Genomic DNA, 107,264 nt, shown 5'->3' with positions numbered 1-107,264 from the left:
GAGTGATTGAAAACGAGGCATTTTGTTTTTGAAAGTGGAGTGAAATATGGGTCAAAGGTCAAGTATAATCTTCTAACGTAGAGAGAGAAAATTGCCATTTTGACGTCATTACTGTTATTATGCTTTTTTTGGATGCAAATATAGCCTTCGTCCATGTATTACAGACAATGTAGGTTTGAATATCATATTTCATAATTATGAAAACTGCTCATTTGTTCCCAAACCAGGTTTAAAATGGGCTGTTAAAATTATAGGTATACAAATAATAATAAAAGAGAGAGCAAAGCTTTTAGGGCAGGCTGGTCTACAAAATATCTGTTTGTTTGTTTGTTTCAGGCAGAATTGAATGTGAATCCTGGTGTCCTGGATAATAACTAGTAATGGTGCATTGATCTCCCTCGATAATATAATCTAAAGTTAATTCCTATACAAACTCTTAGAGAGAAGCAATAAGTATGATCTCAGTCCTGGGTCTATAATGAACATTTTCATTTAACATACAATGTGTCTAACACAATGTAATTGAGTACATTTTTATTAAGCAAAAAATAGCAAATGTTGTTTTGAGAACTGTAATAAAGACCCCTGCAGTAAATGATGGTGCAGTAAGCAAACTGAACCCTGAGGGGCGATGCAATGGTTTAGCCCAATAAGAATGAACTGATATTAAGTTAACGTGTCTCATTTATCAGCGACAGGCTAATACACTGCATTGAGTGCATTTTCCTTTTTAATATGTGGAGAGTTAGCCTTCATTGACCTCCCAGTTAATTAAATGCAGGATCTAATGAGTGTTGGGTAAACAGTTCCTAGGTGCTTTAGGCTAAGCCAGCAACATGATATAACAGTTTCAAAAATCCAATTGCCATAACTTCTTTGGCATTAACTGAAAATCAATGGAATTATGGTTAACAATAAAATATAAACGAGCTTTATCAACTATTTCGTTTTTTTTTATATTTATTTATTTATTTTATTTCAGGGAAAAAATATTAGAAACTGGCAATAAAATGTTTAAGTACTTGTTGGTGCCATTATAAAATTGACTTATTTTATAATTTCTTCAATGTATGTCAAGAACACAATTATATTTGATTTATACTTCCATCTCCAGAAACCCACCATGTATTAGTCACAGCATCCACCCATGACATTATCTATGATTAAAGGGAATCTAGCGGTCATCAAAGAGCTGAAAAAGAGTAAGCTAATATTCCTCAAAGGATACCAATTTAACTTCCTTGCAGTACCTAAATATATGGAATCTGTCATGACATATTCACTTCACCTTCAGCTGTGCCCATACAGCCTTATTAATGTTGGGTATTTGAATGGTGAATCGATTTGCTATGCTGCAGAAACAACCTGCTGTAAAACAGAAGATATTTCGAAATGCACTCGCAAACCGTACTGTGATGGAAATCAAAGAATATTAATGCTGTCCATGGTGCAGAATGTATATATTGTAAACTGACACCAAGGGATCTGCATGGAGTGTATTCAGGTATAGTTCTAGGTAAATTACAGGTGAAACATCTCTTTTGCAAAAGCAGCAGAGCACTCTAGTTTGCAGTTTGATGATATATTGTTTACACAAATCTGCCTCTATTGCAGTACAAAGCATGGTAAGGGTTTGGGGCCGAAGTGTATGTCACTAGGACAGCACAGTGTCACAGCCCAAGCTGTCACCAGCAGGAGTGAGACTCAGAGACAGAGAGCTGCAGTTACAGTGCATGTTTATTTACAGACACAAATAAAAGGAACAAATACACAGGATGCAGGGACCAAAATGAAAGGGTTAAACAAAACATAAATCATACACAAAATGCTCATTACCTTTAGGCTAGGCAGTGGCCTTCACTAAAGGTCATCCCAAACTCCTCCAACTAAACAAAAGGTTTGGCTTCCATTACATACCATGTGGCTGAGATTTGATTGATGATCCATTATTCAATCAAGACCCAGCCACATTCCACATATGGATTTGGCAGGGATGGAATTAACCCAATCCCTAGCAAATTTAAATTCCAAATAATGAAACTTTATTTAAACAACATACAAACATACTAGTTACACACCATCTACATCCTCTTTGTGTCCCTCATCACTGTCAACATGACCATGTGAAGGAGGGACAAGAACCAGGAACCTCCCGCACTGAAGCATAGCGCCGATACTGCTGTACAAAAAAGCTGGCTCACTTGCAGGAGCTGGTATCAGGCTTATGTCTTCATAGTTGACTGCATCACCTACCAATCCTGACCCCTACCCCTGTGCACGCTACAGTATTTACACATTCAGCCCTTTTTTGTATTATACAATTAGGATTACATTTAGATTAGTATCACACAAATGCATCTTAAAAGATATTATTAATATTACATCAACAAGTAGTTCTGTTGCTCCTGCAGCCTTGCTCCTAGAACACATTTTTTTGTTGTACACATGTTGTGAGGAGGGGCAGATGCCCCTGCTTGCCTGGTTGCTCTCTGCCTGGGCTCTTCGGATGCTTGACCAGTAGTGGCCGCTGTGGCGACGTGGTGTGGTTAACTGTCCTGCGTTGATTTTCCTCTCAGCGCAGCTTATATCAATGGGATTCAAACCATTAAGCTTGCACAGCTCACTTGTCTGATCATTCATTTAGAAAAGGCGGCGCTAATCCAAAAATGTATTTTTCAAATCAGCCTCTTGAGAAAGAATAATATAGTAAATCCAAAATATTTCAGCTGTACATTGTATAAATCTAAATAAATATCTACTCCACCCTTCCACATAAAGGACTGAATCGTGGAATTCTGCATTTTGAGAATGGAAATTTCCAGTGTTGTGTTTTTCTCCTCGAAACTCCAAGTTTTCCAAGGCAGAATTAGCAAAGAACTAAAGAACTGGCAGGATTAATTATGCGTTTGCATTAAAATGGGCGCTATTTAAACTACAATCATGTGATACACAGCAGTGAACCTGTGTAGCAAAGAGTCAGTCAACAGTACTCCTTTTTTTATCAAAGTGTTTTATATTTTATCTTGGTTATTGTAAGGCTGAGTACTGTAAATAGGATTCCTCTCACGTGACATTGCTGGACCGTTACTAAACTGTGTCATATTTTTTATTGTTATTGTAATGCCAGCAATAAGATTAACTGGTCTTTTCAAAACACCTTCATCTGTAGACTGAACTACATTGTTTGTGGAAGACTGTAAATATGATTCTCTCACAACAGCGCTGGGATATTGTTTTTTGACTTCTTGTAATATAATTGAGTTTTTCTGCTTATTTTAATGCAGGCAACGAGCCAAATTATGTTTATAAACATGATGACATGTAAGTGTCTTCAGGTTCTTTACTTACAATTACAACAACAAGAGTCTGATTGAAAATAAAAAATAAAATTATGGTGATACTTATTAATTTACTTATTTTAACTATCAACATAATATTTATGTTCAAATGCCATGTTTAATTATCAAGAAATTGATAAAAAGTGAGAAACGGAATTGGTCTTTTTTGAAAAACAGAATTTGCTATTCCCCAGAATGGAAAATCAGTATCTGTACACAGTGCTGTGACGAACAAACAACCTAATAAAAAAAAATATCAAACTGAAAACTGTATGAAAATAAATGCATTCCTTGATTCCAGTCATAAGAAAAATTATTAGCTTTTTAATATTTACAACCTGTGTGTGTGTTTTTAAAACATACTGAATCGTGTTATTATGCAAAATAATACAATACTGCTTAATTCTTTACAGGTGTACACTATGAAACCTTTAAAAGTTATACTCTTCGCGTGGGAGAAGTTAGACAACAAGCAGTGGAAGGGTTGAAGAGCATAGACAGCTGCGCTCTACCAGGCAAACTAAAACTCTGGTGCTTTCAGTTTGGTCTACTGCAGAGGTTGCTGTGGCCACTGACTGTGTACGAGGTTTCTTTGACAACAGTAGAGAAGCTGGAAGCTTTAATCAGTTCATACATCAGGAAATGGTTGGGAGTTCCACGCTGCCTCAGCAGAGTGGGACTTTATGGTAAAGGAATACTGCAGCTACCAGCCTCCGCTCTAACCGAGGAGTTTAAGTGCGCCAAGGTCAGACTGGAAATGACATTAGTAGAGTCACGCGTCAAATGCGTAAGGGAGGCAGCACCTGTGTTGAAAACTGGAAGAAAGTGGGCGGCAAAGAAAGCTGTGGAAGATGCAAAGGTTGCCCTTCGAATTGGTGATATCATGGGGCAAGTTCAGCATGGAAGAGGGGGTCTTGGTCTCAGTTCAGCTCCTCCTACATGGCACAAGGCAGCTGGTAGTCAACGAGGTGCAAAAGCAGGAGGAGAGGATGAGGTGTATAAAGGCCATTTCCCAGGCCAAGCAGGGAGAATGGATGAGATGGGAGAGTGTGGAACAACGCAAGATTGGCAAGATTGGTCAATGGAACATAGCAGGATCAGTTTCCTCATCAGGTCAACATATGATGTTCTCCCATCACCACAGAACCTAAACCTCATGTCCTTTGTGTTCATCACCTGCAACATTAAGGCACATTTTGACAGGATGTAAGGTGGCTCTTAGCCAAGGACAGTTTACTTGGTGCCATGACCAGGTGCTGCGATGTTTGGCCTTAGCATTGGAAGACAAGCGCAACATGACCAATAAGTTGCCACCTGTTCCATCAAAACATTACACACAAAAGACAACATTCCTCCACACAGGAGAGCTACCACCAAAAAAAGGTGTTAAAACCAATCCTTGCCCAGGACAACTGGAAGCTGCTAGAGACTGGAAAATGCTGGCAGATGTTGGTCAACGGCTTATTTTTCCACCTGAGATTGCCACCACTAACCTTCGACCAGATATTGTCTTGTGGTCTGGATCAACACGCCTTGTTCACCTGGTAGAGTTAACAGTGCCATAGGAGGATGCTGTAGATGAGGCGTATGAGAGGAAGAAACTGCAGTATGCTCAACTAGCCACTGAAGCGGAACAGCGAGGATGGAGAGTCCGGGTTTTCCCAGTGGAGGTGGGTTGTCGAGGATTTGTGGCACACTCTACAACCCGGTTTCTCAGAGACGTCGGATTCAGTGGCCAAGAGTTGCGTCGCACAGTGAAGAACTTATCTGAAGCAGCAGAGAGGAGCAGCAACTGGCTGTGGTTGAGATGGAAAGATTCTGGCTGGGGATCTCAAGCACAATAGAAAGAAAGAAACGCTGATGTACAGGTAAGTAAGCTGGGCTGAGTTGAGTGGGGGACGGAGGGGGGTGATGCTGGGACGCCAGAATCACTGTCGAGCCCTCTTGAGGTGTCGTGGGCTAGTCGACGAAACACTGAGGATGGAAGGTGCCCACTTGAAGACCACAGAGATGTACCCTACTTAGCTCAATCCAGACGGTTGTCATGCTGATGTGCTGGGGAGGCCGCACTGTGGTTGATCCCCGGAGCCAGCATCGCAGCCGTTGTGTGTGCTGTTGCGCCAGGGAGGCAAAATAAGCTGATCCCTGGAGCCAGCATTACACTTCAGCCATTAACACCAGACAGAAGGACATCTACATCATCATATGGAAGGAAACGTAAATGGATGGAGACACATATGGATCACATTAGTTTACTGTAAAGCTACGTCTTAGTTGGTGCTTATCTTGGCGAGAGCCGAGTTCAAATCAGCATGAAGTTTTAACATCTACTCTCGTGTAATGGAAATCTAGACTAAAAAAAACAAAAACTTTCATTAAATAATATACTCCACAGAGAAGTACAGCTATGCTTTAGTGAATATAAATTCACGCACTGCTGGGGAAAGATAACAAACTGAAGTCAAGAACTGTGAGTGGATTCAGACACTGGACATAATGATAAGATTTCATTTGGCAATGCTCCAGGCCTTTGCAGATGCACTCAGGAGACGGTAGCATGGCCTGGGTAGAACTCAGGACACGGAGGAGCATATCTTTTGAATCCCAGTCCCTGTGTTATATGCAGGGCTCTTCATTTTCAGGTTTGAATCCCAGTCCCTGTGTTATATGCAGGGCTCTTCATTTTCAGGTTTGAATCCCAGTCCCTGTGTTATATGCAGGGCTCTTCATTTTCAGGTTTGAATCCCAGTCCCTGTGTTATATGCAGGGCTCTTCATTTTCAGGTTTGAATCCCAGTCCCTGTGTTATATGCAGGGCTCTTCATTTTCAGGTTTGAATCCCAGTCCCTGTGTTATATGCAGGGCTCTTCATTTTCAGGTTTGAATCCCAGTCCCTGTGTTATATGGCTCTTCATTTTCAGAACTAACATGAGTGGTCAATATGACAGCTGTATTAAAAACAACATAAATATTATAATGAAAGGACAAACAATCGGATATAAGTCATAGCTTTATCCAGGCCCGTCATATAAAACATCTGCATAACCGAAACTTTGTAAAAAATGAACATTTGAACAGAAATGTGTTTATATACAGACATATTATATAAAGCACAACTGCAAAAAAAATGCATTTTTTAAAAAAAAACAATGGAACATAAATGGGTTATATATACGACATAACAAAGCACAAACACGCAATGAAAACTATGTAAATTAAAAACGAACATTTGAACATAAATGGGTCAATTGCAGCGTACCAAATTTAGTCCACTTGATGTGTCTAACTAGTGGATTGAGCAGGTTTAGTCCACTTGATTGGACTAAAGTTAGTACACCTTCTAATCCGATTGCAGCATACCAGAAGTGAGTCATCACAGGTGGATCATCTGCTAAATCAGACTAAACAAGATCCTGATTGCAGCGTACCAAATCAGATCCGTGATGATCCTGTTCAAGTGGATTAACTAAGCACTGTGAAGGATAAAACTAACTTAGTATGCTTGCTTGTCCTAAGCATTTACTGCTTAAAATTGTTTGCAGAGACAGCTGCATTTTTCCTCTAAAATGACAAGTACATCTGAAAACTTTATTCTGTACATTTCATCTGTCCGTCATATTCAGATCCGTGAGAATAAAGTCTTGTGCAATATATATATAGGCCCTACATTTGAAATAAACTTTTTAATCATGTACTTTTGATAGTTTTCAGTTTAATGCAATGCAATTTTAGTTAATATGCATTAACTATAAACAACTAATGGTCCATTATCACGCAATTAAACATTTCTGTGCTATGCAGCAGTGTCAGCATCTTAAATACGGTATGATCTGACAGTTTGAAATGTGCACAAAAAATACAAGCTATTAATTTTTACTTAAATATGTTTGATGTAATAAAAAAACATCTTTCTTTTTGTACAGGGATCCCTTTATATATTTATCTGACACTGACTTCCACAAATTGGATTAGTAAAGAAGGGTTTATACAGCTATAATTTTAGGATTGAGATAAAAAAATAAACATCATTTAGATATTTCATTCAACATCATGTAGTCGAAGAAACAACAACATGATAGCACAGAAGTCTACAACAGTAGTACAGTGTTACATTTTAGATTTCGAAATGTCACATTTTTCAATTTGTCAGTTTTTTGTTAAGTATATGGAAAACTACAAAGTGGTATGTAATGTCATATGTTAATGTAACAATATTTAACAGGTTTCAATCAACATTATGAAGCAAAATATGTTAATTCTATAGGTGATGCAAAACTTTGTCCATAGCTGTAGGTTAGTCCACTTTTTTATGTCTAACTTGTTCCACTTGTTCCGACCAGTTAAACCAGTTACCGGGATGATCTGTTTGGTACGCTGCAATCAGGATTAAATTACTACAGATATGCAGGATTTTCTAGTCTACATTTTAGTCCACTTGATGTGAACTAAATCACTGGTACGCTGCAAATGACCCAAATCGGTTGTATATGCAATCGCAACAGCACAACATGTTATTGTTTGCCCAATCTGCACGAATGTTGCGCTTCACCACATATGCAGTGCATTTTCCACACACTGCACATTAGGCATTAGGCACAGCTATCAAGAGTCTTGATGCCATTGTATTTGGCAACCTGGCATTGTCGTCATTTGCAGCTGGCACCAGGATCGCTACTTTCAGCTGCGGATACCTGCTTTGCAGTCTTCTGTTTCTGGCGAAGTTCTTCGACTAGCTGCAATATATAACTTCTCCTTGTTGCATTCCTTTCCCATATTAGCAGGCCACCTGCAAGACCCAGCTTATATTTGATAAATAATAAAATATAATACTGAACCGTATAAGCAAAATCTCCAACCTACCATTCTTAGATAACGTTCTAGAGAGAGTTTTTGCAGTTCAATTTGAAAAATTGCTAACTCTTAATAGTATGTTCGAGAAGTTTCAATCTGGTTTTTGTGCTGCACATAGCACCAACACGGCCCTTGTCAGAGCTGTGAACAATCTTCTGATAAGCTCTGACTTGGGCTTTCCATCAGTATTAATTCTTCTTGATCTAAGTGCAGCCTTTGATACTGTAGAGTAGACCATTCCATCCTACTGAATCATCTTGAAAGCACAGTAGGACTGTCTGGCCTTGTTCTATCCTGGTTCAAATCTTATCTCTCTGATAGGTTTCAGTTCGTCTCTATTGGGGAGGTAAAATCATTATCAGAAGTTGTCTGTGGTATTCCACAGGCCTCCATTCTAGGTCCGTTGCTGTTTTCATTATATATGCTACCGTTTTGTGACATTATACGCAGACACTGAGTGAACTTCCATTGCTCTGCTGATGATACCCAGCTATATTTGTCCCTAAGCCAGGAATTTCTTCTGCCTGAGTGTTATTAGCTACTTGCCTTACAGATATCAAGCACTGGATGTCACAGAATTTTCTAATGTTGAATTCAGATAAAATAGAGGTTATTTCGTGAGATCACAGAACCAATTAAAAGGAAATGTGGGATTACATGAGCTCGACCCTTGCAGTCTCTCATCAAAACTTAAACTAGAAATTAAGAGTTTGGGGGTCATCTTTGATCCTGATCTATCATTTGAGGCTCATATTAGGGAAGTTACTAAAGTATCTTTTTTACCATTTGAGAAATATAGCCAAACTTAGACCAATTATTTCCGTATCTGATGCCGAGAGACTATTGCATGCCTTTGTTTAATCTAGAATTGATTATTGTAATGCACTTTTTTCTGGTGTCCCAAACGTGTGGTATCCCGCTTGCAGCTTGTTCAGAATACTGCCGCTAGAATTCTGACTAAAACCAGGGAAAGTGAACATATTACCTGTATTACCTGAGATCAAAAATAAAAACCGGAAAAGAAGAGCCCAGCATTTTTCTACATGTGAAATGCTTTCATTCAGTAATCAGTGATATAGAAACAATAGGCACTTGTGTGTAAAAATGTTAGACTACTTTGTGCTTTAGTTAAGCATCTTAAACAACTTCTAAAAAGCCTCATGCATTTTACCATTTATGGCAATGTGTTTCTTTTCTCTTACTATTTTAAATTAATTGCACGTGTGGCCTATTAAAGTCATCAATTAAATTAGACAACCACTAATTTGCTTATTTTGATAATAATGTTCCAAGATGTTTAGTTACAGTGGTTTGATTTCATATGCACAACAAACTACAGAAGCAATGGGGTGTTCTAATAAATTTGCACAGTACTATACTTTTTTTTTTTAACATGAAAATTCAAACCCATGTCTTCACCACAATGCCTTAAACCTCTAGGTCAAGCTGACTTCTCAAATTTGTTTTATTTTATATATCCAACCTTGTCTTGAGTCACAAATATTTATTCTGTTGCTCTACAGACCCGTGACAAGGAGGTAATTACATGTAAATTCAATCAAAAAACTATAAATGAATAGATCATTAGAAAGTGCTAGAGTTCAAAATTGCAGTCCCTGGTTCATCTGATTCCTAAGTATACCAAGTTTCACGAAGGTCTGTCTTCATTTACTGTATGGTTTGCCTGTTCAACAAGTACTAGAAGAAGAAAGTGGACACATTTTCTTACTCTTTGACTGCCTGTCTCTCCTAATATATCAACAGATATTAAAATATGGTTTTGTGTGTGATGTGTTAAGAGTTGTCTATTTCATGTTATATTTTTGAAATGTAACATTTTTCGATTTTTGTCAGTTTTTCGTTAAGCATATGGAAAATTTCAAAGCGGTTTGTAATTCAATATGTTAACTTAACATTGTTCTGCAGGTTTCATTCGACTTTATATATAGTTGATTCTATATAGAGGGTGATGCAAAACTTTTGGCTATAGCTGTACATACAGTTTAACCGAAGAATCTAGGCTGCTGCTTTTGCATGAGAGGATAAGGTACATAGCCATGACATTTGAATGATATTCCTTCCAGCTGGCCTGAGAGAACAACACTAATAATCTTGTTGCTGTATCCACGTTTTTTGTGCGTACGCTTTTAAAGAGAATAACAACGTATTCAGTTTTATATAAATGTTTATTGCAGAGAAGATATTTTATTTACATGCTATCACAACACAATATAAATCTACCAAATATTTTCAGGTGGATGCTATAGCTCGTCATAGAGGATTATTATAACAAGCACAGAATACAGTGGGTAAGGTACAGTTTCACTCACTATACAATTCATAACAGTCCAATAGCTAAAGTTATTTAGGGCAGTGAAATGTCAGTCCTACCAATTCTTGTTTTCATGCAAAAGAGCAAGGCAAAAATAATCTAAAATAGAACAATTAGCACATTCAATTAGAACAAGTTATTATTACTAAATTAGCTGAGTAAAATTTCTACCAACTGGACTTTTTCAAATCCGGCTGATTTTTTTTTTTTTTAATTATACCCAGATAAACCTGGCATTGAATGGCTCTGACACAGCACGTGGTTAAATAGGACATTTGAAGGAGTAATCATTAAACAAAGCATTCTGTTTATTACACAGATAAAAGACATAACAAGCATAACTGATTTATAAAGGTGACAGATTGTCAACACTGGACACTGAAGTACTGCAAGCAGGTGTAGTATATTCTAGCCAAGTTTCCCACTCAGCCCCACCAACCTCAACCTCCATTTATACACATTTTATTGCAGATAACTGGTAAAAGTATGATACTATATTCAAAGCAAAGTGAAAGCATGGTTAAGCATGGGAAATCCCTGGGAACTACAAAGAAAACATATTTAAGTATGGTGGTGCATAGTACAGTATTATAATGGGAAAAGCCTGATTTAAAACAATGATGTGTGGGCTGAATGGTAGTTCATTCTCCATGCTTACACAAGCTTTCCCTCTGAGCAAATTTGAACAAAATAATTGTTTATTACTGATTGTGATAGTGTTTTTAGTGGTGTGTATACATGTCTATTCAGAACTGGAGAATGCAGTTTCACATAGCACTCCAGCTTGCATTCGAGTCTTGACTGGTTCTGAACTTGTAACCCAGAAGTGAAAGGCTTTTCATGTACTGTACAGCAATAAAAACGACTAAAGACTTAGACATGACATTGAAGTCCAATAGAATGATATTCACAAGGGTTATATCTGATTGAGCTACTTTTTATAACACGCTATCCACACACTGTTGACCATGATTCCACCAAGTTGCATGGCATTCTTTTGTAAAGAAATAAGAAGCTGTAAAGTACTGTTTGATTATATTTCTAGCACTTTGTATAATATGAATGCTCTAACTAAGACACGCCTACATAAATATACTATGCTTCAGCCTTAATAGTTTTAAAGAAATGTAATATTTGCTTTTCTTATAATACAAATGTACAGACATAACTGACTGAATTAGCTTTACTCACCTAAAACACATATAAACAAATCATTACGGTAAGTAATTTACACTTTAAGACAGGGGTCTCCAATCCTGGTCCTGGAGGGCCGCTGTGCCTCCTGGTTTTTGTTCCAACTTACTTTAAATTACTTAATTGGACCGATTAACCTTCTAATAAGGGACACCAGCCCTCCAGACCCAGGATTGGAGACCCCTGCTTTAAGATAAATGGATTCTTGGAAGGACCACTGAATGCAATATAAACCAAGGGTATGCATACCTCTGGTGGGAAAATCAAAGCATATAAATTCACTATATAAAAAACCCTGAATAATATTCATTATTAAACTATAATTTTGAAGGATATATACTGGGATCTGTAAACAATAGACAGAACAGAAGATCCACCATATAAACCACAACAAATAAAACAGCAATGTAAAACAACTTATGGCATCAGTGGCCATGTGTACACGTATTAAATGTGAATGAAGCTGAAAGTACTGTACAGTTAAAACTGGTATTTTATGTAGCAGTAAAAGTGCCGTACAGTTGCATAATTTGAAATATTAGAATATTGTCATACATCAGCAAAAATTCAGAAATACTCGGTATCAATCTGGAATGCTTTATATCAGACGTGACAGTTTGTTAAAAGGAAGAAAAAAACTAATGATATTTGGAGGAAAAAGGCAACCTAGGTAAAACCTCCCTTCTGTTCATTCCTGTTACTTCTCTTTGTCTTTTGGGGTTTATGAGGTTCATCATGTGAAAAAGAAAAACTGCATGAGCAATGAATATGCTGAATTGAAAACATGTGAAGTGTCATGCATTATTGCCAGTTGTTTGGTCATCAAAGTCCCATGGACAAACCTCAGCCAATCTGGTTTGACCAGCTGCTCCCCCTTTGGAATTTGGATTCAATTTTTCTCTACAAGTATTTCTGTCAAGTTCTTTAGTATCAGGAATGCCCTCAATTTCCCAGGGGCAAATATCTGCTTGTTTGCTCTTGGCTGCACTCAGTTCATTCAATGTGCTTTTTCTTTCCTGTGTTGAAGTATCCAGGCTGCTTTCAGTTTCCCAGGGACACACTTCTGCGAGTTTTGATTGGCTGACAGGTTTCTGTGTACCTTTTGTAAACGCAGCCTTCTCTCTGCTCTTGGCTTTGCCCTTTTCATCATCCCTGTCTCGCCCCCTTTCCTTATCTTTTGAAATTGAAAACAGTCCTTTCTTCTTCTGAGTTGTGTCTTTTGTTTTCAAAAAGGCAGTGGGGGCAGCAATCGTGTCAGAATTAGGTGACAACTCAGTGTCATAATCCCACGGGCAGACTTCTGCTTTTTTGGGTGTAGGCATCTGTGAGCTGCTGTTAGATTTTGAGGCATCTGACAGAAGTTCCTCACCTTCAACTGGGAATGCATTCTTTTTCTGCCCCCCTTGCTTGATCTTGTCTGACTCTGGTTGTCTAGCTTCAACTCCTCGGCCTACCATCTCTTCAAACTCCCAAGGGCAAATCTCAGCCTTCTGAGCTTTACTAGAGTGCTCGCCTTTAGAAAGGGGCGGCACAGACTGGTGGTTTGCCAGTGGTTTAGACCCCTCTATCAAATTCTGGGGCTCCTCAAAGTCCCAAGGGCATATTTCTGACTTGTCAAGGTTCTTCTGAGTTGACGGTTTAATTTGTGAAGATGAATTCTCTGTAGCTTTCTGCTTGTTCTGTGATTTACCCTTTGCGTGGGACCCATGGGCTGATGCAGATTCCATCGGAGCAATGGATACGTGCTTCTGGACCTTATTTTCTGGTGGAGTGGGAGGGAGGTCCTGAACCTCCCATGGGCAAACCTCAGCCACATCAAACTGATCTTTGGATCCTGTCTTCCCTGGGTCAGGGCTGAGAGAAGGCTGACTGCTACTCCCCTGGGGCTTCATGATTCCTTGTTTATTGGACTTTTTAGCCTCCTCTGCTTGGCTGGCGACATTTTTCTGCTGGTGGTCGCTTTTCTCAGAGTGAGGCTTGTTGGACTCTCTCCCCTTCTGCTGACTCTTCTGCTGTCTGCTGTTTTCCTCAAGGCTTGGGGCTTTTCCTGTGAGCCCCAGGGTTCTCTCCTTGGCACTGGCAATAACACTGAGGGATTTCTGCAACATGGATGTTCTAGGGTGCAAAGGTTTCTTATCTGCGGTCAAATTGTGTGCACTGGCAGATTTGCAAACTAATGGAAGAGATTCCGTGGATTCAGCCTCAATATTCTCTGTTGACTTTTTCTCCTGTTTCCCCTTGCCCATTAAGGTATCTAAGAGGGAGCTCTCAGTGTTAGAAACTTCCATCTTCTCAGTGGTGGGGCTGCTGGAGTCCTCGCTCTGGTCCCTTACGTGATCATAGCTGCTGTGTGACTTCTTGATGGAGAAGGCTTTGCTTTTCAAAGACTCCTCTTTGGTTTTTGTGCTGGAGTGCGCAGGGTCAAAGGGGTTTCTCCTCAAAGTGCTGATGCTGTTTCTGGCACTAGTATGATCCCCCAATTCCTTGTCTTCCCGGCTGCACTGTCTGCTTACAGTCTCTGGAATCTCAGTAATGCGCCTCATTATGGTGCGGCCAAGCCCCTTCTTAGAACTTCTTTTCTTCTGCAAGTGTGGATTGTTGGCAACCATCTTCTTCCTCTTATAGATTTCAAGCTGAGAATAAAGTTTCTTCAGTTCTTCCTGTGCGGTTAAAAACAAGAAACAATAATTGTTCCATCTTTAAAAACTGTGGATCTAATTTAAAAACGTCACAACTCATAAGGCACATATGGCATGCAGCAGTGTACAGGAACATAAAAAATTAAAACACATGCAGTTACTGACGTCATTAAAATAATTTGCATGCTTCTTTCTTTACATAAATAACAGACAAGACTGTGGCTCTTCATAAAAGTTTAGATAATGAAACACATCATGTTTTATTGTTAATCCTGAAGACTGCCTCATACTTAGGGAATATTTTTAAAAGAATATAATTCAATAAAATGCTATTTTTGTAGTCATTTTAATGACATGGTACATTATGGCAGTTCAAGGGAAATAACTGACTAATAATCTGGCATCTCAAGCCATGAAGATCTTGTCAGTGTTGATAAATAAATTTTGCCTCAGGTGATTGATCTATCCTGGCTATGGTGAGAGACATGTTTCAGCACTAACAAACAACACAACCTCTGCTCACATTGGTACGTTTTTCCAAAAGACTGTCGCATGACCTTACGCCACAGCCATTACTAGAACTGAGCTGGCCCATTTCATCTGGCGTCTGCAATAAAAACCAAACTGGCATTGCCCAGTGTTTTTTTTTTTAAAACTAGAAATCAAATTTAAAATAAATAAAAGTATCTTCACAAGAGTTTTGCTTGTTTACCCGGATGTCATCTGGATCCAGGCTGTGCTCACTCCAGGCTGAAGCAATGCTGCTGTTCAGATAGGACCCCGACCTGCCTAAATCAAGGTCATCCTCATAGGCTTCAGCAGCAGTGTCGTCTCTCGGGTTAGTCCTTGCTAGCAGGAACTGGATACGGGGCACATAACACAAAACGACTCCTTTCACTTTAACTTGTACTGTTCCTTTAGGCTGCTATACACCAAAAATACAAAAAGGCTTTCATGCCTACAAAGACGTGTTACATGACATGGTACATTATGGCAAAAACAGCAGTCTCTTAGAGCTTGATGTTTATGTATACTAGTGATGAGACAAGGACAGAGAGATACTGTATCTGGGACCATAATTCCTTACGAGGTGAAGAGGAACACCTTAAATCTACTATGTACCTGACTGTCAGCTAGTGTTGCCTAGCCAACAATGGAATTCAGTCTGCTAGTCTGCTGCTAGTCAGAACCCTACTGCATTTGATAAGAGCTGTAATCTCTAAAGTTGTATGTACCGTACTGTATGGCTAGTGAACTTCGTTTACGGTTTTTATTTTTGATCACGTGATGTCCCTTTTTTTGAGCCGACTCCGTTTTATTAAACTCTTAGAAGAGTGTTGATTGTGAAACAAGGTCACTAGTTTTTTCTCCCGCAACTTGATTTAGACAGCGATTCTGTTTGATTGATAATGTAAAATAAAAAGGCAGCTCATTATTTTTAATTCAAACCGAACGCAAACAGAGAGTGAAGTTAAATTGATTTAATTAAATCGTAATTAAGAGGAAGCCGTTACTTGCAAAACAGGTTAGAACATTTTTGCAACGAGTCATTAAGATTTTAAATCCGGGAAAAGCAATTTGACTGAAGTTGCTTTTTGTGTTCTGTTTGAATTAAAAATAAGGAGCTGCGTTTTTTTTTTTTTTTTTTTACATTATCGATGAAACTGAATCATCGTCTCATTCAAGTTACGGGAGAAAAAACAAAAGTGATGTTGTTTCACAATCAACGCTTTTCCAAGAGTTTAATTAAGAAATGGTGTCGCCTCAATATAACTTTAAAGGGACGTCACGTGACCAAAAATAAAAAACAAAAACTAAGAGTCCTATGTATGGCTCACTGGTCAAATATGATTTATTTTTTGTATCCCCATAAAATATATTATACTGTACATTTTGTAATTGTTGTTTTTACCATCATGTTGGTGTCGAAGGAAAAGCAGAAAAAAAAAGAGTACCTTAGGTAATAGCAGCAACCCCAAGGAAGCAGTCACTGTCAAGTGTGTGTGAGCAAAGAAGAGCATAAGCATCCAGTCTGGATGAAGTGTAGAGGCTACAGTGAACCTAGAAGAAACAGAAATCACTTCAGCACACTTAGAGTTACTTAACCTGCACACTCCAGAGACACTCTATGTTCTGATTGGACGACAGCAAACACGTGTTGTATACTAGAACATTCTGTTGATTATAATGATATCCTAAAGTGTACTAAATGCTGTGAGAAAGTAATAACCCACAACAGGGGGTTTAAATAGGGTCCAATATCCACACAAGGTGAAGCCAAGTGTTGTTAAACAGCCAAGGTCTGTGGCTATTGGATCGTATTTGAACACCCTGGAGTGTGTTATTGCGCTTAGAAAATAGCACCCCCACTTAACCCCACCCCTTTCAAAGTGAGCCAAAGTTCCAAACTGTGCTGGTATGGTGACATATCTGCACAGGTTGGAACATTTGTTAGCCAATGAGATTTTTCCATCTATTATTTTTTTATAACACACTATAATACATTATATAAGCAGAAGTGAACATATGCAATTTACTCATGACATTTTTAATATTGAAGTGAACGCTTGCTGATAATGGGACAGTGACATCATAACACTACTGTATTGTGATATTCAAATGACCTACAGCTATGGCCAAAAGTTTTGCATCACTCTATAGAATTAACACATTTTGCTTTATAAAGTCAAATGAAACCTGCTGAATAATGTTACATTAAGTTTTCCATATACGTAATGAAAAAGTGACAACAATGGAAAAACATGACATTTCGAAATCTAACATGAAATACTGTACTACTTTTATGGCTTCCAGTAGACTTTTGCGATATAATTTTGTAGTTACTTTGATTACATGATGTTAAATAAAATATCTAAATTATGTTCAGATATTTTTATTTATTTGTTTTTTAATGATGTCTCAATCCTAAAATTCCAGGTAATGCAAAACTTTTGGCCATAGCTGTATATTAGTGATTTACACAAATTGCTGTATTATGCATTTACTAGCATACTAATGCTTTATGGACACAGCCCCACATGTAACGTGAATATGTTCATGGCACATAACATACTCATTCCTTTGTGTCCCAGTTTATTTATTTTTTGTAACATTAACAGCAATGGTACTGTAGTTCACATGAACCTATTTGTTTACATTGTGCGAGAGAACACGTTTTACTTAGTAAATGTGCTTTTCAGTGTGGAAGGCTAACCATGGGATCACAAGACATCTGTGCTAGAAGATGGTTTACAGATTGAGCCAGCCTCTTCAGTGTAAACCGCAATGTGACTGACTGGCCTGGGAAGAGGCAGCATGATTCCATCCTAATTCAATATTATGGTGCTAAATAACAGCTCTGTGACCCTTTTATGAAATCTGAAAGTCATTTAGCCCTTCCTCGTCCATACAGCCAGGGGATGTTTGCAGTTTCATTTCCTCATAAAGGTTGGTTTTAGAAGTCATAATAAATATCCACAGATGAAGTGGAATGGTTGGCAATGTCATATTAAACATCACTACCAAGAAAAGCAACTGGTTCCTGACAGAGAAAGGGGAAGCGGTTCAGGCTCCATTGTTTCTGTGTTTCAGGATTTGGAAATGTGGACATTAACCTTTGAATTGATTGGAACCCATGCAGTTTTTATTCAAATTATTATTTGTTTTATTTGTATTCATGGCATACTGTTTGGTTTTGTTAACTGTTCCCTTATCTTTGGTGATGTTTGCAAACATTCTTTGCAGCTCTTCAGTACTAACTACCTGCCTAAGACATACTGTACAGCATGGAACGAAGGCTAGATCAACCAGGATCTTTATAATAGTACGTAAGTGAAAGATAAAGACTCTTTGGGTGATCTAGCCTATGATACATTTATCTACGACTATAAAATGATGTATCATTCAAACATCATAAAGTCCTACTTACTATAAAATAAATGTGCCTGCACAGTAGCTGGGTTGGAAGTTGACTGCAAGGACTGTTTTGGTATTGTTTTGATTATTATTATTGTGTTTCAAAGTAAAAAAAAATTATGAATTATTAATTTAGTGTCTTGAACAACGTTACATACCCTAGTTTGGCTGAATGAAACGAGTCCTTTATTTCCAGAGCAATTCAGTTCTATACAGAAGTGCCCTCTGGTTAAAGTTCAGACAGCTGAGGGTTGTGGCAGTGAGCACTAAGGGTGCATGCTGATAAAGCACATAGCTGTGAGCTTTAACACCATAATCAACATGCTAAATATACAACAGAAATCTGCAGATTTTTTCAAATGATATCACAGTGAAATTTTAGGCCACTGTGACATTGTACAAAATGTATTATTATTATTATTATTATTATTATTATTATTATTATTATTATTATTATTATTATTATTATTTCAATTATTATTTTTATGTTAAACACCATTAAAAAGCCATGTACACACCAAGAAGTTGTTTGTTTTTCTCATTAATAAAATGTCTGCAGATTGCTTACCTAATGATATGGAATATTGCAGAGATAATGAGTTCATTATGGACAGCAACGGCCATGTAACGTGGCTCATGAAATGCTGATGGCACTGTCCGTACGGCATAGCAGAGATAAACTCCCCACAAGAGGAAAAGAAATTCAGCTGTTTGGGAAAACACAAACAGGAAAGAGGTTGACAGCCAGCCTAATCTGCAATCAATTGCTATCGAAATAATAAATGAATTAAACAAAAGAAATCCATTTTTGGACAACATGAATTCTAAAATGTAACAAACCCACAAATAGAATAAATATATTCAAAATGCTACATTGTGAATGCATTCACAAACACAGTTTCCATGTATTGCCAGGATTTTAGGTCCATGTACTAATATATAATGTGTTAGTATAATACTATTGGAAAAAATAAACAGAATCATTGTTGTTAGTGTGATTTTATTCAGTTTACTCTTCCTTTATTTGTTTTACTGTAAATCCAACTTTTAAGTTGAAGCCATACCCCAAACAGAGGTTTATTAGAAATAGTTCAACTTTGAATCATCACAATCTGTTTTTTTTTTTGTTTTAATGAGCATACTCAGTTTAAAAGTTATATACAATATATCATTCAAGGACACTTTAAAACAGGTCAGGTAGTGAGTGTTAATTGCTGAAGCTGCCTCACTACATTTATTTGTTATTTTACTAGTTGGCAGTTATATTAGAAGCACACTCCATTTCAAAGATATTGTGACAGTCAGTGTATTTTATTATTATTTGTTTATTTAGCAGATGCCTTTATCCAAGGCGACTTACAGAGACTAGGGTGTGTGAACTATGCATCAGCTGCAGAGTCACTTACAATTACGTCTCACCCGAAAGACGGAGCACAAAGAGGTTAAGTGACTTGCTCAGGGTCACACAATGAGTCGGTGGCTGAGGTGGGATTTGAACCGGGGACCTCCTGGTTACAAGCCCCTTTCTTTAACCACTGGACCACACAGCCTCCTATTTATTACTATAATTTTTTGTTTTTTCTCTCAAAATGACTTTTCCATGATAAAAAAGTTATTGAATTGTACTACAGTACTGGCAAATTTCTAAAAATGTAATTTAACAAAACTGTTTATGTAAACTCCATGGGGTCTGAGAAGTTGCCCTGCCAAATGCTGAACATAATTATAAAATATGATACAAGGTAAATGTACCAGCCGAAGGGGAAATACAGGGGATCCAATAAGGTATCACAGACATAAATACCATTCCAGGTGTGAAATGTTTTAGAGGATAGAGGAACACACTAATGTAATTTTGATGTGTGGTGCAGATTATTAGTATTTCCCTTTTCTCTGTTGTTTTTTTATCTAAAGATTGTAACATCTTTTTTTGGGCTATCAAATATTTTTACATAGCACACATTCCAAATGACAGACTACTGTCAACTGTTAATATTCAAACATATGGACAATCTTGTAGTACAATAATATGTCACAAAGTAAACACTTTTCCTAGAACATATACATACAATATTCCAATACGTCAACAATCAAAAATAGTGAGACAAAGAAGTAAGGATATGTGCTGTAGCTCAGTAAAAAGTTTAATGCCAGGGTTGGTCCTAGTTGGTTTAAGACAGAAAGAAGGTCCCCATGCCTCAGCTAATCATTTCATGTTTTATAATTCCAGACTGGATCTTTAATTAGCACATTTATAAATAAGAAATACAGCATAGGGGCTCCCGTGTGGTGCATCCGGTAAAGGCGCTCCGCGTGGAGCTCAGGGTGCACCCTATAGACTGGACGTCGCCGGTTCGAGTCCAGGCTATTCCTTTGCCGACCGAGGACGGGAGCTGCCAGGGTGTCCTCGGTTCACCACGCACCAGTGACCCCTGTAGTCTGGCCGGGCACCTGCGGGCTTGCCTGTAAGCTGCCCAGAGCTGTAGCTCTGAGGTGGCTGCATGGTGAGTCTGCACTGTGAAAAAAAGCGGTCGGCTGACGGCACACGCTTCGGAGGACAGTGAGCGGTGAGCTGAGACTAAAAATAATTGGATATTCTAAATTTGGAGAAAAATACAAAAAATAATTGCTGATTACTAAACAGAAAAATGAAGAAATACAGCATAAATTGAAGAAATATTTGCTTTCTGAAACATCTATAATCATCATTGTTCAGGCTACCGCTGCAGCCGTTGTTTGCGTGTTTTAAAGTGCTCGTTGTACTTTCTTAAGATTTCTAGTATTTCTCCCTAGCTGCTTTGCCTGTCAGAATTGATTGCGGCACTGGTTTTGAAACAAGTAGCTGTGTCTGTTTAGAAGCACACTGCATTCTGGCAGCAGTAGAAATTGAATTTTTAAATGCTTATCTTATCAGTGTGCTGAGGTGTTATTTTGCAGGCTGTCAGTACATTCTCTTTCTAGTTCACTGGCTTTTTCATCTAAGTTGCTGACAGTCCTGGTAACCCAACAAATGGATTTTATTTGATTGATTTTTTTTGTATTCTCATAAAATAACTTCTCTAAACCACAATACAAAATGTATTCAGTTTTTTTCCCCCTATTATTTTGATTTACATTAATTACTCTAAAATCACCTTTTAAATCTATAGCCACGATTAAAGATTTAGATTTTCGGGTTTGCTTGTTGGTAAAACTCACAATTGTTTGGTTGTTGGTAAAACTTTGTCTGGGCTTTGAATATTTTTTTACATGAGTTGAACCTCATATCCCATTGGAAGCACATTGAAAATGTTACAGTACTGTACCTCCAAAACCCCTTCAAGATTAATTAGATGCGGCATGCATTTTCTCAAATGTAACTAATGCTGACAGAAAAACATTTCGTTGGGATCTAGCTTCTATGACAGATGTTATGTTACTTATATTTTAAGAATATAACACAGGCACATATTTGTTTTCTCTACTGCACAATATGCTCAATATTAAGTTAAAATTAAAAACAGATATATGCATTTTGTAAAGGACTACAGACTTATTGAAAGATTCCCTCAGTCTACCAGTATGGAGTAGCTTCAGACAGACTTAAACAACCCCTAATCAGAAGTCTTACTTGGGGCAAGTAAATAAAGTTGCTACCATCACAAGACTATACCAGTAAAAATGAGAAATATACTGTACCTGCTTTACTTCTTTACAGAATTGAGTTATATCATTTCTATGAGGGGTAATCAAATATACTATACACTGATTTGAAGGCTGGTCAAAATCTACTATATAACAGCGAATGATGCATTACCAAACAAAACCAACAAGGAGTTTTCAAAACACAGAAAATGCAGTGAGTTCCTATGCTCAGCACAACAGAGAGCTGTCATCAGACTCAGAGGAACAAGTTTATAAATCAACTAAATTACATATGATAAAAAAAAAAACATGATAAACATAAATCTAAAGCCTATAAACACAGCCTTGTAAAGAACAGGTGATAAGGTATGGTCTTCTGCTACTGACTGCAAAAAATGGGTATTTTGGCTATTGTAATGTATCTTTGCTTAAAATTACAACTTATTGTGAAATTGGTATTATGGAACTGCTTGAAGCTCCTGCCAATGCTTCTACCTCAGTCCACATTAACAAATAGATATGTCTGATTTATCCTATTCTTAGATCTCTGTATGCTGCTGATTAAGTTTGAACCGCACATGTTTTTATTGTGTTGTTTGTACATTGGAATTTTTTAATTTTTTAATTGTAAATTAAGCATCAGTCTCAATGGTTAAATAAATACATAAAAATAAATAAATACATGAGCATGTGTTGTTTTCTTAAGGAACATTAAACTTAAAAAAAAAATATCCTGTTTGTAATTGATTAGAATAACAATAACTGACTGAAAAAGTTCACTGAATGTCCAGGGGAACCTTTTAAACTCTGGTAGCCTACTAGAAAACACAATAAGCTATGTTCAGATTTGGTGCACTTCAAAGTTTTGAGTGAGCACAGAGCTTGTCCGACCTGAGCAGTGCAGAACTTACCAATGGCCATCATGTAGTCCCAACGGTCCAGCAGACACCTTTTAAACTGCAGGTTGTCTGAAGTTCTCCCATCAACAATGAAGGACACATTCCTATCCATGTTCTGACAGACAGCAGAGGTCCAGGAAATCAGAAACCAGCATACAATGAGCAGAATCACTGCCAGCATTCTGAGCACTCGCCAGCTCGTCATGTAGGGAATTCTCTGCGCTGTTCGGGACAGGAACACCTTTAGAACTCTGCAACGTTACAAAAAGAATACATCTGCAACTAGAAACCACCAAGCAAAGCAAAGCCAGGAGGATGCCCTAAACAAAGCAGGCAGCCAGCGTGGCAGAGGGAGGCAACATGATTCTGGGCGATCAACAGTAGTGCCACTCCTCCAGATGAATGGTGGCTGTATTGAGCTGGTCAAGTACATGCAGATTTGGGATTCACACACCTCTCCTTGGTGGTAGTTCTAATCCTGTTTCCCATTATCTGGTGTCAGATTTCACATCCATATTATTGTGAACTTGTATATGTTATGTGAGGTTAAAATGGGAAACTGAATGAGTTTAAATGGTGGGTAGATCAATTATTTTGGGTGAAATAACCCAGAACACAAAACAAAAAATACCAAAGAAGGGCCTGGATTGGAACTGACTACACCACTGGTCTAAAACAACCAACAAGCAAATTCCAACCATTATCTTGCTGTACCACCTTATATTACCTTTAATGCCACCATGTACAGTAAATGCAGTGAAGGGCTCATAACTTCCTTCCTTTAATGAGAATCCATTTTATATTGATTTTTGCATGGTTAACTTGAACTTTTCTTGCACCTTTCATATGAATGTGCCCATATTGCGCTTTTAATTAGGTGCTGCATGAGCACACTCTTGACATTTACACAGTACCTGATATTAGCACTCCAGTACAGTTTTTTTTTACTTCTGCAAGCCTTTAAATAGTGCTGCTAAGCATTAATTATCTTTGTGGTGCAGCACCTATGCAAAAAAAAAAAAAAAAGCACTTTGGCTGAGAAACTGCATCACAGTGTCTGCCATATGTATAAATAGCAGAGGGAAATAATGATGCAGCACTACCCTGATGTAACAGTAGAGGGCACTGCTTAGAGAACCAGTTATCAGTCAGGCTGCTTGTCGCTTGATAGTGGAGTGGAATAGCCCACTGTGATTAAAGCATGACATTTGGCAGAAATGTAGTTCAAAGATTAGTTGATCATTTTCAAATGTCAACCCATCTCAGATTTTGATCTTGAAAGTCATGTCCAAGGTCATAGGTGAAGCAGGGTAAAAACAGTTAAGATGTGATTTATCATGGGTTTGTATCTACAGGACCATATCTTTCAGACACAAGTGCTAGAGGTGGGAGATGTATTCTGTGTATGAATAAGTGACGAACAATAGCGTTTATGTTTGAATGGATTCAGATGAAAAACGGAGCTACTTCCTGTTGTTCTCCCTTGCTCATGGGAGGTAGATTAATACATATGTGTCAGATTTGCCTTAAACATGGTAGAAACATGGAAATCATCACAGAACTGTTGATACATAACATTACAGTCAAACAATGCTGTTTGTAAAAATGCAACAGAAGTTTAACTGACATTTTGCTTCAGTGGGTCAATGGAAAGGTCACAGCTAAAAACATAATTGCTTTTTACTTACATTTTTAAAGAAACAAAATCATATACACCGTAATGTATACGGAACAAATCTAACCAATGTGTTTGTATACAGCAAATGTTTCTATAATTTCAGTACTGTACATGATGTCAACAAACACAGAAAGAGTGATAGTGTGTCTGACTTTCTCTTCATAGGCCAAGGTAGATCAAGTACAGTACATTTAAATGAATAGATTGACCAATCATGAGTTAGTTACTCTCACATCACAGTACTCTACATTGTACACAGAAGTAGAGACATAATTATAAAATGGAATAATCTCAAGGCTGCCAATGAGAGTGCTTTTTGCAAAACAGAAGAGTTTGAATAATTAACAGGAAAACCCTTTCTTTGTCATGCTTCAGTGACTGCAGCATAGTGACGTAAGACTACCAGATTAACCACAACCCATTAAAGAACGCTGTGTGGGCCTGGAGGGAGACAGCTAAGCAATAACACACGTCAATGTGCATTACTCATCATTGGTTACACACTTTGGATTTATTCTATCACCTCATGTCTTAATTACTGAGCCGTCATGGACACTCTGCAATGTTTTTTTGCTTTTACAGTCATTTTTGTCAATTCATAAAATGTATAAAATGCATTGTTACGAATGTATACAATGTTATGAAATGCATTCATAAAGTGTTTATTTATTTTGTAAATGGAAATATTTAGGGCTGTAATGAAAGGAAATATCTGAACATATGAGAGTGTCCTATTATTTTATAGGTAATTTATATAAATACAATGCAAGAATAATATGCTGAATGGAATAGTAATCATGTGTTAATAATTTAAAAATATTATGTCATTTATTTTTGAGAAAGACTAATGCAATAGTAAAAAGTATATTACTTGTTCCATACACATAATTTTTCTGTGTAAAAAAATACATTAAATTGCCTCGCAGCTGCAGCCCAAAATCTCGATTAAGTTATATTTAATTAACACATATAAAAAAAATGATACAAACTGAATGTGTAAAAGGCAAGCCAATGTATATAGAGATAAGGTGTAAGAAGATTTTGCTGCACAATATCAGTGGTCATGTCTTAAAGAATTTAGAAGCTTTTTTGAGTGTGTGACCAGTCCCATCTCCAGAAATATCAACAATTAAGCGAGGTATGCATGTTTGGTTTAACATTACTTTGTAGAGACATTCTTTAATTAATATATTACACATTCAGAGAGAGAGAGAGAGAGAGAGAGAGAGAGACAGAGAGAGAGAGAGAGAGAGAGAGAGAGAGAGAACAATAGACGTGCTGCAGTGACTTGCAAGGTTACAATTCCATCAAAGGCTTCTGAACCTAAAGTAGTTCACTTCAGCCCATTTCTTATTTTCTATAATATATGGATTCCACAACATTTATTAAAATGAATGGGTTTTTCATTTTAAAAGACAGTAAAACACCACAAAAGACTTATACTGTGACCACCTTGTTAAAAATACAATGTGGTCCCTACATTTGCTTGTATTTTCCCAGAGAAGGCAGTTAATTCTCTTTTACTGTAGGTGATACTGTTGAAATGAAATAGCAACCTATACTCCCAGGATACCTCTCACAGTCCCAACTTGTTTTTAAATTATATATATATATATATATATATATATATATATATATACACACACACACACACACACACACACACACACATACAAAATACCAAGTTGGCTAAATGAACATCAATTGAGAGACCTAATGCCAATGTCTCTCGTCTCTCCTACCTGTCGTAAGCATGTTTTCACAAGGTTTATATTGACCGCAGTTTTCTTTGTTCTGTTTTTGCTTTCTTGGTCTACTGTTTAAATGTTTGGATTTTTGAAAATAAAAACAACAGTCAGCTGTTTGAAAGACTTAGAGATTTCCCCCACAAAACGATGTGGGAAAGTCATAAATAGGCAGATTTACGGCTTTCTGGCGTAACAACGCCAGAAAGCCGTATCGGGTGCTATCAACTTAATTAACATAAAATAATGGAGACGCCAGGATTGTAGTGCATCACTGAGATCAGGTTTATTTCCTCACACTAACAGACTAAGGACTCTGTTGGCCAAGCCCACGCCAAGAACAACAAAAAACCTATGTCTAAGTGCTTGCTCTCTCCTATCATGCAGCAACAGCCACTCCGCAACAAGCAGTATAGTGTTTTGCCCTTACACTAGCACACTGTTCATCTATTTGGTTCGTCACAGCACAACACAGCTTCTCTTAGTACGACGTTTCTCCAACTCAACATGGAGGACACTGTGGCAACTATTTATAGATCCCCTCCTCCCAATCGCTGCACCCCTGTTGTTCCCGTGTCGGACTAACCTCCGACCCCAGGAACTACCACAGCCTCTAAAGACAAGGGGGGGTCATAGGGAGCCTCAACTACTACCCCACCCACACTCGTTCCCCCATTTACCCCCAAACACACCGGCAGACATACACACACTCACACACCTGACTGTGATCCCCAAACGATCTCCCCCACCCCGCATACACACCTTTACAACCCCACCCACCACTACGCATACACACCTTTACAACCCCACCCACCACCACGCATACACACCTTTACAACCCTACCCACCACCACACATACACACCTTTACAACTCCACCCTGTTTACAGTCCCTTCAGGGGCAGCAAAACAGGAGTCTGAAAAGTTCCAAGATCGCTACAATATATATATATATATATATATATATATATATATATATATATATATATATATATGTATATAGTAATTCAGCCATTCGTTGCCCCTTTAAAAATGGCCCAGCACCCAGAAATTGATTTTTTAAGCGCGGTTGCGCTATTTTTTTAATAATAACAAAAATAAAATAAACACCTAGCTCTAATGAGCACTAACTAAACACAACACAGAAACCTAACTATAAAACAGGACAGCTAAGCTATTTACCTGTAGCACAAAACAAAACAAAATAAACATAGGTTTAACACAAAGCACTATACAAGGTTTAACACCAGGCTCATCACTCTTCAGCTGCCCAGAACACACTGGCTGCACTCCTTTTAAACCCTGCACCTGGCTCTAATTTGCAATCATAGCCAGGTGCAGGTGATAATTTCCCAATTGCAGGCTTGTCAGTCCCATGGCCTTCTGGGAACTGTAGTCCTGTGCTCCCCAGGACTACACTTTCTCTGCTCCCTGTTTCACTATATATATATATATATATATATATATATATATATATATATATATATATATATATATATATATATATAATATCTTGAATGAACATTTGCATAATGATCAGGAGAAAAGAATGAAGTATCTTCTGCTATACTCTTTTAAGTCTCTTTAAAAAAGCAGTCTTGTGCAGTCTGCTTTGAATGTGAAGGAGAGCAGCTGCTACAGCCTGTAACGTTAATGAAGCACAGCCATCTTTTTGCATAATACAATAATACAATACAGTTTGCTTTTATTTAGAACTGGAGTATCCCGGGGCACTTTACAATAAAAACTCTTCTAAAATAAAAAGGAAAAAAGCCACAGGCCAATCCAATTTAGCTCAAGAAAAAGCTAACGCTAACAAATCGGTTTTTAAATTTGATTAAAAAGACTCGACGGTGCCAGCATTCCTGACATGACTTGGGACAGAGTTTCAAAGGCAGGGAGCATAGCACCTAAAGGCCCTCATCGTCCCTCCTAATCTTAGATAATAATCAATTACGCTTGTTTTATATATTTGTCAGTGCTTGAATAATAATAATAATAATAATAATAATAATAATAATAATAATAATAATAATAATAATAATAAATCGTGACAAATTAAATAAATAATCAGCCGGTATTCGAAATGCAATACCTTTAATGAATCCAATAAATCCCTCACTATTAAAATCAGAAATAGAAGAAAAAATCAAAGGTTGCTAGGTGAGAATGTATAGTATCTCATATGAGAAGATGTATAAATGTGTGCATTGATGTTGAATAGGCTGAAGGTGTTGTATCTGCTAGGGCTGAATAACTGCACAGCTTTGAATTCAAGCCACACATTAAAACAGAGAAATGCTTATTTTCATGTTATCATGAACAAGGATGTACCTGAAGAGCTTGAGAGTCACTGTTCCATAAACAATAGCAAAGCCGAGAAGACGAACCCATCTCAGAAGAATACATCGGAATATGCTCGGCGGAAAGTATAGAATAATAACCTACAGAAAGAGAGAGAAAAGAAATACAAGTTAAGAAGTAGGCCAGCTGTATTTTATATATCACTAATATGTCTTGCTTTGTCTACATGTACCTCAATGTTTATTTAAGACAAGCTGTGTTAGATGCTTCAGTAAGGCTTTTTAGAATGCAAGTATATGAATGTTGATCTGTTTCTAAACATTCACTTTGTCAATGGAACTTCACTTCAGTTAATTACTACTTGGAGTAGAAAGGAAGCATGCAGGTCCTATTTTGTAGGTAAAAATGTTTGTTCTTTAAACCATAATAAAGCCTTTACAATTTAGAGGACATTGTAGCAAAACACATTCATGTGAGGACAATTTGTGGTTATGTTGAGCAGCAGAAGATTGCGTCCCATCTACTTAACATCAACAGCAAGCAGGGTCCTCTCGTTGAGGCTCAGGAATTAATGTCTTGGATGAGATGTCAGCTTTTTTCTCATCTCTTTTAACAAAGGCAATAATAGGCTAATACAAGATATTTCAACTATGTTGTGGGCTAACAATCCGCTCCCTTTTTTATACTGCTTTCTAAATTACTATCTTTAAAAGGACCGTGGTAATTTACCCTTAACATCACGCACATATTGTGAATCAGATGATAATTACAATAATTTGATAAATGGTACCCGTATTGACGACCATGGCAATTACAGTCTGCATTACCATTCGCCATCATTTATCTACTGCTGAACCATAGCCTCTGCTTTTTGTACAGCTGTTGAAGCACCAACTGTTAATGCCAATATTTGTAGGTATTGTGGATAGACTATGAGGGAATGGACTGACGTAGACACTCTACATTATTATTATTGTTTTCTGTAGAACTCAATTCTCTGAATTTTTATCCTATGTAGTTATGGTAGTAAGTGGCCCAGTAAATCACCCGTGGGTGAAAACTCCAGCTGGATTAATACAGCATTAAAAAGCATCTGTTCAGATCATTAAAATATACTCCTTATTCTATATGACATATTTGACCCATTGTTGTTTTCGTATGACAGTGTTTCCTTTGTTATAGTATTCGTTTTCAATCATTAATGAAGCCACTGTCACGAAGGAGGTAAAACTATTAAACCCAGAAGCCTAACTCGAATAGAAAATCGAATTGGTCTTTCGTACACTGTTGTATTGCAACTACAGTATTTATTGACCCAAAAACATTTGCGATTTTAGAAAAAATACCATTGAGCTATTTCCACAAATAAAACCGAAGGGACCCCGCAGTGCTTTTAAAACGCCAGGACTGTTTCCAAAGCAGCTCCTATTAGCTCTGGCAGTCTCTGTGCAGTTTGGCAAACATCCCTCCAGATTGCATACTGTGTATCATGGACCAATTCAGTTTGAAAACAAATGAGTGTAGGCTGGGCTAAGTCAGGTGAAGTAGCACAGTCAATTCTAGATAAAGGTATAAGGAACATCTCTTTCCTTATAGCCATGGCTGACAAGTAAACATAAATCAATAAATAATAATATTTTCAGTTAGGCCGTGGCGTATTGGATTCATATAAGTGTATCGAGCAGTCGATTGCTTTGATCTATTCATTTACGTATTTTTTTTTTTTTGTTCTATTTTCAGTTTAAATTGGGATGTTGCATCCTTCCCCTGTCTGCAACGTCTACTGTCTCGTTAGTGTCTTACTATTGGTTGATGACTGAAGGAACTTTCCTTTGATTGGTTCTTTGTTTACCAGGGTCAGGGGTTGTGGGAATGGTGTCTCTTTGACGCTCAGTTGAGCTGTGGCGGGTGAGGAGGCAACGTCTGCTGTATGAAGTGATGGATTTGCACAAACAGGCCCTGAATTATGTACAAAGACGTCTGCTTATATATGATACAGTCAGTAACTTGTGCCATATAATGTTCATTCCAATTTTTTTTATCAATTTAAATCAAATATGTCAACAACTTTTTTTAACATCTGGGTTACCCTAAGAAAGTGCAGCCTAGTCCCTACCTATTTGATATTTTCAAACAATGCCACCAAAAATAGTTTGCTCCAAAATGTTGTTGGGGATATCCCAGTTATTGCAAATAGAAGAAGCATGAAGTTGTGCCTCAAGCATGTTATTAAAACACCTCTTCCCAATTTCCACTTGACTTATTTGGTGTAATCAGAGAAATATTATTTTCTAATCAAATAACTTCCCACACAAAAACACACAAGCTAGTAAAATGTGATTATTTTTAAATCCATGTTATGTAGAATACAAAAAAATAGCATCTAAAACACTTATTCTATCAAAATGATTAAAGACAAAACAAAACAAACAACAACACAAAGCATCAAAGCTATGAATTATCTAAAGGGTGTGTCATATAAGATTGAACAGTTTGTAAACATGAGGTAAAATGGAAACATGAAAAAATGAAAACTGTCTGTATCATTGAAATGTCCAGGGGTTAAAAACCAATGGTGCTTTATTGAGAGAATCACTGGATACTATTACTAGATATTATTTTCTAGAACCCCTATAAAGAGCACAGAGACCATGTTCTACCAGGTTCAATTAGCCTGTGGATTTTAGACCTTGAAATGCTGTATCAAATGCACATTATGCTCTCCTTTTACTGAAAGTATCATCAGTCCATTTTATCTGATTTTCTCTCAGAAATGAATCTGTGCCATATATAGTGTGGTTACTACTTTTTGCATGCTAAGGGCTGTAGGCATGTTCGTATAACGGCCTTTGGTAATGAAACCGTGAAATCTTTTTGTTTTAATGCGATGTATGTGTGGTGTATGTTGCTGTCTTGCTTTAGTTCCTGCTACACAGCAGTGTTCCAATGTTTTATCAGTTAACATTACTGCTGTTGTCCAGTGAAAATGTACCTTTTCTTGCTATCACATTGTTTTAACTTCTGGCCATATCAACACGCACACGCACTTTTTTATGACTGTATACATCTGTTTTCTTTTGGTAAGTGCTGTTGTCTGAATGATGCTAATCAGCAACATGGATGCTCATTATAAAGCCACTTAGCTTGTTCCCCCCGCCGCTGATATACTGTAGTGGAGGCCGACGTACATGCATACAGTATGTCACACTTCACATGTTCCATTGATCTGGAGAACCACTGTCCAACTGTCATACAACTTGGTACTAACATTATTTAGTTTGCGTTGTGGAGATCTAGGGAGGTGTCTGTCTGTCTGTCCGTACATCCATCCATCTGTATGTCACACTTACATTTATGCATATCTCTGCAGAATCACTTATCCAGTTGTGAAGAACCTTGGTATTCACATTAGTTGGCTTACATTTAATCAGAATATTAGATTAGATCTGTCTGCATGTAAAACATGTTTGCATCTATCCAGAGAATCATTTATCAAATTGTAGTTAAACGTTGCATTGCTAATCTGTACTATTCTGTATGTATTGTTGATATATGTCATGGTCATCAACTACTTCATCATACTGATAGCTCTCATTTTGAATGCACAGCTGTGGCGGATGATGTATGTTACTGTTTACATGACATAATACATGATAACTGTCTGTAAGAAAAGATGTCTTAAAGTTGTAAATCCTGTCACACAGCAAACATCCAGATTGCAAAGGGTTCATTTTGCAGGAGCCTAAAGTTTGCAGTATGTGATAATGACTGCTTACGTGTTATGTTATGCAACTGAGAAAAATCACCCCTATTTTGAACCTTAAACTTAGATGCTAAATGTTAAGGGATTCACACCAATATGAACTCAAGGGTCTTTACTGGATTCCTTTCCTACGTCAGTGTCCACATCACCTTACTGTGTGATAATATATTCTAACCCATATGACACTGCCACAGACAACTGTAAGTTCAAGTGGAGGTCCATAAGAATAGCAGCCATTCCACTGGAATTCTTTTCCATTCCACTGGAATTCTTTTCCATTCCACTGGAATTATTTTCCATTCCACTGGAATTATTTTCCATTCCACTGGAATTCTTTTCCATTCCACTGGAATTCTTTTGAATTGGTGGCTATTGCTTTATTTTGAAACCGATGTGGGTGCATCATGCACAGGTGGTCTCTCGTCAGAAAACTGGAACTATAATATAACCTATTGCAGACTTGCCCAAGAATGCAAACAGACTTGCATTCCTTGACAACCATCTGTTTTAAAACCTGATTTATTAAGGACAATGAGCACAGGGTCAATATGTAGCATCCTTCCATCTGTCAAACATCTGGATTCAAATGCACTGTAGCTTTGGGAGCTGCGAAACGCCAGAGACCAAACAAGTGCCAAACCTACAGTACCTACATCGACTACAGCCTATTTTTTTTTACCAGTAACCCCCCACTTCCTCTCTCTTCTGTCTATTGCTAATCAATGAATTGTTGGAGAATAACTGATTATTGATTGCCATGGTTATTATTTTTTAAAACCTCAATTAACCATTGATCAATGATTAATCACCTGGGTGCCCTATTCCGAGTCTCCCGTAGCTATGCACAAACCGATGCTAACCTTGCACGCTGCTAGACTAAAGATCTTCTGCTTGTATTTGTTATTGTGATGAGAAATTGCAGAATCTAATAAAAAGGATGGCTTACAGCTTTTTAATAATAGTGTTCCCAATGCATGTATTATTTTACCGTGTATAATAATATGCGCATTCATGTTTTCAGTGGAAGTGTAATACGTCTTCTGATTATGAAATGCTGGTGGCTTGGGGACAGACTTTGACCTAAACCACCACAGTTAGCTGTCTGAAGCAGGCGATTGTTGGCACTGCATTTTTTATTAAGGCTAATCCCCTACTCTCTCAAATTCCATCAGCCCTCACGAGGACTTCAAGAACATACAGCACTTCTCAAAATCTACTATTTGTTTATTTAGCAGACACCTTTCTCCAAGGCGAAAATCTCTTCATCTAACAGGGTCTGTTCACTTAATATGAAAATCTCTTCATCTAGCTGGGTCTGTTCATTTAATATAAATGGTGGTGAATCTATATAAATGGTTTACATCCTTGAAAGAAGGGGACATTGTGAAAAGTAACTCACATGCATTGTTTTACAGGCTAATTTAATTAGTAAGTCTCTAGCTACTTATCATCTGTAGACAATAAAAATGTAAATTAACTGATTGTAATCAATAAGTTAAAGTTACAAAAAATTGATTAAAGGATCATTCTTCAAGTCAAGGTCAGTATTTAAACAGTCCTTATTGATCTCCATTGGCAGCTTTATTTCCTGCATCTTCTGGATTTCAATTATACCCGCTATACCATTGGAAAACATCACATCTTCCATAAATTACATCTGGAAGTCATGAAGCCTGCTGCTTATTTACCTGAACAGTCATGGAGCTTCATCACATGATAGTACTAGAGGTACAAAACAATTACATCCCAAAAGTAGACAAATCTAAATCTAAAATAAAATAGCCAAAATGGTTTAATAGATCAATAAAAAAAATATTCAGAGAAAAAAGGCACTTTACAAAGTGTTTAAAGGGGACCAAGAACAAAGTACACAGAAAGAGTACTTGGAACTGCAAACTCAAATCAAAAAGGAAGTTAGAAAGGCCAAGAGAGAGTTAGAAATGAGCATTGCTTAAGGGGGATAAAACCAATTCCAAAAGGTTTTTCCAATATTATAACAGCAAGAGAACATTCAAAGAGGAGGTAAAATGTCTAAGAGATACAAATGGCAAAATCAAAGACGAAGAGAAAAAAAAACAGCAAATATACTAAATGATTACTTTTCACAAGTTTTTACAAAGGAGGATACGGACAACATGCCCTACATGTCAACCTGTTCCTATCCAGTCTTAAATAACTTTAGCATAACAGAGGCAGAAGTGTTAAAGGGACTAGGAGCTCTCAAAATAAACAAATCCCCTGGGCCGGATGAGATCCTCCCAATAGTACTCAAAGAAATGAAAGAAGTTATTTGCAAGCCGCTAACCAAGATCATGCAACAGTCTCTTGACACAGGGGGTTGTACTGACAGACTGAAGAATTACAAACGTGTTACCGATCCACAAAAAGGGAGAACCAGGTAACTACAGACCAATAAACCTGACTTCTATTATATGTAAACTTATGGAAACTATAATAAAATCCAAAATGGAATATTACCTATATGGCCAAGACAACCAGATGCAAAGGCGGAGAGTGGGCATGAACTTGGAACCGTGTACTTCCAAGAATCTTAGTGTCTTAGCAACTGTACCAAGGAGCCAGGCTCACTGGCAAGCAGTTTGAGAAGTATTGGCTTGCATGCATTACCTCTCTTTTCCCACCCCATTACCAACCTTCACTGACGTCTAGCACGGGTTCCCCTCTTGACCACGAAGCATTGTTTTTTAATCATTCCTTACATTTGTTTTTTATAAGATTGAAATATTATAATTTGCCCTGCACCCCATACCTTAATAATGACTTGTTTGAAAACAATCTTCCCCATATTAATTATGCTTTGTACTGTTTAAGATAAATTGGTTTTTATTATATTGTTCCCTGGATTCTGCAGATGAACAATTACAAATCTACACTCATGCAGGCTTATTACTGGTTTGTTAATTCCTGTAATTAGTCTGATCAGTTTAGAGCAGATTCAGCAGGTGCCTGATTGCTCTGATGGCTACCACTTCATCATTTTAGCAACACATCTCAACAAGGTTACAAAGTCCTAAAGACTTTGAGTATGGCATCACTCTTATAAAAGATTCCCATAATAAAAGCATAGCAAAGTTTAACAAGGCATAGTGAAAACATGGTAAAGCATAGATAAGCATTGTAAAGAATAGCGAGACATGGGAACGCATATTAATAAACATGGCAAACCAGGGTAAACTAAAGTAAATGCATAGTACAACCATGTGAGAAAGAATGGTAAAACTACAAAAATACCATGCAAATATACAGTGGTAAACTTTTATAAGAGTAAAAACTGGAAATAGACAATACCCTTTCCTATTTACCCCACTAAGACACACTGCAATCTTTTTGTAAAATATTTGGACTGTTAATGCAATCTTTTTTCATTTATTTAGATATTTACATGTACCGTATTATATGGCAAATATATTTCATTTTACTTATATAAATGGTGGTTACCACTGTATTACACGGAGCCCGCAAAGGGACAAGAGAAAAACAATAGTGGGAATGATTTAATATCTCGTGGGAACAATTTAACATCCCATTGGAACAGTTTAATATCTGATGCGCAGGACACAGGAATCGCGAGGCCATGAAGTAAGGCGTGCGCACAAGATATATATATTTTTTTCTCTCATGTCCCCTAGTATTTCCACACATTTCCAAATAAATAAATCAATAAATAAATAACTTCTGATGGAAAATATGTGTGCATGCAAAGTTTTTTTGGGGAAGATGAGCTATTGAGAGCAGTGTCTGCCTTTTTATGTATCTTTGTTTTTATTGTGCTTAAAAAATAAATTGTTCCTGCATGACCAAAAGGTCACTTCACTGTAAGTTTATCATTATACAAGCAAAAACTACTTTGTACATAAAACCCTATTTCCAGACATGCTTCTCAGCCAGCTGTCACATTTCCACAAGCTAAGTAAAAAGACAGGGAAATTAATTAATTAGTATGCAAAGCTTTCTTTACTACTCGGCTAACATACGGTACTGTACATAGGTAAAACCTTGCTAACTTCTCCCCTTCTAAAAGTATTGAAAGGACTGGTTTCAATTAAAATGAACCCCATAAGGAATTAGCCCCTATCCTACTGGGACAATTGAAACATCTTGCAGCAGACTTGTCATGGGAAATGAATACTGTCCTAGGCACTGTATCAGTGATGGCCCTAACCCCTATTGGCAGTGTTAGGACACGTGTCCAAAATCTGTAGGATGCATCAGAAAGATAGTTCTAGTTCATCACCAGGTAGGACTTCACAGACAGAATTCTAAATGTATTGTGGTTTATATCTCTGTTCCATCCTTCATCTTTAAACTGATAGGGTTAACTTTTAAACAATGACTTCATCTTCCATCTTGCCTTTTTATTTCACTAACTTCTCTTCTAATCTTTACAACACCTGGATGTGAAGTCAGAGCCACAATGCACAAATGAATCTTTTTCTCAGTGAAGATGACACCTTGACGCGGGGGGGGGGGGGGCCTGCAGACTTGATAATGGGCCTGCTGCACTCCAGACTGGGAAGTGTAAATTACTTTCTGTGGAAACGGTACATACGAGGATTCTTCCAGAACAGCGCTCTGCCATTCACAGCACGGTTTTCATTCTCCCAACCGAGGTGGTCAGTATCAGTAAAGGTCCCATGTTTATCAGAAGAGCGACTGGGACCACTCCTCTACATTTCTCCTTTACATTTTTTTCAGCATGTCTGCCAACAGAATTCTGATATTTCTGTGTAAACAGTATATTCATGGGAGACTGCATGGGACATAAATTGGGGTCAATTGAAAGAGAAATATGGGTATGCTGTACGGGTATAGGAAGGGACAATGGAGATAAGCAAACCAAGCAAAAGAGAAAAGCTTGTCCCTTGAATATCATACTGTATATGTAGAGGTATGCCTTAGAAACCAATAGAAACATTCTGAATTTTAGAATTCAGCCCACACTAGATTAATCTACTGGAATCTCAACCACTGACACTTCAAGGATGCTTGGCAAAGCCAAAACAGGCCTTCTTCCTCATGAGATACAAACATATACTGTACATACTTGCATTTATGATACAATTATACAGTATGTGATACAAGTTTGGTGGAGATTGGTGCCAAATGAAAGCAGTTACCATGTTAACCTGTTAGAGCTTGACTGACAGACAGACGGCCATATACGGGCCCTAAACAGCGAATCTGAATACAAAAAATAAAACATTCAAACCACATAAAGAAACCTTTTTTTCACTCTAATACAGTACAGTCTTTTCCCTTACTGTGACAATGATTCCTAGTGTTGTTTAGGTTTGCTTGCTCCACATAAAAGCCTTATTCAAACAGAGGCTGGTGTTATTGCATGTGACATTCTCAACAAAACTGCATTACTCTACGAAGCAAGATGACAGAAGACTGGGACTGTAGATATTTCAGCTCATGATGCATTGGAGTTATTTCAAATGGTATTGCTTAAAGAACCTCACAATATCATTTATTCCATTTATGCTTTTAAACATCTGTCTGATACAAACCTGAGCGAAGTCTTTCAACAAACAGATGAAGAAAAACAAAGACCAGATTACATTGGTAATAATATTATTATTTGTTTATTTAGCAGATTCCTTTATCCAAGGCGACTTACAGAGACTAGGGTGTGTGAACTATAAATCAGCTGCAGAGTCACTTACAATCACATCTCACCCGAAAGACAGATCACAAGGAGGTTAAGTGACTTGCTCAGGGTCACACAATGAATCAGTGGATGAGGTGGGATTTGAACCGGGGACTTCCTGGTTACAAGCCCTTTTCTTTAACCACTGGACCACACAGCCTCCTGTGTTAGCAATATTGGCAATTATAGGAAACATATACAGCACCATACAGTTATCACAAAAAGCCACTGAATTTTCAACCTGTAAACAGAGACAAACCACCACCAAAACCAAATAAAACGTCACAATGTTGGGAACCAGACTTCTGTGCATTGGTAATGAGAAGAGGATACGCAGTTCAGCACACAGTGGAATTCATGTCTGTGATGTTACTTTGGTCGTCCAGCGATGGTCTGTTCTTCTTGCTACATGTCTGGCCCACTGCCATTTCATTTTTTTCACTCTTATAATAACATTGCATACTTTTGTTTGTGCTCTTATCCATTCCTTCCTTTTCCTGCATCTTTTCATACTCCATTGACGCGTTTGTAATTTTTGAGTCATCTTTACATTGAGGGTCCAGGTTTCGCATCCATAAGTTAGCACTGGCAGCACGCATTGGTCGAAGACTTTCCTCTTGAGGCATAAGGGTAGTTTCCCTTTCAGAACCATGACTTGAGTCTTCTTCGGGTTCATTTTCAAACCCGCTTTAATGCTAGCCTTGTGTAGTTCTTGTATTCTTGTTTGTAATTGTTCTGGGCACATTGTAAATTTGAAGATATTCTCAGCAAATCGCAGGTGATTCAAGTAGGCTCCATTGATCTTCAGCCCTGAATTTTCCCAATCCAGTGTTTTGAAAATGTCTTCTAGGGTGGCCTGAAGAGCTTTGGGGAAATTGTATCTCCTTGACAAACTCCTTTTTCAATCTTGATTTTGTTGCTGTTTATATGGAGTCTTACTGTGGATGTTGCATTCTTGAATATGGTGTTGATCAAGTCTCTGTATGTTTTAATACAGCTTAATACAGATCTTGTGTAAACAGAGTCAAAGGCATTTTCATAGTCGATGAATCCCAAGCAAAGTGGTAGTTTGTACTTGTTGCTGGTTTGAATCACTTGCCGTACAACTTGAAGATGATCCATTGTGCTAAATTCACTCCTGAATCCTGCTTGGTCATTTGATTGTGCCAAGTCAAGTTTATCTTGAAGTCTGTTGGTGAGTATCTTGGTAATAATTTTGTAGATTATAGGAAATAAGCTAATAGGTCTGTAGTTTTTGCGGTCTTCTTATCCCCTTTTTTATGTAAAAGCATCACCGATACATTGTTCCAGTTGTTTGGCACATTCTTTTGCTTAATACAATCTGTAAAAATACGCGACAGTATTTTTGTCAGTATTTTTGTCAGTCCTTCACCTCCTTCTTTCACAATGTCAATCGTTATGTCGTCTTCTCCGGGTGCCTTTCATGTCTTCATATGTTTGATAGCATGTTTCACTTCTTCCAGTAGAACGTCTGGAACTTCTTCCTCGGGTTGAGTTTTTTCCATCTCGTTTTCGTCATCTGCTACGTTGCTCTTTTCATCTTGATATCATTTTCTGTAAAAGTCTTCAACTTTCTTCAAAATCAATTTGTGGTTCTTGATGACAGTCCTGTCCTCTTGTTTGATTCCTAAAATCTGTTTTTTTTCCTACAATTAGTCTTTGTTTTGCTTTCTTCAAACACCAGGCTTTGCTTCTGGAGCATTTCTACGTTAATTGTGTTGGATTTCGTCATCACGAGTTTCGCTGTCTCCAGTTCTCTGTTTAGGTATATGTTGCATCTTACAAGTCTGTGGTCACTTCCTGTGTTAAAATTGTTCAGTATTGAGACATCTTGTACAGTGTGCTTCTTGTTGGTGAGTATGTAGTCAATTTCACTCTTCACTCTGTTGGGTCCTCTCCATGTCCATTTCCTTGTGGGTTTCTTCCGGAATAAGGTGTTCATGAAGAATAAATTCTTGTTCTCTGCAAATTCGACTAGTCTGTCGCCTCTCGTTCCTGTTGCCATGTCCAAATTTGCAGACTGAATTCTCATCCTCTTGCTGGGCTCCTATTTTGGCGTTGAAGTCACCAATGATGAACTTTTAGTGGCTCTTCCCATTTCCGTGTAGTTCTTGTACTTCCTCATAAAAATCTTTGACTTCTTCAGCCGAATAGCTTGTTGTTGGTGCATATACTTGGATGACCTGAAGTTCATACTTCCTTGAAACTTTCACTATCAGTCTTGCAGACCTCTCTGACGCGCTGTCAATCTCTACTATGTTATTCTTGATTCTCTTGTGGACAATAAATCCAACGCCTCCTGTTCGTCCATCTGTAGTGCCTCGGTAGAAGAGAAGATGCCCACTCTTGAGTTCTAGTAGTCCTTCGTCTTTTTGCCGTGCTTCACCTGAAAGAGATCTGCAGTTGTACATGGCCAGGGCCAGTGTTCTGTGGCAGCCTAAAATCGTAACCCGGTGATTCTTAGCACCCTCTGCCTTCATGTCTAACCGGGCGCTGCCTTGGTTGGCGGAAATCCAGCCTCTAGGGAATGAGGGCCATGTTTTTGTCTGTGCTTTCATCACGGGGGTTGGCTATAACTCACCACGCTGGCCCGGCGGGTTGGTGAGTACTCCTTCCACTTTGGCCGAGTATGTTACTCAAGCTTTCACAGCATGGTTGAACCTGCCAGAGTCAGGGGACCCCGCTGTACTTCGCCTTGTGAACCTGTTTTCACCCTCCTTTGAGGCAGTGGAAGTTGGAATTTAGGAGGGATATATATATATATATATATATATATATATATATATATATATATATATATATATAATTAGGACTGTCAAGCAAATTAAAAAAATTAATCATGATTAATCTTGAGATCAAAAAAATTAATCTCAGTTAATCTTGGTTTTAATTGCGTAATTGATACAATTACTGCATCCATCTCATTTAAGTTTGTTGTATTACTGATGCTATTATTATTATTATTATTATTATTATTATTATTATTATTATTATTATTATTATTATTATATAAAAAAAGCATAAAAACCTTGTTTCCCTATTTCTGGATTCTCTTTAAAGTGTTATATTTATTTATAATCCAGCATTGTTGTTAAATAGTTTGAACCAACTGCTAAATCACAATGGAGTCAGTTTATTACTCACTCACCTTACTGCATTTACAATGATCAGTTTCCTGTACAGTTTCCTTTACTCATAAATGGATGTTTTTCATTGCCATTTAAATAATAATAATAATAATAATAATAATAATAATAATAATAATAATAATAATAATAATAATAATAATAATTTTAAATGTTCTTATCAATAACCTGAAATTGCCTAAATAAAGCAAAACATTCATTGAGTAATGGTTACATCCTCCATAATTGTAAATAATATCATTTAAAAATAAATGTGGTTGTTAAAATAAAACAAAGCTACAATGTTAATGGGTCTGCAGTCGATAGCTGTCCAACAGCACTGGTTATAGTATCGTACTGAGCTTGATTCATGAGTTTGCAGCGATCCTGAATTTCTAAAAGAGTACTCTGTCGAAACTGACAGGTTTCATTTGTTGTTGTATTGTTGTTGTCTGTAGCAGAAAAAAACTACTAGAGTGTATTTTGAGAAGTGAAAGCATGTTTAGCATGCAGGTGGTACAGCAGACTAGATGCACTTCTGTGATACTGGAACTGACTTTACCAGCAGATACAAGTAACCCTCTTTCTATCTAATGAACCATCAGAAAGTTTTTAAAAAAATTACATCCCATTCACAAGTCCTTCAGTTTGAGTGCTTTGCTACATAATGCTGTTCCGTGACAACTTTTATATTCAGACGATGACGACACTCATTCAAGCCTGGCATGCACTAAAATGGTGCTTCAGGAAATGAATTACGACATGCGAAGAGGGACCAGACAGGAGTGCGATTAACATGCATCCCAAAAAATGAACGTGTAAGTTGCTATTTTATATTTGTGTTTTGCTCTGTAAATACCCTTAACGTTTTTCTGTAGAGGTAACAAAAAATCTCTTGGGCTGTCTGAGATTCTAATCATGAAACTGACAATTTAGACATTTCTTTTAAGTTTTCAGTTGTTGCCAACTCCAGATACCTTAAAGATACCATTATGCTGGGGGGAAGAATAGGTCCCTGCACACAAAAACTATAACAAGACAGAGAAAATAATGGAGGCTGGAGAAAATAAACCAAAAAAAAAGCAGTGAAAACTGGTTGCTTATCTGTTCTGTCTCATTGACTGGTATTAAAAAAAACTGTACTGGGGTTTTATTAGCAAATAGCAGGGGACAATTTGTGGCACAGGTGGCTGTAAATAAAGGATTTTACTGTAATCCCCTAGAATACTAATTAGGAAATCTGTAGAGCTAACAGTGCTGCATAGACATGATAAAAGCAGGTCTTTCAATTGAAGGACAAAATGGCGAGCTGCAGAATTTCAAAAGAAACCACCAGATAAAGACATCAAATAATTAAATGTATCACAATCCCATCATCCCAGCTGACACCCTGATCTGAATCCATCTCTTCCATGTCTGAACCTAGGGGCCATATTCCTTCATGCCTCTGTTTTAACAACTCCCTCAGTGTTCTGTATGACACTACAGGTGACAAAATGTCTGCTTCTAAAATCTCAAATCATGTCATGTTTGTATTTGTTGGTTGGTTCAGACAAGCTGTGTATAAAAAATATAAATTGATTATTTTGAATGTTTAATAAGAGTTTGTGGCAGTGTGCCCCGTCTTGTGTGTATTTGTGTGTTATATGTTGTGCGTGGTGTGTTAATGTTGGTGTATAGGTATTGGTGCACAGGATATAAATGGGTCTGTGTAGCAGGAGTGATTTAAAATATAAAATTGTATTTAGGCACAGGGATTGCACAACCACTTCATGTGCAGATGAAGTATGTAATAGTATGTGAGCACGGGGATTGCACAAATTAGTTCACGTGCTTGGATTCAAGTGAATAATGAATTAGTAATTGAATCCCAGCACAACCGTATATATAGAGGCACGAAGCACTCACTCGGAGTTGTGTGTTCGAGAGTGGAGAACGGGTGTGGAGAGGAGGTAAAAGTATAAGAATTGTTAAGCATGCTGGCTTTTAAACCAGCACGATACTTGTTTGTTGGTCCATTGTTTGTTAGTGTCTGTTTGTTTTGTCTGTCTGTTTTGGCCAACGCACTGTTTTCTTTTACAAAGTGTTTCTTTTGGGTCTGACGTCATCCACAAGCCATCCTGTGACAGAGTTTCATGAAGATCACATTTTCACACAAGTTCAAAATGATTTCAAAGGGTATTTCATCAAGCACGGTTTTAGTTTGTATTCATTTAGGCAGAATGAATCACTTGTGTTACTTACAGGAAAGTAAAGAAGCAAGCCTCCAAACAGAATGGTTTCCAGAAGAACCAAACCCGAAGCTCGGATGCTCTGAAAAAGATACAAGAATTATTCAGCAGGGTCACAACAGTAAACACCTTCAAATGCCATTTTAATGTATATTTTTTCAACTTTCACCTGTTACAGTCTAACCCTTGCAATTATTCTGGGGTAAGGGTTCTGTTTCCCAAACTGACATTTCATGATTCAACTCTCCCTTTTTTAAGCTAAATTCACAGCTGCTGTGGAATGTTAATTCCTTCTTGTCTTTGACATGCAAGGCTTACGTTGACTCCAACTGCTCGACACTTGAAAAGCATCACATGTCTTTCTGGAGCACTGACATTAAAGACAATAGGCAGCTACTTACCGTTACAAATTAGCACTGACTGTATGAGAAACAAAACATGAAAATATATACTGTATCGTTTAAAAATGTCCAACCAATCAGATGCCAGATGCCTTATTCATGAGTGTCTCTACATCTACGTCACTGGGAATATTAAAAAAACATACAATTCCAGGGCCTTTTTATTGGGAAATAGCAGAAATAGGTGGGTGGTATGATTTTTGGGCAAACATTTTCTTTACAATGACCACAGAAAAGAAACAGAAGGCCTAAATGCATTATATAGCGGTCGAGACAGTGGTAACTGTATTCAAGTAGTCACTTTAAGAGTTAACTTCAAAGAGCGAGCATGTTCAGACTTGTGCGTACCACAGGAAATGCCAGGAACAGGAATAGCATCCCAAGATACTGACAGAGCCTGCATAAACACGCACAAATGCTATTTAGCATCAATTGCACCTGACATGTTTTAAATGAACACTGGCAAAATGAACACTGGCAACCCATATGCTTCAAACATTGGACAAAGAATAACCAGCTTAACTTACACAAATGTATAAAGAGTTAACAAGCTAAACCTTTTCTTTTAAAAATCTCTGCTCTTAAATGTCCGAATAGGCCAGACACACAAATAAAGGTAGCTTATATAGTAGAGTTCACTCAGTTATAACTGGCATCTGTTTCAGCAATGTATTACTTTAATCAACCAGGTAAGATCATTTCAGTTTCTTAGTCATGTAGTTATTCTTTCAGGATAAATGCTAGAACCTGCTTTTATGATTTAAAAAAATGAGTGGAGAACAAAGGACAAAGGTTCATAATAATAATAATAATAATAATAATAATAATAATAATTATTATTATTATTATTATTATTATTATTATTATTATTATTATTATTATTATTGCAAGAATGCCCCGGGCTTGTTCCTTATTTTATTAAATGCAGTGATATTCTTGCAGATGCCAAATCATATTTTCCTTCTGACCCACTGTGACCCTATTTGTAGCTTTAATGCTCCCATTTCTATTTCATGAAATGGCTTTTAAGCCTACAAGCTAATTTTATTTGTATGTCAGTCGGCAGTTTGCTTCATGACAAAGTTTTAAGAAAAAAAAAGCAATGTGTCACCTTGAGGCAGACTAGAATAGAAGATAAAAGAACATAAGAAAGAATGCATTATAGCCATATCTTAGGCTCTGGTTTCCATATATATATATATATATATACAAAAATCCATCAACGCACTTATTCAATGAATGGAACAAATCATGCTTTCAGGGAGAAATGCTTTCAAAACATGCAGCAGTATTTCTGCTGTATTTCTTTTATACAGTATAACTTTAACATTTTACCCAAATGCTGAGAGTACTGCAAGTGCTTATGGTCCCACATATGTATAGCCTTAAGCAGAACAAAACTGAATTAAAGCTGTACATTCACAGTAATGCCACCAAGACCAATAAAGCTCCTTCTGTATGTATTCTTCCTGACAGACTTCCAAGCCAGATAACATTTTCTTGGGTTAGAATGGTTTGAAATGTAAGACTGACCTCATAATCTGTTTTAAAAATGCATTCAATACATTGATTTGCAGAGGTTGGACAAAAACAAGAAAGAAAACTTTTGTGAAAATGGACTGATCCTTAAATAAAAAGCTGCATTTTCCTGCTGACGCTAGCATAAGTGTCAGGTGCGTCTGTATTCTGGACTGCAGAAATGTTTCTTGAGGAACAGCGATGACCATATGAGCCATTCTGGAGACTTTGCCATAGATTTTTAATGCAAGAAGTAATCATTGAGGAATGGTCATGTATTGCTCTGGAACCAATGCCAAAACCTTGCTGACTCAAACCAATGTAATCCTAGCTGTAGTTTATAGGATGTACAGTATGTTAAATATTCATTTCAAGTGGAGTGGGATGGAAGGAGCGAATGTCTTCGTGTGTGTAATTTTGTCACCTACCACCCCTGCTGCTGCCTTCCCCCATGCACGCTACAATATATATACAGTGCTGTGCAAAAGTCTTAGACATTTAATACTACCATAGAATCAACCTGCTTTAATACTACCATAGAATCAACCTGCTTTAATACTACCATAGAATCAACCCACACCATCTATAGAACGTCATGTTTTACTTTTTTTTTTTTTTGGACGCTTCTCACGCCCCCCCCTTGGACTACTTCGTGTGCCCCTCCTGTTGAGAACCACATGGTAAATGTGATGGATTGTCTACTACAACACTTCATATTAGCTGCTCATGTATAGTTTATTTTGAGTTGTTGTGATCACAAGTTTTGAAAGATTCTGATCAATGTCTATTAAAGATTGCTAAATGACAAGCTTGGTTTCTTCTCACCCAAACTAAGCTGTAGTAACAGTCAAAGTTGTTATAATAGTGGAAAACACTAGTGGAGACCTTGAGTAAATTGTTGATGCTCATAACATCGATATATATATATATTGTAACTCCTGAATGTGAATATGAAGACTTTTGCACAGCAGTGTATGCTGTGTGGGGTTTTTTCAAAGCACTTTTATATTACATAAATTGGTAGCTTCTGAGAAAAAAAAAAACAAGTCACAAATGCTAGCCAACCAAAGCAGGGTTTCACATCTTTCAATGGGCAATTTCACGCAAGTCAAACATATTCTGCACAAGTAGCTTTTGTAAAACCACTGAGGGGTTAAATCAGTTTTGTGTTCCTCATGGTTAAGTCTTCTGTCACTAATTGATTTTTGTGTTACCCACACAAATCATGTTTAGTGTTTATCCTACTCAAAAATACTTTTTTAAAAACCTTATTCATACTAATAAGTGATAAGAGGAAATACGTTTAATATCAGATAAAATGTTTTTCCTATTAAATCCACAATTTAACATACAGCTGGCTGTGTACTTTGAACCAGCTATTTATTTTCCCCAATTTCGAGCATGAGAACATTTGAAGGAATAACATATTGCATGTACTGTCAACGAAAAATGCACAGACAGTAAGAACTTGTGTTTTTACCTTGTTTCTCCGAAAATGATAGACAACCAGCATGCTGATGAAATCCATCAGCATGCAGACTGCATGGAAGGAAAGGATAGATATCCGTAAGTACCCATCCTCCTGGGCATAGCAGGGGCTCTCGTCTGTGCAGTAAGAACATCCTGCTCTGCAGGGCAGACACTCGTGCACTCCATCAGACAACTCCTCTTCATATGGGCTCCCAGAAACTGGATTTTCTTTTGCTTTCTCTGAAAATACAAAGTCAAAGCTATATATTAATTTGGTTTTGTGAAGAAACGGTAACAATAACCCTTAGATGTTATGATCCAGGGCTTCTCATCTTTAAACATGTACATAATTATGGCTATTAAACACTTTATTTTATTTCCAGTAAAAGCCTGGAATTGTTTTCTGGTTCAGTCATGGCAGGATTAAAGCATGCTTTCTGGGTGACTGGGGCATCTCATATTGACACTGCTTGTGTTATCTCTGTCTGGCCCCTAGTGCTGCCAACTCATGAGCATGGATATTAAGTCACAAAATGTATTTAATTGTAATTTTGCACTTACATGTTTGTTCATGAATCACAATGGCTTTTGATGACTGCCATACTTGTTCTATGTTTGGTATTTCCTTGTGTTAATATAATAGATGAAACCAAGTTCTCGAGATGGTATGGGAGATAAAGTACAATAAAATACTTTATAATATGCTGTGGCCAGCAGGGGACTCTCTTTTATTATACAGCATATTACAACCTGCCAGTCTATCCAAGTGTTGACTCTCAAGGGAAATATAGCATTAATTCTGTGGGAGCAGAGCTTCTTCAGGTTTCAGATGAATTAAATAAACTGTTGACGACAGTTCTAGAAGTATTACTGGATTGTATTTATCTGCTACAAGCTGTGCCCATGCAGTCCAGCTGGGATTCCTTCACACATTTCAAGTCTGCTCATTTTGTTTTCCATGACATACCATTCTAGTCTCGCCATTTGATTTCTATCCAACCTCAACATGTTTAAAGTAATTATAGCTAACAATAATTCAATAAAATCTACCAATTTTACACTTTCATTAGCTACATGGGTCTCAGCTGTGCAGCTTTAAATGAAACGCGTGTCATATATATGAACCAACCAACAAATGGGTTATATCTCTGTACTTGCATTACCTGGGTCATTTTTAACATTTTAAATCTGCTGGAGGTTGGAGTTGCAGTTACTCTATAGCTGACAGTGACTTGAAATATAGGTCTTGAACAGGTCAACCAAGTGGTATGGTGCCCGGCCAATAAGGGTTTTTAAAGGCAACCAAGAGGATGTTGTTGCTGATCCTTTGAGCAATGTGAAATGTGAGGTACCAGTAAAAACAATAAGAAACTACAGACATTGGTGTTTTTGTGAACATTAGCTAAGAATCCCTGGTTGCATGGTGTAATGGAACACCTCTGATGTGGAGGGTGAAACAGTTTAATTGAACTTGACTGAGAGAATGATGTAAGGCAGCTTTGCACTAAATATACACATTCTATCTCAAAGCGTGTGGTCTGATTGATATGCTACTGCCAGGATGGAATTCGCTTGAGTGGCGCCATCCAAAACCTTCTGGGCAAATGAAAGTTTGTTTTTTAGTATATGTAAAAACAATTCATGAAAATAAATGAAAAACAAATTCTACATAATAATAATAATAATAATAATAATAATAATAATAATAATAATAATAATAATAATAATAATAATAAATAAGTAATTAATTAATTAATTAATTAATTAATTAGGATAATGTGGGTAAATTCATTATCGCATGGATACAATGGGGTTTGTCTTGGCAACATCAATAAAGAAGCAAAAACACGGTTGGGCACTTGAACTGGCATTAGTCTACAGTAGTTTTCACGATACAACATGCAATCTTTGCATAACGTACATGGCTGAGCAGCTTAGGGTTACATCTCTAGTATAACGTGCACCTCAAAGCAAGGTATTACACTGTCTAGAACAGCATAACCCGGGTATACTGTGCGGATACTGTGTAAGCAATAACACGCAAGAAGGGGGCGTTGTGAGGTGTGAGGTGTGAGGTGCAGTCGAGAAGTGGGCTGTATCAGTACAACCCACTCCTTCAAGAGTTCACTTTATTTTCTTGTAATGTAACAGTCTCTATGTTCAGTTTTTATATTACACGAAGTCTATACTTTCTCCTATTGGAAGATAAAGCTGGGCTGTGATAAAAAAAAGACCCTATTTCACTATTGTGAAAAGGTGGGCTGCATCCCGTTGCAATAGATGAACACAGGTTTCAGGCCTTAAATATCCATACTGTGGGCCTTTATTAGTACTTTGGTTCTAGGTTGTAGGAAAATTAAGAAAAAGAGTGTCTGGCTTTGGAAACATGGCCATGTATTTTCAAAGCAGAATGAACTTGCATAGGCGAGCAAAGAAATACAACAGGGGTCGGGAACCTATGGCTCACGAGCCATATATGGCTCTTTTCAGGATTTTATATGGCTCTCCAATTTTCAAATGTTGACTGAAAATACAGCCTCGAACATGATGATAAAATTATTTTTAAACTATTAGCATACTTGATTAATGTATAATTATGAATGTGTAAAATTAAATAAAATACGTTCAAAATATTTAGGAAAGAGACTCACAGCTTTGTAATGAACGTATTGCGTCGCTCAAAAAGTGAAATGTTAAGAGACATTTTGAGACGCACTTTGATGCAGCGTTCGCCGCAAAATATCCCGATGAGGACTGCAGGAAAAAAGCTTGCGCTGAGCTTCAGCGGAGAATGCAAACCGGACAGCAGCAGCTGCTAGCATGGACTAACAAAGGCGGGAATCTGAATTCTGCGAGCTTTGCTGGAGCTCTGGAGATTGTGCGGAGCGGGAAACCATTTACAGATGGGGAGTAGATTAAGGGCTGCGTGCTCAGTGTGGCTAAAGAACTGTTTAACGACCTCCCAAACAAGGATAAAATTATCCAAAAAATCGAAGACATGCCTTTGTCAGCAAGAACTGTTCATGATCGTGCACTCGTGATGGCGCGCCAGATAGAGGAGATGCAGATCAACGACATCAGTTCAAGTAGTTACTTTTCTGTTTCCTTGGATGAGTCTACCGATGTGAGCAATGTAGCACAGCTAAGCATAGTCGGGCGGTATGTGACGGGTGATACAGTGCGTGAAGAGAGTCTTGCTGTTTTGCCGATGAAAGATACAACAAGAGGTGAGGATGTGTTAAAATCTCTGATGGACTTTGCTACGGAGAAAAAGCTACCACTGAATAAACTTATATCCATGTGTACTGATGGAGCACCCAGTATGTTAGGGAAACATAAAGGATTCGTTGCCCTTCTGTGTGAGCAAGAAAAGCGGCCCATCTTAAACTTTCATTGCATTGTGCATCAAGAGGCACTGTGTGCTCAGTCGTGTGGAGAGGAACTTCGCCAAGTGATGTCATTGGTCGTTCGCATTGTGAACTTCATTGTGGCCCGAGCTTTGAATGATCGCCAGTTTAAGGCCTTGTTGGATGAAGTGGGGAGTAATTATCCAGGGCTGCTACTGCACAGCAATGTGCGTTGGTTATCCAGGGGAAAAGTACTCACCCGCTTTGCTGCCTGTTTAAACGAAGTGAGGGCATTTCTGGAAATGAAAGGAAATGTTCATCCCGAGCTCACTGACATTGAGTGGCTCCTGAAGTTTCACTACCTGGTGGATATTACATGTCATTTGAACCACCTCAATGTCAAAATGCAAGGCATTGGAAACACAATCTTGTCCCTGCAACAGGCAGTGTTTGCATTTGAAACAAAGCTGGAGCTGTTTATCAGGGACATTGAAAGTGGCTGTCTCCTGCACTTCGAAACATTGCGAGCGTACAGAGAGGATTGCTTAGCGAGGGACCCCACTCATCATTTCGACCTCAGGCAGCTCGAAGCCTTCACGTCTGATTTACTGATGTCATTCAAATCACGTTTTGTGGACTTCCGCAGACATGCCGATTTGTTCAAAGTCATAACTCATCCACATGTGTGCACCGTGGATGCACAAAACCTGAGTGTCATCCCTGGCATCTCCATTGGAGATTTTGAGCTGGAAGCTGCTGAACTGAAGGTGTCCGATATGTGGGTGTCAACATTTTTCACTTTGAATTCCGAACTGGAAAGCCTCGCTCGTCAGCGGGCAGAACTGGCAAAGCAACATAAGTGGGCAGATATGAGAAAACTCCAACGCGAAGACAATCTCATCCTGAAAACCTGGAATGAACTTCCAGCCACTTTCAGCACATTGCATCGTGTCAGTGTTGCTGTGCTGACAATGTTTGGCTCAACATACACATGCGAGCAGTCCTTCTCACATCTGAACAACATCAAAACCAACCTGCGCTCAAGGTTAACGGATGAAAGCCTGAATGCCTGCATGAAGCTGAATCTCACCAGTTACGACCCCAACTACAAAGCACTCAGCAAAACGATGCAGCAACAGAAATCTCATTAATGTAAGTAGGGTGCAATGCACTTCTTGTTAATCACTTGTTTATGATGCCCGTTTCTCAATTTTTGTGGTGTCTTAGGAGTGCTAGAAACCAGCACTATGTCAGTGAACAAAATATAGCGCTTTTTATGTAGTATTGTGTGTAGTAGCCTACAGTTAGCTTGGGTGTCACTGAGTGAAAAAAAAAACAGCGTTATATACAACACCAGTAGGTGGCAATAACTACCAGAACTACTACCAGCACAAGTCTTATATTACTGCTGTTGTTGTTACATAAAAATTCGCAAATATTTCTAATACACGAGTTTAAAATTTGCTGTGGCTTTTTTGAAAAATTTCTCTCAAACTTTTTGTTTGTTTGGCTCTTCTAGGTAAAAAGGTTCCCGACCCCTGAAATACAACATTCTCCAAAAGCTATTGGACACGCACTGCGCACCAGATAACGTTTTGTTTATTTCATACTTTCTCTGTAACTTTACTCTAGTTTGCTCGTATTCCTCCAATCACTGTTTATTTAGCATTATATTGTCACCATAACAGTTTTCTTTTTTTGAAATTTAACTCTCCCGTTCAGCTGTTTGTTCCAAGCATTCTGCAATTTCTCTTTTTTTTGGATACCTTGGCGGTTAGGGAGCTTAAATTATCATCACCTTCATTTGCTTGTCTCAGAAAGAGGATGTTTTCCAGTGGTGGAAAACTATGCATTGCAGGTGATGGTGGGTTTTATCACCATGTCCTGTAATACAGCCGTATGTACAATGATGTTATTTATTTGTTTATTTATTCATTCATCATTAAGGCTATTCTACATCAGTGTTTTCCAGCAATAATAGAACATTTAAATACATGTATAATAAATATATTATAAAAAAGAAGGGCTTCTAAACTGAGGTGAAAGCCACAGTACTGTATTAATAATAAAAGAAAACACATATATTGATGGTTTAATTTTCAGAGACCTGCTAATAAAGCACCTCACAAAAGCATATTGCCACTATCAAGTACATTACATAATAAGAAGATTAGGGGAAAGGGGAAAAACCCTCCAAGAAAATATTCTACAGACGCCTTAAACGTCTTAATCCCAGTAACGGTGATCCCTTTTATAAATATTGCTTGTCATTGGCCCCTGGGGAACTGTTGTAACTTCTGTATAGAGCAATGTGGTTAGTGGGCATCAGGGTCCAACACAACACTTATTATGCATTGGTCTTTCAAAACATCTTTGATAAAATCTTGGCAACAGTCCGGACATTAATGTCCCCATATTTTAGCTGTGTCTTTTCTGGTTGCCAAGTTATTCAGAGTAAAATGCCCCTGACCGAAATTATGGAAACAGCACATGTATGGATACACTGTATATATGAATTCAATTAACAAGCCATTTTTAAAATATGAAACAAGCTATTTCTCAAAGGCAATGTTCTGCAAAACACATGATTTACATAGAAGTCCTTTATCATTATTATTAGACTGCTCTGTAAAAATCAATGACCCAATTATAAATTCTTATCTTTGTTCCTTGCACAAGCTCTGGATCGTGCACTGCTGCACTTCAAAAGATAAAAACAACAGCATGCTAAATTAATTATATTGTGACCTTCATATGTACCATTTCTGTATTTCCTTATTTATTATTTCTAATGCTGACACTAGTTGCTATTTTGCTTTTCCAGTTTATAAAAACAAAAATAATAGAAGCTTTTTGCATGGCTTAGGGCAGTTTTGTGCAGTAAACACCAAAAAAAACACTAAGATTTTATGGCCTTTTTTTTACCATGTCCAACAGGTTCAGTCTGATTCTATAAATCTTAGAAAAGCTTTAACTGAATTTTCAGAAAAACAAATAGACTTACTCAACAATCAGGTAGATCAGAGAAGTTGAGGGGCTAAATATAAAACAGCTACCCACGCAACTAAAGTACAGATAAAACAGCATTTTAAAACAGATCTGCTTTCAATCACAGTGTGCCAATCAGAATCACAGACACAGCTTACCTTATTATCTCTTATAACATGTACCACAGTATTTTTTCACAGCATTTTTGCAGTTTTATGCATTAACTTCTTTGTGCTTTACAATGCTTACCCATGCTTTAACTATGCCTTTGTTATGGTTTCACTATGGTCAACTTTTTAAGGGAATTCAAGCTCTTTTAGTAAGAGACAACTCATGGCCGTTCACTGTGGGTTCTTTAAGAGACAGAAAATGATGAAGTGAAATGTAATTAAATATAAACACTTCAGAATGTAACCTTACATACGTTCACTTCCCTAAGGCTTGCTTTTAAATCTAAGCAGCTATATCTTGGTGTTTAATGTGTCCCAAGCCTCAGCTAAGAAAATCACTAAGGAGAGCCCCCTTGCCTATATGGAACAAGGGGCCAAGTGGAGCTGAAACACTATTGGAGGACAATTGAACATTTGTGGAGGAACTGCAATGAGGAGCAGTACAATTAAATGCAAAAACTGTCCAGTTAAATTGTCACTGTTTGGGATAATCTGAACAACTGTTATTTAAATAGAACAGGGTGGAAGTAACAGACCACCGCCAAATTTTCCCAAACAATGTTCTTCTCCCTACCTTATATAAAAACATATAAAAGGATGGATTCCTAGATTACTCTGAAAATATAAAAACTTTCACAAAGACCTTCTTCTCTAATATACTTGATAAAATGTTGTACTAGCTAGGTGATTTTGTTAAAGTTTTCTAAGAGGAATGACCTAATGGGTTAGGCACTGGGCCTCCCTAACCCCCCCCCCCCCCCCCCCCCCCCCGATTTTCTAGGTTTACTACACTGTTTGGCTCCAGGTTTACTGGGGCAGTCTGGTACAGTTCAGGGTTTTCAACATCTGAATGCTTCTACCGGTCTGTTTTCTTTAACAGATGCCAGATGACAAGCACCAGAATTCATTGCAATTTGAACTGTCAACCTGGAGCTATATGGTCACTCTACCTTTTAACCACTACAGAAATCATGTTTATTCAGAGGATTCAGAAACCACCACTTGACTGGCACTGGGTAGGTTCTATTTCTCTGGTGTGTGTTGTCTTCATGACCTCTCTGAGATCCTGATGTCTCACCTGAATGAGATGTTCTGCTGTTGACATTGTGTTCTACAATGAAGTCCTTTACTTTCCAGAGCACAATCATTGTGCACTATGAGACAATACCATTCCCCTTCACAGAATACTTTTTAAACAACAAGCTGCCAAACCATCCCCCAACATATCTCCTAACCCTCTCAGTTTCTTACATTATGAACCAGGGAGGACATTCATATCCCCAGTAGAAAGCTTTTGTATTCGCTTTATTCTATAAATAAAGCTTGTTAAAATGAGGTATGTTTTCTGGATTCTCTGCAGCAATACTGGTGACAAAACAGCAGGGCTGAGACTCTTTATATGGGTATATAACCCCAAACCCCCGGGCCAAGGGGAATTGATTGTGTAACCCTGATAGGGGTAAAAAAAGGAATGGTGCATTATTAATGGTATCCTTATTTCTGAGGCAAGGGGCACTTACTTGTATAGCCATTGACTGAGAGTCGACTGGGATGGTAGAATCCATGTCTGCAGACGCATTGGTACGCATCAAGAACAAATCCAAGTCCTTTAATTGGTTTGCACTGGGAAAAAAAAGAAAATAACTTTCTTAATGGGAATGTTGATGAATATCTATACAGTGTGTATTTGTAACTGCATGTTCCCCCTTAAAAATAGGAATACAGGACAATAGTATAAATTATGGGCTCTATTTCTAATGCTATTTGTATTACTCCACTTCTGTGATTACATTTAGCGTTGTCACAGTACAATGCTCTGGTGAGAATTTAAATGTAATTCCTTGTGAATCACCTAAATGATATGGACATGCAATGCTAACTCCATACTTACACAATGTATTAGAATAATCAATAGGGTTGTTTTTTTTACCCCAGTGCTAATGTTGTGTCTCTGGGGATTGTTGTGAGCTGATGCTTTTTTCCTGCCGTAATACAATTCACTCACGTTTTCACTGTGCTCTGGCAATGGAACCAATAAAGTGCATGATCTCTACAGACCCTCTGTATGCCACCCTGTCCCCCATACATACACAGAGTCCTTTTCACTGTGCTCTGGCAATGGAACCAATAAAGTGCATGATCTCTACAGACCCTCTGTATGCCACCCTGTTCCCCATACATACACAGAGTCCTTTTCACTGTGCTCTGGCAATGGAACCAATAAAGTGCATGATCTCTACAGACCCTCTGTATGCCACCCTGTCCCCCATACATACACAGAGTCCTTTTCACTGTGCTCTGGCAATGGAACCAATAAAGTGCATGATCTCTACAGACCCTCTGTATGCCACCCTGTCCCCCATACATACACAGAGTCCTTTTCACTGTGCTCTGGCAATGGAACCAATAAAGTGCATGATCTCTACAGACCCTCTGTATGCCACCCTGTCCCCCATACATACACAGAGTCCTTTTCACTGTGCTCTGGCAATGGAACCAATAAAGTGCATGATCTCTACAGACCCTCTGTATGCCACCATGTCCCCCATACATACACAGAGTCCTTTTCACTGTGCTCTGGCAATGGAACCAATAAAGTGCATGATCTCTACAGACCCTCTGTATGCCACCATGTCCCCATACATACACAGAGTCCTTTTCACTGTGCTCTGGCAATGGAACCAATAAAGTGCATGATCTCTACAGACCCTCTGTATGCCACCCTGTTCCCCATACATACACAGAGTCCTTTTCACTGTGCTCTGGCAATGGAACCAATAATGTGCATGATCTCTACAGACCCTCTGTATGCCACCCTGTCCCCCATACATACACAGAGTCATTTTTACTGTGCTCTGGCAATGGAACCAATAAAGTGCATGATCTCTACAGACCCTCTGTATGCCACCCTGTCCCCCATACATACACAGAGTCCTTTTCTCGTTCTCAAAAATCAGTTATGTTTTACATTTGTTAACAATATTCAAATACTAAAATAGATTTTATAAAAGAATCTGCAATAATATAAAGTGTGCAACAAATGATAAGACAGTGTACACCATTGATATGGCCAGAGGTTCAACAATGTGGCAGATAAATACATTGAACAACACCTGCAATTGAACTTGACAGACACTAAATAAGCCTGTAAATATGAATTGATCTCTGGGAAGCGGTGATCTCGTGAGGTTTCTCAGCAAAGGGGTCATTCAGGCCTGTACATTGCCTTTTGAAATATTAATGAAAAATAGTCTGAATATTCCCATGGCATGAACTCTAAAGCTGTGGACAGGTCTCTACAGTTGAAGCACTGTATTACCATTATATATATATATTCAAAATTTTATTATGTGGCCATACGACTGTATTTGTTATTGATGCCCTTTCTTTGAAGGATTTCTTCAGGGCTTTAATCACAGAACACTTTTGCACAGGCTGGTATCCACTGTTCAGTCAGGAAACTCATGCGATAGATTATTTATTAAAGTTTAGACTAGACTACACTACTACATTATATATATATATATATATATATATATATATATATATATATATATATATATATATATATATATATACAGACGTGCTCAAATTTGTTGGTACCCCTCCACAAAAAACGAAGAATGCACAATTTTCTCTGAAATAACTTGAAACTGACAAAAGTAATTGGCATCCACCATTGTTTATTCCATATTTAATAGAAATCAGACTTTGCTTTTGATTTTTTATTCAACATAATATTGTAAATAATAAAACAAATGAAAATGGCATGGACAAAAATGATGGGACCGCTAACCTAATATTTTGTTGCACAACCTTTAGAGGCAATCACTGCAATCAAACGTTTTCTGTAGCTGTCAATGAGACTTCTGCACCTGTTAACAGGTAGTCTGGCCCACTCTTCCTGAGCAAACTGCTCCAGCTGTCTCAGGTTTGATGGGTGCCTTCTCCAGACTGCATGTTTCAGCTCTTTCCATAGATGTTCGATAGGATTCAGATCAGGACTCATAGAAGGCCACTTCAGAATAGTCCAATGTTTTGTTCTTATCCATTCTTGGGTGCTTTTAGCTATGTGTTTTGGGTCATTATCCTGTTGGAGGACCCATGACCTGCGACTGAGACAGAGCTTTCTGACACTGGGCAGTACGTTTCGCTCCAGAATGCCTTGATAGTCTTGAGATTTCATTGTGCCCTGCACAGATTCAAGGCACCCTGTGCCAGGCACAGCAAAGCAGCCCCAAAACATAACCGAGCCTCCTCCATGTTTCACTGTAGGTATGGTGTTCTTTTCTTTGAAAGCTTCATTTTTTCGTCTGTGAACATAGAGCTGATGTGACTTGCCAAAAAGCTCCAGTTTTGACTCATCTGTCCAAAGGACATTCTCCCAGAAGGATTGTGGCTTGTCAATATGCATTTTAGCAAATTCCAGTCTGGCTTTTTTATGTTTTTCTGTCAAAAGTGGAGTCCTCCTGGGTCTTCTTCCATGGAGCCCACTTTCGCTCAAAAAGCGACGGATGGTGCGATCAGAAACTGACGTACCTTCACCTTGGAGTTCAGCTTGTATCTCTTTGGCAGTTATCCTTGGTTCTTTTTCTACCATTCGCACTATCCTTCTGTTCAATCTGGGGTCGATTTTCCTCTTGCGGCCGCGCCCAGGGAGGTTAACTACAGTTCCACGGAACTTAAACTTCTTAATAATATTTGCAACTGTTGTCACAGGAACATCAAGCTGCTTGGAGATGGTCTTGTAGCCTTTACCTTTACCATGCTTGTCTATTATTTTCTTTCTGATCTCCTCAGACAACTCTCTCATTTGCTTTCTCTGGTCCATGTTCAGTGTGGTGTGCACAATGATACCAAACAGCACAGTGACTACTTTTCTCCATTTAAATAGGCTGAATGACTGATTACAAGATTGGAGACATGTGTGATACTAATTAAAGAAACTAATTAGTTTGAAATATCACTATAATCCAATTATTTATTATCTTTTCTAAGGGGTACCAACAAATGTGTCCAGGCCATTTTAGAATATCTTTGTAGAATAAGCAGTAATTCATCTCTTTTCACAGCTTCTTTGCTTTATTCTATGACATACCAAAGGCATGCAAGTATACATGATAAAATAGCTTTTAATTTCATCACTTTTAAGGAGGAATGAAGCATTATTTCAATGAGCTGTAAGGGTACCAACAAATTTGAGCACGTCTGTATATATATATATATATATATATATATATATATATATATAATTTTTTTTTTACACCAAAATTATTTGACCTTTGGCCTTGCCTTTTGAGGTACCCCTACCCATAAATTAGCTCGAAGATAAGTGGAGAGGCTGACTGTAGGAAAGCCACAGGTGGGGGGACAGGATGGTTGCCCTCCCCGTTAGACAAAGCCCAAAGCAGGCAGAGGCTGCGGAGGAGGAGGCGAACTCTGATGCACAGCAGGGATGTAATGGATTGGGGTAGGATATAAATGCTTTCCTTGACTATCATTGGCCCTATTGTTTATCGAAGGACAAAAAAGATACTATATTCGTTTGACAATTTGATCTGGTATTGGAAGCGCCTAAAATATGCTTGGTTTACGTGATTTTGATCTAAGGTTAAAAGTGAGTTCCCTGCCTGAACCACCACTGTGCTTAATTTCAAAACATGGAAGATCTGTCTTAATTTTAAAATGCCTCTTTGGTTATTCTGCCCTGGAAATGTGACATTATACCATTGTTAATTTCTTTAAACCGATTACAATTTTAGAAGCAGTGGTGTAGTCCTAAATCTTAAAAGTACCAGAATGGCAATTAAAATATAGATTTTTCTAAAACAAATGATACGAATTCACATTTTATTTGTACATTGAACTTGAGGTAACATGTAATAGGTAATGTATGCGTCTCGCATGTGACTTTTAGGCTACTCCCCCTTGATCAGTGCTGCCAGATTGGTGGTTTTCCAGCCACATTTGGCTTGTTTTGAAAGCATCTAGGTAAATGTAGTCTTTGGTGGTGTGGTTATTTTTTGGTTATTTTTATCCTGCATGTTTTTTTCTATTGCTTTCGATTATGAGGTCATCTTCAGTTATTATTATTATTATTATTATTTATTTCTTAGCAGACACCCTTATCCAGGGCGACTTACAATCGTAAGCAAATACATTAAGTGTTACAATACAAGTAATACAATAAGAGCAAGAAATACAATAACTTTTGTTCAAGCAAAGTACAAGTGTGACAAACCACAATTCAATAATACAGCAGATAATAGTGATAGTTACATCAGGATATGATTAAATACAAAATACTACAGGTTAAACACTTGGCAGATTACAGTATTCTGAAGTACAGGATTAAATGCAGTAAAATAGGGGGCAGATAAGAGCAAAATAAAGCACATTTAAATGAAGGGTGATAGTGTCCCAGGATACAAACAGAGGAGTTCTACAGGTGCTGTTTGAAGAGGTGAGTCTTAAGGAGGCACCGGAATGTGGTCAGGGACTGGGCAGTCCTGACATCTGTAGGAAGGTCATTCCACCACTGCGGAGCAAGGGTGGAGAAGGAGCAGGCTCTGGAGGCAGGGGAGCGTAGCGGAGGTAGAGCCAGTCTTCTAGTGCAGGCGGAGTGGAGAGGTCGAGTGGGGGTGTAGGGAGAGATGAGGGTCTGGAGGTAGCTGGGTGCAGTCTGGTCAAGGCATCTGTAGGCTAGTACTAGAGTCTTGAACTGGATGCGAGCGGTGATCGGGATCCAGTGGAGTGAGCGGAGTAGTGGAGTAGCATGGGCGAAGCGAGGCAGAGAGAACACCAGGCGGGCAGCAGAGTTCTGGATGAGCTGGAGCGGACGGGTGGCGGATGCAGGGAGGCCAGCCAGGAGGGAGTTGCAGTAGTCTAGGCGGGAGAGTACCAGGGCCTGGACCAAGAGCTGGGTAGCGTAGTTGGTGAGGAAGGGTCGGATTCTTTGGATGTTGCTCAGGAAGAATCGGCAAGTGCGTGCCAGAGTGGAGATGTGCTGGGAATAAGAGAGGCAGGGGTCCAGGGTGACTCCGAGGTTCTTAGCGGAGGAAGAGGGAGAGAGTGTGGTAGATTCCAGAGGAACAGAGATAGAGAGATCAGAGGAGGGGGAGGAGGAGGGAAAGAAAAGGAGGTCAGATTTAGAGAGGTTGAGTTTGAGGTGATGCGAGTGCATCCAGGAGGAAATAGCAGACAGACAGGAAGAGATACGGGAGGAGATGGTAGAGTCAGAGGTGGGGAAGGAGAGGAAAATCTGAGCATCATCAGCATAGAAATGATATGAGAAACCATAGGATGCGATGAGGGGGCCCAGGCAGAGGGTGTAGAGAGAGAACAGGAGAGGACCCAAGACTGACCCTTGGGGGACTCCAGTTAAGAGAGGGTGAGGTGTGGAGGTTGCTCCACGCCAGGTTACCTGGTAAGTGCGATTGGAGAGGTAGGAGGAGAACCAGGCCAGAGCAGTGCCAGAGATCCCCAGGTCAGCGAGAGATGATAGTAGAATAGAGTGATCAACAGTGTCAAAGGCAGCAGAGAGGTCGAGGAGAATTAGGACAGAGGAGAGAGAGGCAGCTCGGGCACACTTTAGTGAGTTGGTGACAGACAGGATGGCGGTGCAGAACTTCAATCACCACGATGCCCTGTACAGTGTATCACATCCTCCATGTCTTTTATCTGGAGCTCTGCATTTCAAAAAATTACGAATCGCACAAACGCTCAGTTATTTTGTATTCGTCACCAATTTAAGAACTGTATCAGTACAATTTGAATTGTTTTTAAATGTATTTTAAAAGACTATCTGCCGACAGTTTTGGACAATTTAATTGTACACTACATTCTGAATATATTTTTTTTCCTTGATCTCATCGATAAAAAAAAGATCTACTGCAGGTTATGAGAAAAAAACAAGCAAAGCAGATACTCAAATAAATAGTTTATAACATTAATTACCAGTGTTGTTTTTTTAAAAAATAAATGTGTAACACTTATTTATGCTTTTCTAATATATTAAATCATAAAAGCAAGGTCAGTCGTTTATTCCAAACCCCGCGTCTCTACACTGACCGATGTATAAAGCAGCTTTATACCTGTGTTTATGGCCACAGTCATAGGACGCATTTTTCCTATTTTCTAAAGTCAGACAAACATTTAAAATACTCGCCAGTTATCAGACTCCGATTCAGAGTGCACCATCAAAAATGGTATTTAGGGAATCGGGAATTTTTGTTCCTAGTGCCTATTTACCGGAAAGACTAATTTGATTTCCCCACGGAAAAAGGAATCGCTTCATTGGTGCCCAGGCAGCCAAATTAGACCGGTCGGGCGCCATATAAGCATTTTCATAACACATCGGTAGAGATTTTTAAGGTAATTCTTAAGTCAACGTTCTGCCTATAGAAAAATGTACCGGAATAGTGTTCCGATGGGTTCCGGTGCTTTCCAGCTCGAGGCACCTTCAGACCCCTGGTAAAGTAAGAGGGTGGGTACTGCCCAACCCCCAGGCCCCACCCCTTCAGTTTCCACATTCTGTCAGACCTCTACACTTCTGAACATCCAGGTTAATCTCAATAAAATGTAAATCTATTTTAGCATGAAACACTTGGTCTGCATTGTGATGTGTGGTATCAATTGCATGTGCATATAAAGCGTGGCTGTGGACCTGGCTCAGAGGTGGCAATACAATGGCTGCAATAAACCATAGAGCACATTCCCATTAAATCTCATCATTTATTAGGCTTAATGAACTCCATTGTGAGGATGGTTAAATCAGTTATAAATTGAACTCTGGTTCCAGGGGCATTATCAAGTGAATAAAGTCTGTCAGGAAAGGCAAACTCCATGTCATTTCCTGTAGGATTAATTTAATTTCAAACTGTTTTTAGACACTTCATTTTCAACAGCAATCTGTGCTGTACACACATTAAAACAGTAGATTTAGAAAAGGATGATATAAGCCTCATTTTATTTGTTTATTTATTTTTAAATGACCGGGACTTTACCAAGCCATTATATAAGCAAAGTGAAGTAATCACAGGCAACGGTACTGTACACATCACCCACATATTCTTTCAGCCAAACATCAAGCAAACAATGACTCAAAAAAAGCAAAACATGTGTGGCAAAGTGCCCCGCCCCTGTGTGCATTTGTGTGTTTTGTGTATGTATGCGTGCGTATGTTAATGTTGGTGTATAGATTGGTACACGGGATATAAACGGGTCTGTGTTTCACGTATATTTAAAGTGTATAATTATATTTAGGCACGAGGATGGCACATCACTTCACGTGCAGATAAAATATGTATTATGTGAGCACGGGGTTGCACAGAATTAATTCACGTGCTGGGATTCAAGTGAATAATTAATTGGTAATTGAATCCCAGCACAACAGTATATATAGATGCACGTTTCTTTCACTCAGGGTTAGGTGTTCGGTGAGTGGAGAACGGGAGAGAGAGAGAAGGAGAAACGTAAAATAAGAACGTAAATATTAGTGTTATCTGCTCACCGTGTTTTGTTCGTCTGTCTGTGCACTGTCTAGTCCGTTTTGTTCGTCTCTTTATTTTGCCTACCAGTGCCGTGTCCTGTGTTTTTGTACTGTTAAACCTTTTTATTTTGTTAATAAACGCTGAGTGCAGCCATTGCACTCAGCTCATCATCACAACCACCGTCTCTGTCTGTATATTCCTCTCTGGTCTGACGCCACCCACTCTAGCCGTCTTTGTGACAATGCTATATTTAATTCCATGCCGCAATATAGGATACGTTTCACCTACAAAGTTAGGAAATCAGCCTTTCAAGATACACAAAAATAAATCTGTGTCGATAAAGAGTTGCCCCATCCTCACTTATTTTGATCTTCCCTCATTTGTTTCCAAGCTGCCTCTCAGCAGATGTCAGTTATATAAGTGTAGGCAGCATGGACGTGTCGCCCAGTGTAAGAAATTCAGAACGTGTAGAGACTTTGCTTCATGAAACCTACAAGCTCTGCTTTAGTAGAATCCAATTAAATCATCTGGATGGAAGAACGTCTTGTCGTGCTTTAAAAGAAAGCACCCTTATTACTGAGATGAAAGCCTCACAAGCACGACACACAATGTTGAAGAAACTGCATTTTACATGTCAGGAGCTGCAATCATCTACCGCAGCATTCGAGAAATGTCTAGAGTTCATTTCTCTTATCCTTAAATGAACAAGCTCCAATTCCCAAGCTCATGCAAGACAGCAAGGCACAATGCATTGTGGAAATTTCTTGCACTCCAAACCTTGCACTTGGCAGCTCTACTGAAGTTTGCTTTATACAAAGGATTAAGGTCAGTAGTCAAGTGCTATTTCAAGTGCTGTTTGACCAGTTCACAGTACTATTTAGAGGTTTGTTTAAGGACAGGTATAAATAATCAGTTTCAAGGGATATGTAGGCACACATTTCTTTCATATCTCTGCCTGCATTTGGTCTAAGGATTACTGAAATAGACTCACAGGGAAAATGTCTGGATCATAAAAAGAAGGGGAAGTTAAATGTAATGTGATTTTAAGCTACTTTCTCTTTAATTCTAACAGTTAAGGAGCTGTTTTTTAAGGAATGTATGAATGTACCTGTCCTGTAGTTTCAGCATAAAAAAGGGAAGTTCCTTATTAAAGTAACATGGGCCCAGATTTTTGCAGGGAAAAAGAACAGTCCTTTACCTTCTTCACAAGAAAAAGTGTGAATCAAGCCTTCTCAAAATTGCGTTAAATAAATGTTTTATTTTTTAAAATACGGCTAAGAGCTTCATAAACTTGAATGGTGGTTTAAATGAAGGTTTCTAAAAAATAAAAAGTTTTCTTAAATAATATAAAACCCCTAGTCTATTTTATACCTTTAGGAAGAAATTTATTCCAGATGATTTCATATTTTGTGTTTCGGTTTGAAACATATATGCAGACTTTCTAAAGACCAACAGCAGCATAAGAAGTGAATATTTAAATTGAAAACACTTTGAACTAAATTACTTCCAGAAAGTATGTTGTATGAGGTGTAGGCCTATGTATTTTATAAAAATCCTTCATGCAAATCTATATTCTTCACAGCAGCACTAGTTAATGAAGCCATGTTCCAAATCACACTTCCCATATACATCGTAAATAAGCTCTATTGTAAAAGGCTGGTAGTATGTATTAGAAATATCTATTTATGAATATATCGAAACACTGCAATCGTACATGCAAAATTGTTCAATGAACGTAAATATTTCTAAACAGAGCATTAAGAAATGGTGCTAGGGCAATAAAGAGCAAACTTTTCTTCATCAAGATCACAGCAAAGAGAATGTCAGTTGCTTCTGATTTGCTAACAGCTTTTCCTTCCCACCTTTTTCTTAATTGGTCTAACATAATTCCGTCAGCGCCCAGCAAACTCCCTAGAGCATAATCAGTGTAATCCTGCGCAAATAGCACTTTGCCCTTAGGTTTGCATTTTACTGTGTTTCATCAAAATTGGGCCCATTTTTAGATTCAGTACAATTTCTAGTCATAAATACCAGTTACGTTGCATCACCCATGAGTTATTAGATTTTATTTTACAATTATCCATACTGGTATCAGCACAGTCTATATCACTTTACCTCTAGTCGAGTGTTTTCTAGTTTTTGAAGAATCTCTTAAATCAGAATGACAGCTCACACAATAAACACTGAAAGGATTTTAACCACTGTTGGCAATGTGGTGATTTTTAATAGATAGCTACTTAAAACCAACCCAAAAATAAACATGCTAACTACAGTCATCCAGATGTATCTAAAAATACAACAGACCTGTCTAAACTGTTAACACATGTCCCCTATTTAAATATAACACAATACAGTATACAGAGATCACTGTGACTGTTGCACTAATTGCTGTTTTATAAATCACTGCAGTATCATTTATTTTGACATGCCATTTTCAATACTGCCACTTGTGAAGTCGTTTGCTTTTGCCAATACCCCGCATTCTTAGTGCTGCGCACTTTTAATGCTTGAATGTTAATGATGCTTATCAACTGATTTTAAAACAATGTGTGTTTTTGGGGGGTTTTTTACGCAAATGAAAACCCCAGTGTTAATGGCTAAACATATTAGGAAGGCCGGCTAGCATAATCTACTACTTTTGTGTACCCATTTAAATGAAATATTTTACATTTCAAATGAGGTGTAAATGTACCGGGAATTGTTATCAAAATGAAGAACAGATTTGTTAGATGGTCCAAGTCATGTTTTGTTTGCAGCACAGTACTGTTTTTTTTTTTTTTTTTTTTTTTTTTAATTACTCTACAGCTATGGCCAAAAGTTGTGCATCACCTAGAATTTTAGGATTGATATATATATATATATATATATGAAAATAATTTAGATCTTTTATTTAACTTCATGTAATCAAACTACAAAATAATATCGCAAAACTCTACCAGAAGCCACAATAGTAGTTCAGTATTTCATGTTAGATTTCTAAATGACAGCTGACATCTACTATAGATTGTATTTGAATTATACAACTGAAATCTTGGTATAGAAAACGCCATATTATATATTACAATAAAGATTCCTTAGGTGATTGCGGATTTGCAATGTGTCCTTGGATTTTAACAGCTGTGTCTTATCCACACAAGAACGAAGAACAGACGTCAAGGGCACACAGCGATACTCTAGGAATGTGATCGAGATCATTGACATGGATTTTGCCTAAATGTATTTGTAATGTTGTCAGACTCCCCCCACACTTTATGTACAATGTTGTATACTTTCACCTTCACACTGCTTGTATGCATAGAAAATGTTCCTAGAATACTGTAAGTGTTCTGTGGCTACTTCTAATCACGTTGAGTTTATTTATCGTGTGCAAAGAGTACCAGAGAAAATGCATGATTAGAGGAATTCAGCGAAAAGTTAATTATAAACAAACTGTGTATTGGGTTGGGGAGTTCTCTCGTAATTTTAAACGCGTAGTAAATATATAATGAAGTGTTACATACATGGTATACATGTATAATAACTAACAACTACAAACAGCAATGGCACTTGAAATGTATGTATTTATAGCCTACAATCATACACACTAAAATAAATACAAAAGTGGATGTCATCATAAGAAAATAAATTCCAACCAAGATGGCTTATGGTATTTTTTTTCTTTTTAACCAAAAAAAGATTGAAAAATGCACATTAAAAGAGTTGTATATGTGGCAAAATATCCACCTGAATGAGGAGAAACTACCCATGGAATTTAATTTTTTTTTTTTTTTTAAATCTCTGCCGTCCGATTTTTACCGACACGCCAGATAATCATAAATCAGCATTTTATATATGGTGACCTAAATAAATGTACATTCTGCATGACACACCTCCCTGTACGCTAGTAGTTTTCAAAACAGCAAATTATGCTTCCATTCATTTTTCTTGATCTTGTTTTCCAAGTGCAAATTAACTCCTGATAAATGATGACAATCAACACGGATTTCCTTTTAAATTCCCACGCAAACAAAAGAAATAATCGCAAGAAGCACTGCTCGTTAAGATATTAACATTATTTCATAAATCAACATAATTTCGGAAATCACATTAGCGTGACTATTTAATAAGGAAATAGGGACAATGACCGCTTGAAAATGCCCAAATCAATGCTACATACCGATTCGTTCATTAACACTGGAGTTATCATTTACAAGCTTTTGAAAATCCTCCATGACGTGGTACGGAATAGAAAAGCTAGAGCAGTCGGTATGATTTTTTGCCTTTTTATCGCCCTTCCTGCAGTGATTTAGAGGACAGATCTCAAACCCCAGTGCACTAGACTGGCCATTTTGTGAAGAGCTTTGAAACTGACTTTAAAGTTCTAAGTGTAAAAAATTGTCAGGATGTTAACATTGAAAAGAAAAATTACAGGTACGTTATTGTGGCGGAGTGTCCCGCCCCTATGTATTATTATTTGTATTTTTGTTTGCGGCGCGGATAAAAGCGCCGCGTCTTTTATTATATTTAAAAACCCTGTGAGGATGCATGGCTGATCAGCTACTGATTATTTAACTAGCTGACAGTCATGCATCCTTACCAAACGCGTGCAGACTCTGGCCGAGGGATAATAAGATAATTAACAACTAGTTAACCCCTCGGCCAGAGTATATAAACCTGCAGCTCTCTGCACTCGGGGTTGAGTGTAGAGAGTACGGGAGAGCGGAGAGAGAAAGAGCGTGAGGAGAATAAGAGATAATTAACAATTGCTAAAACGTGCTGGATTAGCCAGCATGACACTTACTTGTTTGTTTATTCGTTTGGCCCTCGTGCCCTTTTGTTTGGTTTTTTGTTAAATCTTTTGTTTTTGTTTTGTTTATTAATAATACACTGAGTGCCGTAGCATTCAGCTTCACCCGCCCATCCACTGTTTTGGTGTCAGTTACTTCCTGGTCCGTGACGTCATCCACCTCACCACTGCGAGCCAGACTGTCACAGTTATTTAAACAGTTGTAGCAACACGCAGGGATGTATAACGCTATATTTTTCAGAACCCCACTACTTACTCTATAAGTGGAATAATATAAGATGGATAGCATGCTTGCCGGGACTTGTTTCGAATGTGTCTTTGGTTACATTCCAATCCAGAGAGTGCTGCTGAAATTCAGGACAGAGTTGCACTTCGGTACTTCAAACAATACTACCACTAATTCGGGTTTTATAACAACTTTCAAATGGCTGAAATAATTTCTGAATGTCAGCCTTAAACAGGCTTGGAAATGAATCTGCATCGAAGCATAGTCTGCTGACAATGAAAGTAAAGATCCGGCAGGTAAAATAATCCCTGAATTAATTGACTTAATATTTTAAAAAATGTACACATTGTATTGCTATTTATATTAAAAAAATGGTAGAAACACAATATTGACTGATCGTTCGTGGTATACGGTTTTTATTTGCCTTAGGAGGATGGACTCACGTAAAAGATATCCTTCACTGGGGCATTCTCCTGTGGCAAATACAAACCGTATACCACGGTTACATCAAGAGGGCCATATACAAACCGTATACCACGATTACATCAAGAGGGCCGTGTAGAAACCGTATACCACGGTTACATCAAGAGGGCCGTGTAGAAACCGTATACCATGGTTACATCAAGAGGGCCGTATACAAACCGTATACCACGATTACATCAAGAGGGCCGTGTAGAAACCGTATACCACGGTTACATCAAGAGGGCCGTGTAGAAACTGTATACCACGGTTACATCAAGAGGGCCGTGTAGAAACCGTATACCACGGTTACATCAAGAGGGCCGTGTAGAAACCGTATACCACGGTTACATCAAGAGGGCCGTGTAGAAACCGTATACCACGGTTACATCAAGAGGGCCGTATACAAACCGTATACCACGATTACATCAAGAGGGCCGTGTAGAAACCGTATACCACGGTTACATCAAGAGGGCCGTGTAGAAACCGTATACCACGGTTACATCAAGAGGGCCGTGTAGAAACCGTATACCACGGTTACATCAAGAGGGCCGTGTAGAAACCGTATACCACGGTTACATCAAGAGGGCCGTGTAGAAACCGTATACCACGGTTACATCAAGAGGGCCGTGTAGAAACCGTATACCACGGTTACATCAAGAGGGCCGTGTAGAAACCGTATACCACGGTTACATCAAGAGGGCCGTTTCCTGGCTGTTTCAAATGTTTGACAGGTATCTAGTAAGGCATTTGTTTCAGGTGTCACGTTCACCATACGTTAAAGTCCACAAAGGTATTTAAAATAATAATCGTAGCTATCTCCCTCTCTCTATTTCTTTCTCTCTCTCCAGTTTGCACTCAGTTCTAAAGCTACAATTAATCTGCAGTAAACCTGACTTCATTCTAAGATCTGCCTTCTATAATTAAGTTCACCTGCCTGTCTCTGCAGCAGCTAATTAAACACATTACTGTGAGCAGGAATCGTGATGACAAAGCTGCATGCACTGGTAGTCTGAGCACCATGTGATTCCGACATGGCCAGCCATGTGTGCTGCTGATTGAGGATATGGCAGCAGTGATGACCACAACAATTCCAGGTTGCCAAACATGTACCTCGATCTACATCTGCTTTACATTAGCGTGAGGAGGAATGCATTGTAAGCACAATTGTTATCTTTACCGATAAACCTTGAAAGATGTAAAGTACCATCATGCGCAAATGTGAAATCACTCTTTTCTTGGCATATTCCTTTACTGTTTTTTTGTAGCTTTGTGTCTTTTTTTCTCTGATGTCGTTATCCAAACTGTACATTAGGAACAAATTAACCTTTCCCTACAGTGGCTGTTTTTAAATCAATGCTGCCTTTCCCTGAGAAAACGTAAAATGTCTTTGCTTTATTCAGACTCTGGAAATAACAAGCGATGAATCTATTCAATCTTTGATTTAATCAATGAAGCCTTTGGGGGGGGGGGGGGCACTAAATAAATCCAGGATCCTATACTTATCCACCTATCTATCTACATCATGTAGAGGGTGCTCTAATAGAAGATAGAGCTGTAGATGTTACTTTGCAATGTATCTTTTTTATAATGAAAACAATGTGATTGTCATTTGTTTGTAACTGATTGGGTACAATTGTCTGCTACTGTTGTCTTCCAGGTCCCCCTTAGAAATAAGATGTATCTCTCAATGGGCTGTCATCCTTGTTAAGTAATATGTAATTCATTTGAATAAGTACACTACCTATACTGTTGTATAATCACAAATGTCCTGTACGACTGCTGCATTTCTACTTCCTTATAAGTGCAAAAGGGAATACAATTCAACAGATACACAATTATGTGTACGCCCAGCCAAAAGCAATGGTACATTTTTGAGCATATATTAATCTGATATGTACAAAACAACTAGAGCAGCCATATTAAGATGCTGGGTTAGCATCTCAAAGTTGTATTTCACTCCAAACAACTCTAAAATCGCACACATTTAATTTAGGGACTTGTAAGAAGCCTAATAGATGTCAATCCTTGTTTATTTTGTATTGCTCCAGCATCGCCCCAGTGTCACCCCAGTGTTCTGGGTTCTATTATCTTGTTGCACTGTGTCTGGGGTGTAGGAGACTTTATAGTTTACTACAAAAACAGGCTGTAACAGGGGAGATCTGTACTGACTATCTGGAGTATCTGTGGTTCTGCAGGAAGAGGGCAGCAGTCTTGCAGGATCCGCCTGTCAGTCATGGCAATGATACGGAGAGGTGGGGTAGAGGGTGTGTTGGCTTTCCCTCTCTCTGAGTGGCTGAGAGGCAGGCCTTGGGGGATTGCTCGACCCATAAGAACTGCGCTTGGTTGTGCATTCGCGTGGCCGGGTTTGGAAACACACAGAGACGCTGGCTGAGAAGGCCAGTGGTTGGAGCGAGCGACCAAAACATGCAAGCATGGCTGAGGAAAACAGCCAGCAATAAATAAACAATTTTATTAAAATCTTTTGTTATGTTCCCAAGGGGACGTGTGTAGTGATAGGGGAACCTTGGCCACCCCAGTGTATAGTGCATATCAGCGTAGGACGGAGATCCCGAGCTGACCGGCATAGCGGCAGTGGGGGCACTGCTTAAGCAGCACCTTTATTTTGTAGTTTTATAACTGTGTTTTATTTTCCCTTTTACCAGTATTGGTATTCCTGTGGTCCTGTGTACTGTTGTCAGTACTCAGGCCACGGACAACAGCGCCCTCTGCGGGCAATAAGACAAACGTCTAAAATAATAAAACTGGGCACCAGTGCGGTGTTTGCAAATAAAACTTGTCTCCCGTGTGTGTCAGTGAATTACCCACCACCCTTCCACACAGGCCCTATTTACATAACATCAAATTGTTTTTCATACCAGGATTTCATAACATATGTGGCACAATTGATACTTAAATGAGCCTATACTGTATAATTGAAACCCTGGCCTGAGGTTGTTTCACAACATAGCGCTTCCTCTGCTATCATTAAGGAATTAGGCATTTTGTGTAAGAAGATTATCAAATTTTCTCTTGGTTATGATCAAATTGTACATCAGTGTACAGCTGCAGCACGAAGAGTTGCATTGCATGGGGCCATGTCAAGCATCATTGGTATTCCCTACTGCACAACATAATAGATGGTAAGAGCTTGCTGAACGTGTCTGACAAAGTGTTAGTGTAGTCAAAGTGTTTTACCCTCAGGAACAGCCAGCATAATAATCTCATTGCCCCAGAGGTGAGAAGAGACTTTAGGAAGGCGTCCTGTCGATACATTACTCCTCCAGACTGGAGGCAACCTGACAATCAAAACATTACATGAGTCACGTTCCAATTGGAATCTATTAGCAGCAACTACACTTATAATTTCACTGAGACTGTAGATCTTGCACTCAGAATGTCAATGTCAAAGAATTCTAAATGTTTAAACCACAACAGAATCTACATGAACAGATTAAATGTTAATATCTGTTTGAGTCTGTTTACATTTCATTTAGATTTAATGACTTATAATACGTTTATAAGTGTCCAGTGGCTACCTCTAGGCATGCTCAGAGTGTAGGTACATCTGTGAACCAAGAGACAGCATTAAGGAGAACCATCACTACAAATAAACACTTTTTATTTTTTTGTATTGAGGAGTTGCATCAGGTGGGTTTAATGAGTATGATGTCACAAGCATGCTTTATTTTCCATTCCATTATTGAGAAATAACTAAAATTATAGAGAGAGCAGTGTCCAGTCAACTCTGTTGCCTAAATATTGTGCATTTAGCCTCAAGTATAGTCATTTTTACTATGTATTTTGATTACACATCTTTGAAGGGCTTTATTGAGGGGAGGGGTTATTCCAATAAAGGCTGTTACTGTAATATACCAGCATGCACATTTCAAAATGTAATTTGTGAAACAATTGAGCTTGGATACGCACGGTCAAGCACAGATGTCTGTTTATGACAGTGACTATAATTTACTTCTTGAGGTGACTCATTCCCTCTTCCATTATCCCGCGACAGATGTGAATCTGTGGGAACGTTGCCCATAACCTTTAATCCAATCACTTTGAATTAATAATATAATGACAAATTACAAATTAATATAATGTATCAGTCTCTGCAGGTGGTGTCTTGGCTAAGGTTTTAAACATGAATATGGTATACGATTCCACACAAGTGGTAAATATACAACCTGCTAAAATGTTGTTTACTATGATATTTGTTTGTTTAAGTAGCACCACAAAACAAACACATGCTTTACAGTTTTCCAGGTTTGGTTTCAATCTCTTGCTGGTTGCCATTTTCATCTATATTTTGAATAGTAGGTGAGTGACTTGGCAGTGTGTTTCAGTTTTATTCTGTGTTCATTTTATTTGACGAAGCTAAATCACAAAATTCAAGTTTGTAAAGGGAACAGTAGTGATAAAAAAGACAGACTATTAATCTAATTTGGCCATTAACAGGCACTTGATAAGGTCACTGATTGTTAAGTGATAAAAGTCTATTGAAGGTCACTGTATTAAAAAGTCAGAACAGTTTTAATACTTTAGATCGAGGTCAGATCTTTGCACACAGGGCATCCACAGTGTGGTACTGTATCCCAGTCAAATAACAATAGTATGATCCATTGAATAAATCGATATACTGTAGTAGTTCAAATGCTTTAACATGTAATAAGATGTAAGGGTTAAATAATGACCCTAACCTTTTGCTATTTTTAGCAGCACCATTATAAAACAAGTTTATTTGATAATTACGTAGCTCTTATAATGCGTTAAAATATGTATGTATAAAGAAACACACAATTTATGATTGCCTGCCCAGTTACGGCTCTCCATACTGTACTTGACACTTAATATCTCCAGTATAACTAGAGGACGCGTGGAGTTTACTTGAGGACATGTGTCTCCAGTGCTAGTATAAAAATCTTGACTTGGTTTTATCCACTTCTCGTACACTGAACAAAATAAATGTTCACTTAACTATAGTACTGTATATAATGTTACTATTAAAACAATTAAATACAAGTTAAGTTCAATAAAAGGCAAAGCTGAGACTTTAAACATGTCCTGTTTGTTGTCAGTTACTGAACCACATACAATACACTAAAAAAGGACAAAATCAGGTCAATAAAAAAATGAAATGAACTACAGGAGGACTTGCCTTCATCCTAGGGACTTCAAATCCAGCCATAGTTAGCACTGAGTGAGATTAATATATATTTTTTGTAACCCTAACCTTATTAATGAACCCAAAAAAATAATTGGAGTTACAATACCCTATGTGAATCCTGCATTTACAAAGCCCTTAATTCACTTCAAATCATCATTATTTATTAAAAAATATGTATATTGGATTTCTCCAGTGAAGAATTACTGATCCTTTATTAATTTACTTAATAAAGCAGCTATCCAGAGGGGTACTGTGTTCCAGACATAACACTTCAGATAATACAGCATTTATGCACACATCAAAGCAAGATGTCACACAACATGCATAGCAAATAAATAATATAAAAAATCATACCTACCAATTACAGAGGCATATAAACTGTATTTATATGCGTAACTGCTCTGCTTTCAATGTTTTGACACTAACTAGGTTAAACTCTTCTCTAAATTGCACTTACTGGTTGATTGATTTCTAGTTTGACTGAACACTTAGTTTTCTACCACAGTAACACTCATGTCCCTGCCTATCATCCCCAATAAAAAGGTTTGCAGCAATTGTTTTTCAGCTTTATTTGCAAGACCATTTATCATTTATCCTGCATTTATCTGAAGAGGGGAGGTAATTCTAAAAGATAATAGACTAATTCCATTTCAAAACATATAAATTAATATGAAGACCATGAACTATATATTACTGCTATGCAGAATGTGAACAAGTTACCTCCATTTAAATGAAGAGTGTTATTAGAATAATTGTCACCAAACACCAGCGGTTAACAATAGAGTATTTACAAATCTAAAGACAGATTCATTTTTTAGAAAACGTATTCATAATACTTACGATGAACACACGTTACAAACAAATAGCCAGCAATTCAGGTTGTAGCTAATCTAGCCTCATAGTTTTCAGAGTGGTGGTGACCATATTGATGCTGTAGAAATGCATTATAGTCAGCCTCTCCTCTGATTATCACTGACTGGTTCACTGAAGAGGACTTCCTCATTGTCTGAGGTACCTGACTCCTAAAATTGCTGACAACATAACAGTATAGTCTTCGGGTTTCCAGTGCATTACTGAAAAGCAAAAAAAAAAAAGAATGGACTTGAAGCAGTCTTGTCCAATGTTGAAGGATTTCATTTTTCTGTTTTTTTAAGAATTGTTTGTTATAAAATCTGTAACTGTGGCTGTTTCATTCCCACACCACCATTTTGAAGAAGTATATACATTTTCAAATCAATCATAAAAAAACATTTCTGCCTTTGTGTATTAAGCATTATATGGAAATGTTGACAAGTAAAGAGCATGTTTTACCTGCCCAATAGCAATCCTAATGGCTAAATCGGAACAGCTTGTCTATTAAATGACAAGAGGGGTGTCCATCACTCATTCTGACAGATTCATTATTGACTGGCTGACAGCAGAGCTGGGGGACTCCAAAGGCTGCCTCTCTAGAGCAGGTAATCATATTGGCACAGGAATCATAACCCTTAAGGAATGTGGAGTGTGTACACTGTTGAATGACCATTCAAAGCTAGTAAATTCTACTATATGGAAATGTGTGAAAACTGCACTGTTTGTAATCGCTGAAATATTTCTGGTTCATATGTCTGTTGTAAAGTTGCTCTACCCAAATACACATGATTGATTGTAAGACAAACAAAATCCTGTTATATGGCATCTGAATTAATGCTGCTTGTAAAACTGTTAACTCTATTTAAGAGGTCAATTCCCAGACTATATATATATATATTTTCTTGCTTCAGATGTAAAAAAAAATTGCTTTCAAGTCAGTTCCAGTTCCAGATGGAAACAGGGCATTAGAAAGAAAGAGAGCTTCAACAAATCCCAAACCATAGGACACTAAATCAATATGAATGGTCAGTGCGGCAGTACAAGCTCATGCTTCAGTTTTACACCATGATGGAGGACACGTGCCTCAGCTCTATTCTTGCCACGTACATTTAGCAAATGGGGCAGCAAATTACACAATGACGTAAGACATTGTTTTACAGTATACATTTTTGACCTGACTTTTCAGCTATATCATAAACTGCAGGACTGAAGGTCAGTTTAAAGTCAAATGAATCCACACTTTTGCATCAGCTCGATTACTATCATTAATAGGATATTGCGCAAGGCAGTGAACTGGGTATATTTTATTTTACTGGATTTACTATAACCCTACAGTGATATGCTATTAGCTATTTACAGTACACACATTGTTTTTCTTTTAAATTAACATGAGAGGGAGGAATGGAAGAAGACAGGAAGCTTGCCTACCTCTAAACACAGGGGAGTTGTTCTGCTATCGTTGTGACACTAATGGAGGCAGCGTGGTCCAGTGATTAAAGTCCAGGGCTTGTAACTAGAAGGTCACTGGTTCAAATCCCACCTCTGCCACTGACTGACTCAGTATGTAACCTTGAGCAAGTCACTTAACCTCCTTGTGCTCCATCCTGCAGATGAGATGTTAAATCAATGTCTTATTGTAAGTGACTCTGCATGTAATGCACAGTTCACATCCTACCTCTGTAAAGCGCTTTGTGGTGGTGGTCCACTATGAAAGGCGCTATATAAAAACGGCCCAGTATGATACCTGCCAGAGTTAAAGATGTTATAATAAACTGTGCTATAAATTTTTACATATCTGTTTTCTCACAACTGAGAAGCAATATTGACTGTAAGCATATGGCATGAAATCATTGTCACGTTTATGCAGTCGTTCTCTTGTCAGTTTATTCTCATCAGAAATCCCAGATGCTGTTGTCTCTAGCAGAATATTACTAGGGCTCTTCCTAGAATCTGTACAGTACCATCTAATCCAGTACTAAGCGATGCAACTGCAGTTGGGCACTTATGATCGCATGTCTGATCTCGACGCTTTCTCTAATTAAAGGATTAGAAGGTAGCACCGCGGCACTGAACTGATCAGAGGCTTCAGAGGAGCTATGAACTCCAGCTGTATCACTGCATTCGCTTCTAAAACTCATAATTACAAGTATACAGCATGTCATTGTGAGTGTGTGTGTGTGTGCGCGTGTGCGTGTGTGTGTGTGTGTGGGGGGGTCTTTATTGAATGTATTCAACAAGCATTTTGCCGCCATGCCTCAGGGTACTAACATCATAAACGAGATTGCACTCGGAGTCGTGTAAACATGAGTGTCCAGCTACTAGAATATCATTTCATTTAAAAGGACCCATACATACTGTACATGTATAAAAGTGTGCTACGTTCATAAGAGTTCATTAAATGATAAATATATGACATGCAGCTTCCTGGAGAAAATGTTGACCAATCCTGCTTGCTTTTCTACTTGACTTTGTTTTTTTTTTTACAGTAGCTTAACAGCATTGTGATGAAGCGGTTTGAAATGATGGATGTCTACAATTCACCTATAATTACATATTGACTAATATTATTTTATTCTCACTTCATGCTGAATTAAAATGATAAACAGGTTTATTCATGATACAGTTCAGTCCTTATATATTATAATAAGCACTCACCCTACCCATTAATTCGTGTGGTTCTTCATTTAAACTGTGACCGTCAATGTTGTGTTATTGTCATGCCAAAACCATTTTTCCTGTGTCCAATTGGCCTTAATGAGGCTTTGGCAAGATAGCCTTCTGTAGTGAATGTTTTCAGAGATACTGGGTTAACAACCAATCATTTGTGAGCCAGAGATGCTGCAATCTATTCCCATGAAAGTTAATACAAAGCACTCTGTTTCCTGTAAACTGATGTTTTCCAATCAACGTGGAAATGCCAGATGTCATTTTCTTACATGGCATAAAACAACATTCTCACCAGTCACTCAGGGTTTTAATGTTTTGCAGGCATTGTTTTCACTTAGACAACGCTATTAGTTTTATGGAAGTGCTCCATTTCCTCTCCATTTTCACAAAGTCATATAAGACCCCACCTGACCCCCTATAGGGTCATAGTTTCACATTTTTGAGTGAAACTATGACCCTATAGGGGGTCATAGTTTCACTCAATACAGGTATCATACTGGGCCGTGTGTGTGGGGATGGGGGGGGGGTCTGTCTGTCTGTATGTAATGCTTACATTATTAACCTTATTGAGTTTAAGTTATTGAGAATATCAGATTCTGTGGATATGGTGTGTGTGGGGTGGGGGTGGGGTCTGTCTGTATGTCTTGCTCACATTCTTGCATATATATGGAGGCTCGCGTATTAAATTGTGATTAAGCATTTCATTGCTACTTCTTATTCTTTAGTGTTCTGTACATACTGTTGATTTAGGGTCATCCACTTACAGTAGCTCTGATGTAGAGTGTACAGACTGGGATATGCTGCTGACGACTCTATCCTAACTTCTAAATATAATTTTATTTAATTGAGAAATATATGTGACTACTGAACATTGTAAAACTCGAACAATAATCATCATTATACCATTTTACATAAATTAAACCTGATTAAATTAAATAATCAGTAAAAACAGATAGATAGATAGATAGATAGATAGATAGATAGATAGATAGATAGATAGATAGATAGATAGATAAATAGATATTTCAGTATAGCCTAGGTAACCAAGACAACTCATTTATAAACTTTTGTGTGTATATGACAAATATTAACCTTTGCATTGATTAGGTTCAGAGCTATCATCATTAATAAGGACATTATACAGTATATATCAATATTGACTGTAAAATAGAGGCAAAACACTTCCTTCATGTTTTATATATAAACAGACTCTTCAAATGCTTTTTTTGTTTGCATGCTGGGGCAGGACAGTGACCAAAATAAAATAAATAATGTGTGTTCAAAAACCTAGATAAAATATCAGTGATGTTTAAAAAAATAACTATACATTTCTTAAGCTAGACTGAATTAAATCCTTTTCGTTACAACTCCCTACACAGTTACCGTAGCAACAGGAGGTGCATGTTGCCAGTGCTGCCCACACAAATATGATAAAACAAGTTTTGTACAAGGCTACAGTTAATTTGAGGGGATCTGGCCTTCTGGACTGTTCTGATGAGAACTCATATCAGTAGATGTACAGGTTGCCTAGGGGACCCGTTGGCATATTTTTTACGCCAGTTAATTTAATCAGTGTTTCCTTATTTACTTTTAAAGACAGACTATTCTGAGTCCAGTGACACAGATTCCATTTTTGGATTAGCTTCAGTTTGAATCTGGCACAATACTTTTGTCCTAGTTAAGTTTTTAATGTAAATGTTGCCAAATGTAAGTACAGTATTAACCATACCAACTCAATGAAGCATGGTCTGAATGTGCTTGGAAAACAATGTTTTTTAAAACAAAGCAACTTAATTGGAATATGAAAATATCAGATTGCTTCAAACATTGCATGGAACTGTATTGCATGTACAGTAACCTTCACATAATGAGATTTTTCAAAACTGTGGTCTAGTTAATTGGTCTAGTCCAGTTAGAGGAGTATTTGAAACAGACAGGATGGCTTCACTTAATCTTAAGAACCAAGTGATTTTTAAATGTAATATTTGGAATCCCAAATATTAAAAATATAAGAATAGACACCAGAATTATATATCATCACAGAGTCATTCTGAATTTCAAGTGGTTACTGTCACATTGATGGATTAACACTAGACAACGTTGCGAATGAATGAAATGAGCTTTATTTGATCATAGAACCTTACCACATTTGCTGTACTCTATCATGTAGTCTCTCACTAGTCAGTTTCAGTGCTGTTGCAGGTACCACTCTGACCTTTTAACACCCCGCTTGCTCTGTCTATGTGCTCTTAAAGACACAGTGAACAATTCACTCATCCCGACAGTCACTTGATCCACATGGATGTTCAACAGGCTCAACAGGCCTTTCCAGTTACCCCAATTTACCCCTGCCAAACAGAAATAAATAAACCAAAGGCTGGCATTTTTAAAACACCCCTTGGAGGCTGGAAATCCAAATGCCCTCACTCTCCTTTTCTAAGCTCCTTTTCTACTGTTTCCATCCTACTCTATAATTGTAGCGTCAGGAACCATTGGGGTTGTATAATACAGATTTCATGAACAAGGCCCCCCTGATACAAATCAATAGGACTGATTGGAACTGCTTTCCATGAAGCTAAGCAAGTCACAATGACGTTACATAACAAAGGACAGAGCTTTCTTCAAATAGAGTTGAAAAGTCTGAACTGGACCAAACTGCACTAGTGTACACGGAGTCATATAACCCTACCATTGTGCCACACTAAAAAGCTGGGCTGTCAAAATTTAGCACTCCAAAATAGCATGTGTACATTTGCTTTTGCATGTAAACATATCCAGCGTGTTCTGTAAACCTAACAACTATAAAATAAGTCAGATTAATATCTATTCATTCGGGTGGGTTTACTGTGGTGGTGTGAGCCTCTTGCCAGGTCCTCTTTGTTTATGAGAATTTGTTCTCAATTGACTCATCTGGATAAATTAGTTTTTGATTGATTGATTGATTGATTGATTGGGTAACGTTTAGTTACCTGGAACTAAGGCTTGTATTGAGTTACTGAATGAAGAATACTCAACAAAAAAGTAATAGTTGTGTAGGTGTGTGGTCATGGTCTCCAAAATGAAGTAGCTCAGATTGCACAGACTGCCTTTCAGATCATGTAATATTGAAGTAGCTCAGATTGTGCAGACTGCCTTTCAGATCATGTAATATTGAAGTAGCTCAGATTGCACAGACTGCCTTTCAGATCATGTAATATTGAAGTAGCTCAGATTGTGCAGACTGCCTTTCAGATCATGTAATATTGAAGTAGCTCAGATTGTGCAGACTGCCTTTCAGATCATGTAATATTGAAGTAGCTCAGATTGCGCAGACTGCCTTTCAGATCATGTAATATTGAAGTAGCTCAGATTGTGCAGACTGCCTTTCAGATCATGTAATATTGAAGTAGCTCAGATTGTGCAGACTGCCTTTCAGATCATGTAATATTGAAGTAGCTCAGATTGTGCAGACTGCCTTTCAGATCATGTAATATTGAAGTAGCTCAGATTGCGCAGACTGCCTTTCAGATCATGTAATATTGAAGTAGCTCAGATTGCACAGACTGCCTTTCAGATCATGTAATATTGAAGTAGCTCAGATTGCGCAGACTGCCTTTCAGATCATGTAATATTGAAGTAGCTCAGATTGCGCAGACTGCCTTTCAGATCATGTAATATTGAAGTAGCTCAGATTGTGCAGACTGCCTTTCAGATCATGTAATATTGAAGTAGCTCAGATTGCACAGACTGCCTTTCAGATCATGTAATATTGAAGTAGCTCAGATTGTGCAGACTGCCTTTCAGATCATGTAATATTGAAGTAGCTCAGATTGCGCAGACTGCCTTTCAGATCATGTAATATTGAAGTAGCTCAGATTGCGCAGACTGCCTTTCAGATCATGTAATATTGAAGTAGCTCAGATTGTGCAGACTGCCTTTCAGATCATGTAATATTGAAGTAGCTCAGATTGCGCAGACTGCCTTTCAGATCATGTAATATTGAAGTAGCTCAGATTGTGCAGACTGCCTTTCAGATCATGTAATATTGAAGTAGCTCAGATTGCGCAGACTGCCTTTCAGATCATGTAATATTGAAGTAGCTCAGATTGTGCAGACTGCCTTTCAGATCATGTAATATTGAAGTAGCTCAGATTGCGCAGACTGCCTTTCAGATCATGTAATATTGAAGTAGCTCAGATTGTGCAGACTGCCTTTCAGATCATGTAATATTGAAGTAGCTCAGATTGCGCAGACTGCCTTTCAGATCATGTAATATTGAAGTAGCTCAGATTGTGCAGACTGCCTTTCAGATCATGTAATATTGAAGTAGCTCAGATTGCGCAGACTGCCTTTCAGATCATGTAATATTGAAGTAGCTCAGATTGTGCAGACTGCCTTTCAGATCATGTAATATTGAAGTAGCTCAGATTGCGCAGACTGCCTTTCAGATCATGTAATATTGAAGTAGCTCAGATTGTGCAGACTGCCTTTCAGATCATGTAATATTGAAGTAGCTCAGATTGCGCAGACTGCCTTTCAGATCATGTAATATTGAAGTAGCTCAGATTGTGCAGACTGCCTTTCAGATCATGTAATATTGAAGTAGCTCAGATTGCACAGACTGCCTTTCAGATCATGTAATATTGAAGTAGCTCAGATTGCACAGACTGCCTTTCAGATCATGTAATATTGAAGTAGCTCAGATTGCGCAGACTGCCTTTCAGATCATGTAATATTGAAGTAGCTCAGATTGTGCAGACTGCCTTTCAGATCATGTAATATTGAAGTAGCTCAGATTGCGCAGACTGCCTTTCAGATCATGTAATATTGAAGTAGCTCAGATTGTGCAGACTGCCTTTCAGATCATGTAATATTGAAGTAGCTCAGATTGTGCAGACTGCCTTTCAGATCATGTAATATTGAAGTAGCTCAGATTGTGCAGACTGCCTTTCAGATCATGTAATATTGAAGTAGCTCAGATTGCGCAGACTGCCTTTCAGATCATGTAATATTGAAGTAGCTCAGATTGCACAGACTGCCTTTCAGATCATGTAATATTGAAGTAGCTCAGATTGCGCAGACTGCCTTTCAGATCATGTAATATTGAAGTAGCTCAGATTGCGCAGACTGCCTTTCAGATCATGTAATATTGAAGTAGCTCAGATTGTGCAGACTGCCTTTCAGATCATGTAATATTGAAGTAGCTCAGATTGCACAGACTGCCTTTCAGATCATGTAATATTGAAGTAGCTCAGATTGTGCAGACTGCCTTTCAGATCATGTAATATTGAAGTAGCTCAGATTGCGCAGACTGCCTTTCAGATCATGTAATATTGAAGTAGCTCAGATTGTGCAGACTGCCTTTCAGATCATGTAATATTGAAGTAGCTCAGATTGCGCAGACTGCCTTTCAGATCATGTAATATTGAAGTAGCTCAGATTGTGCAGACTGCCTTTCAGATCTGTAATATTGAAGTAGCTCAGATTGCACAGACTGCCTTTCAGATCATGTAATATTGAAGTAGCTCAGATTGTGCAGACTGCCTTTCAGATCATGTAATATTGAAGTAGCTCAGATTGTGCAGACTGCCTTTCAGATCATGTAATATTGAAGTAGCTCAGATTGTGCAGACTGCCTTTCAGATCATGTAATATTGAAGTAGCTCAGATTGTGCAGACTGCCTTTCAGATCATGTAATATTAAAGTAGCTCAGATTGCGCAGACTGCCTTTCAGATCATGTAATATTGACAACAATGTGTATATCACTTATGGGCAGCTGATGCAATGCAAACTGTGTTCTGTTGTTTTTCACAATGATGAATTATCCTCTGTTTAGCAGGGCATCAGACATTGGTGTTCATGCTGATGTATGGAAAATCACTTTTAGTATTGTCAAAACATCTTAAAATGCACATCCTTCGGAAATCAGGAACATTAGAATTGTTAAGCACACTGTAAATACATTACTCCCATTAAAGAATAGCAACACATTTCTCCTGTGCTGGGATCTGAATGTATAGTTAATGTTGCAAATGCCCATTCGGAGTTTGATCCAATTCAAGCGAATGCTTGCAAAGATATACTGTAGTCTTGGCCAGAAATAATAATAAGTAGGTCAGCAAGAGCTAGACTCCAACACTCTCGATAATTTGGGCTAATGAACAGCCAAGGTATTGTTTTTTCACAGTGGGTGAACTGTAAATGTGGCACACTGCACACACCTGCAGAATAGCCTAAGGTGATTTTGTTATGTGGCTGTAGATCCTAGATCATTTGTGCTGTTCTGTAGGTCAAATTGTCTGATTGCTTTGAGACCGATCTATTGTAAGTGATTATGTAGCCGGATTGGCCAACTGAAAAGTTTGCGTGAAGCACGAAGACTCAAATCTGAACCTCTTTCCTGATTTGTATCTTTCATGTTACAGCTTTAGGGAGTTGCTTTCAAGGTTTCATGTATATATGTGCGCGTGTGTGTGTGTGTGTGTGTGTGTGATGTTGCAATGGTCAATGCATATCCATATTTATTTCCATTATTTATAAGAAGTACTCAACATTCCAAAGCTATGTTATATTTTACTTTACATCAGCAGTCTCAAATGTGCCTTTTTAATGGTACATAAACACCGGTCATCCTTGAAGTATTTCTAAATTTAGCACTATTGACTGTTTAATAGTTAGGGATGACTCATCTCCTGATTCACACACATACAGGTTTAGAAGTGCTCTCCAAAGTGTAAACAGATTTCAGTAAACCTTTGTTTGCTTACACAGCATCCTCTTCTAGGAACAATTTATCGGCAAGCCACAAAAAACAATAAACACCTCTCTGTCTTCAGGAGTTTATGACAGATTTCCCATTGCTTTCAGCAAAACTGGGTCTTGTGAAAAAAATGAACACGAAACTAAGATCCTATGTACTGTCTTGTAAATCATGTTAAGATTGTAACATATTGAAAACATAAATGTTTTCTTCTGCATTAACTACAGGATGAGAAATGTATTCCGTGTCAACTAAAAAGCTATGCCCCTGTGAGATAACATGTGGAAATGGAAGATAATAAGACCAGAAAAACAACTGCCTCGCCTTGCGGTGCCAGAGATGGGTAAAAGGTAGCTGAATGCATTGGGATGCAGGTTGAAAACCTGACCTGCCATGCTGAACCTGCAACCATTATTTTAAATGCAAGTGAAAGGCAAATCTTCTCAGAGGAATAATACAGTTAACAGTATGCAACCAGCAAGATACTCTTTGCCTTTGGTTTTCGAACTTTAAAATTGCAAGCAAGAGCAATTAAAATGACTTGTGCATCTGCACTCGCTTCAAGATAGGGCCCCAAGACTTTATTTATTCATTGAAAATGAAGAGCCATCTAACAAGAAGAGGCTCCACATGACAAAACAAATAAGAATGGTGTTTATATCAGGACTTTCTAATGTGTTTGGATAGGCCTTTTTGGTCTCCGAGGGTAGCCTGGTTGGGTTAGTCTGTCGTTGGTTCCAGTCCTGTGTGTGTGATTAATAAAAATAGCCTCACATTTCTTCCACAGCAGCTACAATATTATATATCCCAAGAACATGTGAAGCTTTCACACTGAATGCCAAACAAAATTTCAGGGAACAAAATGCACAGTGTGAAAGGACCTGCACTGACATTAATCTTCATCACAGTGCAAAATTAGGTTCCAACCAATGTAGAAAGCCTTGACTAATATGTTTGTCTTCCAATAATGACTTTTAGTGTCACATAAAAAAGCATAATAAATGGTGTTCCCCCAGAGTGCACTCAAGCGGTGTGAAAGGTTTATGACGTCACCTTTGTTGTGAACAGTCAGGTATGACACACAGATTAATCACCAAAACAATAAACTAGCACTGGAACAATTCCAGCAAGAGGTTGTTTTTTAATTCACTTTATTTTTTACCTACAACAACTTTAACCAAAAGCTCCAATTGAAATGTAGTTTCAACTTTATCTAGTTTGGTGCTCAAATGCCATCATGTATTTTTAATAGGAAAAACTACTTTCATTATTGTCAGGGGTAATCTATAATTACAGAGATAGGAATGGAGATTCAGGCTTTTTTTCTCCAATTGTGTACTTCAGTACCAATCTTGTTTTTAAATGTTTTATTTTTCTCATACATCCCTGTATTACATTTGGATAAGATATTTTAACTATGATTGTACTTTTATGTGATTTACGTCTCCATTGTATTTGCCATAACGCTATAGCAGTATTACTAAATCATAAAGCAAAAAGCGTTTCCCAACAATGCAATTATGCATTATAATTGCATGCTAATGACACAATTTTTCACCAATTTAGAAAAGTATTTTATAATTAGTGGGAGTTAATTGTCAGAGTATAGAGTAGTGCTATAGTTCTGAACAAAAAATAAAGCAAAAATTAGCATTACTGTAACAGATCATAATTAACTCATAAAACTTGCTTGTAAAATACATGCCGTTTGTAAGGTTGTTATAATCCACAGGATTTGTTAAACTGTTTAGAAATGTTACAAGTAAATGGATCACTGCTGCAAATCAGGAAAACATATGGCAAACACACATTTGGAGCTTAAGGCCTTTCAACCTAAAATAGATGAAAATTAGGAATGAAGCCCTGTATCTCTAACGAGTACCTTTACTGTATCCTTGCTTACAAAAAAAGAGTCAAAATCAATGCGTTTGAAAATGATTTCCTTGAGAGCACATTCAACGCCTCCAGTTGGTGCAGCTGAAGAAGCATGACCCACAGAAGACGGTCACTTGTTCAAGGAGTAGCGGTCAGGACTGGTTTATCCTGGTTAGCTACCAGACAGATAGTTGGTATAACTGGCAGCTGTTTTGTATAACTTTGCAGTGTTTAAACCTTTGTAATAGGGTCAATAATATCACTTTGTCATAGCTTCTTCACTCAGTCTCCTTGAAATATCTTATTGGATACTGACTAATTTAATTATTGATAGTTTTAGGCACCTGGTTATAAATAGCCCACATTTCTTACAAACGGGATGGCCATCCTGGGGGTTTCTGTCTGTGTTTTGTCTTGGAGTTATGTTTGAATGGGAACACATTGCTGGTGTTTGGAATGAAGAGTAACAGAGGAGAGTGAAACAAGCCTGTAAATGGACCGATTGTACGCCAGTTTGAATAATGAATGTGAGCGAAAGCATAAAGTCCAGGAGATATAAGCGATTCATTGTGCGATAGCTACAATTCCCAACTCTTGCTGATCACTGTGCTGATTTCCAGTTATCCTGCAGTTGCTGGTGTTTTCAGCAGGGAGATAACATATATTAGACCCACATTTTCTAAAGTATTTATCTGGCTAACAAAAATATAGATTTTGCTTGTTTTGTCAATGTTGTTGATTTTGTATAGTTCAGATAGTCCCAACCAAGGACAATGCTCAGTAAATGCATACTGATTGCACTTCAGTGGTAATTTGTGTTGATATCCAAGACAAACTGTTTACTTAGCCACCACAGCAAGCCTTTAAACATTACTTTCAAACATATCCCTGGGCATTATAAAACCTCCTGTCACTGTAACAGAAAGTATAAGGGCTTAGAACATTTGTAAAATAAGTACAACTTAACCATTTATCTTGATTACAAGTAATCAATACTCCACTCTGCTGTTAGATTTGTTTAGGGCTGAAACATCTTTGTACCACGCATTTCATGAGACTTCATTAAGGAATCCATTTACTGAAGGTCATTCTGTTTCAGTTTCTCAAATGAAATACCAGTATTCTTCTAAATAACAATGTGCTGCCGAACAGCAGACAGCCAGTGTGTGAAATGACATTATCGGAAACCTCTCACTGAGAGTATTATTTTGTTTTCTTTCTCTTTTTTTAAACCAATTAATTTAGCAATGAATCAGATTTCCAGTGCTGCCCTTTTTCTTCAGTACTACAAGGCTCATCTTAATTGGCATTACGTATTGCAGCTGTTAATATATTTTGAATAGGACCATTTTAAACCACAGTTTTGCTTACAGCTAATGTTATATAGTTGAATCGCAACACAGAAGGATTTAGTGCTCATTGTGTGACAAGTGTTATCTCATGGCCTTTCCCTTTCATTGGGATTCCAAATCCTACAAGTGGATAATAAACTGTTTGTTGTATTATATGCTGTACTAGAGAGGGAGACTGTTGCCTCCAAGTACACTATCTGCAACCTGTAATGTTTTAATACATCCTGTGGAAATCAAATACATTTCTTCTGTCGATCTTGAACAAATAAAAGTGGATATCAGTATTGACATTTTTTAAATGTGATTTTTACATTTTTTGTCCAACTCCTTTATTGTAGTTAGACGTAAGTAGAAAGATGTAAATATTTGTAAACATACATTTAAACAGTAGGCTCATATAATTTCTAGCACACCAGTACATACACTACTAATATAATATAAATTACAGGAGCAACGTTTTCCAAAACACAATAAAATAAGTATTTCAAGGGAGAACTCTTTACACACTTCAATTTCACAAATACATTTGTTGTATTGTGTGCGTAACATAAGTGACATGCATCTGAACACAAGACCCCTGGAAATCAAAATGCCTATAGGCTTGTTCTATGGAGAGCAATTTTCCATACAGTTTGAAAATGGTCTACATGGATGTCTCAGTATCAAGCAAGAGCTCCCCTGGCGTTAATGCAACCTCTACATTGATGGGACATGCTTCTAATCATGTGACCGATGACGTGTTCTATGGGATTAAGGTCTGGACTCCCTACTGGCCGGTCCATAACCTTCTGCTCAAAATAATCCATGGCAATCGAGCATAGTATGACAACGGGCATTATCTCGGCTCCGAATAAACTCAGGGACAATTGCACCAGAAAATTATCATACAACTGGGTCTATGTACCGTAGCGCCGTAGAGCGCCCCCTTGGAAGCATAATAAGATCAGTGTGACAGCAAAGTCAGATACCTCCCTACACTATAAATGAGTTGCCTCCAAAACGGCCATACTCAACAATGTTGAATTCAGCAAATTGTTCTCCAGAATCGAACACATTGATCATCAGTAGGCGTGTAACGATTCCCTGTGTATCAATGAATCATGATGCTTTCTTTACATGATATATTAAAGAGGTGGACAAACAGCGACTCTTGCAGTTAGTGCGGCTCACGCTGAAATGCTGGGTGACGCACGTTTTGCGGCTCGAATATACTGAAGAAAGAATAATAAACAAAAACATAAAGAGTGAAAGTAAAAATAAACACAACGTTTATTAGTGGGGCTTGTGAAGCAAGAGTCCCCACTTTAAATCTTCGACATACGTGCTTTCCAATGATGATTTTCTGCAGAATTAGTCAATACAGCTAGGAACGAGATGGGTACACTGGCACCCACTAACATGCCCTTTGCAAATTCACGAGAACCTTCTGCTTTCTGATGATTGTAGCTGAATAGTTGCACACAACAACTCTTACATAGTGTATATAGGTCTAATGATCACAAGTCATGACACATTACCAAATAAATATGCATACAATGCAGACTGGTGTGCCTTTATAATGTTACTTACATTACATATCATTCATTATACACTTTACAATGTGTATATATGTTTAACTATGCTCCATTATCTCCCCAAAAGTCCAGTGCTAATGTACTTAAGGTGACCATTATTTTAAATATAACATTATTTAAAAATATATACTCCAGTATAAATATGTGCACACAAAATAACAGGGAAGAAAAAATATTTTTTGGACAAATGCACAATTTCAATTTAATACCTTTCTCTTTGCAGCATTCCCCCAGTGAAAGAACTACAAAGACAAAGAGCACTCTTAATTATTTAGCATGCCTGCTGTAATCCATTAAACTACATGTATTATACAGGAGTCAAATACATGCTGGATTATAAAGCTGTCTTTCTAAGTAATAAAACCAAAGGCATTAAGCAAAATGAGGAAAAATACTACTGACTAGGGTTTCTCCCCTCTAAAAATAGACATGTGAAGCGTTGATTCATTTACTGTGGGGGTGTTCAGTAATGAAATCAGCTGCCGACAGGCCAATCCGTGATGAACACATGCACAGTGAAATGTTACATAAACAGACGATGTATTTCAGTAACATAAGGAGGATGCCACTTATAAATACCAGCAACAAAAATCCCTTTTGGTAAAGAATATGCTACAAAGGCTGGCAGTACGCAGCCCACTGGGAGCAAGTAATATGCATTTGTCAAAATATTTTAGTTTGTATGTCTTAATATTGTCAGCCATTCACTTTTAAATACTCATACACCAGTTCCTTAAACCTGTAATCAAGCATTAATGCATACCTGCTAGATACAGTAATTGGCTGAGGTGACTATTCAATGCTCCAAGCATGCAAATGTGTATGATTGCATTTGTAAAATGAGCACCTGTGTAGCAGGGCGGAGGCTGGGCGTGAACTGGCAACCCCACACATGGCAAGCGAGAGGCTAAACCACAATGCAGAAGAGCTGAGCTCATCTGCATTCATGGCTACAGAGCTTTTAACCTCATCTCATCTCACTGTCAGGGAACAGGACGGAATCTGTGACAGCAGTGTATCACACAACCCAGCCCGTTACACCTGGATCGCAGAGGCTGCTTGAAATGTATGTGGCTAAGGCAAGTTTCTAGATTATAAAGTCCTGTTAGCTTTTGGAGGGCATCTTCTGTAAAACCATTGACACGGAACCTGAAACAATCTGAGGATTATAAACTGCTTTTCATCAAAAGCAAGACCAATTAATGAGCAGCCTTTAGTTCGAAAGTTGTTTTTTTTTATAATAATTCCTCCCGTTTTTTGTCAGTATATGTGCTTGTGTGTGTGCTGAAAGGGCTATGCATGTTAAATGGTTCAGTGTAAAAGAATGGGTTCTAAAGTAGTACAAGCAGAATGCATTAAGCTGGATGTGTAAAATACTCGCCCACTTGCCTGCACCTTGTAGATACTGCGTTATTAATTGTTTTACAAGACAAAGTTACTTTGCATTCTAACATATTAATGAATGAAAAGCCACCATTTGGAGAGTTAGCACATTTCTTGTTCCTCTTGGGTATGGTATTTTTATGTTTTATAGCTAATTCCACAAATGGGCAGTGCTCACAAGTTAGTGTCATTCCCATCTGGAAAAGACCCTTTCTAAATGTGCCTACCTAACAGAAGATCTGATGATTTTAAACCTCAGGATTAACTACCTGGCGTTTCTCAAATGCAGCTAAGCTACCAGGGTGTTTATAGTGAGGCCACAGCAGAGCCATTTGCCATTCTCTTGATCAACATTTCAATCAGGTTGGTAACAGTATCTGATATACTGCTTTTCATTCCGCCCATTTGATTGCTGTTGTCATGGTCCCATTCCGAATCCTGCAGTATGGGGAAAATGGCATAGCTCATTCCAATAAATGTAGATGGAATACCGTGTGCATCTCCAGCAGGGAATAATAAGCAATGCTCAATAACTGAAGCTATGCTGTTGCTATATAGAAATACTATGGCTTTATACAGCAGTGTCCAATTAAAGGGGGGGATACCTTTTTAGTGTAAATAACACTGAACAGACATTAAATCAAGAGACAGTTTGGTCCTGGTTTTCGCAAGAGAGGACCATGAAGAAGTAGGGCAGCTGAATGTAGTGCAGTAGTGTTCTTACCGTGTTAAAAAAGTGATTTATTGCACTGGGCTGCTGTCACAAGGTGTTCCTTTCAGCCAGAGCCTGGTGTTCTCAAACTCTAGATGCTCTGTGACTGGACCACTGGCATGATCATGACCCACTGCCCTGTTAGCAGCCTTACCTCTGTGCTGTTCAAGTGGCACCTATGAGTTCCTGCAAACCATCCATCACTGGAGCACTGGTCAATGTCCACATCTTGGAGGTTAATGTCCACCCTAACCACACCCCTAGAGAAAAAGAACATAAGATTAGTAATAGTTTACTTTTTCAGTGATACCTTTTAGGATGAGCTCAATATTTATGTATTATAAGTATACATTTTCTTTTGCATATCAACTGCCAACGATGCTGTTTCCATCATAGTATGAGAATGGAATTTGATAATCGTTCCTTCTCTGGTTTTAAAGATGGTATTTGGGAATTGGTTAGAACCTCTTGCCAATGCTTCTCCATCAGTCCACCTTAACAAAAAGATATGTCTGATTTATCCTATTCTTAGATCTCTGTATGCTGCTGATTAAGTTTGAACCACATGTTTTTATTGCGTTGTTTGTACATTGTATTTGTTTTTTTACATTGCAATGGTCTTTTCTATTGTTTTCCAGGACCCCCTTACCAATACATTGGTAATAGGACAGTATAATACATCCGGTATTTAAAAACATGTACTGTGCTGTATGAAGCTGTGTTGTGTATGCTATGAGCTGGAGTTCTTTTTAATAATCTTTATGGCTATTATACCACAGATCCCATTGATATATCTAGGGATTTCTCTTTCTTTTTTATCATCTATAATAGATCTCAGAAACACTTAGAATATTTGTAAACAGCAGTCTATCATATCAACATGGATACAAAAAAGAAATACCAATAGTTAATAACTTTAGAAAGATAAAAGTCTAGAGTAGACAAACTCCTCAAGAGAATATGTCTTTGTTTTAAAATATATTTTGATAAAATGTTTGTCTACTTTCCCATTAAGTCACCTTATCATTGAGTATTGAAAGTTAGGGTTGACTTGCCAAAAACCTTGTCTAGCATTGATCTGACAAGTCTTCTTACCTTTACATATTCTGCGTCTTACGTGGACACATAAAAAGCCATAATATAGATTATTTCAAAACACAGTATCTGGAACTGATGTGGAAGCCAAAGAACTCCATTTCTATATGTACAGTATATTTCTAAACAAAAACAAAAAATCTGTATTTGCTCTAAAAAGCAAGGCTGCTCTGAAGTGCACTGACAAAAATAAATTTGAAGCAAACTCCAGCTGTTTTAAAGAACTGTAGTTGCATATAATTTCAGCGAAGTATTTAAATTATTAATGTGTCAGCTCTCAGTGCTCCTCATCTTTAAAAAGCCATTAATGCTCTGAAGGATACCTATAAAAACGCTACACATTCCAGCACTTTGGGACAAAGAAAACCCCTTTCATTTAACATGAGCTGTCAAGATGGTCCTCTTGTGATAATTAGTAGCAATAAAAAATACTCTGCAGTAATTACTGTACATTACATGATTGTAAAATGTAATTGACTTTTACATATCGCAGTATGGCAACAGACTGTTTGTGAATGGTAAATAATTTAAAACTTGGTGTGATGTTTTGTCAGCTGTTTTAACCTGAGTAAAAGCTTATTTGTGAACTACAGTTTTATTAAATTTGATATTTGTCAAAGGAAATCTGGTGACACCTTGGCCCTACATATTAGACAGAGGAAGACGCAAAGTTGAAATGTATGGGAACAGAGCAAAACAAATAGTTAACCTAACCCTAATCCTATACAGACTATTGCCTTCAAACCCAGCACCGTCACTACATTGTTGTCAGAAGTGAAGGCGAGGCAGTTACCCCGGCACGCACTTGGAAGCTGGCAGGGGAGAGTGTAGAAATGCAAAACTAGACTCGCCCAAATAATTGGCATAGGCAAAACTAGATTGACCCAGCATCGATGTTGAAGCTTTGGATGAAACTAGACTCATCCAAATTAATGGCATGGGTGAACCAGATTCGCCCAGCATCAATTTTGAAGCATTGGATGAAACTAGACTCGCCTGGGCTAGTCCCAAAATTCAAGTCTTTTTCAAGTTCTGGGCCAATCTAGATTCGACCGCCTACTGTTTCTCTTGTATTACAAGTTTTTAAGTTATGTTTTTGTTATACCTCGTTTCCACTGGCCCTAAAAAGGGTGTTTCCACTGCTGGCCACATCGGCCCTGGCCAGCCGCAGACGCTTTTTCTGGCCTTGTTTACTATACTCTACCCGGTGTGGCCAGGCCTGAACACAAAGCAACTGCGTCATCCGATAGCATGGATGCATGTGCTGTATAAGAAGCTGACAGGGGAACAGAGTGACACATTCAAGCTTTTTTCACTACTGCATTTCGTCTTCTTTTAGAGGGTTTGGACAACTGGATATTGGGAAGGCTGTCTGAAATCGCATGTAGAGTGAAAATAAAAATAGTGCTGAACGTTCTTTCAATTGCAGCATCTATTGCTCGACCACGGCCCACAGTGGAAATGGCATTAGTGTGTAGAAGAAACAGGACTGTACAATGAGCCTCAACAGTGTACAAGCAAGGGCCTCTCGTCAGCATAATGTTAGTGTGATGATGATCTAAGATGGTGCCAATGTGTTTCTATCTGTGATTGATGAGGTAATAATAATATTAATGGTAATCGTAAGCCATCTCCTAGACTAATGCATTTTGCCTATTGGGAGGTAATCCCCTAATGACCTTAAATAAATCTTCACTTAATCTCATTTTGAATACAAACAAATTATTACACAGGGTGTCCAGCTCTCTGTGTAGATTTCCGCTGTTTACTCCCAAAGACAAACTTTTGGGTCTGTGTTTAATCAATAATTTATATTTTCATCATAATGGCCAACATGTGGCAGGGTTCCCTGTTATCACAACTAAATTAACTATCTATGAATAACCCTTTCATAAGAAAATACACAATCCTCCCTGGGTTTGTTGCTGAATTAATGTCCAATCTATGGTGTAGCAATATTTCCTGATCATACCCCCTCCCTATTTTTTTTTTTTTTTTTTCAGAGCAATAATATCAAGATCAGCTATTTTACACAACTTATTTAAACACTGGAGTCACATTTTTTATTTCACTGTAGCTTTTTGGTCCCTTGCACAGTAGTTGCCATGACTGTTAGTTACACTGTAAGCCCTGCTGTGTGCAAGGTATTACAGCCAGCATGAAATCCTGATACCCATGCATAGGATTGCACTGTTTGAGAACACTGGTGTTTAACTCAGACCTGCAATGGTCATGGGCAACAAACAGCAAACGCATTTTACTTTCAAAAGCATTAAAACTCATTGGAATTGTGACTGTTCTTCTAGGATCCATTTTCAATCAATATGTTCATATGAATATACTGCACAAGAGCAAACAAGCCTAAGAAAGTCAGCAGTCTTTAGTGTCACAAGGAAATAACCTGCTGAGAAAGTGTCTTAACATCCTCATGGATGACAAAAATACAGTGAACAATGCCTGCTGTGTGTTATGCGAAATCCAGAATAATAATAATGTGATTACTTTGTGTTCACTCAGTGTGAGAATGTGATGCTGATCGTTTCTTTCACAGGGTTGTTGTTTCCTTGGTTCCATCAACATTCAGTCCTTTTAACTGTGTTTTGGAGGCATGGAGATGACATTGAACTTAGCTTTAGCTTTCAACGTCCAGTGAAGGTGTAGACCTGCCAGGTCTTCATCCATGCATTGCTACGTGTTTGGGGGTTTTGCTGGTGGTCAGTGTTAATCTGCTGTATTGCTCCTGGAAGCTGACCTGCCTGTTGCCCAGTTACCTGCTGCAGCGTTATTCTAAATCTCTCACAGGAAATCCCAGTACAACAGAGTAGTAAACTGGAGTAAGGTATAAACAGGGCCAGTTTTATCAAGTAATGGAAAGCCAATTTTATGACATTTTTGAAGCACAAATCCCATGACTAAATGGAAAATAACTAAATGAGCTGAAAATTGTCAGGGCAGATTCATTTCTGAAATGCAGATCTTTGTCATTTTGGATTTTTTTCTCCTATGAATTGTATTCCACTTATGAGGAATTACTTTATACAACTTTGCAGCACATTCCTCATTTCTGGAATAGAATTGATAAAACATAAAAGTCCATGCACTGACCGTATGTGTCTCCTATTGCAATGTGGGGTTTTCTTAGCTGAAGATGGGTTTGAAGAGCGAACCCTAATCATCTAAAAAAAAAACTACTCTTATATCACTGTGTTATCTGTTAAATAGGGCAGAGAACTTATGAAAGTAGAAAAGAATGGCCCCTTTAAAATATATGGCACTTAAGACTTTGCTGTTAGTGCTGATAGACAATAGACATTGGCATAGACATTGGCAGAAAGAAGACTTTGATGATAATCATATCTAGTGAGCAACATACTGCCTTAGGGTTTACATTAGATTTGATTTGTCCTCCCTATTGAATACATGTTTTTGTATTTTTTTCCAACATTTCTAACCCTGGTTACAAATGCCTTGTGAAATGTGTTGTTACAATGAGAGTGCAGGTCAGTGCTTTAGTAATCAGGCCTGTCCTATCATTTCAATAAACAGCAAAAAGAGTGTGGGGCTTATTATTATTATTATTATTATTATTATTATTATTATTATTATTATTATTATTATTATTATTCCCTAGTAGCTTGGATACTAGAATATTAGCCTTCCAGTCTTTTGCTTTCCCACATCCTGGTCACCAAGGAAACGATTAGCAGGACAGTGAAGAAGTCATAGAGCAGACACAAAATATATACCAGAACAATCCAAAATTAGTATGTGCAATGAAAAACTGTTTTAAAACAGGGACAAATATATATATATAGTGTTTAAAATCAGGATTGTTATATTAAGAATCTGACAGATAAGATATTTAAATGCACTCTGTATTTTAATTTGTTTATTAAACCAGAACTTAGAGGGAGAGATTAAAGCCATTAAGATAATTTATTAGGATAGGTCCAAACAAAATAATGCTTAAAGGAGGGTTTTTGTTTTACGTAAAAACCCCAGTGATCTAAACAGGCAATTCGTAAAGGTGTACTTGTTTAATAAATGAAACAATGTCTTTGGTGACACTAAAGGTTTTGAAAGTCCCTGCAACAAAATGTTGCATCAGATATTTTAAGAACTGTGCATTCCCTAAGTCTCTATTAATCTTTCTTACCAACAAATATTACATTATAAAACTGTTTGTCCCCTTAGTGCGCATGATCAAAGTCAATGCTTTAAATATGCAATATATAATATTAAATAAAGAAACCAGGTACAAGCTCGGAACTCTTCAAAAACCATTCCATTCACAATATTCTAACTGAGAAACTTCAGACAGTAACACATATGTTAGCAATTACCTCATTATGACTTCAAGCCAACTATTCCCATATGTGAAATCAAAAAAAGTCAACTTGTAATTCTGAAGGGCCATTATGAAACTGCAGGGAGAAAGAACCCAGAGTGGTTAACGCAAATGCAACCTGACATTTGCTAGTAACTTGGAGTGACATCACTCCTAATCAGGTTGTGGAATATGGGAAAGAAACCTACAGTAGATGTGTAAATGAAACAATCTGTTCAGCCAGGAGAGAGAAGTCCAAGAAAATCCCTGGAGAGTTGAGAAGGCACATAGAGGAGAGTAAACAAAATAATAGATGCACTGTTATGGGCAGCTTGTTACAGTCTTAACATTTAGTCTAGACCTTTCAATAATGATGGCATTATCCTAATAGCAACGCTTTAAAATGCATGCAAATACATGTGTTTAATGCCCAGGTATTGGCCATGAAGCAGATCCATGATCTAAATTAAAGTTCTTAACTGATGTTGCAGTAGAACGAAGCACGGGATATAGTCTGCTTTGGGCTTGAGATGGAAGCCAGCACATCCTCTCTGAGGGTAAACCACGTGAGTGTACAATACTAGAAGCCTTTTTTCAGTACGGTACTTTACAATGCTTTTTTCTGCTTAAACGCCGTTTATGAAAGTCATAATATACAGTGTGATTAAAAAGTAAGTTTACCACATCAAGGCACCATATCTCATGTGGTAAACTTAATTCTAATCACTCTGTATAATCAATTTCAGTATGTTAAAGACTATATCGCTGCTAGGCTTTTAGAAGTACAGTATTTATGACTACAATAATACACGTTCATTTTACAATGTTCAATTACTGGACGCATATTGTGTCATCCACCCCAAACCTCAATGTTGCCTTCATACCAGTCCGTCTCGATACGCTTACTGTCAGACCCAAATAGCAATTTTGCGATAAACAATGAAATATATGAAGAAACCGAAAAAAAAAACAACGATTCAATCATGTTGGCAAAACGCAGCACTAATACACAAGGAAAGTGAAAAAAATGTAATAATTTACTGTAAATAACAGATTTATGCAAGCTGCATTAGCTTGTGCAAAACTTTAATTAAGACTTCCCGTACAGTGTATCTTATTCTTAGACTGTACTCTTACTTTATACAAAAATACGTCATATTTACAATCTGCTCTAATAGAAAAAAGGAAGAACGCGCTACTGGAAGTAGTAAGAGAGTGTGTATATATATATATATATATATATATATATAATGAGAATAATATCAGTAGAGTGCCACAAATATACGTTACATGTCCATACCTGAATTCGGGGATGAGGTTTGGTCTAAGTCCATAGAATCCAGCCGATAGAGTAAGAAGCCAATGGGGGATAAAATTTCCATTTTGACACTCAAGGTAAGGTGCAGACCACTTGATGTGAGTTTTATCAACCACGTAACTGTCTCCTCTTCTCAGTGAAGCATCCAGCGACGCGATGTCGTGGATCAACACCCTCCTGTGCAGGTGAGGCTTCCTCCTGGATTTGAACTCATTGAACCACTCTGTTTCCAGCGTCTTGTTTCTTAAGCGGTGGGCCGTGGAGGACAAGTCTTGGAGTACTATTTCGCTGTCTGTTCTGGTGGCTTGCAGTAACACATGTGGACCTGACGACACGGGTTCCTCGTTGAAGGTGACCATGGCCCTCTGAATTTTGGGGTCCCCTTCCAAAATGCTCCTAACTAACGCGTGGTACCATTCGATGTCCCCTCGGAGGTTTTTTTCCCTGGACCTGTTTGCTTGCAGGATCATGTTGAGGAAGTTGGTGGCATGCAGCACCGTATCCAGCGCACTATGCAGAGAGGAATGGGATGCGGTGTGTGACATGCCCCGTAGACTTCCCAGTTCGTATCCCTTGGAACAGTTGACATTTTTCAATTTAGAAGAATCCCCTGTATGAAGAAAAGCCGTTGCGACCCTGGGTAGATCTCCCTCTATTTTCTGTGCCAAGACAGGACGATCAGTGGTGGATTTCATCAAATAAGACGTATACTGCTGGTATTCCGGGTTGTTCATATGACTGTTATAAATAGGTTGCTTTCCTTTAATAGTCTTTTCCCTGTGGTGCACAGCCCGCCCATCAAATCCATGATTTGATCCAATAACAAATCCTATTTGTACCTGCAAGAGTAGGAAAAGCAGGAAAACAGCCATACCGGTTTTACCTCAGTCTTCTTTCTTATGATACGCGAAGAAGAAATGCAAATGCATGCAGCCAAAATAGTGGCTAATCTTCAAAACACCGAATGCAATTGTGATCACCTGTAGATAAGCTAACGCAGTCTCAGCTGTGGCTTAGCTCTGGAAATACGCTAAGGACAGTCTTATTCTGAGTAGGTCACATCCTTTTCTCGGAGATATTCTATAGTTAGCTTGCTTACGTCTGTATCCACATCCGCCTGTCTGTGATTGTTATTAAAATATGTTTTGCAAGATCTTTGTGTGGGAAACAAAATCTTCCTCCACGCAAAGTAGCGCCTCCAGTTTGCCAGTCACTCTTTATATACTGCGATACTCGCCCACAAGCAGTCTGAATTGTAGGGGAACATACGATGACTATTCAGATGCAGAGAACCGTACCGCTCACACACTTCAGCAACAAACAAACTCCGCCCTCTTCTTTCTATAAAACAAGCAGTAACTAAACACAGGGGCAGCTAAGAACCAATTGCCCTTAAATCCCGTCTTCTTAATATTCTAATAGGGTTTCTAAAGTGGGCTTGATTCGTGTATGGCTATTCTTTCTGTCAATCATGTGATAGAGAAAGGTTAGGTAGAGGCGAAGGAGCTGTCCAGTGCTGAAAGCAGAGCAGAGTTTTCAGGACATGTTAAGAAAACTGTTATTGCACAAGACGGGCTTGCAGTCGTATCTATAGCTTGCCTTTGCATGGTTAATACAACAGCTGTACGTACATGGAAACGTAATAGTTATTTTTCGATTGGTACGGTACTTGTACCTGTCAGAGGCGTCATAAAATGCTCAGAACCTGTAAATAGTACTCTATTAAAAGCTCTCCGAGTTTTTAAAATCTCTCTCTCTCTCTCTCTCTCTCTCTCTCTCTCTCTCTCTCTCTCTCTCTCTCTCTCTCTCTCTCTCTCTCTTTCTACAGTGCTGTCTGATTTTCTGCATTTTTGCATATTTTTGACACTGAATGTTATCAGATCTTCAACCAAAACCTAATATTAGATAAAAGAGACCCTGAGTGAACATAATAACACAAAAAAATTATACATATTTCATTTATTTATTAAAGAAAGTTATACAACACCCAATGCCCCAGTGTGAAAAAGTAATGCCCCCTTAGACTCAATAACTGGTTACACCACCTTTAGCAGCAATAACTGCAACCAAACGCTTCCTGTAGTTATTGATTAGTCTCTCACCGCGCCGTGGAGGAATTTTGGCCCACTCCTCCATGCAGAACTGCTTCAACTCAGTGATATTTGTGGGTTTTCGAGCATGAACTGCTCGTTTCAGGTCTTGCCACAACATCTCAATGGGGTTTAGGTCTGGACTTTGACTAGGCCATTCTAAAACTTTAAATTTCTTGTTCTTCAACCATTCTGATGTAGACTTACTTGTTTGTTTCGGATCATTGTCTTGCTGCATGACCCAGCTGCGCTTCAGCTTCAGCTCACGGACATCCATAGAACATTGTTCCAGAACGCTTGAGGATCATCCAGGTGCTTTTTGGCAAACTTGAGATGAGCATTCATGTTCTTCTTAGTGAGCAATGGTTTCCGCCTTGCTATTCTGCCATGAATCCCATTTTTGCCCAGTGTCTTTCTGATGGTGGAGTCATGAACACTGACCTAAGCTGAGGTGAGAGAGGCCTGCAGATCCCTGGATGTTGTTCTAGGGTTCTTTGTGACTTTCTGGATGATTTTATGCCTTGCTCTTGGAGAGATTTTGGCAGGACAGCCACTCCTAGGAAGATTCACTACTGTCCCAAACTTTCTCCATTTGGACAATATGGCTCTGACTGTGGTTTGGTGGAGCCCCAGAGCCTTAGAAATGGCTTTGTAACCCTTTCCACACTGATAGGCATCAACAACTTTTGTCCAGAGGTCTTCAGGAATTTCTTTTGTTCGTGGCATGATGAGCCTCTAGAACCTGTGTGCTGACAACTTCACTCTGATGGTAAGGGCCAAAGTTAGTCAGAATTATATTGGGCAGAGCTGGCCCAAATCAGGCCTGGTTGTTAACCAAAGTACTCAAACAGCTGACCCTAATTTTCCCTTTAATTGGGTTGAGTTAACTACAGAGGGCAATAACTTTTTCACACCTGAAGATTGCATATTTGATGTTTGATTACCTTGCCCACCAAACAAATGAAAGAAGCACCAAACTTTGGTGTCATTTTTTCTCTCAGACTCCCTCTATATACTACTACAACCCACAAAAAAAATCTGACCAAATACAATGTGAAAAATGTGCAAAAATGCAGAAAATCAGACAGGGGGCAAATACTTTTTCACGGCACTGTATATATATATATATATATATATATATATATATATATATATATATATATATATATATATATATATATATAGTGTGTGTGTGTGTGAGTTTATTTTTAATTTACCTGATACATGATTATAGCCTAAAATGTGTGACATTGTAACTTTAAAAAACAAATACTATTGATCAAACATTTTTACACACAATAGATCAATATAGTTATTATTATTAAATATAAAAATAGACAATCCCACCTAATGAGCTGATTTTTAATGGTTTCTAAAAGTGGAAACGCGTTGTGTCTTATAGAGCTTTCCTGGTCTAGGCGAACGAAATTGCATCACAAAGGAAGTTATTCTTTATTGCGTAAAATAAATAAATGAACACAGTACTATTAGTATTATTAAAGTGATCCGATAACAAAAGCTCTCTTTAAAGCTGATCTACTTATGTAAATGGCAAAGATGTGTGCTGTACAACAAGTTTGGTTTTCTGCCAGTAATGCATTTAGTGTATTAGCACTGCAAACTATCCTGACTACTACTGATGTATAATGATATTGCTAGGCTAATCATTTCGCCTTTAGAGTGTGCGTGGTGGGGGTGGGGGGGGGGGGGGGGTGGTATTACTATCAATGTGCAGACAAAATTTGAGAAAATGTCCTCACAAAGATAGTAACTCATGAAAAAAAAACAACATTGTGTCACATAAAATGACATAACTTTACAAAACAGTATTCAAAAACAAAAGTTTTTTGGTGTGGATTAATAACAGAAAGCAGTCATTGAGACAGAAGCCTCATTTACAAGTTTGAGTGGATTAAAACGGGTGATTAGTGACAGCTACTTTCAAGACGATAATGCACCACAATTGTGCACAAACAGTTTAAAGAGCACAAGAGAGACTTCAGGCCATCCCATCACTCTATCTAGACCCATGAGTCATTGTGCTCCATGTAGGCATTATTATAAGAATGGTGGAGGAGATCAAGAAAAGATAGAACGATATTCTGAGGCGCACTAAAGAAAAAGTCTCATATACACGTAATACAATGAGGGCTCATCCTCCACCGTTATTTTAGTAATGCCTACAGAATTTATGTTTTATAATATGGCATGCTGGTATTTAACAATACTGGTTCAGGCAGTATTGTTAAATCTGAGAATGAAAGAAAACGGTAAAAGAAAAAAAGGACAGAGGGACAGGTGACGCAGTTAGTTTGTAGCTAGGGCAAACACAATACAGGTTGCAGGCACATCTGAATAATGTAGCTATATTATAGACCATATAGATATGCTTTAAAATCATACATAGAGTCAGAAATATATATATAGACTCTGATAGTGATGTAATAGAGTCATCTGAAATGTCTTTGTATCAGATGGAAATTACGTCACAGTACAACTAGCTATACTGTTCAGTTATCCTTATTTAACTATATATATCAAAATATATAGTGCAGGGTGCAGTGCAGGATAAAAACTGATTCAATGCTTCTGTAGAAAATCAAGTTACTTAACATTGATCCTTAAGATAACAAACCAGAGTGCAAAGCTTGGAAGGATCAAACTTAGGCAGTCAAAACAAAGCTGTTAATTGAAAATACCTGTACAAGTATGATCTGAAGACTGTTAATGTGAAGAAGAACTGATGAAGAAATGGACTCTGAAATACTCAATATTGATTTGAATAAACTTGTGAACTTTTGAGATGTCTAGTGGGCTAGGTGGTCCAGCTGAGCGGACTCATATTTGATATTTACCTCAGAGAGACCTGGGTTGGAAGCACCAAGGTCATATCAAATAATCACTGTGGCTTAGATCCAAGTAGCCTTGTGATCATGTAAAAAAAACCAAACACAAAAATCTCTTAATGCGCAAAAAAAAAAGACAACATGTGAATAATAGCATTAGTGCTGCAGCAAGCGATACATGTTAGAAAATGGACCTTGCCATCCCCTCAAGCCACTGAGGTCATCTTACGCAGAACGTGATTGGCTGTAATGATCACTGATGGTCACGTAATGTATGCTGCATCCAATATAAAAAAAAAAAAAAAAAGTTACTGAATCTTGGAGACTGGAAACCAGCCTTTGCATTTTCTGTCTGGACTTGTTGGCCAGTAGCATAATGAAGCAGAACGGATTAAACAACACGTTTGGGGCATGACGTGCTTCAGTTGCCTGTTTAATATCCTGGAATTGGTGCCGTCCAGAACTAAGGCTTTATGAGTCGTGCTCTGTTTCAAACTGGCAATTCCATCATGTATACTCTCCTGGAAAATCTGCCTCTTGTAAGTATTCAGTGGCTGGCTGATCCATTTTCAACACTATCCTCTCTACATTAATATATTAACACTGTTTCTATTTCAAGCAGCATCTTGAGACTTTTGTTAACACATTTCGCCCAATAAAAACAAAACATAAAACAGTGTTATAAAAAAAAGTGTAACAACCAAGTTGTTTCACAATGTGTTTATTCCTTTGATATTAATAGCCAGGGCCCAATAGTTTTATCAAAAAGTATACATCCACAATGGGTGATAATGGTCATGTATTTATTTGCATTTGGCACATTATACTGCAAAATACATATTGTACTGTAAAATATTTGACAAACTCAGAGGACTGGATTAAATCAAAATAGCCATTATAAAGTACAGGTATAGCAGTGTCACAACCTTTGATTTACCTCAGGCGTGTGTCGTCCTAAAGCTGGCTGAATGATGATAGTGTCAATTAAATAAATGGATGCATGAATGAATAAAGCCAGAAGACAGAACTTAAACTGGTATTATTTATTAACAGCACTTGTTCTAGGGTAAAGGTTTCTATCCACTTATACTTTGATTCTACAGTAGCTTTGAACTTCAACTCTTCTCATGGGAGGGACTGCTTATGGGAAGGAATGGTTACATATTTTCCTTCCAGGAACTGCAGGGTATTTAAAAACAGATCAGATGTCCTTGATGTTAATGTGGTCACCCTGCCAAGATGGATCTTTCACTTTCCATTCCACAGCCTGTTGAAGCAGCTCGATTGTTTATACTGCCAGTGTGTATATCTAGCGTGGTATAAGATGTGTGGAATAACAGAAGTGGAATAACATGCTTACCAGGGCTAGTTTCGAATGTGTCTTTGCTTACATTCCAATTCAGTGGTGTGCTGCTGGAATTCAGAACAGAGCTGCACTTCGGTACCTCAAACAATGCTGCCACTGATACGATATGTAAACTTAAAATGCCTGAAATAACTTCCAATTTCTATTGTTGTTTTGATTTGGACCCTGATCTCCTTGAGAAGGCGTTTAGTCAAGAAATAACAGCTACCGATCTGCCTGCGTCTGACTTATCTGAACAGCCTGTAGCCCCTTCACTAACACCAGTGTAGGACGCCCAAAAAACTACACAGTATAAAACACACTTGAGTGTTTTGAATGTAAGTTGATAAGCCCATTGACTATCTAGATCAGGGGTGCACAATTCCGGTCCTGGAGGGCCGGATCCCTCCTGGCTTTTGTTCCAACTGTGTTCTAAATTTCTTAATTAGACCAATAATTGGTAATAATTGGTCCAATTAAGTAATTTAGGGCAAGGTTGGAACAAAAGCCAGCAGGGACACCGGCCCACCAGGACCGGAATTGTGCACCCCTGCTCTAGATAGTCAATGGGCCAGACCAGATATTGGTACCACCTGAGGTGGCAAAATCTCATTGTTATTTTTGTAAAGGTCTATGGATTATATTTTGATATGATAACCATGGCAGAGTGGCAGCTTAGTGGTAGTTTACAGCATCTGAACATATCCACCGTCAGAGTGACTTTTTCACAACTGAATAGGCATTATGATATATGGAAATTTATGAAATGATCAGTCTGGACTTTTCTGAACATCATTGCACATATGCTAGACCAAGCAAACACATGTGTTGACATGATCAATCTATTAAATGTCATCAAAATACTCTTGGAACTGAGATGTGGTCATTTAAATATGAAATCGCACCCTGATTTTTGCCATTTTTCCAACACTGTTGGATTTATTTTGTTATAATTCAACCATAGACATGACTATCACACTTTTTTTTTTACTTTATGCCATTCCCCTGTTATTCAAGTCAATGTGGTGCAAAAATTGTCCACTTTAGTAAGGAAGCAAGTACCACTATTTTTAGGCTTTTATAGGGCTCTGAAATATTGTCTACTTAGGTTTATTTCATGTTTAAACAGGTCAGCGAAATCCTAATTTTATTCCATAACCTACCCCCAGAAAAATATATACATTCTCTGAGATTTAAGTAGACCCCTAATAATTATGGATGATATGCTTGCTATTACTATAATTTCATCCATTGAGAGGAAGGGTAAATCAGGTATGTAGTATTATTTTTATTAATGCATTACAAAAGAAACAACATAAGTAGGCTAAATTGGTTTATTTAAACAAAAAGTGTGGTACATAAAGAAAATATTTGATGAATTTTAGTACAGCGTGTGGACCTAGTCAGCACATACAAGACAGGCCATTGGGAGAGAATACATCAACCACACATTATGACAGAGAACCAAAAAAGAAACGTGAAACACGTATAAAGCAATAATGTAGGGCACACATAATAGCCAGGACCAGAAGTTGTGGACGATATGAATATAGCAATCCCCTGTGTCATGGTTTACGTATTCTCTCAGCGAGTGACCTACCTCTTGCTGTTCTGACTTGCTCTGTGCTGCTGCCACTCGACATGATCGCCACTTCTACATTCAAATCGGAGCCTTGCGGTGACGCAAGCGCATTCTGTCTCTTAAAGGGATTGTTGCCTGGCCCTGATTGGATAGCAAATTCCCCAACCTACTCAGCATTGATTGACTGGGTGCTGTCACTTCTGTATCACTCTTTTTCTTCACAGCCTGTTCTTTTTCAAGGAGGCACACGTTTCAAAATAAACAGTGGCAGTTGTATGAAGCCAAATGCTTTGCATACAGCACATTCATATCCAACGTATGTTGGTTTTTCTCCACTGTTTACTTGCTTCTGGAGAGATATGCTGCCAGTCCTTATAAAATTACCACCTTTCATTCCTGAAGACAGCAAAGTCTTTTCCCTGAATGGCCTTCAGTGCAACTCTACCTGGTTCTCAACGGGAGACAAGGTTCTCAGGCTTGGTGGGTATACCTCAGCATCAACCAGCATGGGAGCGCACTGTCACGTTAATAACTGAGAGAGAGTTCCTGCTAAAATAGCCTGTTTACATTGTGTTATTAGGTTGTTTCACTGTCACTAGTCTGAGCACAGAGGGCAAGTCTGAGGACTGCAGGAAGTGATTCGGTTGGAATCATGTCTATTCAGTGACTTTAGTAGTAGGGGCCAGTTTATAAACACTACTGAGATGTCTGTCAGTATTTGCTCCTCCTATCCTCTCATGTGTTAGTTCTGTTCTGCGGCTGGCAGAACACTTTACAGACAAAACCGTGTGCATTAGAGCCAACGTAGCTAGCCAATTAAAGATGTGCAGCTGTTCTTTTCTCTTTAAAAAAAAAACAAAAACATTTTCCAGGGACACTTTGTGTCCTCTGCATTTTCAGAGTACCAGTACCGAATTGCCTGTTTGAGAGATTTCTCTATCATGTTCTGTTGTTTTTCATGTTCCTTCTTTACTAACTATTCTAGCAAAAATATCAGTCAATTATACTGCAGGGATTGGTATGCAGTGATTTTGTTTGAAAACAATGGCCACCCATAGCTGCAATTTCAGTCCCCTTTTGAAACTGTGAATTTGTATAGTCTTGCCATTTACTAACTCGCAGTTTGCGAGAGGACAGGAATTGCATCTGCGCTACCATTTTTTTCAGAAGATCTCCCCACCATGTGTCTCCCTTTCTGGTGATATGTTTTTATTTTATTTTTAATAAATTATATACAGGGCGATTCATAAAATATACAGAACTTGAGCTCCACCATTGACCTGGCACGGTAACAGAACTTGGCTTTACCCTTTCTGGATCATTTTATTGGACGGCCTCTACAGCACTATAATGCAAGTACTTTATCCGTGATTTGCATACATGAACACTATGTCCATGTGTTAATCAACAGTGTATGTGTTCCTGTCAGCCATGACTCTATACTTGTAAACCTGAAATAAAATGAATAAGACATGTTTTGCAATGTTTATTTGTTTTTTTCCTGTGGTGTGTCAATGCAGGATACAGTCAAATGAATGTTTCTTTCCCAGCACTTATAAGAGTGACCTTCATCCCTCAGCTGTTTGGAAAGTGTAAAAATAAAAACCATAACAGCGCTGTGGCATCATAAACCTCAACCTCTGTAGGGAGGAACCAGCCCTTGAGGCATATCCGTTTAATTAACTTCTACAGAAAAATTATTGTCATATCAACTTCTAAACTAAAGACTCATGCGTGGGAATATTAAAGAAAAACAGTCATGTTAAATTTGGTTTAATCCTGTATAGCATGAATTAAAATATATCATGGAAAAATATACAGACGTGCTCACATTTGTTGGTACCCTTACAGCTCATTGAAATAATGCTTCATTGCTCCTGAAAAGTGATGAAATTAAAAGCTATTTTTATCATGTATACTTGCATGCCTTTGGTATGTCATAGAATAAAGCAAAGAAGCTGTGAAAAGAGATGAATTACTGCTTATTCTACAAAGATATTCTAAAATGGCCTGGACACATTTGTTGGTACCCCTTAGAAAAGATAATAAATAATTGGATTATAGTGATATTTCAAACTAATTCGTTTCTTTAATTAGTATCACACATGTCTCCAATCTTGTAATCAGTCATTCACCCTATTTAAATGGAGA

General features: G+C 38.0%; 1 protein-coding gene across 2 annotated transcripts; it reads right to left on the bottom strand.

Moving 5' to 3' along the window:
- Positions 1-10,361: 10,361 nt before the first annotated feature.
- On the bottom strand, positions 10,362-98,577 carry LOC117399526 (probable G-protein coupled receptor 158). Of its 2 annotated transcripts, XM_033998772.3 has the most exons (12): positions 97,233-98,577; positions 90,665-90,770; positions 54,746-54,848; positions 46,731-46,960; positions 43,345-43,413; positions 28,548-28,657; positions 22,804-23,042; positions 18,837-18,975; positions 16,309-16,414; positions 15,066-15,212; positions 14,877-14,960; positions 10,362-14,374 (listed from the first exon to the last, which is right to left on the bottom strand). In XM_033998772.3, the coding sequence occupies exons 1-12, from the start codon at positions 98,120-98,122 to the stop codon at positions 12,509-12,511; spliced, it is 4,089 nt and encodes a 1,362-aa protein (XP_033854663.3). In that variant the 5' UTR covers positions 98,123-98,577; the 3' UTR covers positions 10,362-12,508. The 2 variants fall into 2 exon arrangements, with proteins under 2 accessions (XP_033854663.3, XP_033854664.3); XM_033998773.3 differs by lacking the exon at positions 14,877-14,960.
- Positions 98,578-107,264: the final 8,687 nt, after the last annotated feature.

Source organism: Acipenser ruthenus, chromosome 4 (assembly GCF_902713425.1).
Source record: "Acipenser ruthenus chromosome 4, fAciRut3.2 maternal haplotype, whole genome shotgun sequence".
NCBI classification, from domain to species: domain Eukaryota; kingdom Metazoa; phylum Chordata; class Actinopteri; order Acipenseriformes; family Acipenseridae; genus Acipenser; species Acipenser ruthenus.
The sequence above is the reverse complement of the archived record's forward strand: the minus strand, read 5'-3'. Positions and strand labels throughout refer to the sequence as shown.

Bases quoted from the DNA above. Each gene is read 5' to 3' on its own strand.
- LOC117399526 (XM_033998772.3), bottom strand. From the start codon at position 98,122: ATGGCTGTTTTCCTGCTTTTCCTACTCTTGCAGGTACAAATAGGATTT. The intron at 46,961-54,745 runs GTAAGTGCCCCT...TTGTATTTTCAG, and splicing joins CTCAGTCAATGGCTATACAA to AGAAAGCAAAAGAAAATCCA. The intron at 15,213-16,308 runs GTACTCTTTTTT...CCCCGTATCCAG, and splicing joins GGTTGCTGCTATTACCTAAG to TTCCTGCTAGCAAGGACTAA.